The sequence below is a fragment of the Thermobia domestica genome, chromosome 8, assembly GCF_964235325.1.
Source record: "Thermobia domestica chromosome 8, izTheDome1.hap1.1, whole genome shotgun sequence".
In the NCBI taxonomy this organism is placed as follows: Eukaryota; Metazoa; Arthropoda; class Insecta; order Zygentoma; family Lepismatidae; genus Thermobia; species Thermobia domestica.
Window position 1 is genome coordinate 43,693,675 of NC_137461.1, and position 136,849 is coordinate 43,830,523.

General features: G+C 35.3%; 2 protein-coding genes across 2 annotated transcripts; both read left to right on the forward strand.

Annotated features, from left to right (window-relative positions):
* The first annotated feature begins 2,944 nt into the window (after window positions 1–2,944).
* Window positions 2,945–65,418, forward strand: LOC145692846 (retinol-binding protein pinta-like). Its single transcript, XM_081768360.1, has 7 exons — window positions 2,945–3,274; window positions 22,738–22,897; window positions 24,071–24,230; window positions 44,994–45,243; window positions 49,910–50,020; window positions 58,445–58,550; window positions 65,108–65,418. Exons 2-7 carry the CDS (start codon window positions 22,759–22,761, stop codon window positions 65,257–65,259), a joined length of 918 nt encoding a protein of 305 aa, XP_081624486.1. The 5' UTR covers window positions 2,945–3,274; window positions 22,738–22,758; the 3' UTR covers window positions 65,260–65,418.
* A 30,462-nt stretch (window positions 65,419–95,880) lies between these two features.
* LOC145691706 (alpha-tocopherol transfer protein-like) lies at window positions 95,881–126,084 on the forward strand. Its single transcript, XM_081767046.1, has 7 exons — window positions 95,881–95,963; window positions 105,677–105,852; window positions 108,046–108,205; window positions 110,541–110,799; window positions 112,924–113,034; window positions 121,752–121,857; window positions 124,442–126,084. The coding sequence occupies exons 2-7, from the start codon at window positions 105,696–105,698 to the stop codon at window positions 124,591–124,593; spliced, it is 945 nt and encodes a 314-aa protein (XP_081623172.1). The 5' UTR covers window positions 95,881–95,963; window positions 105,677–105,695; the 3' UTR covers window positions 124,594–126,084.
* Window positions 126,085–136,849: the final 10,765 nt, after the last annotated feature.

Below are 136,849 nucleotides of genomic sequence, written 5' to 3' on the forward strand. Positions count from 1 at the left end.
AATGATCAGCTTTTTGTAAAGTCTCGAGTAACATTCTTGGTGGAAGTTCTACATATGTTCTTGTCATGTGGCAGGAAAAAAAATGACATGCTTGTTTGCGACACTATTTTTGTTTGCTTCTTCACATATTTGGTAAACAAGTAAAGTATTAGCCTTTCTCGAAACTATACTAGCTTATTTATTGTGCGTCGTTTTAAGTAGTGCCCAATTCACCTTTGATGGCAAATTGTAAGAAACACCAATTCTCTCCAGAATAACCTAACGTATTGTAGTATTGTAGATACAAACCAAAATTATTGTCACTTATTTTCATAATACTCTGCTTTCCCTTCTCTTAGGATTGGCTCACTCATATAAATTATTATCAAATGAACTACCAAAATATCATTTTTCCTTTTTTCCGACTGAACACACATTTTTGCCCCAAGTCTATCTTCCGCTTCTAGTTCATTTTGTAAGATGTTTTAGTTGGAATGTGAAGGGAAAATAAAAGCAAGGATAGGAATCAGGGGCGGATCCAGGGGGGACGATCGACCTCCCCCCAGAAAAGGAAGCTTCCTTATTTTATACATAAATAAAACCCATCCCAGACTTTGGAGCTCTTAAAAGTAGCTCTAAGTAGCAGTATTACAACCCACTGTCCCCCCAGAAGTCCGTCCTGGATCCGCCCCTGATAGGAATTATTACCAGAAGAAGCCGTCCGCAAGAACAAACCATGTTTTGCTAGTGTTCAATAATGAACTACGACAATAATAATAATAATAATAATAATAATAATAATAATAATAATAATAATAATAATAATAATAATCAATAGTAATAGTAGTAGTAACAATAGTAGTAATAGTAATAGTAATAATATTAATATAAAATGAAATCTTTTAAGTTTTACGTCCCACGATTACGCCGGCTAGGCTAAACGACACAGTAATAATGAGAAATGAATTAAATTATGGAATGAAGATTATTGGAGGAAAAGAGAGAACCCCGAGAAAACCCACGCCCACGGTATTTGAGTTGATTTTGAGTTTAACTTCCCGTTCAGCAGCGAGGCTATATGAGACGTGGACCTACTGATTACGTACGTGGAATCCGAATCACATGAGCTCCCGCCGGGAATCGAACCCGGGTCTCCCACGCCAAAGGCGCGTATGCTAACCGCTTAGCCACGGAGGAGCTCACCCACGGTGTTTTTCCACCACAATGCTCACTTGGCGCGAGATGAGGAAGTATTGGCTTTCAGATGTTTAAAGAAGTGAGTTTTGTCTTTCACGTTGGGAAATTACGATAAACTTCCAAACGATGTGAATGAAATATAAATCCAGGAGTAGTACACCTGAAACTTCCAGTTGCGATAGAGAGAGAAATATTCAGATAAACTTATTCTTGGAACAATTGGACCTATATCAGAAGGTTATTCGTGGTCCCGCGTAGCGTATCGTTAATGCTCTCACCTTTGGTGCGAACGATCACGATTTCTACCCCCGGGTAGAGATACTCGATCGGGAAATTGTAGAAATCTTTTCAAACCAGTTATCCTGAGTGATCATAAAATTTTCAGCCTGAAAACGGGACAGGTTTCAGCTTTTTAAAAATTACGAGAAATGAGAAGCAGGTCACTGCGTACATTAGTTCCTGTTTACCTTAGCAATGCCTAATACATTTCTATTGTAACATATAATATATACATAACCTATAAAATAAATTGCATTTAACGTACAATATAGTGGGACATGCTGCCTCCATTTGCTCCTTTGCCCTAGCACGAATCCTTGATATTACATTGGGTGAAAAGTTGACTCTTGAACTGAGCAGTACTGCGAACCATAGATCATTTAACGTAGGGAATTTCAATTCAGTTCTTGCCTCTTTTTATTATTAATTTTTAATATCTTTATAAGGAGTAATGGTACTGGGTTTGTTAATTATTTATTTATTTCGCTTGCATAAAACGAAACAAATATTCCTTTTCTCCATCTACTGACGGGACGGCCAGAACACGCCCCTAAAACAGGACTGTCTCGGTCAAAACGGGATGTACGGTCGCCCTATGAGTGAGGTTTTTCTTGTGTTTTCCCTATTCACATCAAGAAGCATGCAAGTGAAAGGCGTACTAGAGTAATTCTTGTGCTAAAGGAGAGAAAAATAGATTAGTTGGATTTCCGTAGCATGAAAATGTCTCAATTTGGGGCAAGTGGGGTGCCCTGTCCATCATGGCATAACGGTTATGAAAATTATTATAGGTAGCTGTACTTCACCTTTGATTGTTATTATGTCCATTTTTTTTCTCCTCCACACAGTACAACAATCCGAATATTTGATATGCACAAGTTCACATTCAGTACTCTGGCATCCATTGTGCTATTTGAATTTTTTTTATGCACTTGACAACAACATTATAAATAGCTGAACAAAGAGGAAGAAAATCAAAAAGGCGTAAAATACAAGAAGAAGAAAAAGATAAGATCGTTCTGCATGAAGGAAGATCAAAAAGGAACTTAATCTCCCCTCTCCTTCCACTACTGTTTTCCCTTCTTTTGAAAGAGTAATCAAGATTTTAAAAAAAGAAAAAAGAAAATAAAGCAAATAAGAATGACTCAATTTTTCTTTGGGTTGGAATGAAAAGTTCAAGCAAATGCTTCAAGCAATTTGTTGCTCAATATGATCCTGTAGTAAGAGGAAAACTTTACAGAAAGAAGAAGAAAAAGATCTTTATTAATTTCAATAGCCTAGAATTTTTTTTAAAGAGTGACCGAGTTATGGAAAGTTTTTGTTTTGTTTTGAATGGATGTGTGTGTGTGTGTACGTACGTACGTACCTGGCAAGAAATGGTGCCACTACAAATTAACCACATCTTGGAGAACTATAGCTATATATATACATACATATTTTCTTAAATAAATAAAAAGGAAAAAGAAGTATTTGTGTGTGCCGGTGGTAGAGAGGGAAAGGCAGACAAATCTATCTGTTGCTTATGCAGAAGTGAAAGTTTTGTAAGAAAGCGAAACGATGGCTGATTCATCACCAACCAAATGAAATGTAGGGTATTTGGGTGTCCAGTAAATCAGTCTTCTTTCGGAAGTGAATGGATGCGCTCTTCTAATGCTTTAGTAGGTTTCTCAGTGTTCAATGTAGACAAACTTCTTTCACCTGTATCTTTCATAGTGTGTGCCAGTTTTCTGAGGGACAATATCAAAATAGTATATTTATCTCAAGTTAATACTAGTAGTGGCTACACCCAAATTTAGTATCGTCTGTCAATACTATTTTTCAGGTATGTAAATATCAAAGTTATTAAGTAAATTTCTCAATTTAAATTTTAAAAAATGCTACAGATTGTTAGAAAATCTCGAACCTAAGGCTACGATTGCTTAACATTTTTTGACTCCTAAAAATGCATCGAGCGCGGTGAAGATATATAATTCTAAATAAAACTTTATGTTACCAATTATGCTGTTCTATAACTTAAGTCACTATTTATTTTCAGTCTTTTCTACCTTTTAAATAAACCACATTTCAAGTACACGAAGAATATATATGTTTATCCGGAAATGACTATCATTTGTGTTACGTCCAGAGCTGGATTAACATATCAGGAGGGCCGAGACTAGAAAAAAATATGTGCCCTTGCTAACGTCGCCTAAGACATTTCGGTGAAAATACAGAAGGAAAGTTAAGGGAATGTTTCATTTTTTTGGTAATTTTTTATCTTATGATGATGATTGTATTTTGTATGATTCTTCTTTTAGACAGCCAATTGAGATTTTGATCAGAGTGGAGGCCCCCTTCCACCTAGAGACGCCGGGCTACAGCCTACCTAAGCCCTCCCCTTAATCCAGCCCTGGTTACGTCTTTTCGGGATTCTCTATTTAGAATTCTCTCCGCTCCATTTGTTCTCCCATGATGCTTGTCTCGATCATGATCTCGGTCTCGAGGGCCAACTCTCAACCTCGTCTTGGTAGGATCGATATTAAAAAACAGCCTCAGTATCATCTTACGGTTCAAAGTTTCTTTTTAAAAAAACTCTTCATTTTTGACTATGGAATTAGTGCAGGTTGATTAACCCTTCTTATCTAAGTGTATGACGCTCATGTTTTCTATGTACATCTTCGCGGGTTTAATCTCCTGTGGATGTACAGCATCTTGGATAAAGCCGACTTGTGATTCAAATTGAAAATGAAAATTAAACTTTGCAGTTTAACATCCTCCACGATTCTCTCCTTTAGGTTAAAGGGGGCGATAATTAGGGCAAGTGAATGATAATGGAAGAATTGGTGGAATGAGAATGTGGAAGGAAACGGTAGTACACTGAAAAAAATTCTCGGACAAGATGTCACCATAAACTTACTTGACCGGGGATTCAACCAAGAATCCTACACACCAGAGGTAACTAGTGATTCAAATCACACTTACAGCAGCTGTTTTGATCTAATATATCCTCAGTACTGAAAAGGAACATTAAACTATTTCGTTAAGTTCTCATTATGCTATAGTTCATTTCCTTCCTGTTGAACAAGTGTTATTCAACACTACATACGAGATAACGTGTGAGATACCAGCAAGATTATTTAGTCGAACCGTACCACATTTTTTTTTTTTTTTTTTTTTTTTTTACAATTTTTCATTTGTTATTCATTACATTATCCTTTAACTGCCGTGGTCACCACAGAAAATCATGTCCTTTACCTTAGTAAATGTTGGGAAAAATTACTACTACACAGTGGCGTATTTAGCAGGGTGGCTTCCGGGCTTACCCCCCCCCGAAATCTTACTTACTATAGTAAAGTATATGAAATATCTTGCAGAATTTTCACATTTTCAGGCAACCCCCCTTCCCAAAAGTTAGCAAAGCCCCTCCCGAAACAAAATCGTAAATACGCCACTGCTACTACATCATGGTTTATTTCAAGTTGATAAAATGTTTTTTTTATTACCGTTTGACTGTTTCGAATTAGCTGACACTTTATAACTCAGCCTTCCTGTAACTTTAAGGCCAGCTTAATTCTACATAATTTAATACAGAGCATTCCTAGTTCGTGATACCCTGGAGTTTTGTGTGGTATCATCAAGGCTGTGGCAAAATATTGTTGTTATAAATTTCACAATATAAACAAGTGAATAACTTGTGATAAAATAATACTGATTTTCCTTCTTTCCTCTGATCGGATTTTCGTCTGATCGAAATGTTGATTTTTACAATTGTAAGCTAGTAACATTCAATAATGACACTAGATGTCTCTGTTGCTAATTCTGTGTATTGGTTCAATCGATGGGTTTATGTTTTCTTTTCTTTTTTGAAGTCTTGACCTCAGTGAGCCACAACAGCGCGAGATTTCAACAATTTTCCTTCACAATGTTTCTTTGTTCTGTGACATTTGTAATTATTTTACTAATGAAAGTGATATATTTTACGGCAAACCCCAGAAAGTTTATCAGAAAGGGATCTGTACCAGCCTATGAAACAATAGGTTTGAATCAATAGGCATTTGGTGTGTGTGAAATGTCAAGAAATACAGACCAATAGCATCATATAGTGGAACGAATATGAAAGTAAGACTGTACAATAAAGAATACATACTGGTAAAAATGGGTGTCACGTGGTGTGGTGATAAAAGATATCCTATACCGGAGTGTTTGATATGCGGAGATTGTTTTTTCTTCTTCTTCTAATGTGCTCATGGCACCGTATAAATTAGGGCCTCACATTCCAAACAAAACATTTACCAGGAAAAAATATTAATTATTTCGAAGAAATTCAGACAGAAGAAAAGAGAACAGAGTGCTGATAAATAATGTTGCACCATTCAGCACTCGTAAACTTAAACTTACTGAAGAAGAGGAACTGGCAGACATATTGAAATTAAACCGCACCTTAAAACCAAAATATAAAGAATCAGAATTATGCAGTTTCTGGACTTGCATTTAGCAACAACATTTTACATCTAAGTTAATCGTTTTGCTGCAGTTTACTGCAATATGTTCATATGAAAGCCCTTATTTTTTCTGTTATGACTATTACAGCAAAACAGTAATGACTATTAGAAAACCATTAATGGTTATGACTATTAGAAAACCATTAGTACATGTTATGACTATTAGAAAACCAGCTAAATGTAGAAGTTTGAGAATGTTAGATGAGGAAATCCGTGTACCTGTATTACATCTGATTCGGTAGAAGACAAATTTGTAACGCTCTCCAAGTCAATGTAAGTCATTGAATTGTCACGAGGATGCAGTTTTTTCAATGTTATCGAGAATGTGTAAACAAAATTTTATATCTCTGAAACATGTCTTTAATGTATTTACTTGGGAAAGTCCCTATAAAGAATCAACTTTCTTCAAAATGAACCATCTTTGTTCTAGTACGTAATCTCTGTAATCTTTTCGTATCTTTTGTTATTAGTAAACGTTCTTATTTTCTGTTTGTTGATTGGTCCTTTTCTAGAATTTTCTTTTCGGTATGGAATCTGGATACAAAAATTAAACACCACTTCTCAGGAGAGATGCTTGTCTCTTAATTTCTCCTCTTACCAAAAAAACTTTATTCGAGCGTATGAAAATATTGCCTGTACAGCCAATGAACTTTGTTCCAACATAACATTTCATGTCAAGCGTGAATTAATCCATTTTCAGAGTGAAAATAGTAGAGAAGTAATAGTCTTATGGTATTTAATACAACCAAGGTAAATTTCTGTAGAAGAAAACTCCATAATTTAAATTCTGTGGGCTTAAACTCTTCGCTTCGAGATACGTTCCTCCGCCATCTTGCGTGATTTCTTGTGCTTGTGATTTGTAACAGTCTGTCGGCGTTAATTAATTACTGAATAGGCAGTTTCAAATAGAAGTTTGAGATATTTTATCAGCAACAGAGAAATAATTTTTGAACTATGTGGAATCTTTTATTCATCCAAAAGCTTAAACTTGAGACATCTCATCCACATTGTTGATTTCTTTTGGACCTACCAACTAGGGATGGTATCGAGACGAGACGAGACGAGACTTTGTACAGTCTCGGTCTCGTCTCGGTTTAAAAATAGCTGTCTCGGTCTCGGTCTCGTCTCGAGTCAAAAATCGCCGTCTCGGTCTCGGTCTCGTCTCGGTCAACAAATGCTTGTCTCGATCTCGGTCTCGGTCTCGAGGGCCAAATCTCGGTCTCGTCTCGAAAGTCTCGAAATAAATAGGTGAAATTAAAATTGTAAAAGTATTATTATTGTAAAGTCTGTCGTTTCTGCTTCTTATTTTTGGCCTTATTCTTGACTTAGAATTATAGTATGGTGTACTTCTTCCGAGCTAATTTGCTAGCGCTGATGCCTTCCATGCGTGTGTTCCAGTTTCAATCATCAGTGGGTATATCATATCTGGGATAAAATTCTAATAGTAACCCATATTTCACTTTCAGCAAAAGACTTTCTCATATGGCCTATACAATTAAACTCTATTTCAGTACTATACAGTAGTTTATTTCCTTCCTTAGAATAAGAATTGTTCAATACATTCTAACTTATAACGCAACACATAGCACCATGAATGTATTTAATCGTACCGAAATTGAAATTTTACAATTTCTCATTTATTATCCAATACATTCTGTTTTGACTGTCATTTTAAAAGCATAATATAACGTTCATTATCTGAACAAATAGGGTAAATTATTACTACAATATATTTTGTTTAAAATTGATCAAATGCTTTATTACCGTATCACATCTACGTGTTTAATTGACACCTTATAACACGAAATTCCTGAACTTTGTGATGGGAGCTACGGCACTCATCTTTGCTATGTGTGGCCTACGGTTGCATCACGAAACAAGTTAGATTCAAAGTCAGATGTTTCGCATAGTTCGCGTCTAAATTTAAGTACATTCTGTTTCTTATACAAGTTCCTAAAGTTGTAATGCATTACATACGCATACGTATATCCACTGCCGTAACATAGATTAAGCTTATTCCTGAGCTCTTAGCGGTGCATGTGATCTTTATTCGAGAAAACCAATTGTGCGTTCATTACGTTGAAATTTTATATTGATTGAAAATTACTTGCGAAACATGAACATACATATTATATAAGTATATAGGTAATTCGAGCTAGCTGTATCTATTTTCTCTCTCTCGCCAAAACAAGTGATTTTAACTTTCTAGTTTTCTTTTGTATTCATTTTCGTAGTTTTGCAGCAACATGAAGTATTAAATAGTCAAAAATATATTTTATCGCTGTATGACTTTCGTTTACTTTTGGATCCAATTTTATCCCACCTTACCTAGTAAATTTATACAGTATATATATATATATATATATATATATATATATATATATATATATATATATATATATATATATATATATATATATATATACAGTGAAACCTCCCTTAACGGACACCTCTCAATAACGGACACCTCTATAATACGGACAGATTTTTTTGTCCCAGGAAAAATATGTTCTCTTACGGAATAAAACCCTCCCCTTTACGGACACTCTTAGATACGGACGCGGACAGTCCTTTTCTCCCCCAAACATTCCAATAACCTCTTCATAACGGACAGGAATTATTCTAGGTTCTGCTATATATTACAGTAGACAGGAATTTTTTCCCCACAAGTGTATATATCATGAGTCTAGACATGGTGAACCATCAAACAGAGCAGCTTCAAGCTGAACTTGAATTTTTTTTCTGCAAGCAATAAACTGGTCTCTGAAAATCCTAGAAAACCTTCAATAACACTCATGCAGGGACAGTTGAGTGGTCAAGAATTCTATGCGAAAGATCTTCCCTTTTCTAACAAATTTAGTTCTTTTTACTCTGGTCCTTCCACCTTTTCCCGGTAATTTCATAGATAACAAGTAAATTAATGAATTTTTGCAGGGTGATGACATGTGCGTAAAGAAATTACCATACACACATTATCTTTTGCAGTATATGAATATATTAACACATCTCTGAGTAATAATGTTATTTAATAGAAATGAATTTCTCCTTTATCCCTCCCAGTATTTCAAATACGTATTAAATAGTATTTCCATATTGAATTTTACGTATTTACGCTCATACATATGTATTTACTGTATATTACTACATACAATTACCGTTATGAGAAATTAAATTTCTGTAACCTCTCTGTAACGGACACCTCTCAATAACGGACAAAAATTCATGTCCAATTGGTGTCCGTTATTCAGAGGTTTTACTATATATATATATATATATATATATATATATATATATATATATATATATATATATATATATATATATATATATATATTAGTGGTAGACTATGTTAAGTCAGTTTTTGGTCAAATTGAGTTAGAATACTTTTTTAATAGACTATGTTCTTTCTAGTGGTGTAATAATGTAAGTCTAAAGTCATCTTACTACTTTGTAACTACTTAGTATAGTTTGAAAAACAGTATTATAGGTCTTAGTTAAGGAACCGGTTTTTCGCTTCTCCTGTAAAATTACGAAATTATGACTTGGTTTAGTTTACCTCTGAGGTCTTGATATAAAATCATCACCATCATCATAATCAAGCATTATCAATCCCCTGCTGGATGAAGTCTTCCCAAGTTTTCTCTACAACTATCTATCTTGGGTAATTCTTTTCCATGTTACTCCTCAGTGGTTCCTGATTTTGTCACAATTTCTTGTATGCGGACATTTCCTAGGCTGTTTTTGTCACGTGGTATACAATCTAAAATTGTTTTCGTCTATCGATCATAATTTCGTATTGCAATATGTCCATAACATTTTCCGATCTATTTTAAACATTATTTCATTAGTACCAGTCATTAGTTGCCAAATAATTCATTTCTATATATTTGGGCTACAAATAGTTCATATCCTCTACTTTTGGGAGCACAGACACGCTACTTTTTGATCTTCGGATCTGGCAACACTGACTCAATAATTTAAATCAACACAATGTAAGAATCCCCTTTTGCTGTAATGGCTAGTACGCTTGATTTTGGTTCGCATGGTCCCGAGTTCTATTCCCGGTGGCGGTAATGTTCAACGACCGAAGTTTTTCGGATTCCACTATGATCAATAACTCCACGTCTCCTTTAGCCGCCTTAGCATAATCGTGAGACGTTAAACTAAAACAAAACAAACCAAAAATCAACACAATGTGTATTACTAACTGTAAGTCTTTGAATAATTGCATATAACTATATGATATGCATCGAGTTTGAGGTGGTCGGTGGTCAAACTATAACAAATGAAATGCAGTTAGGGTGTAATTAAAATTTTAATAAAGCAGTGTTTTAATCTAAAAAATACACCAGGCCTAAGGCTTAGGGAGAACAACTGGTGCTACTGAAAAGTTGTCAGTTACGCTTAATTTCAGTTACAATTTGCTTTTACATGTATTGCTGGAACGAAAACTTTGACATTAACATTATAAGTAGCCCAAAGACTATGAAAAACATCGTGTTTTGAAAACATTTTTGCACCATAAAACAAATTACGAGTAATTTTAAAATATTTTGCACTTTAGCTACGTTATTTGCACTATATTTATAATAATATTTAGCAATTTATTTAAGTTCGCAACACTGCTTAAAATAATGTAACTGCGACTTGTTGTAATTAAAACCACTGAACATTAATGTTATAATGTTCCTGCCATTTGAGTTATTAGAGATCTCCAAAATGTTGATGTTAGTGATATGTATTGTCCTTTGTTACACTGAATAAGATATGTGCTTTTGTGGTTTAATTTAATATCTAAATTAGAAATATGTAGAGTTCTTTCGTGGCTAAGCAGTTAGCCTATAGCGTGAGAGACCAGGGTTAGATTCCCGGCGGGAGCTCATGTGGTTTAGATTCAACATTAATCAATAGGTTCAGTCTCATACAACCTCGCTGCTGAAAGAGGCGTTAAACTCAATTAAAAAATAAAATAAAATTTTTGAGTTTTACGTCCCACGATTATTCCGGTTAGGCTAAAGGAGACTGTGATGACGAGAGATGAATGAAATGGTGGAATGAAGAAAGTGGGAGGAAACGGGAGAACCCCGAAAAAACTCACGCACTAAACTAAATTAACTGAACAGAAATATGTAATATCAAACGTAGTGCAATTTGAGAAATTACAACTTTATGTTGCGTTGGCAACATTGCTTGTTTATCTAGTGGTATTGCAGAGTATCTGGAAGAATTTCCCCTTCCATATTTCACACAGCATGTTAAAAAAAAATCAGCATTTTTAATATATATAACTAGATGAAATAACCATTTTTCGCATGGGACCAGTATTTGCAAGTCAAGGCCTGTGAGAGTATCACTATCTCAGCAACCGCGAAAACTACTGTGTGTATTTGACACTAATATCGGTCATTTTGTATTATTTTTACATGTCTGGGTACCCCCTCCCCAGCAGGTGAACCCCTTCCCGCATGCGCTGGTAGCTGAATTTGAAAGTCGTCGCTAATGGAAGTATCATCATTGATCTCAGCGCCTGCAAAAACTATGTGCGTGTTACTTGCCACGGTGTTACTTGCCACTATTGGAATTTCGTGTTACTTGCCACGGTTACCTTATCGCATATTTATCTGTCTATGACAGCGTGTCCGTCGCCATGCACCTGCATCTAGATTTCATCTTGAGGGGGTGGGAGTAATTTCCCAAGCAATTTTCAAAGCAAGGCAATCACCTGAAACACAAGAAACAAAGCAAATTTCTGATTTAAGAAATAGGGACCTTGTTACATTTATGTGTGTCACAAAACTCGCACGAAATACAAGAAACAAAACAAGATTCTGATGAAAGGAGTATTCTTGCAAATAGACACAAACAATTAAAGTTCTTCAGTAATTCGAAAGCATGTAATTCGAAACATCTACTTTTTTTTTTTTTATTTCTCTGCTTGTATGTACCTCGGCAACTTTTCTGTCCCCGTCGCCGCAGTGAGCGGACTCCCATAAGACTCAATGCATTTTTAGATGTTGCCCAACTGTTTCGTCGCCAAACTGTTGCCTTAGGGCTACCGCTCACTGGGAACATTTTGTCGGGCAACTATCTTGTTGCTCTGGCTAAATGCATTGAGTCTTATGGGAGTCCGCTCACTGAAACGACAGCGACAGAAAAGTTGCCGAGGTGTTGCTAAGCAGGGTGACAGCAGGGCAACAGCTCGGCGACGGAACAGTTGCGCAACATCTAAAAATGCATTGAATCTTATGGGAGTCCGCTCACTGAGGCGACGGCAACAGAAAAGTTGCCAAGATATCTCCAAGTAGAAAGGTAAAAAATAAATGTTTTCTACAAGTTTTTTCACGTAACAGTTTGTTCTGTGTGTAGCGCGTGAAAAGAAGTGTTCGCAATGGAAACTAATGCATTCTTTGATTAGTGACTAGCATGTCTTTAATTAGTGATAAAGACTATGAGAAATTAATTGAGGGAATAGAGAAACGCCTCATTAAAGAAGAAATATATATATAAAGAAGAAATTGTGGAAGGAAGGGTGTTTCGCTGTTATAAGAAACCAGAATAAGCTTTCCAGCCAAGATAAAACAACACAGGGAAATTACTTCCACCCCCTCAAGGTCAAATCTAGATGCAGGTGCGTGGCAACAGACAAGCTGTCATAGATAGATAAATATATATAATGTGTGTGTGTGAGTGTGTGTGTTGAGAGAGGGAGAGAGAAACAGAGATGACTATACACATCAGCAGTGGATTTTGTTTCGAGAGAGGCTTGAGAACGAGTAAGAAATATTTGAGTTGTACGTGCAATGCGAAAAAATGATCACAAATCTATTTCGAGAGGGGCTTTAGTCCGATAGCCATCCCCTAAATACCACACTGAAAATTAGTCAACCGTTCCCATATTACCTAATACAGCAACGAAAGAAATTTTGAGTAAAGGTCAATCTTAATAGTTGTCTATATCAATATTCGAGACGAGACCGAGACTTTCGAGACTGACCTAAGTCTCGTCTCGGTCTCGTCTCGATTTATAGAGGTCCGTCTCGGTCTCGGTCTCGTCTCGGTAGATAAAAGACCGTCTCGGTCTCGGTCTCGTCTCGGTATATAAAAGGCCGTCTCGGTCTCGATCTCGTCTCGATAATTCGAGACGAGACCGAGACGAGACCGAGACTAGTCTCGGTCTCGGTACCATCCCTACTACCAACCTAAACCAAGGTCATTATTGACCAACGCAGAGCCAGGAATTCGAACAACTTCAATGGGAACTTGTCGCTCATGACCAATTCTTTGGAATGTATGTGGTCGCCAAATGGTACAATGGCGTGTGAATAAACTGGTCCATCATCGGATATAACTTGTTGTGTGCTGTGAAATATTTTTTCATCCATTCATCTCGAGTTTCAGGACAGATATAGCATTTGTTCCGAAGTGGTCATCCCTTCTTCAACCCGTTTTTTTTTTTTTGTGTGTGTGTGTTTTTTTTTTAATTAGCAGAGTAAAAATAATATCCAATCATTGATTTTAAAAGTTTCATTAGTACAGAATGTTTTTTTGCAATGCATGAGTTTATTTTGTGAAATTTTTAATGGTTAAGGGGTGGAGCTAAGAAACAGACTCTCTTCTCTCACAGAGGATATACTATAGCAGTGCTACTCAACCTTTTTTCCCCGCGTATCCCCTAGACACAGTTCCTCATCCAATTGTGTACCCCTGAAGCTGTTTAGAAGAAATTACATCGAAATGAACTTATTAAACTTTATACACACGTTCTATTGATTTTTTTTAAAAAAAGGACAAATAGAGACCAACAAAAGGACAATCAGCATGCCAATCAAAAGACTATTTACAGAGGAATAAAGTGCACATCCAAACATAGGCAATTTCAAAACATATGGGAGACATCCGGTTCTACTGAGGGGGAATTTACCCCTCATCCCCCTGATAATTCGCACTGGAAATATGTTAGTACCACGTACCCCCAGAAACATCTTTGCGTACCCTCAGGGGTACGCGTAACCCCGGTTGAATAACATAATACAACTCAAAATGTACCTTCTCGCCGAAATACCTAATTTGTTTATTATTATTATTATTATTATTATTATTATTATTATTATTATTATTATTATTATTATTATTATTATTATTATTATTATTATTATTATTATTATTATTATTGTTGTTGTTGTTATTATGTGTTTTCTTTGCTCTCGTTTCCAGTACTTACGTATCAAGTTTTGTGTTTACTTTTTGCTTAGACTTTTCTGCGTCCCCGAATTAAGAGTTATTGCGATGATATTCGAAAATATTCTCTTAAATTTGAGGTAAATTTCGAAAAGGTGGAACTAACTCCTGTATTTTTCTCAAAATTTATACAGTAACTTACACGAAATTCGATCATGCTTGCTACCAACCTCTACTTTATTACTTATTTTTATCAATTCTTAACATTTCCCTGCAAATATCCTATTAACATTTTTGCTTACGCTCTAGTAACATTGGATCGTGTGTGTTTATTTACGTGCAATTGTCAATGCTAGTATGATTTTGAAGATGAATCAAAGGTATTTTACTGTATTTTATGTAGGTATACATATTGTACTGGTAATCGTACATATCTATGTATTTTTGGGCTATCTGTAACTAATGGAGACCTAGCGCATAATTGTCCTTTTGGGTTGCTATTTAACACAACCCCATTTTATTTGCTTTATATCTTAATATGTTGTAGTGTATATGCTTATGAGTGCATATTGTGGAAATATATCACAGAGGGAATGTACAGATACATTAATTTGCCTGATCTGATAGCAAGAAATTTTATTTACAAAATGTAGGCAAAGAGAAAGAGATTCCTCTGTCTAGGCATACAATGTTGTGTTATAAAAACTATTTGTAGTTTCTTTTCGTTCATCTGAACTATTTGCGAAATGTAAAAACGTTATTCAGAATATAATGATGCAAATTTTATTTACGGAAGTTGCTCTTGTAAGAATTATGTTAAAAGACCATATTAATTTACGTATTGCGAACAGTTAAGTTGGAGAGGTGTTTCTATTCTTTTCAGTACATAAATTTTCAAGTTCATTGTCAAGCTAACAGTGGGGCCGCTTTGGCTCAGTGGTAGAGCATACACTTCTGGTGCATAGGGGTCCTTGGTTCGCTCCTAGCCGCGCCAAGTGAACTGTGTGGCGGACAAACACCGTGTGAGTATGTTTTCTGTCGGGGTTCTCCCATTTTCTCCCACTTCATTATACCATCTCATTCATTTATCATAATCATCGGCCGGCCAGTTAGCCTAGCCAGCATAACCGTGATTTTATTTCATTTTCTGTAGCTAACAACAGGAAACGAACAGTTATCTTGACTGTATTCTCCTAGCACATTATCTCGGTTGTTCCTTTTTCTATGAAACGTAAATCTGAACAGTAAATGGAATGCTCGAAGAAATGTGCTTGTCATTTAGGAAGAAATGTTTAAATTTTCCTCCTTTAGGTCAAGAAGGTTTGGTGTTTTTGTTATTTTATTCATATTCATATTCATATTCATATCGTCTTTATTGCAGAAACTTCAGAGGACATCTAAAGCATTACAATCGTCAGATCTTAAAGTTACAGATTAAAATGCATATACAATATTTACAAAAGGAAAAAATTGGATACATAATATTTACAAATATGGATACAGAAAAGAAAGAAAGAAAAAAATATATAAAGATATAACTGTAATACATATCAATTGTAATTCCAATACAAAGAATAACGATCACAACACAATACAATAGATGACTACTCGTACTATACATGTCTATTTATTTCTCTCATAGTTCTTCAATTTTTCACTTTAATTGCTTTGTAATTTCGTAAAACTCTTCTATATCATATATTGGATTATCTAATAAGAGTGATTTGAGTTTACTTTTAAAAGTACCCACTTCAGTATCTCTCAGTGCTTTTGGGAGAGAGTTGAATAATTTTGCGGACGTGCCAATAAAACACTTTTGTGTTTTGGTATAATTGTAATACACTGCCATTATATTATCTTTGTATCTTGTGTTATATGAATGATACCTGGAATGTTCAGGGAAGTTATCTCTATTCTCTTTTACGTACATTAAACATTGAAAAACAAAAATAGCAGGAAGAGTCATTATTTTGAGTAGCTTGAAACTAGGTTTGCAGTGACTACGAGAAGGAAGACTACATAACAATCTGACAGCTTTCTTTTGCAGCTTTAAAAGCTTATAAATGTTACTAGATCCACCCCAAAGAATAGTACCATATGATAGAAAGCTGTGGATTTGGGCAAAGTAAACAATTCTTAAGATTTTCAAACTAACGCAACTTCTTAATTTTCTCAACATGTATATACCCTTTGTTACACTAGCTGCCGTGATTTCAATGTGATTATACCAGTTTAATTTTGAATCAAGTTCAAATCCCAAAAATTTAACTGTAGAATATTTTTCTGTGTAATCTAGATTGTTATATGTAACATTGAGATCTTGTATTTTAGTCAGGTTTAAACACAAAAGGTTTGCGGTACACCAATCCTCAACTACGGTTGTTATATTTTGGGTTAATTGTTCTCTTTCAATAATTGATTTAGAACTTACACAGACTCCAAAGTCATCAGCGAAAAGATAGCCTTTAGCGGGAATAGTAGCTACTTTGGGAAGGTCATTGATATAAATAAGGAATAAAATGGGACCCAGAACAGATCCCTGTGGTACCCCAGAACCCACTTGTAAGTGTTAGTGCGCACGTAGTTTATATTAAATTACAATATGAATTTTTCAGGTGCCATGATGATGAAAATATGCGTTTAATGACTGATGTGTTGTAATTCTACTCCTCAGCTTTAACTCAGTATTCGCAGGAAATCTAGGGAAATTTGATAGGCAAATTTAGCAAAAAAGGGAAAAGGGAAATTTTCGATGAAGCGTGAAAATCCAGGGAAATTTAAGGGCTGATTGCTTGACCAATACAAATGCTTAAGTTTTTCTTTTTTTCTTCAGAATGGATATATTTGTGTGTACTTTTTGCAAAGAAAAATGTAACGGAAAAAGTAAAAAGAAAAACAGACTAAAACCAAATGAATAAAACAAATGTGGTTTATAACGATATATGACGTTTATATTTTATATTTCGTTATATATGCCCACAGTCCGAAATGCAATATAAGTCAACACGGCTAAACGCCTTAATTTTATTTACCTGTACTTGTAAAACCTACTGATTGCATACATTGAGAATTAGACGCATCAAATGCAGAACACCGTTAACTTTTTATATTCTCAAAACCTTCATGAAAATTGTTATTATGTTGTCAAAGCAACCAAGCAAAACAGCTATCTTCTTTTTAACAACTCACTATCAATATAATCCAAGGATCTTATAAAATAGAGGAACTGCCCTTACAACAAGATCTTGAAGCCACACGTCAGTTTCGCCACCCCTACTCTGCTCACTCCACCCAATAGGATCGCAATGTTTTGAGTCAACAATCATGGTGGAAACCAAAGTAGCCAATCAGACGATGGCAGAAACGGGAGTAGCCAATCAGACGTGCCGATGCTCGGTTGTTTTTTGGCTTCATCGATTTAATAGGATGAAGATACATATGGGCAGATCCTCTATTTATAACATCCTTGATATAATCAATATATTCTACATTTCTTCTTCTTCTTCTTATGAAAACAATTGTGCACTTTTAAGCACCGTTGTCCAAAAATAACTACAAGAAAATGGAAGTAATTTATCGCACAGATATACAATATTGTTGTAGGTTGACGCTTCCTTTACTATACCTAAATTAATTTTATCAGATAACTTCTATCATAGAAATTGGACGCTCAAGAAAATAGGGAAAATTTGATAAGAAAAGAGTAAACTTTTACTCAGTTGAGAGAGATCTTCTTAAAGAAATCTATGAACACTGTTTTAAATAAATTTTGTCCATCATGTTACCTTTGTATTACAGTTACGCTTCATTTATAATTTGTAGATTTTGCAGAGAACAATCATTCTACTAGTCAGTAAATATTACAATTTACTAGTAATTTTACAGCCCTTTTTAGTTTACTACCACTGCGCTGGCAACTGCCATCAGCACATTGCCAGGCCACGCGTCAGGGTTATCGTCGTCACTTGTCAGTGAATATATACTTATCTGATTTGTATTATATATATTTGTATGTTTTATTATTATTATTATTATTATTATTATTATTATTATTATTATTATTATTATTATTATTATTATTATTATTATTTTATTACATCTTTCCTCCAAGTAGGCCTAAGTATTTTAATTTTGTATTGCATTTTATTTATTTTTGTTTTCGAGTGACAAAAGAAAGCAATTGAATCGTGGAGGGAAAAAAATCGAATTAGAGACCAGTAATTTTACACAGTTCATGGCCTCTACCAGTGACAAAAAAAAAAAAAAAAAAAAAAAAAGTATGTGTCATTTCGAAAAACGTCACTGCTTTTCACTCTCGAGGAATCGGAGATGATGTAATTGGTAGGTGTGTGTGCACTTGTTTGAAAGCCTATTCAGTGGCACGTCTGCTATAGTACAGAACATTGCATTGAGATATTCAAATGTGAACTATGGCTGCGTCAAACGCAGTGATTAGGGCTTGTTTACTCAACGAGTTCAAATTAGGCACAAAAGGTACTGAAGCAGCAACAAAAAATTGCTCGGCATTCGGAGACATTTAGCGAATAAACCGTACGTAAATGTTTAAGACCTTTTCGACTGGTGATGAGAGCCTTGAAGGTAAACCTCGATCTGGGGGGGCCAACTGAACGCAGCTACTGAAGAGGATTCGAGCCAGATATGTCAGGAATTTGTTCAAAGGTATGCGGTAAGTGATGATCGTGGAAGTTGAGCAAGTGGATCCCGCACGGGCTGACTGCCGCGTACTCCAGCGGCTGAACATATGCTCATGTCGTGCTGAGTAGGAACAGAAATTATCCAATTTTGTACCGCATTTTGACGTGTGATGAAAAGTGGGTGATGTACGAAATGAACCACGAGTACGGTGTTTGTCCACCACATGGCGCGAGCTGGGATCGAACCAGAGACCCCAAGCACCGGAGATGAACGCTCTACCGCTGAGGCACCGCGGCCTCCTGGGTGATGTATGATGACAAGAAGTGGTCGTACCAATGACCCTGCTCTGCTAAACCTAATATTCAGCAGCGCAAGGTAATGGTATTTGTATGGTGGACTACTACTGCTGGGATAGTGCATTTTCAGTTTTTGAAAAGTGGTAAGACCATCACAAAAGATGTTTACTCAGCACAACTGTAAACGGTAACTGGCAAACGCCGAGAAACAGCCAGCACTCGTGAACAGAAAAGGGTTCTGTACCAACACGACAATGCAAAACCTCACATAGCAAGGATGATCCTGGAATGATCTCGTCACTTGAATGGGAACTTTTGCCTCACCCTCCTTACTCCCAGACGTCGCTCCATCAAATTATTATCTCTTTTTAGCCATGGACAATTACACGCGCAATCGGCAGTTTAAAACTCGGGAAGTAGTTGAAAACGCAGTGGCGCAGTTTTTTGAATCACAGGATACAAATTTCTACAAAAATGCAATCTGTGGATTGTTAGTAAATGGGAGAAGGTTATTGAAGTAGATAGATGCTATTTTCCTGAATAAATATTGTGTAAACCCCTTATATGTGCTTGTTTTCTTTTCTATGCACAAACGGCACGAACTTTTTTGGTCACCTGTACATGATACAAATGTGTTTCTTTAGATGTATGCCCGTCCATTCATTCATTCCTATATATTAATATAATCACTCACCGATAGACCATGCCATTCAACATATCGAGAACAAATTATAAACTTAAGTATTTCATAAGATTCCCCTCTTTCTTTCGTATTTTCATCCTATCCCCAAAATTAAGGGTAGTTTATTGCAAGGTGAAAGGAAAAATAAAAAAGTGATTTCCTCAAAAACGCTACTAATGGTTTTGTTTATGTCATTCCTCAATATTTCATTAAGAACCCTATACTATAGTATAAGTTGTTTTTCTGAGAAAAATCCAGAAGGAGTAGTTTATTCTTGAAGGTGAGTTTTCTGGACGATTTTCTCAAAAACGACTCAGCCAATCTTCATCATATTTTATAAGTAAATAGATATTTCACTTGTTCTGAAAAAAAAAAAAAAAAAAAAAAAAGTGGTAATTTACTCTTGGAGGGTAACATTTTGTTTTCGGACGATTTCCTGTAAAACTACTAAACCGATTATGTTCATATTTTATTAATACTGTAAATAGTTCATTAATTACCTAATAATATGATATACTTATTTGACCTGAAAAATAAACTCACAGCGGGTAATTTATTCTTGAGGGCGAGTTTCTTCTTGGACGATTTTCTGGAAAACGACTCGCACGATTTTTCTATTCTAAAAGCCCTGTAATGTTTCGTAAATTGTAATCTCCAGTTGTAATGAAAATACGGTAATCTCCAGTTGATTTTGAGATAAGGTTCTTTTCGGGCAAAATATTTTTCTCAAAGAAAAGATAAAAAAAATAACTGTAATTTCTTAAAGTTTCCTCGGAGAAACAATGAACCTTAATAAATGTTAAGCTTTTAAATTGAACACTTTATTCCCCGGAACAAGCAAATAGGAACTTCTTACCTTGCAACGAAATAAGTTATAAGAATTTCTTGCAAGCTTATTTATTTTCTCAACAGATATTTATCTAAACTAATCACTGAAAATTTAATGGGGTATCAGTCTAACCCTGATTATCCTGTTAGGCTATCTCACACGCCTTGTCTATTGTCTTCTTTTTTCATTTATTTATTTTTACTAGTTATGTGTTAGCCTTGACATAGCTTCCAGTTTGAGTGGAGTCCTGTCCGAATTATGATTAAAAAACTTTCGAGCTGAGCAGCCGTAGTCGTGAAAATGACCATTAAGTTCTTCCGGACTTTTGGAGCTGATAAGAGTCGTTGTGCTTATATTGAAGTGTTTCAGATAGAAATTGTTTCGTGATTGTAATAGGAGTCCAGGTTTGCTATTGACTATGTTCTTGGTTAGACCGGTTTTATCCATATGGTTGCTCAATTACCGCGTTTCGTAACTACATTGAGTGAAATGATTGTTTTTATTCATGGCCCGCGGCAGTGCGGATTTCCAACTGCCGAGATTGGAAAATCCGACAGCTGATAGTTACGATCCGCGGCAAGTGAGCAGTTTCTATTTACTTGTGTCATAAAGGACATTTTACCCAAAGAGGTTAGGATCGCCGCAAAGACCCGTTTGACTCAATGTAGCTGGAAAAAAGGATATTTGAGCAAGTGCTACCGCAACTCTGTGCATAAAAAGGATCCAAAAGGGTAGAGTATTTCTATTTCAAGTGTGTTCTCAGAAAATATGAGAAACATACTTCTGCTCCACCTCCGGCGCTCTCATACGGAGGAAACCTTCCTTCTCTTTGCTTTTGGGAAAGAGTTGAATGATCTCGGCTGTGTTACCAATTTGTCATTCAGTCGTTTGGTCGCTACTTAGAATGGCTAACAAGACGTGCACAGCGAACCCCGTGAAATAATTCAGTGTTGCAACTCTGTCCGCATCCAACCATTGAAGGATCTCGGCAACAACAACTTGTCTCTCCTCTTTCGAGGGAGGTATGGGAAAATACACATCCGCAGCAGCTTCAGCAGGGACACACTTTACTAGCGGATCCACAGCGGTCGAGCAACTACGACCGTAACCGTGTGCCATTATTGCCATATTTGGTACAACTGTAACAAATTCAGCCCGTTTTGTCATTCATCGGCCTGTTGGTACCACGCTGGCTTTTTTAGCCCCTTTTGTGAAAAAGGTACAATTCTACCCAATTCAGCACTATTTAACAAATACTTGTCAAATTATTAATAATGTGTTGTGATGTCTTTCAGGGAAGGTTCTAGGACCCTGGACCGGTTTTACACTTTTTACAAATGCCAGTTTACTTATCTTATATTTTTCTTACAGTCTATTATTCTTCTTCGGTCGTGAAATAAGCGAGAATAAAGTGCAATGATATATATTTTAATATTTTATTATAACGTACTGTTTATACACGAACTCGGACATGATTGTTTCTCGTTTTACATATACCTAGGTAATGCATATACATATACCTCGTTTTACATATACATATACCTATATATATGCCATAATACCGTTTTGGTTTATTGATCACTTTGAAATAGAGAGAGTTTGGTTTCTTTATAGTACATGCCAAAGATGATAACCGTTTTTCCTTTAAATTTGCGACCTTTGTTATATTTCCTACGTGCGAGAAAAGTTTCATCTACTTCCACGGTTGCTCGGGGTCCTCCTATTTGGATGTTTTTAAAAAAGAGGACTCTCTTGGTTTGGACTCTTCGAAGGGGGGAGGGGAGGGAAGCAGTATTCTAGAACTTTACCTCTTTTAGTTTCGTGTTATGAAGCCATGTATTACAGGGGTATAAAATAATGAATTCAGGCCTTTTAGTTTCAATTTGGTACTATTTTTCAGCCCATTCCAGAGCTAGAATTGTGGCAACACTGCCGTGTGCATAAAAGGGAGCGAAAAGGTCACTAGCGGATCTACAGCGATCGAGCAATTGCTATGGCAGCCGTGTGGATAAAAGCAGCCTTTGGGCAATTATAATATTCTTCTAGACTACTAAAGAATGCGTGATAGGAAAATTACATAAAAGTTGGATAAAATGTAAAATACGATTCTTTATTTCTGTCTTTCCAAAATAATATATTTAATTTAATTTATTTTTTTTACAGGTGAATTGCTCAGAAACAAAAATGGTGTTTGATACTGTGTCACCAGAAGAAGAAAAAGACATTAAACAAAAACTAAATGAAGACCCAATCTTGTTAGAAGGCGATATGCAACATATTAGGGATTGGCTTGCAAAACAACCCCATCTACCATCAGAAATTGGTAAGTGCATTTCAGGAAATCTGGATTTCAAAAGCAATCTTAACATAATAGTATTTCATTCTGAAATGTTATTAACCACGTCGCCAATGGTAAGAAGCAAATACTGAACTATGTACTCTCAAAGGATTCGATTGTCCACTTGAAAGGTAAGTAAAGGGGATTATGATTTATGTTCTGTACTTGTCATCAAAATATGAGGGACAGTCAAGAAGTTCCCGAATTTTGTTGTAACTATTTATTACCACAGTATAGGCGCATATTCCTTTAATCGTCTTCAAAATAGGCTCCCTGAGAACACACACATTTATTCCACCGCTCCTGCCATTGCTACATACTTCTACATAATGTAAGTTTGAAATCTAGAAACGAATTTAATGCAGCTCTATAGGACTTCCCATACTTCTACATAACATAGGTTTGGAATCTGGAAACGAATTTAATGCAGTTCTATAGGACTTCCTATACTTCTACATAACATAGGTTTGAAATCTAGAAACGAATTTAATGCAGCTCTATAGGACTTCCCATGCTACTACATACCAGAAGTTTGAAGTCTAGAAATGAATTTAATGCAATTCTATAGGACTTCCCATACTTCTACATAACATAGGTTTGAAATCTAGAAACGAATTTAATGCAGCCCTATAGGACTTCCCATGCTTCTACATACCAGAGCTTTGAAGTCTAGAAATGAATTTAATGCAATTCTATAGGACTTCCCATACTTCTACATATCATAGGTTTGAAATCTAGAAACGAATTTAATGCAGCTCTATAGGACTTCCCATACTTCTACATAGCATAGGTTTGCAATCTGGAAACGAATTTAATGCAGTTCTATAGGACTTCCCATGCTTCTACATACCAGAGGTTTGAAGTCTAGAAATGAATTTAATGCAATTCTATAGGACTTCCCATATTTCTACATAGCATAGGTTTGAAATCTGGAAACGAATTTAATGCAGTTCTCTAGGACTTACTATACTTCTACATAACATAAGTTTGAAGTCCAGAAACGAATTTAATGTAGTTTTAATCGGTTCTGTTACATTAATAATGAACTGAAGTCATTTGAATACAGCAAAATTTCTCCAATAATAATCATTCATAATTTTTCATATTTTAGTTTCATTTCATTAGCATTGTTTACTTATTTAATTGATTTTATTTTAGAGGATAGTGTACTACGAAGTTTCCTCCGTGGATGTAAATACAGTCTAGAGAAAACCAAACGGAAGTTGGATTTTTATTTCAGTATGAGAACAGCAGCCCCAGAATTCTTCACCAACAGAGATCCATTATCAGAACAAACACAGTTCTGGTTTGGTAAAGGGTGAGTACATACTCACAATGCAATAACAATAATAATAATAATAATAATAATAATAATAATAATAATAATAATAATAATAATAATAATAATAATAATAATGTTAGTTTCATTTCACAGTGTGAAATCACGGTAGACTTTCAAACTATAGGAATTTAATATTATAACTTCAAGTGTTACATCTATAACTACTGGTAATAAGACCAAAGACAGAACCTGTTACTCAGACTCTGAATCCATAGCAGAAAGCCATTACTCGCTATGCGTTACTGTTTTCCTTCTATAGTGATAAAGATTGGAACCTGTAATCGTTAATTTAAACCACATCCGTTTTGAATATACGGTTAAGGGAAAAGATACAGTAGAACCTACTCTTTGAAAGTAAAATCGATTGCAAAAACCTGCTTCTCGATATATCTGACTGTTTTTGTTCAACGGAAATCAGTATTGAAAATGGAAGTAATAGTAAATTACAGCCACTTCCGGTTTTGGTAGAGTGTTGCGGGTTGCGATGATATATTTTCTTGACAGCCTGAATCTATTGCAGAAAACAGCTTGTCGTTATCTACTACCATTTTTGTTCTATGGCGATAAATGTTGAAAACAGAAATGGTTAATTTGAATCATTTCCGGTTTCAATATAAGGTTCACGCAGAAGGAGGAAAATATTCTTGGGAAGTTGAATCAATTGCAAAAAAAAAAAAAAAAAATCGCATCTCTTCCCATTTTTGCTCAATGGAAATTAATATTAAAACCGGAAATAGTATTAAATTTCAACCACTTCTGGATTTGGTAAAGTGTTCAGGATAGTCATAGTACGTTGCCTTGAGACACTGATTCATTTGGAAGATATATATATATATATCTTCCGTGTCTGTTACCGTTTTCGGTCAATGGCGATAAATGTTGAAACCAGAAATGGCTAATTTGAACAAATTCCAGTTTGAATATAGGGTTAATATAGAAGATGAAACCTATTCTTGGGACACTGAAACGATTGCAGGGAACCAGATCTCAATATCCTTGACCGTTTTTGCTTTTTGGAAATTACTATTTAATCCGAAAGTAATATTAAATTTGAATGATTTCGGGTTTCGGTAGAGTGTTCGGGATAGTCATGATACGTTGAGTTGAGACACTGAATCTTTACCCCCCCCCCAAAAAAAAAAACACTTTTTGCTGATATCGTTTTCGCTTTATGGTGATAAATTGAAACCGGAAATGACCATTTGAACCACTTCTGATTAGAGTAGAACGTTAACGGAGGAGATAGAACCAATCCTTGGGACACTGAATCGATTACAAGAAACGCTGTCCTGATATCTCTGATCGTTTCTGTTCTGATACCAGTCGACAGACAGACGGACGAAAGGACGGACAAAGCCGTTCTATAAGACTTCCAACGCTGATATAAAATATGGTTTGGTTGTCTAATAATTTACACCAGTACCGGGTTTAGGAGAGAGATTAGGGTGGAGATAAATATATTCCTGAGACGCTTAATTGGTTGCAGAAAACAGCTTCTGGCGTCCTATTATAGTTTTTACTCTCTAGCGATCAACGTCGAAACGAGAAGTGGTTGATTTCTGCGATTCCCGGTTTGAATAGAAGGTTAAGAAGAAAAGTAGTACCTATTTTTAAAGCGTTACGTTGAATTGTCGAAAAATTTTTACATCTGCAGATAGCAGGAGGTTGGAAGAATAGTTTCGTAAATTTCCTCTTAGCTCAGTTAATTTAAATTTTATATGAATAAATTCAAACACTTCGTATATTTCCCCAAATTATTCTCTCTATAAATAAACGCTTCTCGCTTTCTTATATCGTTTTTGCTCTATGCAGAACAATGTTGAAACCGGAAGTTGTTGAGGATTTTTATCACTTTCGGTTTTTTGTAGTGAGTTAAAGGTGGAAATAAGATGTATTCTTATTGGCGCTTAATCGATTGGTCTAAACGTGATCAAAGTACCTGTCAAAGTGATCAAAGTGAAAAGGTTGATTTCTAACGCTTCCAGAGGATTGATCACCTTCATCAACAAATTTGATTCCTAACTTTTGACAATATATATTCTGGTATCACTTCCGCGTTCAATATAGGAAAAATGGCGGAAAATCAAACTGTCCTTGAAACGCTGATTTCATTTTTCTTTTTTTTTCTTTTTCTTTTTTTTTTAAGGTTTCTCATTATCTTTAACTTTTAAAGTTCTATGGCAATCAATATTGAAATATTTCTAAGTGTATTTTGGTGATACGTTCCTACATTTTTTTTTTAAATGCAAGCACTTTTTTGAATTTTTTCTAATATCTTCACTTTTTTTTTTTTTTACCTTTTTCAACTTATTTGGCTTATAACTATTTTATCAGGCCTTGTTTTAATTTTGTACTAATACACAATAACACACTGAGCAAGGGTATGTGATAATATGTAAAAAACACTATATGTAGCAGTTTCAACACAATAACTGAGTCTTCATCAGACTTCCACTCCTTCTGGCTGCTTGGGAGTTGGTCATCACTTCTATACTCTCCGGAGATCAACTTTTAATTAGGCTCCGCCTTTCATTAAAAGTAACACTTGTGTGACTTTCACTTTCACTTTTTTAGCTGCACACGTGTCCAATTAAAACTTTACTTTTTCGCTGGATACTTATTTTATTTGGCTTATTTGCCACATCCTATTCCTGCAATAAATAAATATGGAACAATGAATATCCATAGTATCATATTATTTTTGCTTCTGTAGAGTCCTGTTACGTGAAAGCTATTGAATAGGAAATAATAGGAGATGGCAACATCAAACTGATCAAGCTGGAAGAAAAAAAATATTCGGTTTCTTATGTCTTAAATCTTCCAAGTATTTTCCGATTCTTAATCTCGATTCTCTTTTATCTTTATCCTATTTTTCTTCCAAATATGAATATCAATTCCGTATAATTAGTGATAACAACTAACAGCTCTATAAATATTCATAACTTCCTATCTACGTCCTTACAAAGTACTTGCTCGTAATGTCTAGGGTATTTGGCTCATATCAAAGAATATTAAATGAAATTTCGAGAATTTAAATAGGAGATTAATCGTTTATTTACAAATAGAATACTCTAATTAAAAGGAAGGGTACTAACTTTATCTCAGGACGCCACTCCGCCCTATATGCACTCTATCTTCCTTCTTACCCTTCCCCAACAACTAATGGAGAAAGGAAATAATTTTAATCTAACCTCTAGAAATCCTAATTTCCTTAATAATCAAATTACTCTCTATTATATCAGGGACCTGTGGATAATACGGTTTGCAGAATTCAGTTACTCCTGGACCGTACTCCTTACTTTAAAGAGGGTACCTAGACTCAAAGGTCACTGTCTGGCCTAAACCTCTCACTGGGACTCCAAGTTAAGTCCACAAAAGGATTCTATCTAGCTTAAGCATACAATTATATAGGATAGGTTGGTATTAGGGATAGGATGTCAGCCTTTACTCATGGCTCTAACTAAATTTCCTTACACTCAAGGAAATAAAGGAATTTGGTTAATTACTCACTCTAACACTCTCTGAAATAAAAGTTGCAGTGAGAAAATCTCTAATCTCTTACAGCACCTAAATATGCTATAATTACATAAGCAAGAGAACAAACCCAAACGCATTTGGATTTCAATTAAATGTTCCTCCACTACTAGGACGGAACCAAAACCTCAAGTCTATACGTGCGTCATTCACCTCCGCCATAGACCCTTAAGAAGCTTAAATACTCCCATTCTAAACAAGCTGTCGGGGCCGGTGGCAGGAGGCGATCAGAACTTTTGCGGCCACTGGTGAGGGAGTCCCACCACAGGTCACGAACATAAAAAGAGATTATTAGCGACAATATCTCTACCAAAGGTAGCCGAAATCCAACTAACAGAATAATTAATAAAGGACCACGAAAGGTCTCAACAATATCACTGACTTAGAGAGTTGCCTGACATTAAAAATGTAATGGAGCTGAGCAGTCTATGGGGCTCGGCAATTTATTAGTACGGTAAGGAGGAGGTCCGTCCTGTTCAAACAATGTCCGACTAACAAGGCTGTCGGCAAGGTGATTTGATAGGGAGAGAGAGAACAGGATGAGTGCCTATGTATGACAATAATTAATTCCAAAGTTCAAGCACGAGTTTACGAGATTATAAAGGAGCCTTGATCCGTGAATGTCCCGCAGGTAATTGCCAGCACTTTAGGGCAATGGCGGCTCCAAGGGGGTCACTAGTTAACGTGAAGCCCACACAACAACGAGATTAATTAGCACACCAAAATATTAGACAACTAGGACTCGTGCAAAGAAATAAATATTTGTAGCGGGACGACAACTTAATAATTAGGCACGTATTATACAACCATGGATTTAAAAATAAAGCTAATGCAATGGAGACAGGATTATTAACACACTTAATGGACCTCAAATACATAAAACTTCACAAGACAAGGTCAGGCTTGGCTATACTTAAATAATTCAGCCTAATAACAATTTAATCGATAAAACAATAAAATGGAAGAGATAGTTATCGCTAACAACCTTAGTTGTAGAATCACTTTACACAAACACTGAAATCGGATATTGGGTGCAAAGAAGTAGACGTGATTCTGAGTCGATGCGAGGAATCAAGATGCACAATTAAAATCACTAAAACAATTTAAATCACTCACCTCGCAATAGAACACCTACTGAGATGAAAGAGTTCCAAGTGGCCTCTGGAGATATCGTCGAGTCCTGTATAAGTCCAGTTGAGCTTAGCGTGGTAACAAGATGTTCACTGCGACCAAGAATTCCCAGAAGATGTCTGTATAGGTTCGAGCGGTAAAACCAACAAGATGCTTCCATTTCCTACGGAGAGTGAAGTTCTTTCTCCAATCGGAATTCTCACGGCGAATGCAGGAATAGTACTGGAGTCGCAGAACACACACAGAAGGGTAATGGTTCACTCAACTTCCCAATCCAAGGAAGATAAAGAGTTCGGTCCTCAACAGGCGAGACTGGTGTAGTGGTTCACGTAGGAACCAGAGAACGAAAGAGATGTGATAATAATGACTTCGACGAACGGCTTCTTCGGAGGTACTTTCTGAGAGAATATGAGTAGGTGAGGTCGTACTTTGAAAACTTTAGATAGGCGTTTTAAATGACTGGAACGCCGAGTTAGAAGTAGTATGAGTTTTATTGTAAGTTGCTTTTGTACAGCGCAGAAGAGTTGATAAGCAATAAGTTGTTATACATCAGAGGTAATTTTAGATGACGCACAAGTCTAGTGGCGTATGCGTGAAACTTGAGAGGGGTCAGAATATGACCAATGATAAAAGAGAAACAAGGGCAGTTCAATGAAGAGGTTGAGTTACGACTGCCTGCATGTAGTAGTAGTAAACTTACTAGAGACAACGTTCAGCACAGTAACAAAGTTCTTGCTGTATTGCACACACGAAATGAAAACAGAGATGGTCCTTGGTAGGAGAACGGAGATGACGGAGTTCTCCACTAACACAGTGTAATAACACACACTGATAATGCACTAAGTTCTTCTCTCTATGACTCTAACAAAGTCAGAGAAGAAACGCAAGTCCGGCGGGCGAAGGACAGAAGCCTGAGCCCGAAGAGTGGGCCGGAGCCCCCGGCGACGAGCACGAAGCTCGTGCCTCGTAGACACACAATGATTTTCCCCTGAGAACAGCTTGTACAGCTATTTTGTATTCAGGGAGTTTATTCACACGTTACGTACGTGGGAGTATAGTAGGGTGGTATCTTTCCAAAAGGGCGGATACTCGTGTGCAATGAAATTAGTCTTTACGTTTAGATTGGGTATTGATAATCTGAACGACTATTTAGGGTGTTAACTAGAATAGTCACGCATGCGCGTTATTACAAACAGTATAAGGCTTTAGCGTCATCTAGTACATAATATCCAAATTAAAAGTCAAAGGTTAATTTGATATTACAAAGAAAATCAAGCTTTATCCAGATTTTACAGGTTTCTTAATCGTTTCACAATGATACCAAAAATACAAGTGTTCCCAAGACACTTATTTTATACGGTGTCAAAATAGACATATTTAGTATTTTCGAAGTGTCAACTTCGGCGCCAAAATGTTAATTATACGTCTACCATGTTTTTGAGAACATCTGGGCTTAAACAGAGGACAATGAGAGTATTCAGAAAATAACATCAGACTCTCAGATAAGACACAAGGGTTAGATATTCCCTTGCACGTGCAGTGAATCGAAGGTTATAGGTTACCAATTCAGATCTGTTTCTCAAGATGCAAAGAGGGGAGAAAAAGATATGAGTTTCCTCTTATGAGAAAACAGCTAACTTTAAGTATTCGTCTGGCTTAGTTATTCCACAGAAAGAACAAAATATAAAGAGAGAAATTTAACATTGACTAATACCTGCAATAATTACATGGCAATAAAGCAAGTAAAAGGTTTTTAAATAGTAATTATGAATTTAATAACAGTAAGAAAAGCAAAAAATTAGGTCGGCCCGAAGGCGCCTCAGGTCGGCCGCTACAGTCCTCCCGCGTAAAATAAAAAAAAATAGACGAGGGAACTGAGGAATATTTTTTTTTTGACTACTTGGGCTTAAATTTTTTTTAAAAAAATTAAGTGGCAATATTGTTTTTAAACTTTAGAGTTGGCAACACTTTTTAATCTTTAGGATTGGCAACACTGCTTAATACTCATACATAGATATATTCAATTAAAATTTCTTAGTCCTAGTTGGCAACACTTACTAATTCTTTAAGTAAAGTTCATAAAGGTAAAACATTTTTTTTTTTGCTTATATCAGCGAATATTATTTTATACACAATTATAGCTAAATAATCGAAGTACTTAAATCCATAAAGTAAAAACCCATTGAAATAATTATATAGTATTAGGTAACACCATAATTAAATAATGACACAAAAGTAATTATATCAGTAGTACAGAAGTACTCGTTAAAATCCCAAAATTGCTTAAGTATATATATATATATATTTTTTTTGTATATAAGAAGATATACGATTATCTAAAGGTCTAATACCTAGGTCATACCCAAACAATTAAAAAGTTAAAGAAATGTTTATATATATACACCTATAACTAGAATTAAATATGAGAACCCAAAATCATTATTAAACTACGTTAATAAACAAAGTTATCATTAGACTACCAATTATTTAGATATAAAATCTCGATTGTGAGTGACTCACAAATTTAAGAAATTACTACATGGCTCTACCAACGGTTATATACGTATAATACAGAGTTCCTAGTTGGTACGATTTGTTCCTACATATTTACAAAACTAAGCTTTGTCTATAAAAATATACAAAGACTAACAAGGCCAATACAACCTGATTTCGTATAAATACACTATACCTATTAAAACACTATAGCGAGGGATAACACAATTGACTTCAATTATGTACAGTACACATTTAAAATAATTTTTTTTACTCAGTTTTTTATAGTTATTATTATTATAATACGAGTTCCTATATATATAAAGGATATACCTATATGTAAAGGAGATGGATGACCCATACTAAAATAATATAGTTAGATATTAAACTCAAGTAACATGCAATTATGCTATACAAATCAATTATAACTACAAAGGAAGTATATATAGATAATAAATATTCACACGCATTTTTGTTTTACTAATTTGCAATCATTAACGATAGTTGTATTCTTGACCTCTCTAGACATTCAAGGAACTGCACATTTCCTAAACGAAATTTCCACTAGGTATATATAGAATTACTAAATTTAACAAAAGATTTGAATGACTTCTATATTATTAAAAGTACAAGAATCAACTACTTAAAATTCTAGGGATTATACACACTACATAGAATCGCAAGACTACCGTATACAGAGTATAACTACATTAGTTAATGAAGTATTTAATTCATGATTTTTTTCTTTATTATTATTATTATTATTATTATTATTATTATTATTATTATTACTATATGTAAATTTTCTTTTTCTCTACGTTTTGTTTTTGGATACATTAATTAAAAATTTACACTTTATCACTTACTCCAAAATTGTCAAAACAAACCATTAATTATACGATAAGAAAGGGAGCCAGTTTGTTTTTATGCTCTTCTAGTCTTTACCAAAATTGGGTTACTGGGACTCCCTGAGGTCGAAGGTTATCCACTACCGGAGGGTAGTTGGGAATTGACACTCAGATGTTTTCTCTTCTTTTTTTTTTTGCTACTACACTCCACGCTGAGGTCAGGGTGGTGTGAAGAAAAAGAAATTATACTACAGCCCTGTCTGGTAAGGGTCTGATTTTTCTTTAAACAGAGAACGGCCAAAAGAAGAATTTCTATGTTTCCATACAAGCTTTCGAATGAAAGGAAGGCTGATTTCTTTTAGCACGAAAGGGATAACTAGAACATATATATATATTTTTTAAACGCTTTATAACATTCATCCTTTTAAACAATTTGAATTCAGTACGGAACAGCGTATGAATGTTTCGAAATGAACCCCTTTTAAATAGCATTTATATGGAACACGGCTCAATACAGGGTGTTCATAAACTAAATGGCAAGTTTATAGTTACGTCTAAAATACCTGAATTATAATATGACGCAAACGACCAATATACAAGATCAATTATGGTCTAAGCTTTCAATATTTTCATTTAACAATATGCCAATTAACGCGTGGTTCAATATTATTGTTTAGTGACTAGTGTCACGCAGTTGAACAGACGCTTAACAAAATCAATCAAGTAAATCATCTCAATTTATAGAATGAACTACCACAAATAATTAATCAACGCAGTTGAACAGACGCTTAATAAACTTAATCAAATAAATCGTCTTAATTTATAAAATGAACTACCACAAATAATTAATCAACGCAGTTGAACAGACGTTTAATAAACTTAATCAAATAAATCGTCTTAATTTATAAAATGAACTGCTACAAATAGTTAATCGATAAGAGAGGTAGAGTTACAATATAGAATTTCAAATCAACATATATTTAATTGTACTATTCGCACAGAGGTACTTCACTTTTACTTCATTTTATTAACAAAGGGACCAATATAACTGGAGTACTGACGTTTAGAAATCAACAATGAATTTAAATATAACTTCAGGCAATTATCTTGTTGCCTTACTATGATAACAACTACCTTTTACAGTAAAATATTGATATCATTCAATTGGTAGGTCTTAATTTCAACCTGGATATTCACCAAAACTTCATATTAATTATAACATATAGTAGATATCAAAATACAATTATCATATGCATTATAACGCATAATATATCAAATGCCATTATCATATTTATTATAATGTATATTCACGTTAGAATATTATTAGAATTACAGCTTAAAATGTCTATTCCTAGTAAATACAATAATCAATATATCCAAATGATAAAAATAGAATGTGCCACAACCTTATAGAAATACAATCGAACGGGAATAGACTATAATTACTTAAATACATTTAAGAACAATTAATACAATTCAACGAGAATTCCTTACAGGAGACATGATGTCGACTCTTAGATACAAATTAAGTTGGCACTCGGACGGCAGGAGGCAAGAGAGGTATAATAAGGATTACTTTTAGCCTATCTTCTAATATTAACTCATATGACCCTGGGACTTACATTTACTTCGCATTTATTCATAATTTAACTTTGAGGAATTTAACCGCGTATTTACATTTTAGAGACCTTTTGGGATATCTATACGCACAAAAGAACGATTTATCATTTCAAATAGGAGACAAGAAAGAGTTTATATGCAGTTACAAAGTGATCAATAATGCACTTATTTACTAAACAGGGCGGCTGTATTTGACATTTAGGCCCGATAAGAATTTTATTCTAGAAAATAACTCGATTCCTGGACTTGCAAAAGCATTTCTTTTACTCATGATATTATAACATCACTAATTTACGCGGAAGCTAGAAAACATAACAATACTTGATACGATACATTGGACAAGCGAATTTAATTATCTCTTCGGACAACCTTAGATTTTCTTAAGGACTCGTGCTTGGACTCATTAGGGAGCAAGAGTGCTCAAAAGGATTAGGTCTACACAAACGCACCTTTGATTAGATTAGGCACTCGCGAGCAAGAACATTTATGACCATTTAAATACAACATTAGCTTCCATACATATCATTACCATCTCGAAAAGCACATAATTAAAACTTTAACACCATAGGGTGTCTTTCGAACGAAACACTGGGCTTCCTTCCGAAAGAACCAAACATTCTCTGGTCGTTCGTTAGTAAACTGAACGATAATAAACAGCTGCGGGACCTAGGGGGTCCATAGCGACCTGGGATGTAATAGGAGGGTCCCGTACCTTTAAGGGGGTAAGCCTTCTCAAAGATCCGGCTTATCATCCTTACAATTACGCGGACGCACCATTATACAATAAGGTCGATATAACAGAGGCTCCACATTAGAGATTGCGCGATTCTCAGCTAATACAAGCGATAGAAACAAGCGGCAATTCTCTGAAACGACCAATTTACGCTTTGGGGCTGATAATTGTAGTTAATTATCACGTTTGATGGAATTGGTACAATAAGATCGATTCAACGGAGTATAAACATCAGAGATTGCACGATTCTCAGCTAATACAAGCGATAGAAACAGGTGGCAATTCTCTGAACGACCAATGTACGCTTTGGGGCTGATAATTATAGTTAATTATCACGTTTGATGGAATTGGTACTCTTTTTAGGAAAGGGAATTGACACATCCTAACCTAATCTAGACTCCATGAATTACTGCTGGAACAAGGGAGAGGTATGTTCACTGTCTCAATATTTTCCGACAGGGTGTCTCCCAACGATACGTTCCAAAATTAGATAGCTCGCTAAAATTTACAAGATAATTACACAACTCGAGGCATTAGCACTCGGCAAGAAATAGCAAAATTAATAACAATACTACAGAGCACGGTTTTACGTCCTGAATAAATGAAATTATTAACACAATGACTACGGTCGAATTTATCGTGACCGGAAAGTAATAAATTTATAGATAATTCAACTTCTAACATAATGAATAAGAAAAGATTCATTGATTAATAATGTCTACTAATAAATTATTTAAACGTCTCCTTAATTAATAACAATAGCTAAGCACAAACGGAATTGTTAGGATTAGTCTTTCTACTACATTAAGTTCACGTATTTCTTCCTTAATAAAACAGCCTTACACTGGCAATTAAAATTTACAAGAGCTTTATTAAAATTACAAAACTTTGATGCCATGAACTTCAAAAAGCAATAACGCATATCCTAATAATTTACGCTCTTATCATTCAATCAAAATACAAGGGACTTCGCGGTCTTAGAATACAGGGTACTATACGTCAGGGGTGTCCCACATTAGTGTTGTCTTTATTCAAACACGACTTAAAATAATAAAATAACGAATTAGGCTTAATATTACAATAACTTATTAAGAATGGTCTCTACTTAAAACAAATTACTAAACTGAATTTATTGCCCTTTTAAACTTTCAATCTTGGTATACTTAATTCTCTCATAATTAACAAAAGCACGTCCATTCATAAACAATAAAATTAAATTGGCCTCCAAGAAAATTTAAAATAATTTGAAAACTTCAAAATCACAGTAATGAATCTCATTATGAACTTTTACTGAGAAACGAAACATATTAAGGCTTTAGTTCGCATAATTCGTGTAAGGAATCTCTTTAGCACCTAACATAATATTTAATTTACCACTAACGCTGAGAAGCCAGTCGGGGAAAGATCAAGAATTTACCCACAATCAAAGAACTAACAACGCGTGAGTATAAGGACTCACAGAATGAAAATTTCAAAATAAATTTCAAAATTTCAATGATGTATGTTTTGACTGACTTGTACATTAATTACACAAGCAGAATTTGAATACTTGGAGTTCCTACACCAGCCTTGCGACTGATGATTCTTGAAATGAATCTCGCGAAAATCCATTGCAAGAATCGAACTCAGAATACGTTGAGAAGCTTTGAATACAGAACGGAATAGCTTTCATCTCGATAGGTGGAGAAGGAAGTATCCGTCCCGCATTTGGCGCCATAAACCTTCTCAAGGTATTGTGTTGATATTTCTCCCTACAGTTTTTTTTGAATACTAAGGCAGTACACAACCGAGGAATGCTAACCAACACATTTCCTTTTTCTCGCTTTTTCTTTTCACAAAATATATAGATATATATATATTTTTTTTTGTTTTGCCCAGCTGGGGAAACTAACAGAGAACAGATGTTTTCTCTCTGTGTTGAAGAAAAAGGAACGAACTATTCTTTTGATATATGGACTGTTTCATTTTTCCTTCCCTCATTGACTTCTCTAGAACAAGCAAAATGATAGTTAAGCTTTCAGGGTAGAAGGGGGCATTTGCCCAACGCAACATATCAACACAAAATGTTTACTTTTAGATTTAAATTTCAAGCAACTTAATAGGAAACCTGTCCTTTCAATTAACACAATTTAAACATTAAATTATACGTTACTCATCTAGAATATAAAGGTGACCCTAAGCAAACTACTTAACACAAATGAAAGTAATAATATAAATAACTCCTGCTTTGTCATTTACAAAAGCAACATAGGATTCTATAATCAATATCAATTAACACATTATTAGATGACGAGCTAATGATCGAATCCCACTGTTGAACACCAAATTTATGTCGGGGCCGGTGGCAGGAGGCGATCAGAACTTTTGCGGCCACTGGTGAGGGAGTCCCACCACAGGTCACGAACATAAAAAGAGATTATTAGCGACAATATCTCTACCAAAGGTAGCCGAAATCCAACTAACAGAATAATTAATAAAGGACCACGAAAGGTCTCAACAATATCACTGACTTAGAGAGTTGCCTGACATTAAAAATGTAATGGAGCTGAGCAGTCTATGGGGCTCGGCAATTTATTAGTACGGTAAGGAGGAGGTCCGTCCTGTTCAAACAATGTCCGACTAACAAGGCTGTCGGCAAGGTGATTTGATAGGGAGAGAGAGAACAGGATGAGTGCCTATGTATGACAATAATTAATTCCAAAGTTCAAGCACGAGTTTACGAGATTATAAAGGAGCCTTGATCCGTGAATGTCCCGCAGGTAATTGCCAGCACTTTAGGGCAATGGCGGCTCCAAGGGGGTCACTAGTTAACGTGAAGCCCACACAACAACGAGATTAATTAGCACACCAAAATATTAGACAACTAGGACTCGTGCAAAGAAATAAATATTTGTAGCGGGACGACAACTTAATAATTAGGCACGTATTATACAACCATGGATTTAAAAATAAAGCTAATGCAATGGAGACAGGATTATTAACACACTTAATGGACCTCAAATACATAAAACTTCACAAGACAAGGTCAGGCTTGGCTATACTTAAATAATTCAGCCTAATAACAATTTAATCGATAAAACAATAAAATGGAAGAGATAGTTATCGCTAACAACCTTAGTTGTAGAATCACTTTACACAAACACTGAAATCGGATATTGGGTGCAAAGAAGTAGACGTGATTCTGAGTCGATGCGAGGAATCAAGATGCACAATTAAAATCACTAAAACAATTTAAATCACTCACCTCGCAATAGAACACCTACTGAGATGAAAGAGTTCCAAGTGGCCTCTGGAGATATCGTCGAGTCCTGTATAAGTCCAGTTGAGCTTAGCGTGGTAACAAGATGTTCACTGCGACCAAGAATTCCCAGAAGATGTCTGTATAGGTTCGAGCGGTAAAACCAACAAGATGCTTCCATTTCCTACGGAGAGTGAAGTTCTTTCTCCAATCGGAATTCTCACGGCGAATGCAGGAATAGTACTGGAGTCGCAGAACACACACAGAAGGGTAATGGTTCACTCAACTTCCCAATCCAAGGAAGATAAAGAGTTCGGTCCTCAACAGGCGAGACTGGTGTAGTGGTTCACGTAGGAACCAGAGAACGAAAGAGATGTGATAATAATGACTTCGACGAACGGCTTCTTCGGAGGTACTTTCTGAGAGAATATGAGTAGGTGAGGTCGTACTTTGAAAACTTTAGATAGGCGTTTTAAATGACTGGAACGCCGAGTTAGAAGTAGTATGAGTTTTATTGTAAGTTGCTTTTGTACAGCGCAGAAGAGTTGATAAGCAATAAGTTGTTATACATCAGAGGTAATTTTAGATGACGCACAAGTCTAGTGGCGTATGCGTGAAACTTGAGAGGGGTCAGAATATGACCAATGATAAAAGAGAAACAAGGGCAGTTCAATGAAGAGGTTGAGTTACGACTGCCTGCATGTAGTAGTAGTAAACTTACTAGAGACAACGTTCAGCACAGTAACAAAGTTCTTGCTGTATTGCACACACGAAATGAAAACAGAGATGGTCCTTGGTAGGAGAACGGAGATGACGGAGTTCTCCACTAACACAGTGTAATAACACACACTGATAATGCACTAAGTTCTTCTCTCTATGACTCTAACAAAGTCAGAGAAGAAACGCAAGTCCGGCGGGCGAAGGACAGAAGCCTGAGCCCGAAGAGTGGGCCGGAGCCCCCGGCGACGAGCACGAAGCTCGTGCCTCGTAGACACACAATGATTTTCCCCTGAGAACAGCTTGTACAGCTATTTTGTATTCAGGGAGTTTATTCACACGTTACGTACGTGGGAGTATAGTAGGGTGGTATCTTTCCAAAAGGGCGGATACTCGTGTGCAATGAAATTAGTCTTTACGTTTAGATTGGGTATTGATAATCTGAACGACTATTTAGGGTGTTAACTAGAATAGTCACGCATGCGCGTTATTACAAACAGTATAAGGCTTTAGCGTCATCTAGTACATAATATCCAAATTAAAAGTCAAAGGTTAATTTGATATTACAAAGAAAATCAAGCTTTATCCAGATTTTACAGGTTTCTTAATCGTTTCACAATGATACCAAAAATACAAGTGTTCCCAAGACACTTATTTTATACGGTGTCAAAATAGACATATTTAGTATTTTCGAAGTGTCAACTTCGGCGCCAAAATGTTAATTATACGTCTACCATGTTTTTGAGAACATCTGGGCTTAAACAGAGGACAATGAGAGTATTCAGAAAATAACATCAGACTCTCAGATAAGACACAAGGGTTAGATATTCCCTTGCACGTGCAGTGAATCGAAGGTTATAGGTTACCAATTCAGATCTGTTTCTCAAGATGCAAAGAGGGGAGAAAAAGATATGAGTTTCCTCTTATGAGAAAACAGCTAACTTTAAGTATTCGTCTGGCTTAGTTATTCCACAGAAAGAACAAAATATAAAGAGAGAAATTTAACATTGACTAATACCTGCAATAATTACATGGCAATAAAGCAAGTAAAAGGTTTTTAAATAGTAATTATGAATTTAATAACAGTAAGAAAAGCAAAAAATTAGGTCGGCCCGAAGGCGCCTCAGGTCGGCCGCTACAAAGCAATAGTAATCCAATAGCCTCTGTTATAGGCGTAGGATCAAACATCTAAATTAACAACTTATTTCCTAACTCCCTATTAATTGTATATCCTATATCACGGCCAAAGCTCAATTGCTTTAGCGGCATCTGTAATGTAGTAGAATCTCTAATCTGACTACATACAGTAACTAACTAGAGGGGACTCTCTCCAAACTGCACTATTCACTTCCAGTGCAGCGGACTGGCTGGCCAAGATCCTACACTCAGGAATCCTCAAAACGCACAGCGACGAAAATAGGGGAGGCAGCCTTTTTATACGTTTTGGCCTGCTAAAAAAATAGCAACAAAAAATTCTTTTGAAAGTTTTTAGCGCCAACTACTCGAATCGAAAATTCCCAGTAAGGGAGACTGAAATACAATGGATTTAGCAGCTAGCCTCCTCGACAGGCTTGTAAGAGAAAAAGTTAGCATGGAAAAAAGCAATGATAGAACTAGCTAAATTGTAAATAATAATATGGTTAATTCTTAAATAATAAGAAATGATGCTCTAATATATATATATACATAAATATACAACATAAATTGATTAAATATTTCCTTACACTAATAATAATAAAATAAATGAATAGATATATATATATATATACCAAAAATTAATATACTCCAGGCCTGGATTTCTAACTTATAAATAAACACAATTATTAAATAGAGCAATATTTAAATTATATCATTTATATTTGAATCTAATATCAGCAAGGTCGCAAGACGTACCTTGCAAAGCACAACTGCCACCAATTGATATTGTTGAGTATTTTTGTACAGACAAATATTCACTTAGTGACCGGAGCGGATGCAACCTCTCTGGAAAAACAAATGAAATATTAAATATTACTTACTCCTTAGACTTGTGATTTTAATAACAATATGATCCAGGATTAGGTAGACTTTAAGACTACCTTTTTTAAGACTATCTTTATTTTACCTTTTTAGATTAGGTAGACTATTATTCAAAATTTCTGTTGTCTCTTACCAAAATTTTGCACCTAAAATCCCTAGATCTAGATATAAGTACGCTCCGTTCTTCAGTGCCGTATTAATGCTAGAGAAACTAATTTTTCTAATAGTCAAGCTAGTAGAACAATTTTTTTTTTTAGAAATCTGTGGAATTGAAGCAAATAAATCATCATTACTCGTGATACTCGAATGTGGTAACGAAATATTTTGTATTGCAACTTTGCAACGAAGAAGTATTATTGCTAATTAGAATTGCTTATTAATGAGCTTAATGAATAGTATAAGAGAAATACATTTAAAATTTATTTCTGAATGCTATGTAATGATTTTTAATATGAAACGTATCTTTCAGTGTACTATAGAATATAGAACTTTTAAAAGAGAAAAAAACTATATGAGATATATAGAAGTTGATTTGATAAGAATTATGGTTATTAATGAATGGTATATACAACCAAAATGTATTGGGTTCCGTTCCCGAAACTTAAATAAACGTTTTAATACAGCGTGCTTTGGGAAAAGAACCGAAATACATTGGAACATATCGGTTCTGTTCACAAAATCGAAATACAGTTCAACATATCAGTTCTGTTCACAAAAACCGAAAACCAAAGTCAATATTATTATGTTTCGAATCGGTTTCATCATCTTCATCTTTTGTAATACCGTTAACTTAAGATCATTTCAAGCTTCAACAATGTTGAACAACTGTGAAATGTTAAGCCGAGAGAATAATCTACAAAAACAAACGGGTGATTTTGTTACAAAACCTATTTCTGTTATCTCTACACACAGAGCCCGAAGGACAAGGTATCAAGGTATGGCAAAAAAAAAAAAAATGTCAAACCTGTCCGTAATAGGGCACACACACATGTCGTAATCATACTAAACACAATGCCAACAACGTGAATAATACTGTCACTAAACACACTGCAAGAAGACGCTAGACGCTTTAATATTAATTTTAGTGGAAATAATGCTAGTTTAGTCAGTAGACAACATTTAAAAGGTGTTAAATTTCTATTCTAACAATATAAATGGACCTATTGCTTTTGATAAAAATATCCTTAAAAATTTCTAGATCAAGCGACAAAGTAACACTGATTACACACTGACAAGAGACAAACGACAACCACCTCACGTTTCCGCGCATGTGTATAAATTTTTGACGTGCAATTATATAATCTCAAACATTGCCCCAATGATCAAAACATAACATACTAATCCGTCAAAACTAATGAAAACAAGGCAGTAGATCATTTTGACATGCTATAGTTGCTCATATTTGTTACGGACATATCCGTAATGTGAAAAAATCGACATATTTCCTTATGTCCACCATTAGAAGGGAATTCATTTGTACACATTAAAGTATGTCCAAATTTGAAGACATGCATTTTTGTGTTGTTTGAGTCGTTTCGGTCTCTGTGTATAGCTTTCCATCATTGGCTTCAATATTCAATGTTGTTTCCAGTGAAGGACTCAATAAACATTATTTTCTCGAAAACTCTGTTTCGCTTTCGGAACCAAAACAACTTTCTCTGAAAAACCGTACAGAGTCAGAACCGATTTTCCTGGGACATTGGTTTCGGATCAGGACCGAAATCGTTCCTATTAGAAACTCTTTTCCTATTCCGTGCCTAGATTTTTTTCATCATTTCAGAACCGAAACCCATTAGATACTGTACAATAAAAATGGAAAATGGAAATTTTTGTGGAAGAATGCTAAATTTAGCCTGAACTAGTGGTAAATTTGGGAAAGAATAGTAAATTTGGAGGAAGGATGGTAAATTTGGAATAGACTAGTGGTAAATTTGGGAGGAAGAATGGTAAATTTGGGGTACAGTAGTGGTAAATTTGGGAGGAAGAATGGTAAATTTGGGGTACATTAGTGGTAAATTTGGGGGAAGAAAGGTACATTTGAAGGGAAGAATGATAAATTTGGGTTGGACTAGTAGTAAATTTAGGGGGAAGAATGGTAAATTTAGGGTACGTTAGTAGTAAATTTGGGAGAAGAATGGTACATTTGAAGGGAATAATGATAAATTTAGGTAGGACGAATGGTAAATTTGGGGTACAGTATGGTAAATTTTGGGGGGAGAATTGTAAATTTGGTTACAGTAGTGGTAAATTTGGGGGAAGAATGGTAAACTTGGGGTACATTAGTGGTAAATTTGGGAGAAGAATGGTACATTTGAAGGGAAGAATGATAAATTTAGGTTGGACTAGTGGTAAATTTGGGGTGAAAAATTGTAGATTTAAAGAGAGAATGGATTGAAGAAATTCACTCAAACACTTGGGGCGAATGAGTGTCCCTGGGTTTGCGTAAAAAAAAACTCTCGACATTAAGCGTCAATTTAGTTGCTTCACATCTTAATTGCCTCTAAATTATCTTACAATTTAAATAGTTGTGGCTCCTGAGATAAATCACATAGATTAAAATTAAAACTATATCACTACGTTCCAGAGAAGAATATCCCTTACGGGAACCGGGGTTTTGGGGGTATTTTTTAGACTTTCAATCAAGCAGCTACTGCATCGTCACTATTTATCCTAAGATCATGGTTCATACCTCATTCTCTTCAGAATGAAGCTGGCTTTCAAATGGTACCACTTGCATGCTCATACCATATACCAGGAGAAGGGAAAATGATGTCAAAGGGAAAATTTCGGGGATTTTTTTCACACTTTGGGCCCCTTTGGAATGGCCCTGTGTAACGTAGAGATCTCAAAAAATCTGATAAATAGTACTTGGTATACTGAATGTATGTGCCAAATTTCAAGTTTCTATCTTGAATACTAAGGGCGGGAGAAATTTTATCAAGAATTCCCACAATGCTCCAAATTACCGCAAAACACCATGATCTCAGGTAAAAAAAAATCCTGAGACATCTCTATTTACCCTAGGACTATAATCCGCCAATCATTCTCTTCAGAATAGAACTGCCTTTCAGGCGGTATCATTCACATGTCTCCATCATGTATCTAAGGCGGGAAAACCACGAAGAAAGGGAATTTTTGGTCTAAATATCCCTTTTTCAACTTTTAGCTTCTATGGACCCTCCTGTTTTAATACAGAAATCTGAAAAAAAAGCTGTTAAATACTACTCGGTGGACTGAATGTTTATGCACAATTTCAATCTTCTAGGTGCAAAAATAAACCCGCCAAAAATATATATACCGACAATGCCCCATATTCCCCTATACAAAAGCGTATTTTGATAAAAGTTCCCTGACACATCCCTAACTACCCTAGGGTCATGTTTCGCCCATCATTTTCTTCAGAATAGAACTGCCTTTCAGACGGTATGACTCACGTCTCTCCATCATGTATCTAAGGCGGGAAAATCGCGAAGAAAGGGATTTTTTGGTCTAAATATAATTTTTTTTCAACTTTTAGCCCCTCTGGAACCCCCTGTTTTAACGCGGAGATCTGAAAAAAATCCGATAAATACTACTAGGTGGGCGGAATGTTTATGCACAATTTCCATCTTCTAGGTGCAAAAATAAGCCCGCCAAATATATATATATATACCGACAATGTACCATATTCCTGTATACAGAAGGATATTTTGTAAAAATTCCCTGAGACATCCCTAATTACCCTAGGGTCATGTTTCACCCATCATTTTCTTCAGAATAGAACTGCCTTTCAGACGGTATGACTCACGTGTCTCCATCATGTATCTAAGGCGGGAAAATCCCGAAGAAAGGGATTTTTGGTAAAAAAATATCCCTTTTTCCAACCCTTTGCCCCTCTGGAACCCCCTGTTTTAACGCAGAGATCTGAAAAATCCGATAAATACTACTAAGTGGGCGGAATGTTTATGCACAATTTCCATCTTCTACGTGCAAAAATAAGCCCACCAAAAATTAATGAACATAGGCTTAATAAAAGAAAATATATATTTTAGAATTATGACGTCACCACCTCCTATGTCTCGACGCAGGAAGGTGTGTAATTATACTAAGGTCTTCTAAAATGCCTCTGGACTTGAAAAACAAAACAAAACAAAAAAACGGACGAAAAAGCTCAAATAGGAGAGTTATAACGCAATGTACCATGAAACACCCGTATGGTACAAATTGTACCATCGGATCCCCAAAGGGATATTTACGTAATGTCCTAATTCTTATTAGAATATTAGGTAAATATATTTCTTTTGGTTTATAACATTAGAATTGTAAATTTACCGATGTGAATTCCCTTAAAAGCCACCACTGAAAATTAAGTAAAAAAAATCAAAAATTATTAACTATTCATATTTATTCTTTTTTTTCTGTTTCAGATTTATGCCTCCAATGCCTAAATTGACACCAGAAGGATATCGTGTATGGGTAATGGGAATAAAATGTGATGCCAAGACCTTTGACTACAACCAATTAAATCACACGCTAATGTACACAATGGACATGCACTTGAAAATGGATGATCTCAGAGCTGGTGATGCGATCATTTTCGATTTCTCAGAGTTTACATTAGGACATATAATGAAAATCACATTAACTATGGCAAAGAAACTGATGACGTGTATACAGGTATTAGTTTCTATCTTATCTGTTTACAAAGAATTACAGTTTAAACTAACCATATTTATTGCGCTATCGAACTAGATACAGCATGGCCTACTCATATGGAGGAAGAAATATATTAGAACCACATTAGTCAGGAATGCTACAAGAAAACAAACACATTATTGCACATGGAAGGTCGTCTAAAAAAGCAGAAAATTTTGAGAGAAGCACAGTGCTGTCTTTTTTTCATAGTGATATGCTTTCCATCAAGCAAGGTTTTGTTGTGACAGTCATTTTTTTTACCCTTATACGCGAAATTAACCACATTTTCTCGAAACATGCATGGAAAACAGCTAGTTAAGCTGTTTATTAACAGATTATTAAGTGTTAGGTTGTTGTGGAAGAATAAAGTTTTCACTTGGTATTTAATTTGTCGTCAATGACCCCATAGGTAGGGGTAATTGAATTTCGGTAAAATATTGTAGGGGCAGAATTCTCCCGCAATTTAAGTGTACTTTAACAACAGGCTACAAAATTATAAAGTTAGAAGTTTACTGGACACACATGCCACATAGGTATTCGATTTGCCGAAGGTATCCTTGTTGTAAGTGATGAACATGGTGAGCAATTCCATCAGCAAATTTCAAGAATGAAAAAGAGGTACCAAAGCAAATGGAGTCCTAGGATGATGGCCGACTACTGCTGGACATTGAAGAGACATCACAGAGGGTAAATAGAGCCGAAAATTATTTACAACTTCTTAGGTAAGTACTAATGGTGTTTACTTTTTTCTTTACTATACAACAAGGATATTTCCAGCAAATAAAATTTCTATAGGATATAACGTGTGTCTCATAAGCTGTTAAAGTTTATAATTTTGTCGCCCGATGTTAAGGGGCGACAAGGGGGAGTATAATTGAAGATATACAAGTTCTATAATATTTTACCGAAATTCAATGACCTCTACTTTCCTATGGAATCGATTAGAACAAACCCCATTCCACTTGAAAGTTTTTTTTTATTTTTCGACAATAATCTGGCATCTAAATCATCCTTCTACGTTAATAAATAGCTGAGCTATGCTGCGCTGAACACATTCACGTTTCAAGAAAATACGATCCATTTCGCGTATAAGGGTGAAAAAAAATGACCGTCACAAGAAAACCTTGCCTGATGGAGAAGTTTTGATTACATTTTGAATTCAGAATGAAAAAGAAACTTACACTTGGTAATTTTGGTTCTTGTGAAGAAAGAAAATGTTGTAGACCAAAGTAATTATTCGTTATTCAAAATAATTGTTTGCTACCTGAATAATTTTACTGAAATAACGAATTTTCTTCGAACACTCGAATAAAGGATGTTCGAAAAATCTATTCTTTGAATATTCAAACTATGAATTATTCGAATTTTAAGAGCACAAGTATTTACTTCCCTATTTCCTTGTTCTATTTATGGGATTGCATCTCTTACATTTTCGTTGAAATACTCGCCAATGGGGATATCCACTATTTTTTATTTAATTTAAAAGACTATGAAATGAAATCTTTGAGTTTTACGTCCCACGGTTATGCCGGTTAGGCTAAAGGATACGGTGATGATGTGTAATGAATGGAATGGTGGAATGAAGAAAGTGGGAGAAAACGGGAGAACACCGAGAAAACCCACGCACACGGTGTTTGTCCACCACAAAGTTCACTTGGCGGGGGCTGGGTTTGAACCCGGGACCCCAAACACTAGAGGTGAAAGGCCCAATTTAAAACACTAGTGTCTGGAATAAATAAGTATATATTTCTTTCTCTTATATACTCAATCTTAACAAAAAAATGGACTTTGAAAAGTCCTTTCAGCTCCGTCCACTGAAGACGACCCCGCTCCATGTTTCCTCGAAAATGACGTCAGTGGTGCCTAAATGTTCAATCGGAAGTCTAAGGGGTTATCAGAATATAGAGTGTTATTAAACACTGTCACTAATATGCAATAATTAATTATTTCAGATACAAACTATAAAAATGGCGAATCAAATTTATTACGAACGATTTTGCTAACAAATTAGCTTTGCACTACTACAGCTAATTTATATAGACTACTAAGTTCCTACTTCATGAAATACTTGTACAATATTTAAATGATAAATAACACAATAACTACTAGTATATATCATTTAAACTAGAAATAGAAATTACTGAGCAAAGCAACGTTTGTTTTAAAATAATAACTGTTACAGAGTTATAATGTTAAAATAAACGTTGCTTTCTTCAGTAATGTGTATTTCTGGTTTAAATTATTTAAGATAGCAAAGCTAATAGGCTATGAACTCGTTAGTTATATATATCAGTTTACACTATGCATAAAGTGTACAAGATAAATACACTATTTCAATTTCATATCACGCACATGTTTTAAGTTTGAAATACATATAAATTTTATAGTGAAAATTCTTGTGAAATCATCCTAAATCACGAAGCCAACAAAAATAGATTTGTCCTTAACTACCTATTACCACAGAGGTTCCAAATTTCAGTTCTACGTCCTTGGCTATGTCATGCATGCTCAGGGAGACGATGATGATGATGAGAATGAATGAAATAGTGGAATGAAGGAAGTTCGAGAATCCCGAGAAAATCCACATACACGGTGTTTGTCCTGTACAAGAGTCACTTAGCGTGTGCTGGGACCGACTCTGGAACCAGAAGTGAATATTCTACCGCTGACTGAGAGCCTCCACCACCCCCGTACAGACAATCCAATTATATAAGATTGAATTAAATAACAACATATATTTGAGACTGTCTTTGAACAAACTCTATACATAAATACCTAAGACTATCCATTGCTTTGGATTGATTATTTTAACAAAAGAAACACTGATCAAAGATTAAAACCCTTATATATTATAATTTAAAATACGGTGGGTTTTAACCCTACAATGCATATTGTATCATATTTGATACAAAATAAATTATGGCTAGTATTAGTGTTCACGTCGTGAGCTGTATCACAAATACATATTGTATCATATCTGATATTTCTCCTGAGCACATAGTTCACCATATATCCGGTAGATGTCAGGAAAATGTTGCTTCAGTACAGAGAGAAAGAAGTCGTGTGCGTGCTTAGCGAAGGTGAGAATAGAAGAGTTCATGGGTCGTTTACTCTGAAGGACAAAGAATAGTTTTGAAGTTGCAAAAATTCCAAGTTCATGAAGTAAGTTTCCTAATTGTCTTTATATGCTATAATTTGATTTTGTTCGAGAGAGGAACATGAACTGTTGATGCATAATGTATCGTAAGTGATACAAAGTATTTTAATATTTTAGCACGAAAAAATACTTTAGGACATTTTTCTATTCGGATATTAATTAGAAGTGTCTTATCATATGCCTGTATATTATTTCACTTAAATACGAAAAAAATCACACCCTGAAGGGTTAAGCTTTAGTCAGTGTTTCTTTTGTTAAAATAAATACCTAGTTCACTTACATCTTCGCAAAAAAAAAAAAAAAAAAAAAAAACTGTTTTTTTTTTTTAAGTTAAACATCTCACGATTATATCCTTTAGGCTAGAGACGGGTGATTATGAAAGTGAATTATGATTAAATTAAATGTTGTGCTCTTCCACCGGGAATCGCTCTACACCTCAGGTAAACGCGTTAAACATTAGACCAGCGGGGAGAGCTTATCTCTTCCTCATTCGGTTCAGTTCATTCTCTCTCATTATGAAAGGTTCTCGGTGTGGGTAAGGAATGAAATATATCAGCTTTAGTTCTCTCCTTTTACTTAAGCTTTGCAGTTACGAATCACTTTTTGAAAAGGAGAAAGAACAAGCCCCCAAAGGGGGACATCTGGTAACCCAGCAGAAACCTAGCATAGCCCTCATGAATAGGGCCACTTATAGTTTTTATGAGATCCAGAAAAATATTCTCTGAAAACCTCCCCCTCTTATGAAAACAAGCGTAGCCTACCGTTGTCAATTTTGTTTTTGTGAAAATAGGCAAGTAACAGTTTAAAAGTCGATAAATTTTTGTATTATCAATGGTCTAAATTATATCCTTCTCAGTTTAGAATTCGCTAAACTAAAATATTTTAAATTTAAGCTAATCTCTACAAAAGTTAAAACTATTTTCTCATTGTCAGATATTTATGATTTAAAAATTCACGATTGAATGAAGATCACTGAAGAAAAAAATTCACGGGTCCCTGACATTTTTGGGGGATGCTCCATCTTACAGGTGGCCCTGCTCAGAAAGGAAAACCAGAATTTCATATTTACTCTACATTGTTCACTGAAGTTTACATTTCAACCGAACCTTCAGTAAATTTCCAATAGTGAAGAAGTCTATTTACAAAAATTAATTTAGTTATTGTGCACGGCAGCTGAATTGGCATTTGACCTTGAACGCATCTCTCACCTTGACCAATGAGCCTATAGAAACGTTGCCAAAGCAGGAATGGGGAAGAGCGATTCGGTCAACAAGTTGTTTGTTCTTAGTGATGTGAGAACTTTGTTAAGATGTCGAAATATTCAGGAATTTCTTACTGAGGTTTGGCAACAACGCGTTTCAAGTTCATTGTTCACGCTGTATGTAAATTCGGCTACCGTGTTATCTAATAAGATATTGTAATATTACTAAAGTATATAATACCAAGCGAAATGTTAACGCGTAATATATTTATTGATTTTTTTTTATATAGGAAGGATATCCAATGAAGCTGAAGCAGGTTCACGTGATAGGTTCACCTCAGCCAATACAAAAGCTTATTAACTTATTCATGGTGTTCGCAAAAGAGAAAATTCAGAAAAGGGTAAGTGGATTTTATAGTATATTGTTATAGTATGCATGTTCATGTTGTCCAAAACGCAAACTTGTACATTGACAAGTAAAGGGTCCAAATGGATGAATCGACTTGTGGAATGAAACTTAGTGCGTCTGATAGAGAATGTGAAAATATGTGTATGTTCAAAGTTATAGCGGCTGAGCGCCATAAGAAGCGGAGAGGGAAGGGGTCAAAGTTGCTTGGAGAAAGGCTATGCTATGTTATTGAAATACATCAAATAAACTGTTGAATCGTGAAAATAGTGAAATATAGACAACTCAAACAGTGATAGTTTCACATATTGGCAAAAAAAGAATGGACACAGTAGAGTACTAACTTCCGCCGCCATTTTGAAATCAGTGATATTTTATGAAATGGAAAGATAGTCATGTGATATATCAATTAGGGCCAGCATGTTCTCAAAAGTCAATTATGAACTTTAGTGATGGTTAATTTTCCTTATTTGGAATATTTAGGATCATCTCTATAATTATTTACGGAAATCTAGGAGACTGACACCCGTATGTTGAAAATTTGGACTATGACGAAAACACATGTAAGTTAAACATATCTACAAGCCAAGAAAACTAACAGTGAAATTTGGCAATAATAATGTTATAATATAGAACTTTGATATTAAATTTCACTGTTAGTTTTCGTGGCTTATAGATATCTTTAATTTACATGTGTTTTCGTGATAATTCAAACTTTCAAAATACGAGTATCAGAATCCAAAAATTTCGTAAATAATTATAAAGAATATCCTAAATCTTCCAATGATATACAAATAACGACCAGTAAAGTTCATAATTGACTTTTTGAGAACATGCTGGTCTTATTTGATATATCACATGACCACATTTTCATTTCATAAAATATCACAGATTTCAAGATGGCGGCGGAGGTTAGTGATATACTCTACCCATTCTTGTTTTGCCAATATGTGAAAGTACCACCGTTTCCATTGTCTATATTTCACTATTTTCAAGATTCAACAGTTTATTACATGTATTTCAATAACATAGCATAGCCCTTCTCCCACCAACTTTGACCCCTTGCCCCTCCGCTTCTTATGACACTCAGCCGCTATAACTTTGAACATATTTTCACATCCTCTATCAGACGCACTAAGCCTCATCCCACAACTCGATTCATCCATTTGGACCCTTAACTTGTGAGTTATCACCTTATTCCTTCTGTTACGAAAAAGCAAAATTACTTTAAAATCAGATAGAAAAGTGCCTATGTTGGTTCAGTATAGGGACAATCAACAAGAAAGTTAAGATTTTATTTCTCTAGCCACCAGGACTAAAAGCAAGCCGATACATGTGTGTAATGATGACTAACCTAGGTAATCGAATCAATTTAAAAAAATACACGGTTCAGACTAACAATGTATTTGGCTGATTACTTGTAAAGACCTTGATCCTAAATTACCAAATTCACTACAGTGAAAATGATTGGGGATCTTTCTTGTTCCCTGCATCTAAATTCAATAGTGTTAAGTATGCAGCACTTACACTTTCTATTCTCACTGGAGACACTACTGTGGTGTATAACTATCCATGAAATGGTTCAAACACTGGTTCTTGGAGAAGCCCAAGAGTCCTTGTACAGTAGTTCTTTATTGAAGCTGCCAGCGTAGTCTCTCTTTTGGTGTTCCGGGATTATTATTGAATTCCATAGTTTTCGGGTTTTCCGCGAAAATTAGATTTCAAATTCAATCTTTTAGTCCATTTTTGTAGATTTCATGAAATATTCTACAACAATTGCAGTCTATCACTTCGATTTGATTTGACTTCAGTTTAGCGTCCCATTCAGCAGTGAGGCTGTGCAATCCGAACCATAGACTGTAAGCTCCCACCGGGAATCGAGGGTGGTAAAACGCTTAGCGTTTTCACAAGTTTCACGTATCTACCAGGTTGTTCATTCGTCCGCGGTTAATCGAACCCTCCTTCCTTCTTATAAGCATTTCTATTTATCCTCTCTTGTCTTCAGTCTAAGTCACCGGTTCTAACCGTTGGTTTCGCCTAATTATAACTTATGGAGTTTGGGAGACTATTGCTAGCGTTGTTTCCACATTGGTTTTTGCAGTTATTTCCCCAATTTTTCCTAGTAAGAAAATAAACCTGTCTAGTAAGAAAGAACGCGAAGTCATATTCCCATGTTGTGAGATCTGGCTGGTGGAAGCTCACAAATGGATGAAATCATTTTCATCTATATCTACTCCTTACTATTTTTAGCAAGCAACGTAATTCATTTTACAATACTATCATAAATTATTAAAGTTTTCACTAAAAAACTAATGTTGGTTAGGGTAAGTTTGGGTGAATCCGGACAGTTCTGGTGTTTCTTTCTTTTACAACTACCCCGCTAAACGAAAATATCCAATACTTCGTCATATTATTTAATGATATGTTGGTATACATGTACAACTGAAATAGTTTTCCTGGAATGGCATGTTAAGAAATAAAAATTAATTTTCTGAAAGTTGACAAAATCTTTGATTTGCAAATTTGGAAGGGTGAATCCGGACAGTAGGTTGGCGATTCCGGACACTGAACTTTGAAGGAAGATATATACATGAGAGATATATTTTAGCTTACTATCTTGCTACACTACCATTCTAACATGATAAGTACAAAATATAAATATAAATACATGATAAACACATACAAATTACGAACATAGCAATTTCTATACTAATTTCTTTATTGTTGAAATTGTAAGCTAAATGCACAGTAGTGTAACTATTACTATAACGTTTAATCACATTTGTTTCCATTAAAACTACATTGTACTACTATTTTTTGCGAGTAACAACCAGATCATTAGTAAAATGTATAATATGTGTGCACTGAGTCTAGCATTTATTTTTTGCGTTAATGACGTCTGCCAGTTTCGTGAAGCACTAGTCATAATTCAGACACATCATTCACAGATAAAATATAGTTCCTTATCACCTGCCATACATCTTTCATGAAACCAGGTCTTGCACGCAGTGCAGGACACCCAGGAATCGTATTTGCTTAATGGTGGTGCATAATAATTCTTCCCACAGAATCCACAGTTGTTTTCATCCATACCTCCAATTGTGTTTGAGGAAACAGTTTGAAACAAACTGCAATTCGTGACACTTAATCTTTTAGGAACACCTGACATTTGGGGTGTGGGTTTGGAAGAAGCAACAGCAGGAAAAGATATGAACTGTTTAACTGAGGACTCTGAAGGCGATTGAGACGTGTTTGAGGATGAGTCTGATGACACAGAAGAGGAATTGTTTCCAGTTACTGCCGGATCATGTTCATTCGTCAAAAATTCATGTTCCCGAACTTGTTGCTGATCAAATGGGAATATACCAGATGATGTAGCCATTCAGAAGTGTAGAATTTTTGAGCACCTTATGATTAGCATTTTGTAATTGAGTTGTGTTTGTAGAGCCTAAGATAATTTTATAGTTTTTTCTGGTGATTCCTCGGAGTCCAATTATGGCATAAATGAATAGACGCTAGATATAAGCAATAGATCTCACGTACTATTTCACACTCATAAACGTGAAAAGCGAGAGAGGAGAGAGTGTTCTGAATCTTCTTAGTTCATTAATCACATTGTCCGGATTCAGCTTAACGTAATAAACGTGTCCAAATTCACCCTTCCCTAAACGTCCGGATTCGCCCGTTTTGAGCACTATACACTTGAGCACGCGTTGAGCAGACACTCGCAAAGCAATAGAATTCTTCCAATATGCAACGAGTAAAGTAGGATCTTCGCTTCGATATATGTCTTACTTAACCATTTGCAAACAACCACTTCTGTGTAAAACCTTAACATATTCCACTAAAAAGTTACGTCAGGTCAAAAAATATGCATGCACTTTCCTGTTTCTTTTTTTTTTTCTCCCACCGTCGAAACTACGTGTAACACTCTTTGCACTTCCTACTCAGCACTGAACTGTAGGAAGGTACTGCGCTTCGAATAGGCATCGCAACAAGTCTCCACATTACACATGCAAAGGACAGTATTATCGTAAGCTTAGGACGTCCGGATTCAGCGACTGTCCGGAATCACCCAAATTTACTATATACAATATTAGAAATGAAGCTGCGGGAAAAAATTCAAACTTAGAAAATGCCATCACTTAAATTTGTCTATATTACAGGACCAAACCATTGAATAATTTTTCTCTTTTACTTCTGGTGGAAACAAACCTATTCATTTCTAAAGGAACGGGAAAGAAAGAAAATAGCGTTCATTTTCGCTCTTTTCGCAATTTCTTAGTAATTAAAAATTTTATTAGATGGAAAATTCTGACAGACAATGTGTTTTAAAGGCACAGAATAGAATTTGCACGAAAGTTATTCTTTTGTATAGGCTTATATACAGAGTTGATAAGATTTCATTTAGACTACTTTCAAGTCTTCACTTACGTATGACAATCCGCTCTTTACTATCACTAATTATATGCTATAACAACCAGCACTCCTGACAATTCTGCAACACCATACTTTCCACTCGAGAAAACTTCTTTGCAGGTCGACAAGAAGTATTTTATTCTACTCCTATTCGGTTGCTTTCTAGAGATCAGGAACTGTGACAACTATACGAGAGAAAAGGTGGATTTTCGGAAACCTAAAGGCATAGTAGTCTATTCGACATGGATCGAGATTCATCACTGGGTTGTCAGTGATAGCCAAAGTACGATCCTAGGCATTAGTTCTCTTCGTCTGTAAAATGCTAGTAATTAGTTGTCTATTTGACTGAATGACTTGTCCTGATGCAGCTTCACCCATTTGGTGTCCGTTCCACACAGTGTGGAGATATGATTGTTGTAAATATCAATCAAAACATGCTTCTGATAATATGCTGCATTGATTTCCCCAAACTTTTAATTTTTCTCCGTAACAAACATTTTCCCTCCCGCAACCATGAAATTGCTTGGATAAATTTCGGTGCACTAACGAATTAAATTGTTTTGCCCTTTCACATCAACACTTCTGTACGTAATTGCTTGAAACTTTCGCCTCGTCTACGGTGACTACAAACTTCCACCAGTGTTCCGCTAGAAAGCATTCGTACAGCTTTGTGTAGTTGGCTTTCTGCTGCAAGACATGGGTAGCTTCCAATACATAAACATTCGTCTCATGGAACATCTTGAGACGTAAGCTTTCGAAGATGACATGGTGAACATGGATAGTTATAGTTATTTTGGACACACGGAAGAGGGTGACTCCAGCATTGTTGGTCATGGATTCTCAGACGCTGTTAATGTCTTACTTTTGCAGAATACTAGTGGTGCCATCTTCAGCGGGGCCAGTTTCTGATATGATATAGTCGCTGATTCATGGCCCAGGAATGGTCGTGCTCATATCGTTGCACTATAGTATTTACAGTGGACCATTTTCGTCAAGGAATCACAGCAGCTAAATACTAATAGCAACAACATTAAGAACATAACCTGATCCTTATATTTCTTAATCTACACACTACTTTCAATTATAATTGTTACACTCTTCATAATAAACAAAATATTTCACATTAATCAAACCCACACAAAGTTTTGTTTAATGAAGCAATTATATTACTACCACGGAAAGTACCACTTTCATTTAGGCAGTCTTTACAGTATAATATTTATACGTTTACGTCTGAGTCACCTCAATCTCAGTATCACCTGATTGAAAAGCTAATTAAGCATGATCAAGAACTCTTGTAACGCTGAAAATTTTTATATTAATTTAGATTTACAGTTAAGACAAATATACAGGATGAAATTATGCCGACAAACTGAAAGAGTTAATTCTTCAAGTCGAAACAAGAAAAAAAAACTTCATGTGGGCACGTGGGGAAAAGTGCATACTTTAGGAGCCAGGTCCGTCTAAGAGGATGAAAAATATACATCGCAGCACGCGTTATTCCGTGTTCATTGCTTTCAAGACTTTTTGCTTATTTTGGACCACCTTTAATTTCAAACATATCTGAGATTTTTGTTGGGAGCACGTCTGAAAATTATGTACTGTGGTTAATCCCTTGTGCACCCATTGCACACTGCTGAACTATGTTTTTGGATTACATATCTGAGACTTTCAACACGCTGATATAACCCGTTAACTCTGAGATTATGCATTTTTCCTCACAACCCCACATGAACTCCATTTCTTATTTTGATATAAGGAATCATTTCTTACAGTTTGTCGGTATAATTATATAGTGGTTTTCAAAGCTAAACCAAGTTTTCTTATCAGCAGTAAAACTGTCATATGGTTGTTAGCGGCCACGTGCAGTTTGTCAACCAGTTGGATGTTGCCGGTATTACAAAAGCTTAGCCGCTCTCCCTGTCACCAAGCTAAACAATGAAGTCTCGAACTATTCCTTCTGAGTGTTGCAAACCAATAAGCAGATACATAAAACCAGAATAACCATTTAAAATAGGGATAAAATCGTACAGGTCATTCAACAAGTAATTTTCTCTCTTATTAATATAATAATAATAATAATAATAATAATAATAATATGATTAATAATAATAATATGCTCGGAAAATAGAATAGAAACTGGACCGCACGTTGGACCGATATTGTATTTTTACCCGTATGAATTGGATTTGCCCGATTGAACCGTATGAATAGGGATGGCCTGATAATCCCGTTCTTATGAAAACAAGCTTAGTCTGTCATTATTGTAAATGATGTGTTGTTTCACTTTATTATCATAACACAAATTGTTCTAATTATCATGTACGAACTCATAACGAGTCTATCGGTTCAAAAGGTCCAAACAGGCCAAACACGGGTTAAAAGGTTTATCAAGTCTAAGGATCGAGTAAACCAAACGCAATGGGTATCGGGCGGGTACAGTTTACCCGAAAAGTTCAAGCACTAATTATAGGTTAAAGTCAATACTTAAGAGCTCTAATTGTTGCATTCACCTTTTCCTTTTTTTCCTTTATTTTCTTTTAGGTAGCCGACCAACGAACTTGCGTATACATAAATATAAATGCTCAAATCTAAATTATTGCATTATATTATTGCAATTAGCATCAACCTGATTTACTATTAGGAGTTAGCGTGATGCACTAATGTTAGTCTTTTATAAATATTATTATTATTATTATTATTATTATTATTATTATTATTATTATTATTATTATTATTATTATTATTATTATTATTTGCTTATGCCCTTCATGCAACTTAGAATCAATCTCACAAAAAGCACTATATCAGACCTGATTGAACATTATTTTGAAAATTCCCACATAAATAGATAAAATAAACAATTGGAGCTTAACACTTTACAAGTTCAAAACATGTCCTCGTTTTCGTTTTCCTCAGTTTCTGAGGACGATTGATCTATCTCGATGACATGATCTTTGTCTCCATCAAAAATATTTTGCAAAACATGATAACTTTGTTCAATGTCCTGGGAAAACATTATTATTATTATTATTATTTATTTATTTATTTATTTATTTATTATTCGTCAGGCCATCTGTCTATAATGAAAATTTAAAACTTTCTTTTTAAAAAAAGAAATGATTAAAAAGCATTCTATTAAGTACCTAAATCCTCATATGTATTAATGTATGCACGTTAATATCTGAGTAATAAAGCTATCATTATTAATTTCCTGTGTATAATATTCTAATTTGTAGTTTGTCCAGTTTTCATATACGTGACGAATCACATTAGAAAGAAACTGATCAATTATATATTGACGTGTATAACTATATCTTAAAGTTAGAAATAGTATACTTACAAGCAGAGCAGATAAACAGGCAGAATCTTTATTAAGCCTATTACTAATATTACATATTATTATTAGTAATAATAATAATGATAACTAAATTCCGGGCGCAACAGCCTTTAGAAGGCTTGGACTTATGGCACTCATTTCTGTGGAGTAATGTGTTTAGAGGTCTGAACGGGCTCGGGCTACTATGATAACCGTAATGGGGTTAGCCATACTGAGAGCTTTGAAGGAAGGAAAATACCTTGAACCTGAACCTGAACCTGTTCTACCTGAGTTGGAGCAGCAACGCCGGAATCTAGCTACAATGAAGGATTTATGGTAGGGACAAGTAAACCCTTAGATCTTGACCTTCGAGGAAAAAATTGGTTATGTTTTGTCGCGAGCTATAGTAAAGGTATTGCTCTGAAAAGGATTTTAAAATTGAAGTCGAACGTTACAAAGAAGATGGTGATTAAGTTTTTTATGTGTTCACTTGTTTTTTTTCGAACAAAAAACGAGGCCTTCGAAAACAGACACTGTATGAAGAACTTAGAGAATGAATATAAAATCTTCAAGTTCCTTCAAATGGACATATTTCGTTTCAAATTTAAAAGAAGTTTCTTAAGATAGAAAAGTTCACTCAACTCTACTTTATTTATCATTAAGTAATATTTATTTTCCTAGATTCACGTCCATGGAGATGATCTCTCCGAACTTTACAACCACATACCCAAGAAGTGTCTTCCTACAGAACTTGGTGGCACAGCCGGGTCGCTGTATGAATTGGATGGTAAGTTTTCTAATTAATTTAAATCTATTCTTTCAAATATACTCTATATATTTGTGTTCATTAAAGAAATACGCATATAATTCTGTGGCTTGGGTCTAAATGGGCCAATGTCACTTTTTGGCAAAAATGAGATACTCTCCAGTTTTAGCGCCTATAAATGGACGTTTTCTTGTGTAAGAAGAGTAAATGTCAACACGAACTAGTTTGGAATATATACCAGTCATATTACCATTTGCTTTTCTTGCATTAAAAAAATATCCATTTATAGGCGTTAAAATTTGACGAGCATCTCATTTTTGTGAAAAAGTGACATTGGCCCTTTTAGACCCAAGCCATAGAATTAGTATAGTTTTGGGTCTAAATGGGCCAATGTCACTTTTTGGCAAAAATGTGATACTCTTCAATTTTAGCATCTATAAATGGATGTTTTCTTGTGTAAGAAGAGTAAATGTCAACACGAAATAGTTTGGAATATATACCAGTCATATTACCATTTGCTTTTCTTGCATAAAAAATATCCATTTATAGGCGTTAAAATTTGACGAGCATCTCATTTTTGTGAAAAAGTGACATTGGCCCTTTTAGACCCAAGCCATAGAATTAGTATAGTTTTGGGTCTAAATGGGCCAATGTCACTTTTTGGCAAAAATGAGATACTCTTCAATTTTAGCGTCTATAAATGGATGTTTTCTTGTGTAAGAAGAGTAAATGTCAACACGAACTAGTTTGGAATATATACCAGTCATATTAACATTTGCTTTTCTTGCATAAAAAATATCCATTTATAGGCGTTAAAATTTGACGAGCATCTCATTTTTGTGAAAAAGTGACTTTGGCCCTTTTAGACACAAGCCATAGAATTAGTATAGTTTTGGGTCTAAATGGGCCAATGTCACTTTTTGGCAAAAATGAGATACTCTTCAATTTTAGCGTCTATAAATGGATGTTTTCTTGTGTAAGAAGAGTAAATGTCAACACGAACTAGTTTGGAATATATACCAGTCATATTAACATTTGCTTTTCTTGCATAAAAAAATATCCATTTATAGGCGTTAAAATTTGACGAGCATCTCATTTTTGTGAAAAAGTGACATTGGCCCTTTTAGACCCAAGCCATAGAATTAGTATAGTTTTGGGTCTAAATGGGCCAATGTCACTTTTTGGCAAAAATGAGATACTCTTCAATTTTAGCGTCTATAAATGGATGTTTTCTTGTGTAAGAAGAGTAAATGTCAACACGAACTAGTTTGGAATATATACCAGTCATATTACCATTTGCTTTTCTTGCATAAAAAAATATCCATTTATAGGCGTTAAAATTTGACGAGCATCTCATTTTTGTGAAAAAGTGACATTGGCCCTTTTAGACCCAAGCCATAGAATTAGTATAGTTTTGGGTCTAAATGGGCCAATGTCACTTTTTGGCAAAAATGAGATACTCTTCAATTTTAGCGTCTATAAATGGATGTTTTCTTGTGTAAGAAGAGTAAATGTCAACACGAACTAGTTTGGAATATATACCAGTCATATTACCATTTGCTTTTCTTGCATAAAAAAAATATCCATTTATAGGCGTTAAAATTTGACGAGCATCTCATTTTTGTGAAAAAGTGACATTGGCCCTTTTAGACCCAAGCCATAGAATTAGTATAGTTTTGGGTCTAAATGGGCCAATGTCACTTTTTGGCAAAAATGAGATACTCTTCAATTTTAGCATCTATAAATGGATGTTTTCTTGTGTAAGAAGAGTAAATGTCAACACGAACTAGTTTGGAATATATACCAGTCATATTACCATTTGCTTTTCTTGCATAAAAAAATATCCATTTATAGGCGTTAAAATTTGACGAGCATCTCATTTTTGTGAAAAAGTGACATTGGCCCTTTTAGACCCAAGCCATAGAATTAGTATAGTTTTGGGTCTAAATGGGCCAATGTCACTTTTTGGCAAAAATGAGATACTCTTCAATTTTAGCGTCTATAAATGGATGTTTTCTTGTGTAAGAAGAGTAAATGTCAACACGAACTAGTTTGGAATATATACCAGTCATATTAACATTTGCTTTTCTTGCATAAAAAAAATATCCATTTATAGGCGTTAAAATTTGACGAGCATCTCATTTTTGTGAAAAAGTGACTTTGGCCCTTTTAGACACAAGCCATAGAATTAGTATAGTTTTGGGTCTAAATGGGCCAATGTCACTTTTTGGCAAAAATGAGATACTCTTCAATTTTAGCGTCTATAAATGGATGTTTTCTTGTGTAAGAAGAGTAAATGTCAACACGAAATAGTTTGGAATATATACCAGTCATATTACCATTTGCTTTTCTTGCATAAAAAAAAATCCATTTATAGGCGTTAAAATTTGACGAGCATCTCATTTTTGTGAAAAAGTGACATTGGCCCTTTTAGACCCAAGCCATAGAATTAGTATAGTTTTGGGTCTAAATGGGCCAATGTCACTTTTTGGCAAAAATGAGATACTCTTCAATTTTAGCGTCTATAAATGGATGTTTTCTTGTGTAAGAAGAGTAAATGTCAACACGAACTAGTTTGGAATATATACCAGTCATATTACCATTTGCTTTTCTTGCATAAAAAAAATATCCATTTATAGGCGTTAAAATTTGACGAGCATCTCATTTTTGTGAAAAAGTGGCATTGGCCCTTTTAGACCCAAGCCATAGAATTAGTATAGTTTTGGGTCTAAATGGGCCAATGTCACTTTTTGGCAAAAATGAGATACTCTTCAATTTTAGCGTCTATAAATGGATGTTTTCTTGTGTAAGAAGAGTAAATGTCAACACGAACTAGTTTGGAATATATACCAGTCATATTAACATTTGCTTTTCTTGCATAAAAAAAAATATCCATTTATAGGCGTTAAAATTTGACGAGCATCTCATTTTTGTGAAAAAGTGACATTGGCCCTTTTAGACCCAATCCATAGAATTAGTATAGTTAATTACAGAAGTACGAAGTCCATACCAAAATTGCATCGTTTTAAATGGATTTCACCATGGAGGTGCTTAATTAATATTTTATCTACGTGTCGTGAAAAGAGGCATTCTTCGCCAGTTGAAGAATGTTTGTAGGGACGCTGACGTCGCTGACTGTACTGTGCGGAAATAGGCGAGTGAATTTACGAGGGTGGAGGTCAATTGAAGAACTGCTAGGCTCCGGAAGCCCAATTTATGCAACCAGTAAAACATTGCTCCTTTGGGACCCTTGATCGTGAAGGACAAAGAGCTAACCGTTGAAGATATCTGTAATCTTACGGATCGATTATCTCGTGGCATCAGATTTTTAACATAACACTTGAAGCTGTCAAGACCACTTCACTTTAGGTTCTCTGCTAGCTAAATGAAGAGAAGATAGCCTCGCAGATAGGAAGAAGAACATCGAAGTGGTCCTTAATCTATTCTACTTCCAAGAACTAATTCCTCAGTGATCTCTCTTAGTTTATAAAACTAAAGAACTCATTGCGAAACAAATGTTTCAGTCCACAAGTACCTCGGAAGTAACATACATACTTCCCAAAACAACTTCTAAGACGCTTTTGATAATGAAATACTAACATTGCAATGGTGTGTGGAAGTTAATCGGAATTGTGTTGAAAACTGATAGAAATACATAAGTCAAAAATTGAAAACTCTAGAATTTATGAGACACAATTGTTGTGGTACGCACCTCGTATAAACGTTGTATTTGGTTTGTGTGTATTGCAATACAGAGTGAGGCACAGAAACACTGCGTTTTTGAAATGGGAAGATAATCCTGTAGCACGGGAAGATAAATGCGAGTGGGGGCGTTCCGTTTCTTTATTTAAAGCGTTTCACTTTCAGTGACATCATGCAGTCATGGACGTTAAAACGCCATGGTTTTCCGTACAAGAATCAGTGACCACAGTTCAGGGGAGATTCAAAATGCATCGAAATGACTCTGTCGTTTCTCGTAACACAATCTTACGTTAGGTTATTAATTTACGGTCAGGAGGCTGATTAATGAGAATGAAACCGCTAGGGGCCTCATATACGGTGCACATTCCGGAAAATGTTTAAAGTGTTAGAACAGAACAGCAGTGGTACGAAATTCAGGCCACTTTGTTCAGAGATATGCTCCAAAACCCTGAATCAGTACTCATACAGCGAAACGTTATTTGCATGAATAAATAAACTTTCACTCGTACAGGTTAATGGTTGTGCAGGAGATGAATGGCGAGTTACTTAGAAATACTTTTCATGTAATTTTAGACTCTACAAAATGAACAATTATAAACGATGAATGTTCCAATTACACAAAAGATAGCTGAAAAAGAAAGTGTTTTTATAGAACTTCCTACGTGGGCAAATCGAGAAGCATTGTGATACATACGCAAGGTTATTTTCTGCTTTGTGGCAATCATGAAGCTGGTGAAAAGAGCAGGCATGTTCTGTTTTACATGCTTTTCTCTAACTTACAACGTGCTTCAACTTTAGCTGTATAAGTTGGGCGACAATATCCCATTGCTACCTTTATACACTTCTATATTTTTTTTTTTCAATTTTTATTGGACCGTACAGAGACGGAGATGGACCTATGAGAAATAAAATGTAAATAGTAAATGTACGAAAACAGAATAAAATATAAAGTGTATTTAGTTATGACTAGACATCGGATTTTTATGCACTTAAAATTCATGAAATATGCATGCAACTATGCTGGTAAATGTGTCAAAATATGCACTAACAATGCAATAAAAGACAGTATTTTCGAACATCCAGCAAACTTATAACAAACTTTTGTAGCTGAAATAAAACATCGAAAGTGTACCTTTCAGGGACTTCTCTTCAGAATTTATTTTTTATGACAGTTACAGTTTATACCTATATTCCTAACTTTTTAAAAACACATACAAATTATGAGATTAAAATAATAAACTCAGTGATATGAGAACATAATCTCTAGTTTTTCTTCATATTTGTATTTTAGAGTGTGATTACTTTACACGAAATAATATGAGCCTCACTTTTGTACATGTTTCCACTAAAAATAAAATAAAATAAAATAAGAATGTACTCCTTCCCGTAATTAGCCTTACAGTATATCACAAAATGCTTGTCTTTATCTTTTGGTGTCAGTTTGTGACATTTGTAGTCAGAAGAAGACCTGTTACCATCAATCGATGTTACTGAACAATATTAATAAAGAGGAGCAAGTTTAGTATATATATATATATATATATTTCTGGCAATTTAAAATTTATCCCTTGAAGGTATTTTTCCATGACTTCAATTGTTTTGTAGTCGGAGTTTCTAGCAATAACATTCGTCAATTTCTTTTCCACAGACCACCCGAATTTACCAGGAACTGACTGCAGCTCATGCTGGACTTCATAAACTAGAACTTAAGCATTCACTGAGCAGTATTCATCGCATCTTTTGTTTCTGAATTGATTTCGACACGATATTGCAATTAGATTTCTCTTAGCGTCTTGGCAGTCGTAAGCATCTTTGCTTTATTGATCATTTGCTAAGTTGCTAACAATATTGATCTTCATTAAACTAGGCATTCTTCCATCCTCCTATGCAAAAAGCCATTCTGTTGCATAGACAGTAAACACATTGAAAATACAAACTAAAATTGCATTTATACCATGATATAAACACACATCTGAAACAAAAACTGCTGAATATGCTCGAAGGCTCTAATATATGCTCTAACCTTTAAAATATGCATTTATATGCACTATAAAACTTCGTATTCGAGCTGTATTGTTGTCGTTGGAAGTGCGTACAAAGTTTAACAGAGTTGCATATAAACAAACACGATATGGATTTGCATAAAAAATCGGATGTCTAGTTATGACAGAAGTAAAAATAAAATTAAAGAAAAAATATTTTAAAAACAAATTTTCATTAAAAATAAAGCAAATCTTACTAAAATGTACAAAATAATTCTTTCTCAAGAAAATTACTTTAAAAAATATATTTGTGCGTGGCTAAAAAGAAAAGCACAGTGAGTACTCTCATACGCAATCAACATGTAAGTATACAAATGTGCTCCCCACGCTTTAAGTTTTAGTACGATTTGCTTTATTTTCTACTTTTTAATACTATTTGTTTTACTTTTTAATTTTAGTATGATTTTCTTTTTTACTTTTTAGAGCGATTTCTTTTATTTTTTACTTTTAGCACGAGTTGATTTAGTTTTTACTTTTTAGTACGATTTGTTTTATTTTTTTACTTTTTTGTACGATTTTTTACTTTTTGTATTATTTGTTTTATTTTTTTATTTTTAGAACGATTTGTTTTATTTTTTACTTTTTAGTATAATTTGTTTTTCTTTACTGCTTAGAACGTTCTGTTTTATTTTTCACTTTTTAGTATGATTTACTTTATTTTTAAATAATTGCTTTTTATATATTTTTTTAAAATTTTATTTTACTATTATATATAAAGAAAGACAAAAGTTTGATATAAAATGTTGCAAAGTGATGTTACTGTCTAGATAAAGTAAAATCTACTGTTAGAGAGAGTTTCAACATTCAGTAACGTCTTCCTTTTCTGCCTTATAGCAAAATGGAAGCAAGTTATCATGGATAACCGTGACTGGTTTCTGAAACAAGAGATGATTAAATCTGACGAATCAAGAAGACCAGAAAAGCCAAAGACAGAAAGTGACCTGTTTGGAGTTGAAGGATCATTTAGGAAGCTCGAACTGGATTAATTCAACCTGCAAACCACAAAACAGCAATTCCTGTGCGATTTCTTTAAAAGGTGGAAACAAAATATGTAAATACATGTGTTTTCATAGATTTGTAATTATGTATTATTGTGGTAATCACTTAATTCAAATCTATAATAAACTATTTCAATTTTAAAGGTTTATATGTCTATGTTTAATTTAGTAACAGATAGTACTATGTTAAGGGACAGAGTTTACGGAGCTTGAAGCCGGTGCCCCGAGTTCCCTTTAAAAGCTATTAGCAAATGAAAGAGCTGCAGTGTTACCACATCTTGTTCACCTTTTTAAAACAGAGAATGAAATGTTTTTGTCATCTGCTCACTTACTGGCGTTGTAGTCTTTGTGGTTATCCACACATCTCTACGACACAGCAACGCCGCATCACACTATCTTTGTTTCGTTCGCTTAGCCCACACGTCGTTGACTGTGACCCATACTTTAGAAAAACAATTGGAATAGTAATAATATAGACCTTTTTCGACTGTCAACTGTATGTTGACAGATGAAATGGTTGTTCTGTGCAATCTTCATTTTCATTTTACTCTTTATACATTCGTCTTTTGCGTGATTTAGAGGATGATTACATAGCTTAGTAAGTTTCGAATTATCCGTAACCAAAATCCCTTTAAAACTTCTTTTTTCTAAACACTTCCAACGTTTTGATATATAACCTTGTGTCACTTAATTTTTCGTCGTCTAATTTTCTACTATTTTTTTATGTCACTTAATTTTCCTTCACACAATTTTCCAACAATTTGTATGTCACCTAATTTTCCACCCCTTAACTTTCCGACGATTTGTATATGACCTAATTCTCCGTCTTCCGTTTATCAAAAACGGGTTAATAAAGGTCGGTAGCGTTATGTCAAAACAGTGAAAGATAGTTGAAGTTTGAAAGGTGCTGGTACTCAGCGGAACTTTAATAATGCTGAATACGAAGTTTCACCCAAATTTCATTCTTTGTTTGAGAGCAGTGAAATAAAGTATATTGTAGTATTGTTTCTTATAAGAAATGTTGATATGCAGAGACGTATTTTCTCAGTATTCTATATTATTCATGTAGTTTCTTTTCTTTGGAGGCCAGCACGTGCGACTTATGTTCTTTCTCTATCTCTCCAGTTTTTCCCGCTTATTGGACATTGTTTCTCATTTTGGGGTCGACGTTTATGATTAGTCTTCTCTATAAAACCCTGTCCTGGAATTATTTCGCTGTTAGACTTATTAGATCAACTAATATGTTCATAAGCGAATTTTGTTTGGAAGGGCAGGATTCCTCTCCTTCCGAAAAATGGCCCTCCCAGCGTAACTGTGCAATTATTTGTGTTGTAGCTGAAGATTTTTTTGCAGACTTCATCAATGCGTCAAAGAACAACCCTGTGGTACTAATTCTGGGCAATCATAGTTCACACTGCACTTCAGAAGCCTATCAATTTTGTAATGATCAAGTAACTGCTATAGTAGGCTATGCTTGTCACCTCACTCTAACTAACTCTATGGCCTATGGAACCCGGAGGTTCAATGCCGAGTTCACAAAAGCTCTCCACTGACTTCTATCCTTAGCTAACTGCATCCAGTTTCTACTTTGTATTCCAATCTCTGCGAGATCCATCTTAATATTGTCCTCCCATCTGCGCCTAGGTCTTCTTAATGGTCGTTTTCCGATTGGTCTTCCAGTCAAGACTTTGAAAGCTTCTACTTTCTTCCATTCTAGCTACATGACCCGCCCACCTAAGCCTCCTAGACTTGACGACCCTAACAATGTTGGGTAAACCATATAAATTATGTAGTTCCTCGTTATGAAGTTTCCGAAATTCCCCATTCCCGTTTCTCCTGGGTCCGAATATTCGTCTCAGGATCTTGTTTCCTATAACTGGACCTGGATCTTGTCACCTCACTCATCTCATCTTTTTCAACTGATAAATGCTTTCTTTTCATTAAAGACGACGTATCGTAGGAAATGTGACTTGTAGCAATGGAATATGGAAAGAAGATATTTTGAAAATATAACTCCATATAATAAAGTATTTTTTTAAAAAAATAAGGCTTATTAAGGTGTAGCCAATATCGGACTGGTAGCTTCAGCATTTCAAACAACAGGTATCAAACCGCTAAATTCAAATATTTTCATTGATGTAGATTTTCTTTGTAAAAAATATTATTACATGAGTCTTGTGATATCTCTACTTGTGTAGCCATCACTTTCCAACCGTCTGGCAAGTCTGAATTTTGTTCACTGTCATCAGTCAAAAGCAGATAAACTTCATGTGGACTCAAAACACACAAAACTCTTTCCCTATAGAGCATGAAGTGCTAATCCCTTATGTTGTGATACAAAATGTCCACTTCTATTTGATTATCTTAGACTGCACATAGGAAGAATCTATCTCTAGATCAGCTGCCTGAGACTATTGTCGGATCCTGAGGGCATCACCTACCGGGAGGACATTTTACAGCTCCGCGACATCATATAAAGTGACCATCGTCATTTTCAATGTAGTGTTGATAGTCATACGACTCATGCTTGTAAATATCAATCAATAAACCGAAAGCGTCAGTGACTACTTTTTCCCTTATTTCTAAAACAATAGTTCCTTATTCTCGATTATAACCTTTTCTCTTTATCCTTTGTTATGATCTCTGCTTGGAACTTTTTCCCAAAAACTAAGTGGTATGTAAGTCATCATCCTCGATACTTCTGGTTTCCCTACATTCAAAAACTCAACTACCGTCACAGCGCCATGGATAGTGTCCTACTAGTCGATGTCCAACAGAAAGCAGTTATCGTTAGTACGGTTTCTCTAAGCTAAGAACACTAGTTAACAAATTTAAACTTTTTGTTTGTTACATGAGAAAAGTCACCTGATCTTAAAGGAACTTTTTGCGCTGAATTCGAATATGCACTCGGTTTCTCTCTATTACGTACAGTTTTCCCGTAACAGAGAGATTTTCGGGAAATTCCCTCAAAATTTCCCTTTTTCAGATATTTTATTCCCCTAGCTCCTGTCCCCTTACATATAGTAACATAGAAATTATACCTAAGTATACCTTGATTTATATTTAATAAACCCTAAAAGTTTCGTAAAAATCGCTTTGTTCTTTCTAGAGAAATAAATATATTTGTATGTATACTGTGTGCACTGTTTATTGCACCTGATAGTAATGCTTTCAGATCTCCTGAGTTGGGGTAAAAACGATTTGCTTTATTACTACAAACACAGACATAAAAATGAATATTTACAATAGTCAACAACACACTTGTATTGCTCTCTGTAAATACTTCCAACGTATATTTTTTTAAACGTACAGTATATGTATATCTTAATACATATATATACAATTCTCCAAGTTTTTTCGTTTTGTTCATGAAATGGTTATCAATATTTGTTATCAAATGTAACAGAATGCAAAAGAAAGAAAGAATGGAATACAGACTCATTGTTGACAACAATGAACTAATGCAGTCTGAATTTTCCACTACGGTATCGTTTCCGCCCTCCCCCCGCGCATTTCTTTCTTTCTTGTGTTCTTGACACCTGGTGAGGGAGTTTTGTACATTTTTATATTGACGTGTGGTTTAATACTACTTCACTTTCAAAGTTGTCTTTGCTGCTAAGAGTGCTTTCATGTTTGATCTTAACGGCATTATACCCAACTAAGACCAGAAGTTTAGTTTGTGATCAGTACAATGGCGTCAAGAGGACGGCGTTCGTGTGTTAACTCACCAAATAGTTTTTGTTATATGTGTGGCCAGTTTGTAGTTAAAGGACAGTGTAGATCCATTACGCCATCGGTGAAACTAGCATATTATATATATTTCGGATGTCGTGTGGGAGATCAGGACAAAACTTGGGCACCCAACATAATTTGTGCGTCGTGCTACGTCACTTTACTTGCATGGGCCAAAGGGAAACGGAGGTTCATGAAATTTGCTGTACCAATGGTGTGGAGAGAACCCACCAACCATCTGGATGATTGTTATTTTTGTCTCACAGTAGTTAAGGGACATTCTAAAAAAAAAGCAAATACACAATAAGTTATCCCAACGTTAAATCCGCAATTAGACCTATTCCGCACGGGGATGAACTTCCACTTCCCGAGCCCCCTACCAACTGGGAAGAGATATGGCCAAAAGACTCTGATGATGATCATGACCTTGATGAACCATCGACATCAACATGTACATCCAAGGATCCAACGTTCATCCCTGACTGTGTTCGCGAGCCACATTTCATCCGGCAATGTGAACTTAATGACCTAGTCCGCGATTTGCACCTGACAAAACAAGAGGCGGAACTTCTGGGATCAAGGCTTCAGCAGTGGAACTTATTGGATGCAGAAACGAACATATCAGTGTACAGGAAAAGGCATGTTCAATTTTCAAGCTATTTCTCAATGCAAGATAATGTGTGCGTATGTACGGATATAAATGGGTTGATGGCGGAGCTAGGAATTCCTTACGTTCCAGAAGAATAGAGGTTATTTATCGACGCGTCAAAGGTCAGCCTTAAAGCTGTCCTTTTACATAATGGAAATAAAAAACCTTCTATACCACTTGCGCACTCAGTGAAGATTAAGGAATCCTATGACACCATGTCAACTTTGCTAAATCTTATAAATTACAAGGACCATTGTTGGCAAATATGTTGTGATCTCAAGGTAGTTGGTATTTTATTAGGACTGCAGTGCGGTTACACGAAGTACCAATGTTTTTTATGTTTATGGGATAGCCGAGCTGATGACAAACATTATGAAGTGAAGGAATGGGAACCTAGAGTGAATTACGTACCTGGAGAATGCAACGTCAAATACGCTACTTTGGTAGATCCTAATAAGATATTACTACCGCCACTTCATATCAAGTTAGGACTTATGAAAAACTTTGTCAAAGCCATGGACACATCTGCTGAAGGTTTCAAGTATTTGCGAGATAAGTTCCCTAACCTGAGTGATGCTAAGATTTCAGCGGGAGTGTTTATTGGTCCCCAAATTAGGAAATTAATGCTTGATGATAGCTTTGACAGCAAGTTAAACAGTGCTGAGCTAGCTGCCTGGACAGCATTTAAGTGTGTTGTGCGCAATTTTCTGGGCAATAACAAAGCTGAGAGTTACACAGAAATCGTACAGGACATGATACAGAAATACAAAGAGTTGGGTTGTAGGATGTCTTTAAAAATCCACTTTTTGCACTCCCACCTCAGTTTCTTTCCTGCTAACCTAGGTGCTCTCAGCGACGAACAGGGGGAAAGATTCCACCAAGATATAATGGCAATGGAGAAAAGGTACCAGGGACAATGGGATCCTTCAATGATGGGGGACTATTGTTGGGGTCTTGTTAGAGAATGCAACATTTCTTACAAAAGAAGGAAGTAGTGTACGTTTTTGTAACCCAATGGAAGTTTCATATATTGTGATAGTTTTGATTGTCTTTTCATGACCTTTTGGTACATTTGTATTATTGTTTATTGTAAATTGTCACACTTGTAAATTATATTGTATTATATTTTAAATATGTGTTTGTGGTAATAAAGCAAAACGTTTTACCTCAACTTAAGAGATCTGAAAGCATTACTATAAGGTGCAATAAACAGTACACACAGTATACATACAAACATATTTATTTCTCTAGAAAGAATAAAGCGATTATTACGAAACTTGGAGGGTTTGTTAAATATGAATCAAAGTATACTTAGGTATAATTTCTATGTTAGTATATGCAAGGGGACAAGATCTTGGGGTGTAAAATAAACGAAAAGGGAAGTTTTTGAGGGGTTTTCCCGAAAATCCCTCTGTTACGGGAAAATCGTACGTGATGGAGAAAAACCGAGTGCATATTCGAATTCAGCGCAAAAAGTTCCTTTAAGAACAGGTATTTCCTTTTATGTAACAAAACCTTTGTTAACTAGTGAAATTCGCACACCCGTCAGTGGAAGATGCTATAAGTCAAAATTACACATTTGTGGGAACATGATTTTTAAAGTTTATTATTGTACCGAAATCGCTCCCTGGAATACTGGTATTTCTGACATCTAGGAGTTGATTTGTTTAGTTACGTTTATGTGAAAATACCACCAGGTAGAGGTAGTATTCTCTTCTCTATTCTCTTTTGAGCGATGATAACTCAAAATCTCCTTTTGTTTAGTTGTAACATTCTTTCACCAGTTGTGCGAATTGTATTGTCATCCAGATGAGTTTGGGATGTTTGATAAGTACGGTACCACCTCAGAAGCCTCGTCTGGTTTGAACTACATGCCCAAATATGGAGATACTACTACATGCAGAAGTGAACAGCCAGATGTACTAACACGAAATACCGTAGATTTCAATAAAAACTCCAGATTTTCATTATTCTGGATGAGAAGGAGAAAAGTGCGTTCGGAGACAGCAATGAACCTCTTTGCGCCGTTGGCTTAAGTTCTGTCTTAAATATGACTTCTCTATTTTGTTTAATCTCTATCTCTAAATTAAATCCTACTTGAAAACCTAAGCTGTATCATTCCTATGCTAGCCACGTTCAATCTCTACTTTTGTAATTCCTTGGTTTATATTTCTGTTAACCTACAACATGAATAACCCTGATATCTTGGTATACTCCTTGTGAGCTTGAGTTAACATACGATTGCAGCAATCACTCCGTATATGATCATTTCTGTCACAGTATTCAAACCTAAATATATATATACATATACCTTTTTCATTATTTAATAATTACTTCGGGTCTCCCATCGACGAACACTGGGCTTTGTAGTAACAGATGGGCAAGACAACGTTCGGAAACATTCAATTGTTCACCAATGAAAGAAAAGTTGCTGACGAAAGAAAAAAGTAGCTAAGCAAGCCTTACAAAAACGCAGAAGGAAAGAGAAAGTTAAAGTATAAGAAGCATAAATTAGAATGCAAGAAACAAATTGAAGTTCGTGCGAAGAAATTACTAGGGGAAGGTTACAAAAGGATGTTCACAGCATTTCGGAAGAATCGGTTAGTAGAAGCAAACTATATGATGAGTTCGATAAAGAATATAGAATAAGGGAAGATGTTTATATTATTTGTGAAAATTTTGGAAGGAATTGTGAGGAAGGGTATCTCTACACTCGCTGTGGATTTCGAGCATATAAAGCCCGTACACGGTTGTACACGCCAAGGGTTATATTTGTGATAGACGCAACTCATAACCTTTTTAACAACCATCTTTAATTACGAAGGTGTGATCAAAAATTTCGGTGAATGTAGTTGCACAATGCCATCTATCGGCGTTATATCTATTTCAAGTAGTAAACCCGGTAGCCTAAACCTTTGGTGTAGTTAGTATCGAGTTTAAACGAGTTGTGACATGTTAGTTGGCTTCCAGAGGCAGAAGAGTGAGGACATGTTAAGAGTGTCTGCCGTGCACCAACATTAATTTTTGTTCTAAGCTGCAAAAAAAGGTGCCAAAGAGGCTCACGAAATGTCAAAATCAGTGTATGGCTATGAAGAGGTGGCATTGAAGACTGTTTACAAGCAATTCAAAAGCGGCAAAAAGTCGGTTGAAAACGAGCAACAATCGAGACGTCCTTCGATGTGAAAAATAAATGAAAACTTGCAAAAATGGCACAAATGATTTGTTCAAACAGACGAATGACTATTCGAAGACTTTCTGAAGAACTAAACATCTCGTATGGGTCCTTGAAAAGTATTTTAACCGCCAATTAAATGGGGCAATGACTTCCTTCTTCACCACGAAATCGGACATTGCCACTCCTTGCTTTTGATCCGCGAGTTTTTGACCGAAAAACTATTTCTGTGTGTTCACATTCGCTGTGCTCTCCATATATATATAGCAAGATGCGACTTCCGGTTCTTTCCAAAAATTAAAACCATGCTTAAAGGAAAATGTTTTGACACCATTCCTGACACTGAAAGGGCCACGACAGAGCAGCTGAACGCCCTTCCAAAGGAAGTCTTCCAGAAATGCTTCCAGTCATGGATTCAACGTTAGGATTAAGTGCAGTGCTAGCCAAGGGCAGTACTTTGAAGGAGATTAAATCAAATTCCATGTAAGCTTACTACTTTGTCTCTAATAAAATTATTCAACGCATTTTTTGATTACACCTCGTAATTCGTATGTTTCATAATATTTGCAAGTTACAATTGAATTTGTACTGCAACATAGTTTGTAACAACAGTAATTTAATTAATATTATTGGACATTAGGTATAAGTAAGTACATACAAAATTATTTACAAATAAATAAACTAATCTGTCTGTAAAAAAGAACAATTCGTATAATTAATTGGCACTTTTCTCGTTAAACTTGCGTTGTAAAACTATCAACCACCATTACCCACAAATGGAAGAAATGCCAGTCAAAGCCTCTGTTTTCGATTTTTCGTCATCGTCTTTGAATAAATGAATTTCCAATAACTAAATTTTTGTCTATTAGGTAGGGTCTTTTAAGCTTTGCTCAGGATAATCGGCCTGTTCTTCTCTAATTCTAATGACATCAATAGTGGTTACCATATATAAGGATGATATAAGGTAAGCAAGCTGAAACAAATTTTTTAGGTGCTTATACGGTAACTTAGTGGCTCCCAAACTTTTCTGACAGATGACATACTTTACTGAACCCACACGACATTGTATCTTCCCCTAAAGGCGTTACCTGTTAAAGTCTGTCTAAAAAATTGATTTTAAATAATTATTAAATATTTAATTATTAAATACATATTTCATGATTCATAAATTATAAATTTTCGAGACATAAGGGCCTACTCTATGGAACTGTGCGATACAACAGTTGGGAACCCCTGCTGTAAGTCCTTATTATGTTTTAACCGAATAAAAAATAGATTGGGTCATCGTTCACGTACAACTTCAACCTAGACAATTCTTTTCTAGTTTTAAAGAGTATACTTTCTAAGGTTTCATGTAAATTTTATCAGGATCTGATGACAGTCTTTGGAGGTAGATCATGAAACTCTTTAACGGCTTAAATATATTGCAAAAATTAAATAAACTTGGAAGAAAAATAACAGGCTTCAAAGACACTAAAAAGCAGGAAGAAAACTGAAAAACAATATTAACAGATCTTAACAAAAGCGCTAAAAGTAGAAAATAATAATAAAACTCTTGAAAATAGAAAATAATTTATTATTATTATTATCTGTACCAACTTTTGAAGTCTGTGACAAGGCAAAGAAATTAATGACTCACAAAATTATCATCATACAAACTAATTTTATACTAGGCATTAATTAGTTTTGCTTTAAATAATTATAGCTAATAGAATGAATTGTTTTCTGCTTTTGAGGACTATTATTATTTTCTGTCTTTTAGTTCTTTTAATATTTTCTACTTTTATCCTTTTTATTATTTTCCACTTTTGGCGCTTTTATTATTTTCTACTTTTAGCTCTTATTATTTTCTACTTTTAGAACTTTTATTACTTGCTAGTTTTTAGCCCTTTTATTGCTTTCTACTTTCTAGCCCTTATATTATTTTCTACTTTTTAGTAATTTTATTGTTTTCTGCCTTTTAGCCCTTTTATTATTTTCTATTTTTTAGTAATTTTGTTGACGTAGGTTAATATTTTTAATCTTTTTTATATTAACACAACTAGCAAGTTGCCCATTCATCGCACACACAAAGAATAAGGGTTATAGATTTTTTTAAAGTATATTTGAACCACTTTCCTCTCTCCCTTAGCATACGTATTTCAATCACAATGAAATGGTAAAACAACATCGACTCAATTTATGTTCAGAAATTCATTTCATATGCATTATTCACACAATTCATGCAAATCGTTAATACAATCTATACGAATAATAAATCAGAATTTAAACCAGTTGAGAATGCTCCAAGAACATTGTCAGAACGAACTTAAAATGAATTATTTTTTCTTATTACCTTCTACGGGCTTTATAGCAATTGAAGACTTTGGGGCAAAAACCCGTCGTGTTCAAAAAGTGGAACTGTACAGGAGATAACTTCACAAGGGTTTCTCGTCATCCTATTTTCTTCAAACTTGGCACATACCCCTGTATATACTAGACCAAAAATAAATCGACATGTATTTTTTTTTTTTGTTTCTTTCGGAAAATAGGTGAAGGGGGAAAGGGCCCCTTTTCAAAACAGGGTTCTCTTGATTAAAAAGGACACATTTAAGAAACGAAACTCCGCTGATGCAAAGATGACTTTCAAGGTAGGAAATACGTGTTTTGTCGTTTTTGCGATAAAAGGGGTGCTGGAAGCTATGCCCCCTTCGAAATGACAAAGGACCGCACAATTCTTACGGAAATTTGATTTCGGTGGAATTGCTTGAAACCGTAATATGTTTTAGATAATGTGCACAATGGGCACAATGGGCACAACCACGAATCACTGACCGTTTGGCCTCTGCAGAACCACTTTTTTGAAAACAGCCAAAGATAACGATATTCTGGATTTCGGTAAAAATTACTGAAACCGTGATATGTAGCAGATATTTTGATCCTGAGAAAAGTCTTAATGGACATAAGCATTTATCACTTACCGTTTGGCCACTACGAGACCACTTTCTTGAAAGCAGCCTAGCCGAAGATAGTGATATCATGAATTTCGGTCAAAATGACTGAAAGCGTGATATGTTGTAGATGTTGTTATTCTGAGAAGAAGTCCCAATTGAGGCAACTACCAATCACTGACCGTTTGGCCACTACAGAGTTACCTTTTGAAAACAGAAGGTAACGGTATTTCTGGATTTCCTTGGAATTGCTTGAAACCGTGACATGTTGTAGAAATTGTGATCCTGAGGAAAAGTGTTAATGGGCACAACTATCACTCACTAACCGTTTGTCCACTACAGAGCCACTTTTATAAAAGCAAGTGATGTTCTGGATTTGGTGAAAATGACAGAAGCTGTGATATGTCGTAGATATTATGTTCCTGAGAAAAGGTCTTAACGGGCACAAGCATTAGTCACTAACCGTTTGGCCACTACGAGGCCACTTTTATGAAAGAAGCCGAGTCGAAAATAATGATATTCTGGATTTCGGTCAAAATGACAGAAACCGCGATATGTTATAGATATTGTTATCCTGAGAAAACATCTCAATGGACACAACCACAAATCACTAGTCGTTTCGTCGCTACAGGGCTACTTTCTTGAAAACAACCGAGTATAATGATATTTTGGATTTCGGTAAGAATGAGTAAAACTGTGGTGTGTTGTATATCTTCTCATTGTGAGAAAAAGTCTTAATGGACACAACCATCAATTACTGGCCATTTGGCCACTACAGGTCCAGATTTTAGAAAACAGTCTTGTATAATAATATTTTTGATTTCGGTGTAATGGAATGAAACTATAATATGTTGTAGATGTGATGCAGAGAAAATTTATCTAGGGCTTTCCAGGGTTTTCCCGTAAGATGAACATCGGATTGTAATCTATGCTTAAATAATGTTAGGTGCTACTCTCTCCATCCCTTTTCTGGGTTGTTGGATAGGACTTTTTAGGCTTTCATACAATTCCATCAAAATTCCAGAATGTCCTTACCTTCCGCTGTTTTAGAAAATGTGGTCCCGTAGTTGCCAAGTGGTCAGTGATTGGTAGTTGTGCCCATTGAGACTTTTGTCAGGATCACAATATCCGCAACATATCACAGTTTCAAGCAATTACACCGAAATCTGGAATATCGTTACCTTCTGCTCGTTTTTTAAAAGTGCCCCTATAGTTGACAAATGGTCAGTGATAAGTGGTTGTGCCACTTGAGACTCTTTCTCAGGATTACAATATCTACAACATATCACGGTTTCAGTCATTTTGACCGAAATTCAGAATGTCGTTATCTTTGGCTGTTTTCAAAAAAGTGGCCCTGTAGAGGCCAATCGGTCAGTGATTCGTGGCTGTGCCCATTGAGACTTTTTCTCAGGAACACGTCATCTAGAAGATATCACGGTTTCAAGCAATTCCACCGAAATCAAATTTCTGTAAGAATTGTGCGGTCCTTTGTAATTAAAAAGAAAGGATGGCCCGGTGCAATGCAATCCTTTTCTCGCAAAAACGATAAAACAAATATTTCCTACTTTGAAGTCATCTTTGCATCGGCAGAGTTTCGTTTCTTAATTTGGTCCTTTTAATTAAGGGGACCCTTTTTTGAAAAGAGGCCTTTTGCCCCCCCCCCCCCTTAACTTTTTTTTTTCGAAAGAAACAAAAAATACGTGTCGATTTGTTTTTGGTCTAATATATATGTGCCAAGTTTCAAGAAAATCAGATGACGAGAAACCCTTGTGAAGCTATCTCCTGTACAGTTTCACTAACACTGTTAAAAATGGTTTCTTAAATTCGAGAAAAAAATCCTCGTATTTGAGAACATCCGTTTCTTACCTGTGCACCGAGTAATACATTCTTAAAAGTGAGATTTCGATTTTCTCAATTCATTTTGAGAAATAACTACTCAAATGCGAGAAATTATGTCTCATTTTTGAGGGTGCAAATGCTTTCTCAAATTTGAGAAAAAATGTATTTTTTCTTAAAATTGAGAAAATAGTATTTCAGGAAACGAGACGCGTTACCCCACTTTTGAGAAACACATTTCTCAAACAGATTTTAGAAATATCTTCCTCAAAAGCGAGAAATGGTGCACAGAAACGGGGTTCTCAAATACGAGAAGACGTAAAAGGATATAAACAAAATATAAACATGCAAAAAATAAAAAAAGTTCAAACTATTAGTACACCCTTAATTTATATTAAATAAACACCTGTAGTTATAGATATTTTTTAAAACATAACACATTTAAATCTTCACTTCAACTCAAGAAAATTCACGAATACCACGACGACTTGTACTTTAGGTGCGTTACTTATCCTTACTGCATCAGACAGTTGAACATTTTCCTTTTTATCACTGTCCACTTTCTTAAGACTTTTCTTTTTCATCGACGTGGTTTACTCAAGATTCTCCCGTCTCTTCCAACATTATACGGTACCAACTTCTTGATAATTCAGATTCAAGAATTATCCGTCTACTTCAGAATAACGGCAACAATTTCTGCTGGAGTGTAACGTCCCACGCTTATGCTACGAAGCTCAGGGAGACGTTATGATGATGCAGTAATGAGCGAAAATGCTGTAATGAAGAAAGTGAGGGAATCCCGATACATAAGATGCATAAGATACATAAGATGCATAAGATACATAAGATGTTTACTCACACTGCCCACTTGACGGAGGTGGAATCAAACTTGGGACCCCATGCATCGGAGGCTAGTTCTACCACTGAGTCATCGCAGTCCAATATGCCTACTTCTCTACCATAAAAAGTTGCCTACATGAGAAAACACCGTGTTTGTGGGCTTTTCCAGGATTCTCCAGTTTCTTCCTACAAGAAACGTACACAGGAATTTATATCGGGGGGGGGGGCGGTCAAGTTCAATGAGGACAAATTGTATTAAAATATGTGAAATTGTCCCTAAAATTAGATGAAATTTACATAAAAGTAGCGATTTCGGGGAAGGTCCGGATTTCCATGACTCAGCCTCTACCTTCCACCTTCTTCAATACTGTAGGGGCATGCGACAGTTTCTGCCCCTCATAAATGTGCTGAAACTCCACTGCTAAGGATTCAATTCAGATTGGAAACAAGGTCACAAACCCATGCAAAAACTGCCATGAAACGTACGTCCACATTTTCATTACACCATTATTATCCATCTCTATCACTATCTCTCTTACCCTTAGAGCACAATCGTGGGACGTTGGATTAAAAAATAAATTAAATCTTTGAGTTTTACTTCCCACAGTTGTGTTGGGTAGGCTAAAGGAGACGATGAGGATGAGAATGAAAAAGATAGTTGAATGAAGAAAGTGGGAAGAAATGGGAGAAACCCCGAGAAAAAAACATGTACACTGTGTTTATCCACCAGAAAGCCCACTTGCCGCGAGCTGAGAATCCTGGGATCAAAGCAAGGGCCTCATCGCATCAGAGGTGATCGCTCTACCACTGAGCTACCGCAGCCTCTACGTTAAATTAAGAGTAAATGCGTACAGTACTATGCCACAAATAACCTGCAAACGTGTGTCATTAAAACGATTACTGTTGGTGAAAAAAAGAGAGGCGCCAATCTATACTCGGTGATAAGTACGAAGTACCTTTGTATTACAATTCCATAATAATAAATCGTATGTTGTTTTGTAACGCTGTTTCTAACTACACAGATGGCTTATGTATTCTTTGTTTCTGTTCGTAAGCTATTTTGCACATTATAACGAATGGCGAAGGGTGTACAACATTGACATGCCTCCCCGTTCTATTATAGTATAGAAAAAAAAACTTGCCCTACGGGGCTCTAACCCGCCTTCACTTATTATTGCTGCACTCGTTATGTGAATTGAGTACTGAGGAGCCAACATAAAGGATACATAAAGAAGCCAACCTGACTGGTATAGCCTATATAACCTGCATGAGGGGTGGGTCAGCGTTCTACACCCCAACAAATGTACTACAGTAACTTTTATTCTATGATAGTACGTTTACAATTCACCCAAACTTACGTTCGAATGTTGATATGTATGCTGCTCCTCGTCGCTGTCATATGGCATGTATCCATACGCCACCTCAGCTGCATCACCTACTGCGTACTCATATCCATTCGCACTCTGCTACAGCTGAAATCCTTTATCTCGTTTCCTGAATAGTAATTAAGCCCTAGCAATATTACTCCCTAGTAAAACATAGTAATATTATTTCGGTAAGATTGTTATCGTTACTTTTTAATCACTTATGATATTGCAAATCACGCACTATTCCATTCTCATTTTTAAGAAGTGAGAAAATCTCATAAATGGGAACCTGAAAATTCGCCTTGAGCTCACAAATGAGAATACATTTGGAAATAATGAGACATTTTTCCTCAAATATGAGTAAACATTACTTATTTTGTTTTGAACATGCATTTTTCTCATTTCTGAGCAAGGAAATTTTTAAGAGTGCAGTTTGGACTTGACGGGTTTTGTCCCAAAGTCTTCAATTATTCTATGCAGGGGCGGATCCAGGACGGACTTTTGGGGGGGGGGGCAGTGGGTTGTAATACTGCTACTCAGAGCTACTTTCAAGAGCTCCAAACTCTGTGATGGGTTTTATTTATATATAAAAAAAGAAAGTTTCCTCTTCTGGGGGGATGGCAATCACACCGATCGCCCCCCCTGGATCCGCCACTGGTTCTATGTACTTTATTATTATACTCATTAAACAATTCTATCTATTTATAATTCCCTTGAGAACTATTTTTTTTTTCATATGTTTTGTTTAAGAGTTCTGTTAAAATGGTCTACGATATTTTGTTCTACGAAGACATGCTGAAAATGGAGGTATCAAAATTGAAAAATTCGCAAAATATCATCTCTCTATGACTTATGGTTCCTGAAATATGGCTCCTTAAACCTCCCGAAATCCGAACGTTTGTGGCCAGTGTCTGGGGAATGGTGGCCAGTTGGACAGAGGCAAGCGGTTACTATTTAATGCTCTATCGAACGAGGGCTCAAATGAAAAGGAAAAAAAAAGTCGCAAATAACAGACACACACGCACAGACATAGAAAATTCTTTAACGAACTTTTTAAAGTTCGTTGAAAATTATGGATTTTGCCCTCCTTTTCCTCTTTAGAAGGGGATTTTTCGAAGAATCTGCAACACGTTTCTACTAGTTTTTAATGAGGAGTTGGTATGCCGAATTTTATTTCTCTAAATTCAGGTGCTTGTGAGATACAGTAAAATCTCAATTATCCGCGAGTGCGGATACAGTAAAAAAAAAAAAAAAAAAAAAAAAAAAAAAAAAGAGAGAGAGAGAGAGAGAGTGAGAGAGAGAGAGAGAAAACCTAATTTAGCAGTCGCGCTAAATTATTTTTCATAAGTACTCACTGCGGACTGACACTGCGCATGCAAATAAGTACTGTTGTGCTCTAAAATATAACATACTCCTATTCATATTCCTAGCCTTGCTTATAGCGTTCGGTGTATACTCCGGTGATCAGGTATTGCACACGTATCTGTGAGACGTATACACTCATCCTATTTCAAGGACTGAGAAAGATTAGCATCTTTCGAGAGGAATTTATTATCTTTATTTTTGCGCTTATCATCTGTCGATTGTTTACAGGTGATTCCTTGTGTTGTCTTGGTTCTGCTGTTTTCTCTAATCTCGGTTTGTCAGTCCACTTATACCCTGAGCGGGTCACTACACTTTTGTGTTTGTGAAACGCCAGGTAACTTACTAACATCTAGACGGTAACGCAGGCACCTCAGTGTTTTTGCGGTACTCCTACTCAATTGAAGCTACTAGTGATCTATATTATCATCCCAGGCGGCGCTCGACGGACGAAAGGCTCTGCCTTTCTGAAGTCACTTATCAACGACTATGCCTAAGACTCCGGACTTTTCTTCCCAGGGCAAACACCAAGGCTTACCGGTAATGGCACCACCTCGAGAATCTCGTAGAGAGGCGGCCCGATCTCAAAAACGCACCAAACCTACTAGCACCTCCCAATCATCCGATGGCTCTCCACCTAGGGATCGCGAGCGCTCTCGCTCCCCCACGAAACCTTCCTATACTGAGGCTCTCAAGAGTCCTCCTAAGTCTAAACCAACTGCATCTGATTCTTCTTCTTCTGTTGCCAGCGCTTCTGTCGCCCAACCTATGGATGTTACAAATCCGACGCCAGCACAAACTACCATACTTTTTACCCAGATAGATCCGGCTCTTCATAATATTAAATCCTTTTATCTGAAGCTGCTCCGATACTGTACTCGCCTGGATTTACAGCAACTCATTAAAACACAGAATTGTATTATCCTTAAAACTGCAAACCCAAATCTGTACCAACATCTTATTTACAAAGTTGGACCAGCCATGTTCGGCACCAATACAAAAATACAGCTCTTACAGTCTCCTGGCTTAAAAACACCACCTCCACCCAAACGTTCTCCTTTACTATCTGTCGTAATTCGTGGGGTTGACCCTAGTATTACTGAACAGGAATTGCTGGAAGAACTCAAAGCCGATAACATCCATCCGAGTCGTGCACTTCGTATTAAGAACGCCGAAGGTCCTACATACATGGTGAGACTGCTTACAGACAACCAAGCGCTTATAGACGATCTTCTTCAAAATGGTGTCTTTATCTATCGTTGTCACCATCGCGTCGAGGCATCTCGCACGCCACCTCCTCTCTCACGGCGTTGCGAAAATTGCTTAACATATAATTCCCATATGACCACTCAATGCACTCTTCCACCTAAATGTGCACACTGCAAGGGCCCACACAAGATTAAAAACTGCACCCTTCTCCAACAACCTCCGGTATGCAACACTTGTGATGGCGACCATCCTACCTACTCTTACAAATGCAAAACCAAACCGAAACCGCTGCCGGATAAACCCGAGACAGTCGTGCCGCTCCGCCTCCACGCTTCTTCCACTCCTGTCAATACTTCCACTGGCACCCAAACATCCTTACTTCCTCCTCCTACAGTCGAAAATATCTTACAATTTATCACGCTAGTCTTGCAAAATGCCTTCCCGTTCCAACGTGAGGCCATTTTGTCACATGCAACAAAAGCTGCCTACAACATCTTTAATATCCATATGGCAGCCACTTATTCTGGCCTCTACTCTCACTTTCATTTCCATTCTGAATCTACTCCTTCTGTTTCAGATGGCGGGGAACAAAAATAAGAAGGTAGTCAAACTCCTATTTTCCAATATCCGCTCGCTCAAGACAAACAGAGTTTTACTTGAAACCATGGCATCCTCACTCAGTGTCGACTGTGTTGCACTAAATGAAACTTTCTTGAAAACTACTGATCGGTACTACTTTCCACAATATCACCTCTTACGATGTGATCTCCCTAACAACATTGCTCGTGGTGGAGCCGCTATTGCCATTAGGCACTCCCTACCCCGTCGTCTTGTCATCCCACCATATTCTGAGCAATATTCTGAACACGTTAACAGTACCGTCTATTTTCCAGCTCTTACTCTGACCTTAGCAACCATCTATGTACGATCTACTCAACCGTTGCCCTACCGGTTTCTCACTTACTTGGACGTCAACTTTAAATCATACGTAATTCTTGCGGACCTCAATTATCACTCACGCACTGCGGCGCAAAAGCAGCGTTTCCAGGACTTCCTCCAAACTACCCATAGTTCTTGTATTCCTCTGCCACACCACACTCGGCCTGCGAGTCATACCACCCCTGACGTGGTTATAGTTAGTAACAACCTACTGCCCAAATCTTCTGTGGAGGTACTTAGCTCTGTAGGCAGTGATCATCTCCCGGTACTACTTACAATAACTCCATCTAACATCCAATCCAGGGAACCACCAGCCTCCCCTGCGACCTACAATTTCGCCAAGGCTGACTGGGAGAAATATCGAACGTACATCACGGAGAACTTGGCTTCTATTCCCACCGACGTCTCGTCTCTAGCTGACATTGATCATGTCTCCACATCTCTTAGTACCCTCATTGCCGGCGCTACTGAACACGCAGTTCCTAAACGTACCTTACACTCGCATCGCCCGAGCCTACCACATCATGCAGTTACTCTACTTCACCGGTCTCATACCTTTCTGACTGAATACAGGCGAACTCACGATCGACACTTTCTCCTACTCCATCGACAGTTCCAACGCATGGTCCAACACTACATCATAGCCCGGAAACGCCTTGACTGGCGAAATTCTTGCAATGAGTTGCGCAATGAAACCAATGCCACTAAATTCTGGCACTTGTTTAAACGGCTCACATACCAACGCCGAGGTTCCCACTATCCTATTCTGGTCGATGGCAACGTTCCTACCACGGATTCCGAAAAAGCGGCCGCCTTTGCTACTTACTTTGAGGATGTCTTCACACCACATAATGCTCCATTATTTTACCATCAATCTCACCGCCGTATTACCACTGTGGGCAATCCTGAGCGAGCGTTATTTACACCTGCAATAGACCATACCGTTGATCACACTAATCCTTTGACAGCTCCAATTACTAGTACTGAGATAGTCACTGTGCTTCATCGACGCCGCAATACAGCTCCTGGTGCCGACACTATTACATACAACCAAATTCGGCAAGCCGGAGAGGCATTCCATCATGTTCTCGCCCAGTTGTATACAACTATTCTAACAACTGGCTACTTTCCTCCTCTCTGGAAGCTCGCCAAAATTGTGGTTTTTCTGAAACCACAAAGAGATCCTACCAATATCGGCTCATATCGCCCAATTAGTCTCACCAACGTTTTCAGTAAGACCATGGAGCGCATTTTGGTCACACCCTTCATCCTTTTTTAGAAACACATCATCATCTGCCTACAACGCAAGCCGGCTTCCGACCATCTTTCAGTACCACGGATCAACTGCTTAAGCTCTCGAGCCTCTTGACCAACCACTTCAACAAACGACTACCTTCTGTCCTAATCTCATTTGACATTGAGCGAGCATTTGATACGGTATGGCATCAAGGCCTTCTTTTTAAACTGCTACATCTTCTTCCTATACCGTACGTCCGCCTCATAGCCAATTTCCTTCATCAACGCCCAGCTTTTATACAAATCAACCAGGCTCAGTCTCACCATTTTGTTCTTCGTGCTGGGGTGCCACAAGGTTCCGTGCTCTCTCCCTTACTCTATATCTTATATGTTGCTGATATGCCACAACCTCGGCCACCCATCCATGCACTACAATTTGCTGACGACACAGCCTATCTCGCCTTGTGCTCTTCTGTGGATCGTATTAACACTACTCTCCAACCAGCAATCGATCAGTTGGTCACCTGGTGTCTGAAGTGGAAACTCAAACTAAATCCCGCCAAAACCCAAATGGCCTTATTTGCCCGCAGCCGCAACAAATTTTGTCTAACACGAAATCCTGAGCGTCTCCATCTTACGCTTCTCGGTTCACCGCTGACCTTATCGAACAGTGTGCAATATCTAGGCGTCATTTTTGATAAACATCTCACCTGGAGAGCCCAACTTTCTCAGTTACAAACTAAAATTCGACGCCGAATAAATTTGTTGCGAAGCCTCTGCGGCACCAACTGGGGTCTCAACACCAGGCTGCTTCTCCATACATATAAGGTCTTTGTCCGTCCAGCTCTTAGCCATGGTCATATTGCTTGGTTGTCTGCTCCACAGCACTTCTACAGCAAATTGCAAGTCCTGGAACGTCATGCTCTGCGCGCCGCTTATTTCTTACCGGCAAATACTCCTACTAGGGAGGTCTATCGGCACACCACCATACCCACGCTTTTACAACATCTTTATCGTCTTCGCACTCGCTATATACAGAGCCGTATAGCTGAGCCACATCCAATTCTCGGTGCTCTGCTCGATCAGACTCCTACACTACCACGGCATGCCTATCCACCAGTCGACCATCTACTTGCACTGCATGAACTTGACCAGGCCACAGCAACCTATAACCCACATCGTCGCATCTATCAAAGCCATCTGCATATCTATAGTCCATAATCTCTCCTACTCTACACTTCATCTACAACATCTAACGATATAACGATGAACGTGCATCACCACAAACAATCGCTTCCTGTATCCCATCTATAATCAGGCGCTTCTAACAATCCTGTTTTTCTCCTGGCCCCGGAGAAGGCGTTACCTTCTGTGGCCCGCCCAGTTTCGACTGGGAATGAAATTGCAGTTAAATATATATATATATATATATATATATATATATATATATATATATATATATATATATATATATATATATATATATATATATATATATATATATATATATATATATATAAGTTGCATTGTAAAATTCAATATTTCCAACAATGGCACGTACCACAAAGTAGTACAACTCTATACTTTGGTAAGGAGAAGCCGACTTTTGTAAGGTGTAAAAAAAAAAAAAAAAAAAAAAAAAAAACGAAAATTGCGAAGAGTAATTTGCGTGGCAGTAAATTACATTAATTGTTCATTGCGGAGTGAGAGTCCCCTGGAAAGTTAAGTACGAACCTTATTTTAAAAAATCGCGGATAATCGTAGCTTTACTGTACTTTACTTTTCGTCAACGATTTTGAACACACTCTCTCTCTGGCCCTCGATCCTTTAGGATACCCATTTTAATGAAAATGGAATAAAATTTCATCTCTAGTCAAATTTTATGTTTAAAACATTAAAAAACGTACAAATCGTTTTCTCGTCAAAAGGCGACAGATAGTGTCGTCTGTTTTTCCTATATAGAGATTAGTTCACATTATATTGAGATAGTTAAGAATGAAATTACAGATAGAAATAGAAACAGTGACGTGCCATGGGGAGAGCGAGCGGGGCGACGGCCTCGGATGTTGAAGAAAGTGGGCGCAAAATTAGGGAGGAAAAAGAAAAGAAAAGAAGGAAAGAAAAAAGAGAGAGGAAAAATTACTTGGAATAGTTTTGTCAGCATATCAGTACAAACTAGTATATACTTAAATCCTCTTCCTGCTTTACGAAGTGGTCCTATAATGTTACTCAAGTTAGGAGTTGAGTTGAGTTGAGTTTAATGTCCCGTTCAACAGCGAGGCTATATGAGACGTGGACCTACTGATTAGCGTTGAATCTGAACCACATGAGCTCCCGCCGGGACTCGAACCCGAGTCTTCCACGCGAAAGGCGCGTACGCTAACCCCTTAGCCACGGAGGAGCTCTACTCATGTTAGGAAAATGCATGTATATATATATATACCTCACTCATATATACGAGGTCGCCGTCGTATACTCTTGCACCGGGCTCTGATTTTCCACGGCACGGCACTGAATAGAATTATAAAATAACAATAATTTGAGCAAAATCTGTATTCTTCTTTTTATCGGTATGTACTGTATAATCTAACTAAAGAAAACTATATTTCTTTAATAGATATATGTAAAGAAAGAATATTACTGTAACTCTATTTCAGATTGATACAGTAAAACCTGTCTTGAACAGACCCTTTACTAAACAGAAACTTGTATTAAACGAAAGTATTTCACGGTCCCATGAATTTACTAGCAAAAATCGTGTTAAATTCCTTTCATGAAAGGGAAACTGTATTACGCGAACAACGGAAATCAAATTAAGCCTCTTAAAGGAAAATTTCAATTTTCGGAGCGCAGCATTTACAAAGTTTTTAGATATCCTATGGAAGGTTAGATATATTTTTAGCAAAACAGACAATGATGTGCAAACCGAAGCAGACCCGATGGATATACATTCTTTAATTGAGAATTCTATGGAAAGTCTGAAAGGAGAAGAGGAGGTGGAGGAAGAAGAGAAATAAGGCATTAAGTTGGAAGGAGAGAGTAGGCTAAAGACTTATCAAGATTCAGTCAAAAGTTTAAAAGAACTGCAACATTTGCCTTATGTCGAAATGGCACTGATATGCTTAATATGGTTTCTCAGGCTAAAGTCTCTGTACAAGAGCAGACAAACAGCGATGTGTATAGAAAACCCTCCCTAACTATTGGAAAAATTAAGTTAATGTACGTGCAGTATTTTTCCGTTCATTGTTAAGTTTTGCGTGTATTAATTTCTAGTGGAAATAAATACTGTAAATTGACTAAGGTACACTCATGTCCAAAATTATTGTCGCATGTCTATAAATATGTTATTGTAGGAATATAATTTGATAACGAATTCGCCCGGTATTTCTTATAATGTTAGTATGTGTATAATCGGCAAAGACACATATGTGGCAAATTTCATGTCAAAAGAGCAGTAAATAAAAACAATAAAAGGAAAATAAAACTTTCTTGTCCATTTAGCAACATTTTGTTTTACTCATTCTAATTTTCATATTTATAATTATTTTCCTATGAAATTTATCACAAATATACATTTCCGGATTATACACACAGTATCAGCATTAATAGTACCCTGCAAAATCATTATCAAATTATATTCTTACAAGAAGATAGTTATACATATGCGACAATCATTTTGGACACGAGTATACATACAGTATCTTATGTTATCTTAGTATGTCCATTATATGTATGCACTTTTATTTATTTATTTATTTATTTATTTATTTATTTATTTATTTATTTATTTATTTATTTATTTGCATAGGTCTACCTTCGTAATCCGAAAACCTATCTTTAACGGAAATGTATGCGAGTCCCGTTCTATTCCGCTAAAGACAGGTTTTACTGTATTTAATATTTTATACTTTAACACATGTTACATTAACTTAGTGAAAAAAAATCAGCAAACGAATTATAAACAAATAAAACAAAAACAAAATTCCTGATCTTCATTATGTAAGCTATAATTTATACATACTAATTGTGAGCTTTACTTCAAGGAAGTACAACATTAGGTGAGGTCAATTCCGCCTGCGAAGGTCAACTTGTGGACAGAGTCCATAATACTGGAACAGTGAGCAAAATGTTTCTGGCTTCTTTGAAGGTCTTCTAAATGACATATTGTAAATTCTGATCCATGGTCATAACTTGTTTACAATATAGCACAACCAAGATTGTTTTCCTTCTTTTTTTCGCAAAACTATTACCACATGTTATATCAAATTGCAAATGTTGCAAAATTACAGTTAGATTTCTAGACAGAAATATGTCTTGGGGGGGGGGGGGAGAAACATTTACTATCTTGAAGGTTCGTAAAATAATGTCTTGACACTTCGCAGTTTTCTCTATCCAATTACGTTGTCATTTCAGCAGCAATTTGTTAGAAATACAGAGATTTTATATATATCTTTGGATATGTATGAACCCATTTAATAAGGCTTGTTCTCCCTGGGGGGGGGGGGGGGAAACAATATTTTAGTTTGTTTTTCGAGTTTCTTGTAATGGAATATTACAATATTTCTTCCTCCTTTTAATCGGAAAATTCTAAAATAAATTTTGAAAAACGTAAATACACTCATTCTTCGGTTTTACAGATTTCCATTCAAAAACAGTGATCGGTGAAAGCTTTACAGAAAAAGAAAAGAGGTGTAAATAGTGTTTATTAATCTAGAGAAGTTTTTTTTTTTTTCGAATGGAGTGGGAACATATGATGGGAGTCCTAAATAACGTCGGGTTGGAATGAAGAGATAACGGTTTGAAAATGATATGGCGCTTGTTGCAGAATCTAAAAGACATCATCATCATCATCATAGGTATTCTGCCTTTATTGGCAGGTGACTTGCCGCAGCTGAGAAGCTTCCATGCTCCACGGTCCTCCGCTAACCTTTTCGTCTTCGCGTATGATCTTTCTGTTTTAATATCATCCATTAATTGTAGTCTCCTTCGCCCCCTCCCTCTCTTTCCCGCCACCATATCCTCTAAGACGTCCCTCATGATACAATCTCTTCTTAGGCAATGTCCCAACCAGTTTCTCTTCCTTTTCCTAATAATATCTAAAACTGTTCTTTTCTCGCCCACCATTTCTAACACTCTCTCATTCCTTTTCCGCTCTACCCACTTATTCTTTCCATTCTTCTCCACACCCACATTTCGAAGGCTTCCAGTCAATTTTCGTCACCTTTACGTAATGTCCACGTTTCCGCCCCATACAGTACAACACTCCATACGAAGCATTTTATGAGTCTTTTTCTCAACTCTTTATTCAAGGTCCCACAAAACAGACTTTTCTTCCTCCTAAAGGCTTCTTTCGCCATTCCTATCCTTGCTTTTATTTCACGTTCGCACTTCATGTCATTACTAAGCAGGGGCGGATCAAGGACCGACTTCTGGGGGGGCGGTGGGTTGTCATAATGCAACTTTTAAGGGCTCCAAACTCTGGGATAGATTTTATTTATATATACGTATAAAGTAAGAAAGTTTCCCCTTCTAGGGGGGCGATCGCCCCGATCGCCCCCCTGGATCCACCCCTGTTACCAAGAATACTGCCCAGGTATCGAAAACTATTCGCTTGTTCTATTTTCTCCCCTCCTACTTTTATATTTGACACAGACCCCTTCGTTCCAATCACCATGCCTTTTGTCTTTCTAACATTTATTTTCATCCCATATTCTTCAAAGCCCTTTCTATTTTTTCTAACATTTTATTGATTTTCTTTTCTGATTCTGCAAGAAGCGCCATATCGTCTGCAAATCTTATGCATCTAATCATTCTACCTCCTACCGACAACATCTGAAAGACAAGGTGTTGAAAATTTGAGGAAGAGCGGCAAACAATATGGGATGAAAATAAAGGTTAGAAATATAAACTCCATGATGATTGGAATTAAGCAGTTAGTAGCCCATCAGATATAAAAGTAGCCGTTGAGAAAATAGAGAAAATAGAACAGATGTCTAGTTTTCGATATCTTGGTAGTGTTATTATCGAGGACATGAAGTGCAAATGTGAAATAAAAGTAAAGATAGAAATGACGAAAAATTTAGCGAAAATGAAATAATAAAAAAAAAATAAGAAAACTTTAAAAACCTCTTTATTTCCCTTGGAATACATGCTCCAAAAAAAAATCCTTTCTTATTTCTAGCCTCCGTGATAAAAGGAATAGGCCTAGGCCGGGAGCGCACAAACAAGGGCATATAAGCGATCATGACATAAATAATAAACCTCGAGTGCACAAAATATGATGGATGGTACTCCATTGTGTCAAACAGTTGGGCAATAGTGATTTCTTTTTTTCAAAACCACCATCCTCCACCGTCGAAACAAATATTGCATTATCACTAGCCACACGATTAGTTAATTTATTTAATGCTGAAGAAGAAAACAGAATTTGGAGATAGGTCAACATATTAAGTGTCATGTCTTTATACTTTCATACAAAGAAACTTAAATCTTCCCCTTGACGAAAGTTACACATTTAGCGGCACTTACATGTGGTGGTACCCGGTGATGTTCACTTTTTTCTTTCTTTGTAGGTGCGAACTAAAAATGGGTAGATGTCAAAGACAGATCGTGAATATACCTATAAAATTTAGTATATAATAATATTACGTACGTATGTTATACTTCTTGATATTTACCCTTTCATACAAAAACTTCTTCCCATATTTTTCAAAAATCAAAATGTGGCAATTAATCGTGTTATAATAAACATCTATTATATTTCTTGATATTTGCCTCTCTATGTAACAGAAACAATCTCTTATATAATTTGTAAAACAAATCCAAACATGACAACGCAGCATCGAATATTGTGTGCTCGCGATACCATAAGCACTTTCTTTCTTTAGTTTCTTTGTGAGCTAGTGGAGTACACCCAAGAAATATTCTGTACAAATTTCACTTTACTTTTACCTAAAGAAGTATGATCTAGACGATGATGAGCGAATCACTTCCACTCTTTTATATAGATTATGGTATTAGTGTTACCCAACATAATGTCGAGGGAGAATTTTCGAGATGACTCCGAACTCTTCCAATAAACATTTTTAAAGACAACACTTTCATGCCTCCTTTTCAAGACGAAACAGCGTTAAATCTCGTCTCTTGTCTAATACTATTCTTAATCTTTGTTACACTCCACGCATAAAATATTTTGTTTCAAACAATGGAAAATTTAATATAATTTCCTTCAATACAGCTCATTTGAATTATACTGACATAACCTAAGAAATTAATGTCATTTATTGAAGAATTCGTACATACGGTGTAAAAGGACAGTTTGTTTTGAATAAATATCGACTGTAATTAATTATTCTCTTTTTCTTAAGTCTTTTAAGCAATGAAAGAAATCCAGTTTGTACCTTGAATTGCTCAGATACAGTGTTTTACCTTCGTAATATGGAATATATGATACTGAGAACGTGGTAACTGCTAGGATTGAGTCCTAAATTGCAAGCTCATGCACATACTTCAGGAATATTCAGATCTTTGACATAGATAATTTATGAAGAAACATTCAATCTTATTAATAAAAAATCATAGCAAAATTTTTATCTAACTTGTGGCAACCCTGCGTATATTTTATCATATATGAAAATCTCAACCCCCCGTTTTGGCCATAAGTCAAGATTTATCGTGCCTGTCATGGATTACCAGTTCATGATCAATAGCAAGATAAGGAGCAAATGTCCAACATTTAAACGGTTGGGCAAAACATACTTGAGCAACTGACCCGATCCTGAAGCATTTAGGATTAAGAAAATCTATTTTGTGAGTCATTGAACAGATTTCTTTTTAAATTAAAAAAGAATAAAATGTTTCATGTGGAGTATTGTAGTTAATGGAACAGAAACATGAACATTACGCGATGAAAAAGATCAGAGAGATTTCAAAATGTGAATATGGAGAAGAATGGAGAGAATTAGTCGGGTCAAACGCAAAAGAATGAGAAAGTGTAAGGAATAGTAGGGGAGGAAAAGACAATTTTAGATGTAATTTAGAAAGAAGAGAAACTGGTTAGGACGTTGGCTGAAAAAGAACTTATCACAACGGACGTGCTCGAAGTTACGATGGTAGGAAAAAGAGGAAGGAGGAAAAAAGAATTTAGTTGATGAACAAAATTACAAGAAATTGCTAAGTCAAGATTGTGGTGCGTGGAAGCTTCTCAACTTGCACCAAGTAACTTGCCAATAATGACAAAATATCTTTGACGATAAAGTTTGACGGATAACGGAAGCAACATTCAAAATATGGAGCAGCCAATTCAGTGTAAAAGTTCTGATTTTAAGGTAAAATTGTTCAATTTACTGTAATATAGTGTGTATAAAAAGTGTACCATTTATTTTCCACTGTCAAATTGGATAGTGTAATACATTAAAAGTATAATACTGCATTGTCTCCTTTTCTTTCGTAATATAGTTGTGGATAACTGCCCCTGCAGAACTTAATGAAATCGGATCCGTCAAAACATAGGATGATGTAAACTGTACAATTTTCTAGCATTATTAATAGAGCAACCCGCATTATGCTTTTTTTTGTTTAATTATGCTCTATTGTTTTCCAAATTATGCTTTATTATGCTTTATTGCCAATTTCAATCATTGTTTTACATTAATCATGTATAATGTATAATATTTACTATACATTAAATATTCTAGATATCTTGATCTATTTCTTAATATTTTATGCAACCAGTTTCTTTCATATTTAATGAACTTTCTACTTAATGCACTGTAAAGACATATGCTTTACTCGAGTCAGTTTTTTCTATCACTTGTGTGTACGTTAGAGGTGCATATATACAGAAAGGGAAAGTAAAAGATGCCACCAAAAAGTACAGAAAATGCTCAAGTTCTAGAGGTACACATTACAACATAGTGCGGAGCTCGTTAAGCTTGCAGTTACACAGAATTTTCCAAGAATTATGCTATGTATTTTAAATTATGCTTTATGCTTTATTTTCTAAAATTGTGCTTTATTATGCTTTTTAAATTAGTTTCTTCTGGACCCTTAGACAACCACAACTATGTTTAAGGTACCAACCATATATTATAACAGCAATCCTGCGGCGAGGACCACCAAATTATATAAAACGACGAAATCCCACAGGTCCTCACAGTTCATATATATTTATATAGCTACAAGGCTACGAAAAACCATCATAAAACAATTTACACACTACATCTAGATATTCTCGTTTATTATTGCACGTAACAAATTAAACAAATACACTTCTTAAAAATTGTGCATGTAGCTTACACAAGATAGATCCGCAATTATGATATATTTATTTCTCGTTGCTATGACAACTAGAAAAGAAATTACATCTATATTTTTTTTCCCCATAATCTTCTTCTTCCTTTCTTGAACAGCTTGTGCATAATTTAAAAGTACTTCTGCCCACAAATACAAATAATAAAGATATAATAAAGAGTGATGAAATACAAGTATCGTTATAATATGTGAATTGCTGTTATGCTTTTTATGCTTTTGGGTTGCTCTAATTAGAACATTATATATACACCAGCCTTTTTATTATATTTTGAGACTATGCTATGGATAAGTGTCGGAAGTCTTATCTATACCAAGCTAATTCATCTGTCGACAGGTATCAGCGCAAAAAATAGTTATATTAAAAAGTAATACTTTGCAATTGTTTCAGCGTCCCAAGAATAGGGTCCATCTCTTCCGTTAATCTACTCAAACCGGAAGGGCAGAAGTCAACCGTTTCTTGTTCCAACATTTTTCGACATAGAACAAAAGTGGCAATACCCGCTGTGCAGTGGTAAAAAGTAATTCACCCAGTGGCGTAACTAAAGGCTTGGGGGCCCTCCCGCACACAGCGTGGAGCGGGGTCCCTTCTCTACGTCCCACGTCACGATTTGGGGCCCCCTGATGGCTTGAGGCCCCCCGCAATGCGGGGTCTGCGGGGCCCTTATTTACTCCCCTGAATTCACCTGTCCTAATTTAATTTTATTATCAAACATTAACTTTACGTCTGTAGACTATAAAATAGTTATTTAAGTAGATAGGTTCGTAAAATAACTGTTTTATGATAAACTAGCAAAAATTACTAGTTTCACTAGCTTAAGATAAGAAAAATTACTAATATGTTCTGTTAGTAATTAAATAAGTATTACTATTACTAAAGCACTCTCTGATATCGGTCATTTTCGATCATTTTTATATATCTCCCCCAAGTTGCGGGACTGAATTTAGATTTAAACGGCATCGGAAGTGTCGCTGTTGATCTCAGCGATCCCAAAAACTACGGATTCGGCACTAATATCGGTCACTTTCAATCATTTACACACACACACACACACACACACACACACATATATATATATATATATATATATATATATATATATATATATATATATATATATATATATATATATATATATATACCCCTAAGTTACACCCTCAAAGTGAAATGATAAAAAAAAAAAAAAATCCCAGGCCTGAACATCATCTATGTTGAAAATTTGATCGAGATCGGTAGTGTAGTTCAAGAGTTATTAAGTCACAAATATAGTAATTTTTATTTTTATTTGTGTGGATAAAATTAAATAAGTACGTTCCTTATTAGGATAGATGAACTTTTTTTTTTTTTTTTGTGATTTTAAGACTTTTTTGTAAGTCGGTTATTTTATTTATTTAAATTTTGTTTTTTGTTTTTTTATTTTGTGTCTTACAGTGAATGGATTATACTTGTTAATGAATCAAACACGTGTCGCAGCAAATATTCAAAACATGTGTCAAGAACTTTTTATTTATTTATTTATTTTCAACATTGAATCTTTGAATAACCATTATTACTACTGACGTCATATAAATATGTGACAACATAATTAGGAATTACACGATTTAGTTTATTACTGTTTTGTTCTCAAGAGTAATAATAAACAAAATTTACAAAATGAAAAAAAAAAAAGTTGTTTACTATAGTATTCTGCTATACTTACCTTCAAACCACTTCCTATCCAGGAAAGGAGGAAAGATTCGACTTTTTTTCGCTTTGAATTTTGTTTGGATAATTCGCAAGTATATCACACAAACAATCTTATTTGAACTTACATCATACGAATCATATACGAGAAAAAAAAAAGCAAAGGAAAAAAAAAACTTGTTTATAATGTCCAAGGATATTGAACACGCGTTACCTTCACCTTGAATTGAGCCCAGTAATCCACGCCTCTCAAATAATGAATACCTGACCAGCGATGTAACAAGGCATGCTTGATCATGTATAAACATTAATAGTCTTGGTCCGAAGAGCTTCAGTCTAAATTCTGACATCTCAGGAATTAGTTTACCATTGCTTCAACTATTAAAGTGCTTTCTTTACTTCAGACGATACGTGGTGACTAGTTAAGGTAAGAACAAATTGTATTTTAACAATCACATATTTGGAGAAATATGTTTGTGTTTGTTGAACTTTAGGATCCATTTCCAGTACCGTGGCTATATTACACATGGACCTACATTTTAAGATGTTATCCGACTGGTGCTGTTAAAATTCGAATAAGACATGCTGTTCCACCGGGAATCGAACCCGTGAGCCTGTGCACCAAGGGCACTCGGATTTTTCCATAAACCAGCGAAAAGGACTATCCGGAGACTGGGAATAAATAACGTAGTACACAACGGAACACAAAGCCACCTCGTGCCTACATGGTTAGCATATGCGGGGTTAGCTCGGGATACCTGGGTTCGGTTTCCGGTGGGAGCTCATATACCTTGTACCCCACGTTAAGCTGTAGGTCCATTTCTCATATAGCCTAGGTACTGAAAGGAAATTTTAAGGTTTAATCTACAAAAGAACATTGATTTTTACGTGGGAGACCCTGGATCGAATCTTAGTGGTAGCTTGTGTGGTTCATATACTACGTTAAGATTTAGGTCCATGTCTTATATAGATGTTTGCCAGTACTCTGAGAAAAAAAAATTGTAGGTGGCGTACTTAAAAAGATAGGTTACATGCGTAATTCCTATAATTTTTGGACTTAACGTACAGCAGACGTATAACTGAAAACGCACGTTTTATAATACTTTCTGTATAAGTGTTCCATCTATAGTACTTTCCCTATGAAACAATGTAGGCGGTCAGGATCTCACATACAAATGAACGTATATAACATATAGCTGACGAAGGTAACATAAGTATATGCATGTGATATACGGGAAACTGTTAGATGTCAGATATCCTGCTACGGCATGATGTAACATCTAAGGGCAGTGCCTATGTAGCATACGGGTAACGTATGCTCCGTACTGATTTCTATAGTAAGCAAGAGGATACCGTATATTTGTACAGTATACCGCTGTCAGACATCCTGCAACGGCATGATGTAACATCTAAGAGCAGTGCCTGTTTGGCATACGGATAACGTATGCTCCGTACTGATTTCTATAGTAAGCAAGAGGATACCGTATATTTGTACAGTATACCGCTGTCAGACATCCTGCAACGGCATGATGTAACATCTAAGGGCAGTGCCTATTTAGCATACGGATAACGTATGCTCCGTACTGATTTCTATAGTAAGCAAGAGGATACCGTATATTTGTACAATATACCGCTGTCCAGAGAACGGATTTTTCTCTGTGTAGCATAGACAGAATCTCATCAACGTAGATATGGATCCTAAGGGCTGAAACATGTACACCCTTCAGAGGTCAAAGATCAGATATTTTTCAGGGCCAAAATTTATGAAGTTTTGGCTATCATGTACCCGCTCGCTCAAATTTTTCGAAGGTTGAAAGTCATTGCCAAAAATTTGGTATGTATGCTCATGGACAAAAGGTATCCCTCCAAAACTTTAGGGAGAATGCTTTTTTTGTCCACTTTTACCCCTAAAATACTGGGAGAGATGCATTTCCCTACGAAGCTCTAAATACTACTGCCTAGTAACACAATAGAAAGATATGACTTTTCCGCATTGGAATTGATCAGATCAGTATAACAACTCCTCCGGATATGTGTTACGGGAGACTTGGGCTTATAATAGCCATATTCGGACCCCAGCCAAATCGGTTGTGTACAAGTAACGTCATTCGCTTCCTAGTTATAGCATATAGGGGCACTTTGGGGCCCCGTATTTCGGAAATTGGTGCGTATGGCCCCAAACGCCAAAATACGTGTCTCCTATTTTGGTCTCCCGTAACAGATATCTGGACCCCAGCCAAATCGGTTGTGTACAAGTATCGTCATTCGCTTCCTAGTTATAGCATGTAGGGGCTCTTTGGGGCCCCGTATTTCGGAAATTGGTGCGTATGGGCCCAAACGCCAAAATATGTGTCTCCTATTTTGGTCTCCCGTACCACATATTCGGACCCCAGCCAAATCGCTTGTGTACAAGCAATTTCATTCGCTTCCTAGTTAAAGCATATAAGGGCACTTTCGGCCCCATATTTCGGAAATGTCTGCGTATGGGTCCAAACGCCAAAATACGTGCCTCCTATTTTGGTCTCCCGTAACAGATATCCGGACCGCAGCCAAATCAATTGTGTACAAGTAACGTCATTCGCTTCCTAGTTATAGCATGTGGGGGGCACTTTGGGGCCCCGTATTTCGGAAATTTGAGTGTATGGGCCCAAACGCCAAAATACGTGTCTCCTAATTTGGTCTCCCGTAACACATATCCTGACCCCAGCCAAATCGGTTGTTTACCCTTGAGACCGTTTCCTCGTCAGTAAACACTTGCTTTGAAATGACAGAATGTCGAGTTGTTACATACTCAGAACACCTATATTCAGAAAATGCAGGATCCTTTGTGATATTAATCCTGAGGACACACTGCTCAGAAGGAATTTAAATTGGAAGAAAAATTATCAGACAAACATTTTCTTTCTTTTCTTTTTCTCTCTTTACTTCCATTAAATTTTCTTGTTATGATTTCCAGCTTGTTCTGAATCTACATAAATTACCTAATAATAATTTTTAAAAAAATCTGGCTATATTTGCAATTCTTTTGTCATTTGAAAATATTTCTTACGTAATATCTCTTGTGTTTCAAGTCAATTACCCTTTAGCTAAATGGATTAATTTAATTTGTAATTACTTAAGCTTTATTTCTTTTTTCTTGTTTCCAGAATAATTGAAATATTTATTATATTGGACGTGTGGAAACTCTTAAAATGTGTTGCTCTTAATAGCCTACTACACTTGTAATTCAGAGGCCTACACATCTAGAAGTCCACTGAATCCGAACTCACCATTGTATACTAGCATTCCCTAGACGTAGAATTCGATCCATATTTGAAAGCCTTTCGATTAATATGTTTATCCACATAAATGATCGATTATCTTAAATATTTATATGTACGAATTTTACGTTATAATGTAACTGCTCTTTATATTTTCAGTAAAATTTATGAATTTATTTCTTAAAAGATAGGAATAACTCACAGATTAGTGATCTTTTGAACAGTTTAGCAAAGATCCTGGCTTGGCCAAAAGTTCTGTAGTTGAGGTGCGAGAAATGTTATACCAATGCTGTTAAACACTCTGGGCCTTATACAGAGTCATTCTGACCCGTGATTAGTGCCATACTAAAGAGTTCGACTAACATATGTTTCCTACAGTAGTCAGGCCTTTAGTATGACGCTAATCACGTCAAAACGACCCTGCATAAGGTCCTCTAGTCATGTCTAACACCACCCGGAGGGGTATCTCAAGAAGACTTAACATGTCTTCTGTAACTTTCAGTCTGCTTCAGGTCCGTAGCCAGGAAGGGGCTAGAAGTACCCGTCCTAAATAATTTTTTGTCCCCTCGAAAACATAATGTTGTAGAGAATTTTCAACCTGAAGCAGAACTAGATATGACATGCTTTCAATTTTATTTATCAAATTAAGTTCAATTTTGCGAATTTTACTCATTTGTGAGTAAAATGATGCGCTTCTTGCTAGATACACCAATTATCTTGATTTACCTTCCTAATTCTAAGAATTTCAAATACAAATATCCTATTACAGAGGTTGATTCGGTTACATTCAGCCGAATTTGAATGCGTCTCTTCCTAGTAAATGCGTGTTTCCACCACCAGTTGTGTTCGATCTGCAGGCCACCTCTACGGACTATTGCTCGGCATCGAGATTTCCATTGCAGGACACTGCGTCGTAGCTAGTATTGCATCTAACTCCTCTTTATAGGCTTTCCACAAGCTGGAGACGGAGCGGATGGGGTAGGCGCCGCTTAAGGAGTTCGAAGGTACAATAGTCCATTGGACAGGCATCTGGCTCTTGGCAGGCACATCAGAGAAGGGAATTGCCGAAGTCAATAAACTCGTTAGATTTTTTAAAAAGTTACGCCTAGTCATCGGAAATTTATAGAAATGCTAATACATTAAGTGATGTCCAAGGGCGCCCATGTTGTGGTTTCCAAGGAGGGCAAGTATAAGCGACGTTTCAAATTTTGCTGTAACAAATGTAAAAATTCTATTGGGTTTTCGATATTCCGAAGTACAATTTCCTCTACGGGGCGAGCGCCCCACCTTGACCCCCTGATTGGTGATGTCTGCTGGATTGAATTTTTATAACCAAAAGTTAATTACAAATGTTTATGAGTGATTTGTTGAAAGTTACGAAGAACGCACAAATTTTAAAGGAGAGAGGTGATTAGAACAAAGATAAAGATACTTCTAAAACTATCACAACTTTTAAAAACAAAGATTGGTCACATATTTTAAAACAAAGGTGTTATTAGAACAAAGATACCGTTGAAACAATGACAGGTTTTAAAAAGAAAGATGTCATTAGAACAAAGATACTTGTGCAAAATCACGAAGTTCACTAACAGATGGGTTATTAGAACAAAGATACTTCCGGAACTATCACAACGTTTAAAGCAAAGATTGACCACCATTTTAAAACAAGGACGTTATTAGGTCAAAAATACTTTTCAAACAATGACAAGTTTTAAAAGAAAAATGTCATTAGGACAAAGATATTTGTAAAAGATCACGAAGTTTGAAAACAGATTGGCTTTTAGAACAAAGATTTTTTTGAAACGATCACAAATGTTAAAACAAAGAACTTACTTAAAACTTTGAAAGAAAATATTGTTTTCATACACTTTTCTCTTTAGTTTAACATTCTATGATTATGTTCCGAGGATAAGGGAGGCCGTTCATACACGTTTTATTGTCTGTGAAAGGAATATAACAAACACATACATATGTTTTCTTTTCATATGACAAGTAATGTAATTGACATATATACTTATGTATTTTTAATATTATTTTTTTATTTGTGACCATGTAGCAAAACCGGTGGAACAAGAATTACTTCTTTCTTTATGAGCGAAACGTGATTGCCTGTTTCATCGCATAACAAGAGAAAAATAATGTTGTAAATAATGACTTAATAATAAGCATTAACATTGATTTCCTTCGTATGTCTCTCTCTCTCTCTCTCTCGCTATATATATATATATATATATATATATATATATATATATATATATATATATATATATATATATATATATATATATATCTGTCTAGATAGATAAATATACTAACAATACATCTGACACAAAAGAGGCCTTTCCCACCACACTATTTGGCCACGAAAGATTACAGGATCTACTGATAGGTCTTCATAGCAGCTTCAACCACAACGTCAGACACAACTTTGTTTTCTCGGCTCCACATTTGAAATCAGTTGCGGGATACTCCTAATGGAAATTCCTGCCCTGAGTACAGTATATCATGAATAAGGGGACAGTCTAAATCTAAATAAGTGGATATAGTTTGATCGTCTAGTTCCGAAAACTATAACCAGATCCACATGAAAATTACACGGAATCATTGGAGAATTATATTCTTTTCAAAAAAAAAAGAAAAGAAAAGAAAAAAGAAAAATAAAAAAGAAAAATAAAAAAGAAAAAAAGAAAATGATTAAAATTGGTGCATCTGTATCGAAGTTATCCGTAAACATACCAGCATATATATCGAGTGTTCTAAAATGGTGCCCACGGACTACAGAACACTATTCTACAAGTCAGAATAAAGCGATATATATAATTGTATACATTTCGAGTCCTTGTCTGTAGTCCTTGTTCCAAGTTAATCTACGGCACTGCCACATAGTGAAATTTTGATATACCATAGCGGCTGAAGGAGCCTCCGGAATGTATACCATTATATAGCATTTTCGTTTTATTTTGATCTGAGGAATAGCAATCTGTGGTTATGGGCGCCATTGTTAGAACCATGCGCGCCGAGAATATTCATTACAGTGACTTATCCTTAACCTTGGTCCCAGGTTTGAACCCGTTTCTCTTACGTTTAAGTCAGCCGTGTACCGAATGAGCTAAGACAGTCCCAACTTATCCTTAGCCCTTTATGACAGTGTTCATAAAAGATTTTAACTAAAAGGAAATCAATCAAAAAATATCAAGCCTTCCCAGAAAAGAAAAGCACGTCCCGTCATTCATATGCACCCAAATAAATTTTGGAGAGTCGGCTCGTTGGTAATGTCAGTTAAAAATAAGTCGTTGTATAACCATTCAACCTTAAGCAGCAGCCATGCCTGCAATGAATAATCTCAGCAACATGAAATGGTTTATATCGAGTTTAGTAATATCAAATCTTACGATGTACAAAATACTAATGCATTGATTCAGAAGTGAACACGAGTGTGAAAATCGAAACAGCAAAGCGATGTTAAGTGTTATTTAATTAGCTCTAGCCACTACTTCACCTTCCTTCACAAATACTTGCTGTTTGTAAATGACTCCCATGGACTCTAAATAACGCACCTGGGTAGAATCTGATGGCAATATGATTATATTAGAGCCAATGGCGGATCTAGCCCGTGGCCGGGGAGCCTATCCCCCCCCCCCCCAGTTTATTGAGTGTCAATAATAATTGAAGCTACAAGCTTGTATTATTAATATACTTTCGTAAGTTCATAGTAAACTTATAATATACCTATCATAGTCTGGGGTCTGGTCCTCCCCAGTTTTTTTTTCTTCTACATCCGCCATTGATTAGAGCATTATTTTTCAGTTAATATACATTATTTATTTTTCTTTTTTCAGATAAGGATAAATAAAATTCTTTCACGTATTTAGCTACAAGCAATGGCGAAAATACTGTGTATGAATTGCATAATCTAACAATCACAATACACAATACGTTCATAACGAGTTGTTATGCTTGATGGAATTTAAAGAGCTTTTACAGTCCAATACAATAACAAATATAAAAGAAAATAAATTATATATATTTTAGAAAAAGATATGGTAAATATATTACACATATTTCCTACTTCGAAGCTAACTCACAACAGATTTTATATAATACTTTCTATTCTGTTCAACGATGCAAGTAACACGGAAGTGACGTATGTTATTATTTCTTATTACAAAGAGGTCTCTCTGGATATGAGAAAAAAAATGTGTTTACTTGTACTTGGTAAGTTTTTTGCATTGAATGCACTCCACAGTTAAAGAAAGAACAAACACTTTGGTAGTAATAAGGAAATTAAAGATCTATTCCGTGCGTGGTGCATCCTAAATTGCTTATTACAAGATTATGCATACAAATACTTAATACAAATCGCATTTAACTATGACTTTTATGCTTGAAATAATGAGATTTTAGTGTTTAAATTAGGCATTCTACAGCTAGTCTTTGTTGTGATGACGTAGTTAATTTGAAATAAAATGAAATCTTTCAGTTTAACGCCCCCACGATTCAGGAGCGTCATTTCAGATTTTGCTTTGGGGGGACAAGACCCTTCGATAAATAAAATTTCACGTATTTCACTGATTTACTACTATTTTATTGATAAAATCTATAGAAATCTCAAACTCAAGGGGGGCAATTGCCCCTTCGTGCCCCCCCCCCTAAATGACGCCCCTGCCACGATTATGAACTTTAGGCTAAGAGAGACGGATGTTGAAAGCAAGTAAATGATGATGGAATAATCGGTGGAATGAAGATGTGAGGAAAAGCCAGAGTACCTGAGAAAACCCCATATAAACGATGTTGTCCACCACAAACTTACTTGGCCAGGGTTCGAACTAGGAATCCAACGCGCCAGAGGTAAGGCCTCTACCACTGAGTCACCATGTCACTGTTAATTTGAAAAACAAAAAGTAAAGGCTACCATTCATTAGCATATTCCAATAGATGTACGATATTACAAGCAGAGATGGACTGGGTCGTGGGTCACAATGTTTAGTTGGCCAAGTTTTCATTGACCCACGCCATCTCTGATGACAAGCTGTAATTGTGCTATATCGCCATAAGCAATAACACTTCGTAAATCTATTAACCAGAATGAAATACAGTAGATATACGATCTTCAGGCCTGATGCGAGCTAAGAACAAGTCAGATAATAAAAAAAGTGCAGTGGAAATTGAGATATCAGTTATGCTGACAGTCCGATAGAATACAGCCAGTGGTGGCTGCACGACTTTTCATACGGTTAGTACAGTTTGAAAATCGGTTGAACACAGTGGCGTAGGGAAGGGGGGGGCCGGAGGGGCCGCCCCCCCCCCCCAAAGAGGTCCGACAATGTACTTTGGTACTTTGATGTTTGTAATTTTTTATATATTTTTATGTTTATATATTTTTTTGTTTGTAATTTTTCTATATGTGCCTATAACAGCACTTGGGCCCCCCCCCAAACACACATCCTGGCTACGCTACTGGTTGAACATAACCCGATCACCCTTCTGTAGTTAAAATATACAGGGTGTGCAAAACAACGCCCACAACGTTTGTGAGGTGATTCCTGACACCAAGATAATACAAAAAGTATAGACCAACCCGGGTGCACAAATGCTTCCTTTCGGAGTTATAGGCTGCTGAAAACATGAAAAAATGAAATTTCAAGGTCCGTAGCTCCAAAACTATGAGATCTACCGTAGTCGGGTCAAGACTTCACTTAGAAACCAGTATGTGCACTATCCAAAAATACATGTTTAAGAATCCTAAGGTACTCACGCAACAATTTTTGGAGAGGCAGTTTGGCTACGGGCATATAATTTGAAGTACTCACCAAGTATCTCTATAAAAAAAATCGTTGCGGAAGTACAGCAGGATTCTGAAACATGGATATTTGGGTAGGACACATACTAGTTTCTAAGTGAAGTCTTGACCCGACTACGGTAGATCTCATAGTTTTGGAGCTACGGACCTTGAAATTTCATTTCTCCGAGTCTCCCAGGATGGTCTATACTTTTCGTCTTATCTTGGGGTCAGGAATCATCTCCCAAACGTTGTCGGTGTTGTTTTGAAACACCCTGTATACATTATCGTGTCCTTTTGTGATGAAGTGGCGACGTGTTTTGTTTATTGTGTCTTTGGTCTCATTTTCGATTTCCGGAAAACATACATGCATCGTTTGAACCGATTTTAAAGATTAGACCTTGTCTTATGTAGCATCAACGCTGTAAAGGGACGTTTTCTAGAACTTCAAACAATTAAGTAATTGAGTATATTCTGTTTTGAGAAAACTTAGTGAAGGATTCTGCCTCCCCCACTTCCAGGGTTATAAATTACACATATTAGCTTAATGAAGAACAAGTTCCATTTGTTCTCCAACGCGAAATATATGTCCTTTAAACTATCATGTGTTTGTTGGTTTATTTACTGAAGTTTAACGTCTCTTTTCAGCACCGAGGCTATGTGAGACATGAGCCTACAGTTTAAAGTGGATTGCGAACCACCGCAACTCGTCCAATGTTCTCTTCCAACAGGCACGAGTGATAGGTTAAATGTCCCTTTTAAGTAAGCGCAAGAGTAAATTCAGAATGGATACACGTACAGTATCTTCTTCCTTACTTGTAATGATCAGTGTTGAACAAATTTCAATTGAATTAACAATTAACAAGTTTTAATTCCCTGATGGCCAATCAACAATTAACAATTGACATAATGTTAATTGCAAATTTTGTGACTAAATTCAATCACAATTAATGTTAATAGCAGAGGACAAATTGAAATGAATTGCAATTAATTTTCGGTGTAATTAATTTTCAGTGCAGTAACTTTCAATTGATTGATTAATTGCAATTGATTTTAATTGATTAATGCCCAACACTGGTAACCGTATATATTTATTTTCAGAGTTTTACAACAAGGAAAAATGCCTCCTCTAGGACATAGCACTATCCGTGCTTTGAGCAATGAACTACAAAAAATAGTGAACGTTGAGCAGAACGAAACAGATGAGGTGCGAGAGAAGGACCTTGGTAGTTTGAGGGAATGGATTCGTAAACAACCACATCTACCTCAAAATGTTGGTAAGTTCTATTGGACAAGTATAAACATTTCAGTAGTTCATATCTGGACTTTCTCATTAGCTAGAAAATGCTCTCTGTGTGGTAGGCAATAATGCAGGAATCGTATTCTATAATGAAAACGCTCTCATACACCAAATTTCTTGGATTATTTCTAATAACAGTAAAGAAAACGTGTAATAATAGTGAAATTCTCCCTTTTGAGGCAGAATTTTAATAACTTTATATTAAAAATAAAAAACTTTCTCTAACTGTATCATCAAATCAAAATCCCAAACACCAAATAGTTTCTGCGTGATGACGCAATTTACAAAGGCTACCGTGTTGTGCTCTAGCAGCACAGACAGTATTCCCAACATTGGGAGTGGGTGATTGGTCCGATATTGTAATTGACCATTTTACCGAACATTTACCAACCAACCCAATTACCAATGTTGGCCCTACGTTGTAATAGCCGCTTTGCCGAGGATTTACCAACGTAACATAATACGAAAGAAGTAACCTTGCAATAATGGAATGTTAGGTCGAAATGGTTGGACGAATGATGGCAAATTATTGATTGGGCAACATACACTTTAAACAACGTTGGGCCAACGTATTTTGCAACCACCAAATTGCAAAGCATATGCTAACCATTGAGCCTCCCAAGTGTGCTGCTAGGTAGTTAAAAAAGAAAAAGAAAAGAAAACAAAGGAAAAGAAAGAAAATGAAATAGACATTTCCAATTGAAATTATTAGAATTGAGACAATTCTAGATTATTACAAAGTTCTCCCTAAATAGTAATGTTCCTTCTCTTAAGTACGTTGAATTTGCGGTAATAAATTACATATTCGTATTTAGATTCTGGTTTACCGCGAGGTTCTAGTTTACCAAATTTCATATCTTTATGTCCAGTGGTTAATAGGAAGCAATGATAAATTTGTAGTAGTAATGATAGCGATAAATTGCCTCCAGCCATTATCGTGTCATACTTTATTATTATTTTGAGCTATTTACAAAACAAGTAACAGTGACACGTGAACACAACGTCAAGGAGTTTGGTTAGAATATCGAAAGTGACTGAATGGTATGCAATCAATCTGACTTCTACGTACATTTGGATTCTTTACTACCAACGAGCCAGTTCACGTATAATAATCTCATACGGGAATAAATGGGAAAGAAATATCTCTGAATCAACTGGATGAATCATCTGAACCAACGAACTCGATTCCTAATTTTTGATCCTCTTAATTCTTGGTGATCCGTTTGATCCATCAAGTAGTTTTTAAGATACTTTGTCTCCCGGACGGATGAACACACAGATAGACAAAGTAAATGCATATTGAAGTTTTTGGCTAGTAAACAGAAAGGAAGGAAAGAAAGAAAGAAAAACGAAAGGAATTGAAAGTGCAGACGTCGATTAATACAATTTTCACATCTTGTAACAATTTTTCAGTGTAATAGAGGACATGGCTACTAAGGCTGCCTCGTACTTTATCTAAACCCTTACGGGGTCCAACTTAACAAGATGTCTCAAGATAATGGACCAAGGCTAATGGGGCGTTTACACTTAGTCGATTTGCGTTCGATTCAGTAGAATTGACGTCACTTTCAACTTAATCGACCGTGTAAACGGGACTTCAACTTAGTCGCTTGTTGATCGAAGGCGACTAATCGACTGGCAACTGAATTAAAAGACGTTCTATTTTCTGTGGTTGAAATAATTGAACACATCCATCAATCTGATTCGGCCTAGTTGCTTCAATTTAGTGGCAAATGCAGCGAGTCGATTTAGTCGTGCGACTAAATCGACTAAGTGTAAACGCCCCATAAGGGAGACGGTGTTGATGATAGGACTTAATAAACGAAATAGTGGAATGAAGAAAGTGAGAAGAAACGGGAGAACACTGAGGAAACCCACACACCTAGTGTTAGTCTACCATAAAGTTCACTTTGCAAGATCTGGGATCGAACGAGCGACCTCACATCCTAAATATGAGCGCTCTGCCTTTGAGCAACAGGAACCCTATAAAAGAAAGAAAAAAGAATAGGATAGAAAGAAAAGAAAAAAAGCTATTATAGGAAGCGTAGTGAACCTCTTAAGATCCTTTAAAATTGACTCTGCACCTTTTGTATTCTCAGAATGTGTTTCCTTTCCTAGAAGGCAATATTACACCTAAAGTTATTATTTGTATGTTTTTTCTATATTTCAGATGATCAAATGTTGGTAAATTATCTCCGTGGATGTAAATACAGCCTTGAGCAAGCGAAGGAAAAGCTGGATTTTTATTTTTCAGCGAAAGGTGCACTCCCAGAATTCTTCAAAGATCAAGATCCTATGCGACCTGATTTACAAGGAATAATGAGGACTGGGTAAGTAAATAGACATTAATAGATTTATATTTAACGTTCCTTTCAGTACCGAAAAATAATTGAGTATAATGAGACGAGAGACACGCTGCTTAAAGTGGATTCCAAACACAACTCGAAATTTGTAAGTATTATCATTCGTTACCATTATCAATAATCTCTTCATGTTATTGGTAATTTCGTGCCAAGTTCACTAATGTAGCCTTCACACTAGGATCCTGTGAACCGCTCGCGTGAGCTGAAGCTGCTAGCTTTACATTGTTTTAAATATATGCTTTCACACATGCGCTTCGGTGCAAGTGAGCCGCGGCTCTGAGCTGCTATGGCGGGGAAATAAATAACACGCAGTCTTATGAGAACCCTTAACACGTGAGCTTTACCTCACGTGTTAGTTGGAATGGAAAAAAAAAGTACATACATTTGATGTTGAAAATTTTCTCATTTTGATGTTACTCTGATGAACATTTTATGCTATTTCATATAGTTCGTCAAACCAAGATGTAAACATCCTGAAGTAATTGATTTTTTATTTATTTATTTATTTTTATTTTTTTTTTTTTTTTTATCTTGCCTCAGTTTAGGTAACAGACTGTAAAATGAACATTCTTTCAGTCTTGATCGATTTATAAGATGAATCCACATAGTTCTATATCTTCTTTTCCTTTTTTCTTGAGATTTATCTCCAAGATTAAAGCTGCAGCTTCTTCTGGCTCTAGCATGGCAGCCATTTTGGTGTCTTTTGAGCTGCTCAGAAGTATTCAATGCCTTCACACTACATTATCACATGAGCGACTCACAAGATCCTAGTGCGAAGGCAACCTAATTGTACAAATCGATTCTTTGATGTACTGTCTCCCCACCATTGCCAGTAACGTCCGCAGACACAACCACAAGGGCACTAGCGGATCTGCGGATATTGAGCGACCGCTATCGCAACCACGTGCATGAAAGCGGCCTTAAGGTTTCACCCAGCTTCAGTCAAATGGGTGTGTGGAGGGAATGATCTTTATTAATTCATCTTACATAATTTAAGTAATATTAAATATATGTACAGATTACAAGAACTTTTATAAAATAAGGGTTTACAAAGTAACGATACAAGATTTTGTTGTAAAATGAAAAATATTTTCCCATATAAAATTAAGGAATTATGAGTGACTTATAAGAAGTGCCAATATTTAAGAAAAAGTTTAATTACAAATGTTCTTATTTGCGTTTTTTAAAAAATATTTATTAGATCAATTAAACTAGTAAAAGTTCGTGTTCATCAGTATGACTACCAGCAGGGAGGAGGTGAGAAAGTTGTGGCAATTGCCTCCTTCTGGATTTTCGAAAGGCATTCGGTTCTTCGAAGTACATGTCAAAAACATATTAAATGTACTTACACAGTACAATATTTAATATACACCGTGTTTCAAAAAGAATGGCCTGCTTTTGGACGTTAATAATTACGAAACATGCCGGCAAGGAAATGAGTGTTGTTTGAATGGGCGTGGCCTTGAGCTTCAGAAAATCGCCATTAGATGTCAGTCAATGCGTCTTCTAAGTTTGCAGTCAGTCAGAAGTAAGATGGTGTCCGCTCAACAGAAGGCGTTTTGTGTGCTGCAGTTAGCAAAGACTGAGTTAGTGATTTCGGTCCAGCGTGCTTTTCGTCGGCGTTTTGCCTTTGATCCGCCTGTATCCATAACATTCGCCGTTGGTATCGCCAATTTGAAGAGACAGGATGCTTGTGCAAAGGTAAGAGTCCAGGCCAGCCTCGCACTTCCGATGAAATAGTGGAAACAATTCGGCACAAGTTTGAGCAGAATGCTGTTGCTGTGGACAGACAGAGCATTTGTAATAAATAACATAGCTAATACTTGAAGATTTTGTGAGTATTTTGCAATGTATTCCATTTTTTGTAGTATATTTTTATCAATATATATGGACTTCTAAAATCAAGTCATTCTTTTTGAAACATTCTGTATTTACTGTAGTTAATAAAGTGATGCAACGTTTGTAAAAAAATGTTACTTTACATTAAGTAATATGTGTATTGACGACTTTCCTTATGTCGATCTTTTGTTTCCTTTTGAAAAAAAAATCCTGCAGGCATTTCTGGTCACGTTGCACGAAAACATTAACAACAAGATTTAAGAAATCATATGTACTATCTCTGTATTCGTCTACTGAAATTGATGGAAAAATCTCCTACTAATTACTCAGTCACGTTGATCCTATGCAAGGATAGATCACAGGACCTTCTGAATTTGAGGAGAAGGCCAATTTTAAAATTTTAAAATGGTGCCAAGAATTTTTTCTCCAGAATTACTTATTTTATTGTTTCTTTTCTATCCAGGTATACCATTGTTCTGCCTGGCCACACTCCCAAAGGCCAAGTAGTGGCCATTAATAGAATAGCAGAGAAAGATCCCGAGAAGTTCCCAACCATAGAAGCCATTCAGGTTGGATTGATGAGGTTGCAGATCTTGATCCAAGAAGACGATTACGTTGTGTTTAATGGTCTTACAATTGTATTTGATCTTGACGGATACTCTCTGGGACACTTAGGAAGATTTCCTCTTGCACTCGCTAAAAAATTTGTCCTCTGTTTAAGGGTATGTTTTTAACAAAGTTTATCCTTTAGAACTAACAAAATGCCTAACAAAACAAAGTGAGTTTCGTTTCATAGTGTGAAGCAATTGTAGACTTCCAAAATTGTTTTTAATTTTAATTCTTTTTAATTTGAATTACAAGAGAACTCGAAAAAGTTCGAATTATGCAATATTCGAATTATTTTTAAAAAATGCATTATCATATACCTAGAACTCAAGCCAACAAAACTCCACAATGAGAGAAAAAATAATATGCAGTAGACTTGACCTTTAAGAGAGCATGTTATTTGGATGATCAATACCATACAGTTTCTGGTAGAAAGTATGGAAGATAAAGTTGATTGTTTATTTAACAATGGTGGCCTCCAACAATGAAACTAACAACAATATGTAAAATCGGCATGCACCATTCCTTAGATTTTGTAACGTCCATTAACCAGACTGTATCTATTTTTGCTTAATTTTTGAGTTATTCATTTTATATATGATTGTTTTAATTTTATTAGTTGTACATGTTAACATTAGTGATGGTGGCGCCATCGCCTTGTTAGACACAAACTATTTGGACGTTACAAATAACCTTAAACTATACAGTGCCATATACAGAAGCAATAACCGTAATTACCTTATTTCACTTAAAGAAATTGTGAACTTCATTTGGTTTGATTTGATTCTTTTGCACGGTCAACAAAACCTTCAATTTTATGTATTGCGTAAAATACTTTATTAGTAACATTTGGTTTACATTCAATCTATCTTAAATTTTCAATCATTTCGGAAACTTCGGATAAGGTTGCCATACTCTACTCCTTTAGAGTGAGGTTAGATTTACATTGAAGTCGCGCCACTCGATCGTGACGTAATGTCATATGATTCTGTGAATTGCGATAAAAGTGGAATAAAACGAGCACTGCGGGGCTTCTAACCCACTTCGCTCGCTGACCCTTGCTCAGCTATGTTTCGTAGCGTAAGTAAGAAACTTTTTTAAATCAATAAAGTTGTGTGTGCAAAGTAGGCTAAATGCCACTTAACATTACCTCACAGTAAGTTCAATGTAAATTTAACCTCACCCGCTCCTCATTTATTTCTTCGCCTATCTTGTCTTCATCTTCTTCTTCAACATCAGATAGATTTGTTTTCGTGTCACTCTTCCCTATGGTTGCCTCTGAATCTAAAAACCAACAACATTCTTCTGTCCAACGTTAAAAATTCTTGTACTGTATTCCTTCGAATTATCCAAACAAGAATGTCATGTTCGATTTACTCACGACTTATTTTTGGATGAAAAGATCCTATATATTTCAGGCAAGAATCTTCTTATAGGTCTTATGTCTGGAGAACTACATATAGTGCAGCCAAACCCAAACTATCACTTAACTCAATATGACGTACTTATTCCGTAAAATAATAATAATAATAATAATAATAATAATAATAATAATAATAATAATAATAATAATAATAATAATAATAAACTCGATTTAGGGGCCGTTCAATAATTTTGTGGTCCCTAACCAAACACTAATTATTGGCCATGATCGCAATCTTTTGATTCATTTTTTGTATCATTCCTAGTTTTTTCTTAATTGTTTTCAAAACAGTTTTCAAAAGAAATAAACTTTTGTTCAAATTATCCAAGTTCAAATTAACAAGAGCCACCTGTTATTGAATCTGCGAAGTAATTTAATATATTTTCGATCACAATTATGGATTCAAATGCACAGAGCTTGATACACACGCATTTCTGTTTTTCTCTCTGCTATGAATTTAAATAAACCCAATAAATTGTTTACTCAGATCTTGCCTTTTGAGTTTTTCTTTTCTTTTTCTTTTTCTCCTATCATTTTTATTTATTAGGAATAGCAGAAAGACTGGAAATTACAGAATAGAATAACTAAAGTATTCCGTAGTCATTAGACACTAAAATTTGTTCATTAGGGTTGCCTACGTCTCTGGAAGAACCCACGTCTCATCTCGTGTCTTCGTCATGTAAATTCCGTCTCATTTCGTCTTGTGCACAATCTACTTTCCATTATTTAATTAAATATCGGTATTACCATCAGATGTATTATTATATTCAATGTATTTAATGAAAATTCTATTTATTTGTGTCTATACTTGTTTCAGCGTGCTTTTGCCATGCGAGTGAAAGCCATTCATATAATCAACGCACCACCCGTAACGGATAGAGTTGTGAATCTAGTCAAACCCTTTATGAGGAAGAAGATTCAAAACAGAGTAAGTATATAATTCTACGTTTTGTAATGAAAACATTTTGGGAAGTAATAAGTAAAATTGCACTGTACCAATTGAGAAATTTTATGGCCTCCAATTCTCAATTATCCCTGCACAACAAAAACTCTTGGTGAAAATATAACTCAATTTAAACACATGTCGATGGTTCCAGCATGACTACTACTTTAGCGTGTTTATTCCAACACCAAGGATCTAGTGTTGTAGTTAACACAGGCCTGATGTTACCACTTAAAACGAAATATATTATAAAAACACTTCGCTTTAGCCCTGATTCGTTTATGTACCTTTAAATCACTACGTTATTATAATAAATATATCAACTACTAATTACTAACCATAAACATGAATTGTGTCCAGATATCGTCGATTTATTCTTCTGTTTTATACGTACATGAAATATCAACAGCAACCATAGCTTTTGTACATACAGCAACCATAGCTTTTGTACATATCTTCCAATTTAGTGTGTATAACTCAGTAATGATCTTTTCCATAACAACTAATAATCTTGTCAATAACAAACTGATAGTTTTTGTCATAGTCTTTTCCCATGACAACATGTCCTGTCAATAACAACGTTCTTTCTTTTAATTATATCTAAGCTATATGCTTAATTATTGCGCCTCTGATCAGTGTTGGTAAAATGGGTACAGATTAATTATAATAGGAATGCATCGCTGTATGAATGTCGCCCAGAACGGGAATTCCGTAACAGTATTTCAGTGAAGGAAAGAACCCTGGATATTTTCAAAACATTCACTTTTTGAATAGCCCTCGTACTAATTATTACTAAATCAACTCTCCTATTTATTATTATTATTACATCAATATAAGTAGTTTTCTCTTCTCTTCTTTCTCCATATATATATCAATTCATTTATAACAACATTTTTCTTTTATTACTAATCACATATCATAAAGCGTCGATTCATTAAAAAATATTATTTGTGGGTCTATTCAAAATTATAAGTAACTGATGACTTACACAGAGTTACTAGTTAATTGTTCCTCTTTTACATTGAGCGATAACATTCATATACAAACAACATTATTTACAATTAAGATTGCCATCATATCACACGTCAACAACAAGATCAGAAGGTAATAATTACATTTAAAAGCTTCAATTTAAGTTCACTGTCATGGATTTCAAGTTAACACAATCAAATCTCTTTTGAACATGTAAAGTAAAATAAAGGTAAACATAACATTCAAAGTTAATACAAAGATAAGATAAATTAATCACATCATAACATGTTGCTCAAATATAAAATCCAAATGAAGTATTCATAACACAACTCATAACATCTGAGAGAATAAATTAAGAATTGTTATCCAAGTTTAATTTAGTTAACAGCGGGTTTTAGTTTAAATTATGATTAATAAACGAGTCAATTAAAGTACATTGAACACCACAATCTTGGTTATTTTCTCTTGATCCATTTCCTGTTTCATTTATTACTTCGGTCCTATTCCGACAGTTCCTGCCATCTCGAGATCTCCAATTGCATCTGTTTTGAGTTACACCGGTATGCATGACATTGTTACTGTAATTGCGTCTTCCACGAAAGTTTCTCCCGTTCGTCCAACTGTTCCTCGGATTATTATAATTCGTTCCATTTCTACCGCTAGAATTGAATCTTCCATTGGCTCCAGTTCCAGTACGTATAACAGATCTCTCACTAACTCCAATGCCAGTATTGTCACGTGATCTCTCATCGCTGCGAAGATTTTCGGTATTTTCATTAGTTATATTCAAGTTTCTGACGGCAATCGGATTCGATGGATTACGATTACTCCCATTAGGATTCGGGAATTGATTCTCAAAGTTTTGAACTAAAATTATGAGATGATTGAAGTTTACGCATTGAGCTGACAACAGAATTTGTTGTAATTTATACGGCAATAAAATGCGTACGGAAGCGATTATTCTGGATTCAGGCTGAAACGGATTGACGAGTTTAAGTTCATTATATGCATTGATTGTAAAATCCGTAAGAGATTTATCGACCCGAGGTGAATAGTGTCGAGTTCGCACCATCGCATCACGGTTAGCTAACAAGAAATCATTTTCGTAATTAGCCAACAAGGCCCGTTTAAATTCTTCGTAGGATTTTATATGGTCGCGAATAGCCTTAAACCACAAGGAACAAGGAGGAAGTAACAGATGTGGTAACAACTTCATAAATTTAGATTGATCTACACCCATAATTTCACACTCTGCTTCAAATTTTTCTAAAAACGAGCTTGCGGTTTCGTCACACTTACCGCTGAATTTAGTCATGGCCTTAATTTCACTGACCTTAACATTTATTTTGCTATAGTTATGTTTTTGTTGGCGTTGATAATGGTCTGGAACCCTTTCGCACTTATTTATCTCCTTTCTCCTTTTGCGATCTGGACTTTGGAATCGCCTTCTTTGGTTTTCCACAACTAAACCATCATCAGTAGAACTCTTAGAAGAAGATATCCCGTCAGTTTCTATTAATGGAGTTCTCGGGCAGTGATGCAATGCTTCCTGTTGAAGATGCAATGTTTCCTGTTGATGATGCAATGTTTCCTGTTGATTGGGAGTACCCAAAGCCTCCTTATACATAGGATTATTGTAGTCACATTCCCTCTCTTGTAACGATCTGATTTCCTCTTGTATGTTGGATATCAGTATGCTATGTGAATTGACCTGGGCAGTAATATTCGCTATCTGACTTTTTTGTTGGGCTGTCGTCGATTCCATGGTTTCAACGACTTTCTTTATCGACTCGGTTTCTAGAGTTAGTTGATCCTGTCTATCTTGCCATTTGTTACTAAATTGTTGAAACCTGGTATCAACTTCTCGTGTCATATCATTTGTAATTTTGATGGTAACTTCATCAGCTAATACTTGCAAATTTTCTTTCAAATTGTGTTGCAAGCGGTCAAAATTCTCTTGCACACCTTGTACTTTATCTGCAAGAGATTTATGCTGCACTAGTATCTGTTCTAGCTTTTCATCGTTCAGTTTTTGTTGTTGATCAAATTTCTGTTCTAACTTTTCATCTAGCTTTTCATCTAGCTTTTCATCGTACAATTTTTGTTGTTGATCAAATTTCTGTTCTAGCTTTTCATCTAGTAGTTGACTAAACATATCAATAAGATTAGAATAGGAATGTTCAGACACAGTTACGGCATTTCCAGATATGGTTTCATTTGAAATACTGGGTACTTCTTCAATCTCGGAATCCTGCATATTGCTAATTCTTTGGATTCTCTTCCCACTTCTCAAAGTAGTGAAACTCATAAAATACGTATACACATAAACTCAGTTCTTACTATTCTTCGGAACTAAATAGTATAGTATAGTCCCGTGTCTTCGGCACCAGATAAAACGAAATATATTATAAAAACACTTCGCTTTAGCCCTGATTCGTTTATGTACCTTTAAATCACTACGTTATTATAATAAATATATCAACTACTAATTACTAACCATAAACATGAATTGTGTCCAGATATCGTCGATTTATTCTTCTGTTTTATACGTACATGAAATATCAACAGCAACCATAGCTTTTGTACATACAGCAACCATAGCTTTTGTACATATCTTCCAATTTAGTGTGTATAACTCAGTAATGATCTTTTCCATAACAACTAATAATCTTGTCAATAACAAACTGATAGTTTTTGTCATAGTCTTTTCCCATGACAACATGTCCTGTCAATAACAACGTTCTTTCTTTTAATTATATCTAAGCTATATGCTTAATTATTGCGCCTCTGATCAGTGTTGGTAAAATGGGTACAGATTAATTATAATAGGAATGCATCGCTGTACACTTTGACACAGTACTGGTGTTGAGTGGTGTAAAAATAAGATCGCGGCGATGCTAATACACAGCAAAAAATTATTATGTTAATATAACTCGATTTGAACACATACCGGTGCTTCCAGCATGACTACCACTTTACAGTGTTTATTTCGACACCAAGGGTCCGGTGTTGCGGTTAACACAGACTTCATGTTACCAGTTTGATACGTAGTCTGTGTTGGAACGGTTTGAAAACAAAGCCACGGTGATGCTAAAGGACTACTGTAGGTGAATAAACGAAGAAACGCAGAATCAGGAACAGTCCACGGTTCTCTTAGGACAGATATCGCAACTGCCTCAAAATTCTATGTATGAGATTGGAACAGCTATACTGTGATTCTGAAATGCACATTGCTTTGCAAGGATATCATAAATATCTAAGTAAATAATATTGAGAATTTGCATTAATTCTTATTTTCTTGTATGAGAATAGCTTTTATATTTGACACTTTTACAAAGTGACGAATAACATGTTATATTTTCTGTGATCCTTCACGAAAGTAATTTTACAAGCTTATAAAGTTTCTGGCAAATTTTACATAAGCACAAGTGCTACCATCTCTTTCTGATATTCTTAAATTTCTTCTCGATGGATTTCAACCCGTAAAACCCATGTCAGAGAGTTGATTGAACGATTACCATTTTAGCAATTTATTCCATACTTCGGTAAAGTTCAAGTGTCGAAATTTAAGTCAACTAGAGTAACACTGTGCTTTTATGTTTTAATTTGTACAAGAGAATGTATTGGCTTTGGGACTGGTTGGTTTTCTTTCATTATTTTTTCCTATCACCTACTATCAAGTCACTTAAAATAGATTTTTTTTTTTTTTTACAAATATAATTTCCTAATCATTTTGAGCACGTTCTTTTAAATTATATACAATTTTGCTCTTTTCTTCTATAGTATACCTAATGAGCTTTTCCTTGAACTCAAATAGTTTTCTCCGTAACCACATTTTATTTAGGTCTTTACCGCATATTGTTTCTTAATGCCCACGTCTAGCACAATATTTCATGAAACACTTGATCATCGTTATTCGTTAACTCTTTAAGTGACACAAGCCCACGCCATGTAAACTCTGTGGTGAACAAACACCGTGCGTGTAGGTTTCCTCGGGGTTCTCCCGTTTCCTCCTACTTTCTTCATTCCATCATTTCATTCATTACTCATCATCACCGTCTCCTTTAACCTAACCGGCATAACCGTAGGACGTAAAACTCAAAGATTTCATTTCATTTTTCTTTAAGTGACACACAAATTAGATTTTTAATTCCTAAAAGCTTATTTCTCCCTTCCAATTCTTGCTTTTATTATTCGCTCACATTTCACATTTTCACTAATAGGTAATATTATAAGCTTGTTAAGTATATCACGTCTTGATATCTTTATATTATTTAGATATCACATGGTTATGCTAAACACAAAATGGTATCACTTTCATTAGCGATGAAGGTTCAAACTGTTATAGAAGGAACAGATAAATGGCAAGATGCGAGGAATGATCAAAAAAGGATACAAAGCCTATTATGGCTTATGTGCGAGACATAGTCCTTGATGTGAACACAGTTTTTGTTCAACCACTTATCACAACGGCAGAGAAAGTTTTCTATACCATTTGCATAGAACTCCGCGTCAAGTTCTCGTAGCCACCGTGGGGCAGTGGTTTTAACATAATTACATGATAGATAATGCTGGTCAGCCATTTTGTGCTTTAGAACAGGGAAAAGATTGAAAGCCATTGAGAATAGGTCAGGACTGTAGAAGGGGTGCTCTAATCGTTCCAAGCATGGGCGGCGATTAGGGGGGGCAAAGGGGGGCAGTTGCCCCCGCACTTTTTTAAGTAACCAATTAATGTATATAGTTTCATTTGGAAATATAACGATTTTGTATGTGTTACTGATTAATAGGAAAAATGCTGCCATATAATATTTGCTGTTGCGTGAATACGTATTGGTTGTCTTCCCGTGGAGTAAAGAAAGCTACAGTAATTGCGTTTTAATCGCCACAGAAAATAACCCCAAAAAATAACCTATTGGAGCACAATTTCAGCATACTTTCATTTCTTCTTACAAGGGCTCGATATGTTAGTGAGCCGCTTTGAAGCTAATCGAAAGAACATTATGCAAAAAAGTAGGGCCTATTTCACAAGTTATTCTTTAATTGCACAAAAATTGACAGTTCCTAAAATGTCTTTTCTTCTTTCTAAAGTAAGGAATATCGATTAAAAAGAGCGTGATAAGAAACAACTTCTACCTTTTCCATTGTTTTGTAGTGTAATATACGAGTGAAGTGTTGTGTTTAAGGATGTACGAGTGTATATACAATCAAATTTAGTAAATTGAACATAATTCTAGGTTTTAAGTTTATTTTGTATAACTGAAGTGTGGATTGTAAGTATTGTTGTGTTTTGATGTGTTCCAAGAAAGTGAAATCTGCACCTAATGGCAACGAACATATTTCAAGAAGTTGCAAAAGCAAATATTTCTTTAAATGTCGTAGCATATGCTTGTAGTATTTACTGTCTTTCATTTTCTAAGAGTAATAACATACATTTAATATCATGTTTGGAATTAAATATTAAGTTTTTCATTAATCCTCAGTTTCAATATAACTTTTGCAAAACAAGCATCATTATTCATTACTATGATTAATATTATCCTTTCTATTTATTTGTTTTGCAAATTTATTAAATAATCTGATCACACAATTTTCCAGACAGAATTTTAAGATGTTCATGAGCAAGGAATCAAATCTCTTCTTACACTTTCGTTGTTTAAGAGTACAAAGGGCTAGTATCTACTTGCGTTGTTCTTCTCAATTTACTTAATAAACTATTATATACGATATACGGTATTTTAACTGAAAATATAGTATCCTATTAGTTATACAACCTTTCGTCAAACAAAATGTTAGAAACAACCAGGAAAACTAACATTTATATAAAATATTCAGATCATGTCTTGCCCCCTCACTTTTAACGTCCAACCGCCGCCACTGGTTCCAAGCATAACGTCAGTGGGTGTAGTACTGGGTCCACCGCTGTGTCCGGTGCTGTTATTAAAAATATTGGTCCGTCTTTCTTTAAAGGCACGAAACCACTTACTTATGTGTTGCTTTGAAATTTAGTCCTCCCCATATACTTTTACAATCTGACTATGAACGTCAGCAGGTATAGTGTTTTTGGCCCACAGAAACCATACCACCGACCTCATTTCTACTCTTGACCGATTTTACAGACGAATCAATTTTTAATGTCCGCTTCTCGGGTATATACCTACATGATCAGAATCTAAAGTCTTCAAACCCGCACCAAGACAGACATGTTATTAATATATAAATAAATTTTCATTAAGTTACAGTAAATAACATAAAAAGTTTTATGCTTTGTAACTTCTTTTTCGGTCATTCCTTGTATATAAACATAAGTCTTCACACTTAGCTCTGAAAACAGTATCCATATTTCTAATGTCATTTATTTTATTTATTACTTTTGTTGATAACTTTTACCTTCGAAAAACTTCACAGTAATTTTATGAGCCATATTGATAAGAAAATCATAAAGTGAACATGCTATTTGAAACGGCATGAAGCAAATGATCTTCTCCTTGATTAGTAAGTCCAAAGAAGTCCAGGGGATTCCAAGGAGGAAAATTCTGGTATTCGTTTATAATATACTACAAACGTAGCTCTTTATTATTATTATTATTATTATTATTATTATTATTATTATTATTATTATTATTATTATTATTATTATTATTATTTAGTAGTAGTAGTAGTAGTATGGATGGATGGATGGATTAGATGGGCATATGGCATAATAATGAGAATTTAGTATATCTTTCAATAGCGAGACTATATGAGATTTGGAACTACAGTTTAACGTGGAATCCGAACCACATGAGCTCCCGCCGGATGGTAGAACTAGTTGAAGTAACAGTAGTAATATAATATTTCCCAATGTTCTTTTCGAGCACTGAGAAAATGTCCTAAAGGTGAAGTGGAATCCAATATTCATTAGAAATAATCTACAGGACCTCCATTTGAACTCCAAGGAATTACTTACTTCTTACAATCATGAAGATGTCGTTATGTATATACTCCCATATCTGTTTATAAGATTCTTAGATGTTGAATTGGGTTAAAAGATAAGTATAAATGTAAGGGAAATATGTATAAGACTTAGTACGAGGCGTGTCCGAAAAGTAAATACTGTTTTGAAAAATAATACTAAATAGTTTTGTTCAAGCCAAATTTATTTTTACATGAATTTAGCCACACCTTAAACTATTTTTCGCCATAGCTTCCACCAATGTTCAAACACTTGTCAGAGCGTGATCAACTTGTCCAAACAAACCTTCCTCAACGAAACCTCCCACCAGTGTCCGGCAAGTACACACCGTTTCGTTTGAAAGCCTCCGCAGCGCCAGTGTCGGCGCTCCACTCGTTTCACTCGTATGTTTCGAATTGTGTAATGATTCAATATGTTTCTCTCAGCTTGTGATTTTAGTAGCTATCTATGTAGATGTTTCAAGGAACGAAGTTTTCTATAAAAAAAATCAATTTTAGCCTCAATTTTAAGCACATATCAAGGGAAATATTAATGAGTAAATAAAGTGAAAATGAGTGAAAAAGTTTGAAATGGTGACCAGAATGATACTTTAAAAAAGAAGAAATAATCAGAACACTCCTTAAACAAAAGGATTCTTGGTTACTTCTAAATTTTATCGTGTAAATTAGGTCTCCGTTTTAAGTAAAAACCTAATCTAGGGGCGACTTTGGGACAAGTAGATAGTTATTTTATTTCTACTCAACGTTTGTGGATATTATTGACCTCTTGATCTTTCCAGATCTTCATCTATGGCAAGGATTATTCGTCCATTTTTCAACAGATTCCAAAGAAAATGTTTCCTAAGGACTATGGTGGAGAGGGAGAAACACTTAAAGAACTTATTGGTAAGTACTATACAGAAACGTACCTACATTCAATTGAAAAAAAAAAAAACTACAGTGAATTTTGCTGTGAAGTATCAGACAATTGGTAAAAATTGGTGGAGTTTTCACACACATTTTAAATAATGAAAAAATTATCTGTGACAATTAGCTGTGGTGCCCAAATTATCTCATTTCAACATAAAATGTACCATTTTTAGTGTAAACATGTGCAGTTCAACCTGTGAAGTTGGCCACTTGGCTAAAATGGCCACATATCTCTGAGAAATTGTAGATGAAGCCCTATTATTATTCCACAAGTTGAAGACATCTGTAAGTTGGCCAGTCTCTGTGAAACTTCAGGCGAGAATTACGTTCATTAATGCAAGCTAGTCTTGAACTGTGTTTAAAAACCTTTAATAAAAATTTCAGAAGAACGACTCTACACTTGACCAGTCAGATGGCTCTGGGTAGTGCTCAATGTAGTGTCATCAGCTAATGTTCTTTTGTAGATAACTTTGGAATCAATTAGACATTTTTTTTAAAAATAATAATTTACAGTACTTTCGCGCAGAAAAAATATAATTCTTTCTATAATACTGAAAATTGTATTCAACTTAGTTAAGTAGTACGGACCCTATTGATTTTTGAAAATGATTATGTCCATTTTTTGATGTCTTCCGAACATGATCCCACTGCACATCATGCTGATGGCATTCAAAAATATTTTTTTAATGCAGTTATTCACTATCGGGTCTCCATTCATCAAAAGGTTATCAACTTAGGCTTATTAAATCAGAAAAGAAAGTATGACCCCGTTGATGTTGACACTAATCTTGATGTTCACCTGTTCATCTCTTGTGGCACTTGTGGCATGCATTAGCGATCGTTTCGATACAGATCTTCTGGCAAACATTGTCCGCACGTGGAATCTACCTAAGTTCTCACTATTTTAACCACTATATAATGTTCTGTGAAAACTATTACCTTATAGTAATGACAGATACTGAGAGATTAAGATGTCCCAATAGCTAGACGTAGCGACCTAGTCCGACGTTGTAATAGAAACAGAGTATAGTCTATTGGAATTTGATCAGTTACTGTTGTGCTCTTTAGAATTTGTCCCAGACTTTGGATATGTCACTTTGGTTTACACCAACGCTAGTGGAAACGTTGACTTCCAATACTAACTCTAGCATCACCATAGCGGTTTCTACATCATTTTGCTGCTATGCTAATTTTCCACGAAAAATTGATACAATCTTTAGCTCCTTTTACTACAAACATGTGTTTTCTGTGTGTGATTAGAAATTGCATCAACTAGTATGCAAGCACACTACGATATATTTCTATTAATACTCTTGTTAGTAAGTACCTTTCAAGAACACACTAAGCAGACACGCTTTGGTTGAAAATCATGTCAAAGTTTGCATAAGGAAATCATTTTTGACCAGTGAATATTGTAAAAAAAATACCCTGCTAAGGCAATTGGTAGAGCAATTAGTATATGGTATTTTGGACTTTCTCATACAACCTTTTATTACCAAAATCCAGTTATATACAAATATAGCACAAATCACTATAACTATTGTCCAGATACAGAAACGAAGTTCTCTATAGATTTTTGTTGGTAAATGGATGGTCCTTAGGTCAAGGCAGACAAGAGAAAGGATAATCCACAGCTCCAAGGAAGCTAAGGTATCGCGGTTAAGAACTCTCAGTGCTCAAGGCAAGCAAAGAGAGTGTGGTTAGGTACCTACAGAGCTTCATGCAAGCCAAATGGGTGAGGAACCTCAGAGCTGCAGGCAAGCTAAGAGGTTTGGGCTAGGTTAAGTCCCTCAGAGCTCCAGGCAAGCTAAGTGAGAAGAGTGATAAGTCGAAACTGATCATTGGAGATCGTGCGGTGTCTTTTATACTTTCTTCGTCGATGGTTGCCGGCGCCAGTGTTCCTCTTCCGTCACATGTCTCGTCGATGATGATTACATCTGTCGACTGCTTGCTAGTACGGGTAGTAGTAAAGAAGCACGTGATTTTGTTGATAAATGTGAGGCATGTGTAGGATATAACAATGTAATATTGTGAATTTTATCTTCCAGTTAAGAAAATTGGAAGAGTATTGACTCTCACAATGTAATAAGACATAAAGCTCTTCCTTTGACTCCAAATCTAATGGTAAATGTTGAAAGTTTCATAAGAAATTTTAATAGGTAGGTAAAAATTACGCTTAAAGGTTAAAAGATAAAATCTGCACTTGATACAGTAATGCAGTTTACTTACACAGAATGCTACATTAAGCTATTGTACATATATGTAAGACAAACAAATAGTCATGTTGGAAAGGGTCATCGTGTTTTAACAGTAGAACACATACTTCTAGTACTAAAGATAACCATGTGAAACATGATTCTTAGATAATATGAACTAGTGGTAGACATTTTGTCTTTGGACTTTCTCCCATTTCACGTTATCACCGCTTTCGTTATTCCATCAATCCTTTCATTATCATTCTCTCCCATTTAGCGCCCATTCCCTTAGGGCATAATCTAATGAGACACTACTCTATACTCTAAAGATTTTGTTTAATGTATTTTTTTGTCTTAAATTTCAGCGAAAGAAAAGGAAACGATAGAGAGCTACAGAGATTGGCTTTTGGAGAATGAACTCATGAAATCTGACGAATCAAAGCGTTCAGGAAGAAGTAAAACCCATAGCGACCTCTTTGGAATGGTAGGATCATTCCGACAGATATCCATTGATTAATCATGGATAAGCACAGAAAAGCCAACAACTTTATTGTTGATTCAAAAACGTTAAATTTATTACATCATTTGAAACAATTATGCACAGACATTTCATGAGTAATATTGTTTCAGACTATCTGCGAAAACACAACGTAATTTATATATATATTACACAATACCTCAAGCAAGGTTAAGTGCGTGTTTATTATCTTGTGTCTGTTCCTAGTATATAATCTATCCTTGCACTTTTGGAAACTATCTACAAAACAAGGTCACCTTCCAATAATCTAACTTTTTAAATAGCTATTCTCGAGATTTCTACCAAGTGATGTGTACATTGTCCAATGTTTCAAAAATATGCATTGCTTTCATCTTCAGATTCGGTATACTCTCTCTCATACTGGCCCTGGAAATGAGAGAAAGGTCTGTACTCGAAATGTTGGACAATATATACATCACGTCCTGGTTAATATTATCCCTAGGAGAGCTATTTGCACGACACCAGAAAAACTTCCTGCTCCTATTTTAATCTAATTCTGTTTTAAAATATGCCGTTAAATATACAAGAAACATCAAATTACTATAGATTAAAGTATTCACTATGTCTTGTCAGTTAACATGGTAAAGACCATACTGTGATTCTATCACCTCATTCAGTCATGTTGAAAAAGAACAAATGAAAAATTTAACAGCAAGATCTTAATACACTGAAAACTATGTTGATTGAATTGACTTCTAAATTGAAAAACAATAGTACAAACTTATTAAAAGATGGCTATATATGAAAAGACCAAACCAGTCGTGTATTGAAAAGCCACAGCTCATTATTTAATAAAAATATTAAATTATATATTACGAGTGTTATCATTATTGAGCTTGTTAATAGTAATGCAGTACAGTATATATAAGATATTTAATAAGTTATTTTCATTTTGTAGTTCTTTATATAATGAAAAATGAGATAAAATTTCATAGCATATTTTCTGTTATTATGTAGAGAAACATCAAAAATTAGATAGTAATTATAGTTAGTAATGTATGATGATTATTTCTCTGTTATTGTAGTAATTTATGGTATCTAAGAAGTTATTTTTATAAATGTACCTAGCTTAGGGTTACTATATACCAGTATTTATGCGGACATACCCGCATTTTGAGAGTAAAAGTTTCAGTCCGCATACATTTTCCGAAACTTCTGATTTGTCCACATTTTCTAAGCACACGTGTATTGTCAATTAAATTTCAGATATTTCACATGTAAAGATATGTTTTAAAAAATCAGATCTACCGAATAATATAAATAAGCAAAGTCAAAATGATGCTGTGTAAGTACTCTTCTTGAATTACTTTTTTATACAACATACTTTACGTAATGTTTAAAAACAAACTTGAAAGTACTCGTAACTTCTTGTGTCGAAAGTTATTAATGTTTATATAATGAGTTATACAGATTGAAGAGTGCCCGCACTTTGGCATTTCAGAATATTGTAACCCTAATGTAATTTATATAAGTATGTGAATTAAATAAAATGAATTTGAAAAAAAAAATGAATTTTTTTATTGTTGAAAGTGATTAATAAATGTAGAGTACAGTCTCCTGGCAGTCATTATACCTTTGTACTCCGTCTCTATCAAGCTTGGATAATGTTCAAGAAACTCATGTTTCCAAAACCAACAAAAAACTGTGTGATGGCTCTTCAATTAACCATTACTGCACTTCATAGTTATTACTACAGTGAAAGAAGTTGACAAAGTTACGGAAGATAGTGATAAAAGTTTAAGATCATTCCATAGGTACTATTCATCATGCTAGATCAAATTTACTAAGATAATTGTTCAATATACTACAGTTTAAATCCTCTTGTTGAAAACTACTCCCTGTTTGATAGGTTTATGTTTGAGGCTGTAGGTACTCGTCTGTTTTCCTACAGTTATCCGTTGTGGTGCAGTTTTACTATACGAATCCATAGATTGTAAAATGTACAGAAAAAATTGGGCAAGTCTTTAATTTGCCCATTTCATGTCGAGAACAGAACCCAACCAACCCCTGCGAGGCTTTTAATCCGTTCCTAGTACTACTTATACTTTGGATCCGTATAGTAAAACTGCACATCCGTTGTAACTCCAAGTGATTATCCTCATAAGTTATTAGAAGAGAATTTTCCGTAAAATCCAAACATCACGAACGATATTCTTTAAAATATATTAGTACTCGTATTTTAGTCGACACTATCTTCTTATTAAAGATTTTAAGCTTTAAACAGTATAAATTTAAATTAATTTGTTTCTTCTTCATTTATGTATTATTTTAAAGATGCGAAATTAAGGCCTTTTCACTTACATGTGTTGTAATATTAAGAATGAGTAACAAAACGGTAACATAAAGTTAAATAATTAAATAAACAAGAAAAGAAAAGAATTTTACAATTGAAATTTAATCAAATTAAAAGAATTGTCAAATCCATTGCAAAATCTATCTGGAATGTATTGGATACAAGCGCATTACAAATTTTCATATCGTTAGTAATATAAAATTTACCGAACTAAATTCATGGTATAAATCAGCATTTTTCCTTCCATTTTCTATTTCCTGAATCATTCTAATTTTCTATCCATTGGTTAAACCTTTCTTTTCATAATACAGTCATAATTCTAATACAATCGTTTGTATGGTAGAGGAAATGTCCAGAAACTCGTCAATATTTACAATGTTATTGCGGCTTAAGAATTAATGTATTAATCAAATTTAATACAATAACAATCCAAAATAAGTTATTAATATTTACAATTGTCATTGCTATCTTGTCCCTTGGGTAAGTTTCCTAACCACCATTATTCTAGGTGTAATCAGAACTACACCCTGTAAGGTAGCAAACATACCGTCAGCTCAAATACATTATGAGGAAGGTTAGGGAGTGGAAAGTCAGTCGAACTTTCCAACAGTAACCAGTGCAAGAACAGATAAATCCTTTAAAATGTAAGAATAGCACTGCAGAAGGAATGCGATTTGGCAGGTCTATATTCCCTTCAACCCCCATACAAGCATGTACTAACTTACCATTTGCTGGTTAATGAGCGAGCGTGTAATTTTCTATAAAAAGCCAGTATCACTACGAGTCTGATGCATTTCTGCATGCCGTACGATGCATATCAGAAACATACTTGTCAAATGAGGAATTAATTGTTGAAGAATTGAGGCAATAGATGCTGTAACAGAAATCGATGTTGCTACAAGCAAGTTCAACTCTCTCTATATATTTTTGTTTACATACTTATTTCATTATATTATTATTTTCGATAGATATATTTTCCTTATACAATGTTAGCATAGTTGTTTGATTATTTTAATTTCTTAATGTGTTTCCTTATATATAGCGCTCAAAATATTCGAGTTGGAACCTTCCGCAAAATAATCAACTATTTCATACACAATAGAACTGCACTCACGTTCAGTTATCATCATCATAATACGTACAAGTGGTCTGTTCACACGTTTACTTACTTTCAAGAACACTGTTTCATCTATTAAATGTAATATTGTGTGATTCAGAAGTTCTTTTACAATTATTAGACTGGACGAAATCAAACTGTGTAGCACTTGTACTGTTAACATAATAACTTTTTTTGCTGCACAGAGAAATGAAAGACATTAGATATAAAAGTAAACTATAACGGCAAACTAAGTTTCTACTAATCTTTATCGCCAATAATTAAATTCTAAGTAAGTTTAAAGTGCTTCTTAAAGCAGTCAAACATTGATTCCATAGGAGACAGAGAAGCTTAGACAAGGCATCTGTATCTATGGTCATCTAGAGTTTGACTCTCCATCTTTCTTGATCTGTCTAGGTTAGCAAATATGAGAAAAGAGGTAGCCTGCAAAAATTCTCGTCTTCAATTTTTTAACAACTGCACAATCAAAGAAAGAAATTTCTTCAGTACTTTTACTGCAGGTAATGATCCCTTACAATCTCGAAGTAAGTGTTGGAATTCCTTCATTTAAAATCCCGGTTATAAATCCTGTAACTTCAACTTGAACAGTACCATCATCACTGGATTTTTTTTTAACCAATTTCACAACATATTTCCCCGTTATTGGAAATAGAAAGATCCACTTTGAAAGTATGCGTGACCAGAGAGTACGAAACTAATTTCTACTTGTGTACATTAATGGTTACCAAGGAAAGTAAAAAAATTCGAATCTATGTTCGGAATTGTTGATATAAATTTTATTCTTGAAGATGTTTTCAAATTAATAATAATGAGTAAATTGTTGTAGAAATATTTTCACACCGGAAAGATGTATACGTTGAAGGAGATGTTTTAAATTAACCTGTATTTTAACAGTTTAAAATACTATAATTTTTTAAAAATAAAAAATACATTAAGCAATTTAGATATTTCCCTAACCATGTTCTTATTTTTAATGTACAACCAAACAATAATCAGTTTAATTTTCAACAAATACAATACCAATTAGAAAAATAGCTGATTGTTATATATTATAAGTTTAAAATTATCAAATTATAATTAAATTGTCTTCTATATACATTGAATATACAATATAGTTATTATGATTATTACTTTGTCCAGTTAATGTTATTCACAGAAATAGAGCAATTATTCAGACTGTGTTTAATTCAATATAATTCTCCAGGATAATTCCCACATAGAGAAAACGCTTGACATAAAACGGTATAAAAAAGCAACTTATCCACAATTTTGACACAAACAGTTGTTTCACTCATTCAGCAGATCACGTCATCAGTCTTCATCAGTGTATAATCCGACTGAACAGTCAGAACCGGTCTGAACTAAACTGTCTGTAACGTATTGTTTATGGAGAATATAATTATCAAATAATACACATTATTCTGATAAGCTTTGCAACAGCACTTTCAAACTTTCGCCGAGATGATTACAGAAAAAAGATCTCCTCCAGTTCCTTACCAGAGGATAGTGTTCCCAAAATTGATGCAACGTTCCCTCTTTGTACTGCCATACTGATGCGTTGCAGTAGAAAAGAAATTGTTCTAGCGTCTCCTGACGATAAATAAATGCGGTGTCCGGCTTCTTTTATAAAGTTAAGACGTTCGGGATCCCATGAACCACCTGATTCGATAGCTATAGTGACAAAATGATATTTGTCAAGTAAATTGCTGTACTTCTTGCGTTTGTTCTGTTTCACGGCGAGGAGCCACGTTGCTAATTTGTGCTTTCAAATATAAACCAATTAATACCAAGTTAATACCTATTTAACTTTCAAATATAAACCTCCTTCATTGTCCCTACATTAGAAGGGAAGCTTTGAAGAAATAAAAACATTTAAAAAGTTGTTGTGTCGTGTTTAATACTGTACTTTCAGCTCTACAAGACGTGAAATGGAACATGTCACTAACATGGATCTTCAATTTAAAATTTTATGAAACAATTTCATAAATTAATCTTAATTGAAACATATCTTGATCCTATATACACAAGATTTCATACAAATAAAGATGAAAAATAGAAAAAAAAAAAAAAAAAAAAAGGTAGAAACTTTTATTTTTTAAAAAAATGCATTACTATGTGACGGTTTCGATATTGCACCTGTAACATTAAGCACGAAAGTGCTTTTAAAAGTAAAGTCAGTAAAGATTAAACGTAAGTGCTGGCCTTGTATCCAAGGATAGAAAGTCAGTACTTATTTCTAATCTATAAATGTGTATCCTATATCGTATATTAAAATCAGTCATACTTTCTTTTTATTACGATATCACATTTTGACATAAAATTCAATGAAATATTCAATCTGAATGTACAATCTGCATACATTTTAGATATGCATGCTACAATCAAAATTCCCTTCCGTAAATTTGTTCTTCTGATACAAAATCTGGGAACTTCTATACAGTAACAACGTTATATGAACATAATAGAAAAACAAAACTTCATTTTTATTGCAATGATTACGACAAAATAAGGAACATTTTCGAGGATCAGGCTTCTCATCATCAGATTCTATGTCTCAGAAACATTTAAAAAATGTAAAAATAAAAGCATGGGGAAAAGGAGAAAAGATAAAAGGTAATTCGAACTACTACATAACTTCACATCGCAAAACACTACGGGAAATGAACCATCACTGGTCACTTGTGACCATTTGAGACGTGAAGTTGTGTAATTGCATCAAATTAGCTTTTTATCCCTTCATCTTTTCCATAATTTTTGCTTTTTTCAAACCATTTTCCAGACTTATAGAACCTGATACGGAGGACCAAGACCTTCGAAAACTTTCCTTAGTTTTCATAATCATTACGATGAATATAAATTATTTTCTTTTGTTTATTATTGTGACTATGATCGTTGCTCGCAAGCTATATTCTTATCTTCAAATGATATTTAGATAATAACCAGGAAGACACTATTCAAATATTACCTCACAGAATTTTTCAAAATTGTAGCAAGGTACAAAAAAAAAAAAAAAAAAAAAAAAAAAAAAAAAAAAAAAAAAAACAGTTAATACAATAAATAGTATGTCAGTTTCTCTTAAGTACAGGAACCTCTTTTTCTACTTATACAAAATTCATCAAAAAAGAAAGAAGGAAAAAAAGAAATTCTATAATACATCAGTATAATGAAGATATTTGAATCTTGAAATGCAGACTTATTCGATAATTTCAAGTTCCTTCCGTAAAATTATACCTTGCCATCTAGTTTATAAAGCATAAAATTAATTTGATACAGGTATGGAAAATTGAAAACTTCATAAAAGTCTCATCACCTATTAGCAAGCGAATCAATTAACCTTTTAAAAATATCGCACAATTATAACACAAATTTACTATTAGTATCAGCATTACTTGTTTGTTGGAAGAAAATCGCTTCTGCACGAAATATTGGATTCTATGTACATTATTTGATGATTGCTAAAATATTCTTAACTAACTCCTGATAACATGTTTTGTAAGACAGACTGTTTGAACGGTGGTTGTAAATATTGAAAGATATATATATAATCATCAAATTATTTACTCGAATTCAATATTAACTAACCTGAGCTTTTAACAATTAATTTTCTTGCGATATTTTCTATTTTATAATCCAATAATAATAATAATAATAATAATAATAATAATAATAATAATAATAATAATAATAATAATAATAATAATAATAATAATAATAATAATAATAATATTGTTATTATTATTATTATTATTTTCCGTCTGTTTTTCCTTATATAAATATTCCAACTTTCTTGTTAAATTAAACAATAACAAAAAACTACTATGTATACATGCACGTAAATTTAAACAGTGTTAGAAATACAGCTATGAAAGTTCTTTCAAATAAGTAGATTTTGTAGTTTCTTTTGTTTAACTCAATTGGGAAAATAGATTTCTGAGAGTAATTTTAACCATTTTATGATACATTAAACGTTATTTGTGTTATTAGTTTACCGGGCCTATCCTCTTCATGGGATTACGCTTCGCCACTGGGTAGGTTGCCAGCTCTTTCTGCTATTTTTGTTGCTATGCCAATGTTATGCGAATTTTGTAACTCCTTCTTTCCATCCATCACGTAACTAAACATCCCTTTTCTAAATTTAATTTTGATTTTCTTAAATGAATAAATAAATATTCAAGTCCGAGTCTCTCTAGTTCATTTCTGGCTCCCAATAAAATTCTTGCATCTTCTAGATTGTGTTGAGTTGCTTTTAGATGTTTTGATTGATCCTACCGCTGGACTTTCCGCTTTTGAAACGCTAATATGCTCCTGAACAAGGATCTTGAAATTTCTATTGGTTCTGTGTATTTAACTCTCATAGCAATTGCATTTTATTTCATAAATATTTGATTTTTTTATTGGGATCCACGTAACAACTCTTAAATCTATATATATAAAAGAGAACGTACAAAAATTTGTCCGCTCATCACGCTAATACGGCTGAACCAATTTCTTTCATTTTTGGGGGGTTATTAGGATTTGGACCCTAGATGGTTTTTATCATATCACTTTAATTTTTAATTACCAGTGTCTTGAGATAATTGACCATTCAAGTGTCCATAACGTACAAATCCTTTGTTATTAGTTCATCATAGGTAAAAATAAACGTATTTATATGCAACCCGCATGACCGTGTCACTCGGCGGGTTAACATAAATGACAGGCGATATACAGCGGAAAATAGCTTGAATCTTCTGTTTAAAATTTTTTAATTGATTTGCTTATTTTTACAGACACTTTTACAATATGCCAGCACCGGGATGACCGCAGCGAAGCGGGGCGGGTTAACATAAATGACAGGCGATATAATGTTAAGATTTACTGCAATCTTCTATGGTTTTTATCATATCACTTGAAAGCGAAAAAGTAAAAATTATCTAAGTAACAAAGTTTATTGCGTTCCGGGGTGACCGCAGCGAAGCGGGGTGAACGCTGCTAGTTGGATAATGTTCTATTTTAAGGTTTTAGAAGGTTTCAAAGCTGTACGGAAACCTATTACGTACAAATCTTATTCAATGTAGTTGTCAATCTGGGGAAAATAGGCAATCTCATCTATTTCGTGTCATTTTTATCGGTTTCAGGTCTATCGAAACGTAAATCCCTTTCAACCTAGTTATACCAATTGCTTAATGGGACTGGATACACGTTCATACTATCTGGTTTCAATACATAATCAGTCTCTATCTGTAAATCTGTTCCCAGAGTGGTAAGTCGGATGGCACGTAAAAGAAAATTCTTCCAAATATTTGCTTTGATGCTTTGCAGAATTAGCATATTTATAGTGTATGTATTCTGTGTCGACTGTAGGCTTGTGATAGAGGGCACGGTGGCTCAGTGGTAGAATGCTTACCTGTGGTGCATGGGATCCCTGATTCGATCCTCGACCAAGTTAGTTTGTGATGGGCAATATCATGTCCGTGGGCTTTGTCAGGGTAATCCTGTTTACTCTTAGTTTCTCATTCCATTAATTCTCCTATCGTCATTCACTAGCCTTAAGAGCCTGCCTTACTAAAAATAATACAAAATTTACCAGTTTTCTTTTGCTTGTTTATTCATAAGTGAAAGGAGATAATGAAATGCAACTTACCACAATCATAGATAATGTTATTCTACAACAGAAAATATGAACCTGAAGAATGTTCAGTGTTACCATCCATAGAAATTACAGTGTTGCCAGAATAACAATTCCCTCAAAATGTAAGTCAAGGTAGCGACTAGAGGAACGAACTCAACTTCATTTGATTATGTATCATGTTGTTTTGGTTTGCTGTGAACTACTTTTTAAATAACATTATCATTTCATTTTAATAACTGTGTTTTAGAACTATTTTGTTTATTACAAAATAAATACAACTATTATTTAAAAAATAGTGGTAAATATTACCACTTTCGACTTAGTGGTAAATATTACCTTCAAAGTGAAAATACTGTATTTTAACAAATATTCAAGAAACCTGAGTAATAAGATTCTTATTGTACAAGATATTTGTAACTTCTTCAATAACAAATTGCAAAGAGTTGGACTGGTACGCATCGACTACATATGGACAAGGGCGCCGATCCTGGGGGGCTCAAGTGGGCCCGGACCCCCCAAGCTCATGTGGGTCTCCTATTTTATTTATGAGTGTACAATATTTGGCATAATTTGAGTGCAATTTGTCTTAAAATCTTCATATATATATACCTTCTGCATCTGAATGGGCCCCCCAAATTTATAGAGAAATCAGCGCTCTTGCATATGGATCCCATTTTAGTGTTATTGACATTAACTAAATTGCATATTTGTTGTTTCGCTTCAAAATTATTCTTCAAGCAGTGTTAATGGAAATATTCAAATCCTTGAAATAGTTCACGAGCCATTTAGCTTGATTGAACGTAGGATAAAGTTGTCCGGAGTTAGTAGGTCTAATGGAGACATCTGCTTTATGAATTTTTGGTAAACCATAAATTATAGGTATTAAAGAATTGGGAATTTTAGGGCTTTACTAGTGGAATCGTCTAAAATATGTGATTTGGCAATGATTCTATTAGTATTGCTCGCTTCTTCTTGCAAAGGTTGAATATTTATCTAATATATGAACTACCTTGCACCTGAAGCACCGGGTAATTATGAAATAAAATGCCGCTGCCTTGAGAGTTACATAGGCAGATCAAAAAGAAATTTCAAGTTTCGTGTCAAAAAACATTAGGTATTCCAAATCGGGAATCCTGGTGTCAGCTCTGTTGATACATTCTAAAAGAAAATCAACACAAAGTAGATTTTAAATAACCTTATTTGAAAATGTATTTATTCATTTCAGAAAACCAAAGCTAAATTTACAAAAAGGATGATTAAGTGTTGGATGGGAAGCAGTAATTACAAAATTCGCACAGCATTGGCATAACAACAAAAATACCAGCGCAAGCTGGCAATCTTCCACTAAAGAGCAAACGAGTGCCCAATTCGAGTACGCCATATTGCAACTTGCATCACCACCATTTGACGTGTTATCGTTGAATTTGACAGTGTTGCAGCACCGCTCTTCTCTTGGTAAGTTCATTCCATTTTATTTTCTGATGTTTTTATGTTCGTTTTTCCTGCTTTTATCCTCTATGACCAAGATTTCCAGTGGAGAGTCGAAAGCTCAGAAGTACAAGTAATACTCAGGAATTACAGAAACCTGTAACTAGAATGATAGTTAGAATTCCTGAATGTGGCTTTAAATTGTCTGAATTTGAAAGTGATTTTTACTCATTTTAACTTTGGAAATTCGTATAATTTAAATAAAATAAAACCTAATTGAAGGAAACATTTTATTGTGTCTGCATAACGAATCTGTTGAAAGCAAGACTTATCATCGAAACTATAAAATTAAAAAATATATATATATATATATATATATATATACAAATTCCATTGTATCTATATAATATGTCTGATGAAGGCAATAGCATACTACCGAAAATATAACACAGATTATTATTAATATTAAGTATTTGCTTTGGTAAGATCTTATATACGGGTGATTCAATAAGAACGTACCAGGCCTATATCGCAGCTAATACTGCACGTAGAGCATTCAAACAAAAAATCCATCACCAAGTCGTATGTGTAGAATGCAATAAAAATAGTAGCGAAGCCAGTGGAGTCTCGTGAATACTTCCAACGGGGGCCAACTTCAAAATTTACAATAGAAAGTGGTATAACTGTTGGAATCGTTCGAAAGGACATTAAATGTCATGCAACTTTTAGAGGACAAACTTTGTCATATCCTTTCCTATTTAGCCGCTAGAGGCGTTGTTGCAGACTTGTATCTGACTGCTCGTAGCAGGCCTTTATCTAAGCTAATAATGCACATAGAGCCGTCAAACAAACAATTGAACTACTAAATCGTACGCGTAGAATGCAATAAAAATAGTAGGGACACCAGTGGCGTATCATGAATATCTTTAACGGGGGTCATCTGCAAAATTTGACATGGAAACAGGGTTGGTTGTGCCTCAATTGAAACAAGCGCACAATGGGAGAAACGTCGAGAGGAAACACCCTCGCACCATCTGAATTTCATCTAGTAATGCGACCGTGTTGCTGCTAACGAGGAAGAAATATGCCAACGTGTTTCCTCTCGTGCGTAATACTTGTGTGAACATTGTTGAATTTTTTTTATCCATTTGTAGACATTCCGTTGCGGTAAGACACTGTTCCCGTGTTGTACCGAAAGTCTTTGATAGATTGTGGGTCCTGATACACCTTCTAACCACAAAAACCGGATCATTGCTCGTTTTCCTCTTTGGTGCAAAATTCTAATGGAGCGGCCATGATCTGTATCTGAAACAAAAGGAAGACAAATAGAAGAATTACGATCAAACTTTCATAGCATGATCACAACAGCACAACAATAAAATAAACGAGGACAGAAGCCAGTATCAACAATGGAAGAAAAGTTATAGCTACATTGCGGATAATTAGACGCGAATCCAAGGGGAGGGCTATAGGAGCTATAGTCCTCCCCTTGACGTTTAGGTATGCACTGGATAAAATTGACTTCAATCCTACTTTCTTTACACTGGATAAAGTGGCTAATTATGGTTTAACCCCTCCTTTGATCATATCCTGGATATATATATAAGTTAGTGTCCTAGAAGGTCCAAATATGTACTCATACTCATCTGAATTCCTCAAGTTATATAGGAGTTATTTTCTTTTAGAATTACTTGTGTGGTCTATACTAAGATTTCGTAAACCATTCATTGTTTTTCCGAGTTTTACTGTTTAATGTTTTCTCTCTCTCTCTCTCTCTCTCTTTCCT

Coding starts and splice junctions, on each gene's coding strand:
- LOC145692846 (XM_081768360.1), top strand. CDS start 22,759: ATGGTGTTTGATACTGTGTCACCAGAAGAAGAAAAAGACATTAAACAA. Junction 24,231..44,993: donor CAGTTCTGGTTTGGTAAAGG/GTGAGTACATAC, acceptor TTTCTGTTTCAG/ATTTATGCCTCCAATGCCTA. Junction 58,551..65,107: donor GTCGCTGTATGAATTGGATG/GTAAGTTTTCTA, acceptor TCTGCCTTATAG/CAAAATGGAAGCAAGTTATC.
- LOC145691706 (XM_081767046.1), top strand. CDS start 105,696: ATGCCTCCTCTAGGACATAGCACTATCCGTGCTTTGAGCAATGAACTA. Junction 105,853..108,045: donor ACATCTACCTCAAAATGTTG/GTAAGTTCTATT, acceptor TCTATATTTCAG/ATGATCAAATGTTGGTAAAT. Junction 113,035..121,751: donor GGAAGAAGATTCAAAACAGA/GTAAGTATATAA, acceptor TGATCTTTCCAG/ATCTTCATCTATGGCAAGGA.